At 38.3% G+C, this 144,179-nt stretch overlaps 1 protein-coding gene and 1 long non-coding RNA gene across 4 annotated transcripts; one reads left to right on the forward strand and one right to left on the reverse strand.

Annotated features, from left to right (window-relative positions):
- Positions 1-815: 815 nt before the first annotated feature.
- On the reverse strand, positions 816-27,923 carry UFM1 (ubiquitin fold modifier 1). 3 transcript variants are annotated; one of them, XM_064270210.1, is made up of 6 exons: positions 27,625-27,845; positions 27,491-27,547; positions 22,538-22,595; positions 10,931-10,970; positions 9,636-9,668; positions 816-938 (listed from the first exon to the last, which is right to left on the reverse strand). In XM_064270210.1, coding segments are annotated over exons 1-6 (255 nt in total). In that variant the 5' UTR covers positions 27,627-27,845; the 3' UTR covers positions 816-873. The 3 variants fall into 3 exon arrangements, with proteins under 3 accessions (XP_064126280.1, XP_023407137.1, XP_064126279.1); XM_023551369.2 differs by lacking the exon at positions 816-938 and adding an exon at positions 5,417-6,982 and having other exon boundaries at positions 27,625-27,899; XM_064270209.1 differs by lacking the exon at positions 816-938 and adding an exon at positions 6,989-9,211 and having other exon boundaries at positions 27,625-27,923.
- On the forward strand, positions 27,510-109,499 carry LOC111751348 (uncharacterized). The gene is made up of 3 exons (XR_002786429.2): positions 27,510-27,608; positions 95,926-96,010; positions 106,572-109,499. It is a non-coding gene; the product is annotated as an uncharacterized LOC111751348 (long non-coding RNA).
- Positions 109,500-144,179: the final 34,680 nt, after the last annotated feature.

Below are 144,179 nucleotides of genomic sequence, written 5' to 3' on the forward strand. Positions count from 1 at the left end.
ATACAGTACTGTATCGTTTAGAGAATAATGACAAGACAGAGGCAAACAATGCTCAAACAACCAGTGCTGGAAAGACGCAGGACTGTGAGATGGCGGGGGGCTACAGCAGGGTACACCTACACATTATTTCATTTGCAGGGATTCAGCACAGTGCTTGGCACATGGCAAATTCAAGTTTTGCTTTTTAGAACTTTTCCCCCCCGGATATTTTTGATCTGCGCTTGGTTCAATCCACAGATGGGGAACTCCCAGATATGAAGGGCCAACTGTAATTAAGACTTCAACTATTTATGAGTCCTGCAAGTCAGATGCTATCAAGCAGACTGCCATCCATCAACCAGATATATTTTTTTAAGTTTTAACTCAAGGACAAATAATTAAAACTCGGTAAACTTTAATTTTCCAAATGTTTTCAGAATTACCAGAAGTGTGGCCTAGTGGTTAAAAGAAAGCTATGGTTGCTAACCAAAGGGTTGGCAGTTTGAATCCACCAGGCGCTCCTTGGAAACTCTACATGGCAGTTCTGCTCTGTCCTACAGGGTCGCTATGAGCCGTAATCGACTCAACAGCAATGTTTTCTTTTTTTTTAATCCTCCAGTTAAAAACAGTTTCACGATCTGTTTCCCCTAAATGAACTAGGTCTTCATGTCGTGAGGTGGCAATGAGACACTGTTATGACCTTCTGTGGTAACGGCGGTCATACTTTATAAGCGTTCCCTCTTTACACTAAAGTGTGAATAACAAAAAAGTGTTAGAACAGTCAGCTTCCATTAACTATTGGCATTTTCATAATATTTTATAGAGAGTGATTTCAGTTTTACAAAAAAAAAAAAACCCAAATTTATTTGAAAAGTGTGTTCCACGCAGCAGCTATTAACTTCCAACTCGATCTCTAGGAATAATTCGCAGTTCTGAACCATGCTTTAGAAAAACATTTCCTAAACAAACAGACAAAAAATACAGTTAGGTGTATAAAATACTGTAAGTTAACACTGCAATTACAACATACAAAAAACAAGAGACTGAAAAGAAAATATATACAAAAGCTCGAACAGCATTAGAAGCTAACGCTTTTCAAGACTTATTCCTGTTCCTTTTCTATCTTCATACTCCAACTAATGTTTGACATTTTAGATAAGAACACCAGCCATGGCAATGTGAAAAAACATGATCATTAAATAACAATGTAATTAATTAAATTCTGAATATTTGCTTTAATACACAACAAGATATACCTAACGAAAGAAAAGTTAATAAATCTTAATTACCACACGTTGCAAAAGTTAAAAACCCTACCCTATTTTGGTTTAATTCCTGTTGAGGTTTTCTTCACATCCTGTAATGTATACAACTGATTTTGTTTTTATAGTGGTAAAAACATACACAAAACAAATGCCAATTCAACAATTTCTACATTTAAAATTCAGCAACACTGATTACATTCCTCAAGGCCCACAATCCTTCAGACCATCCTTTTCCAAATTACTCTACCACCATTCACATAAACTCCACACCCTCTAAGCAAAACTCCCCCTTTCCCCTCCCTCCCACCCCTGGTAACCACTAATAATCTTTGGTTTCTACATATTTGCATATTCCTATAAGTGAGATGATACAGTATTTGTCCTTTTGCAACTTATTTTGCTCAGCATGATGTTTTCAAGGTTTATCCGTGTTGTGACGTATTACCAGAACTTTTCTCTTTGTAACTAATATTCTTTTGCATATATATACCACATTTTGTTTATCCATGCATCTGCTGATGGACATTTAGGCTGTATCCACCTTTTAGATATTGTGAAAAGTGCTGTAATGAACACTGGTGTTTAGGTTTCTGAGTTCCTGCTTTCACTTCTTCTGGGTATATTCCTAGGATTGGGATTGCTGGGTCACATGGTTGTCCTATGTTCAACTTTTTGAGGAACCACCAAACTTTTCCCAGTTGCAGTACCGACATTCCCACCAGCAATGGATAAGAGCCCCAGTTTCTCCACACCTTGCTACTACCTAGTGTTCACCATCAATTTTTTTTCACTTTTCCATACACTTTATTTATATCCCAAAAATATGTAAGGTCTTGATTATGTGTAGCGAAATGGAAGGTAGGCTCTCTCTTCTCTTGTTGTTGTGTGCCATCGAGTCAATTCTAACTCATAATGACCCTACAGGACAAGGCGGAACTGCCCCATAAGGTTGCCTAGGCCGTAATCTTTTTTTTTCTCACTTGTGCTTTAAGTGAAAGTTTATAATTCAAGTCAGTTTCTCATATGAAAACGTATACACGCATTGTTATGTGACCTTGTTGCTCTCTCTACAATGTGACAGCACACTCCTCTCCACCCCGTATCCCCCATGTCCATTTAACCAGCTCCTGGCCCCCTCTGCCTTCTCATCTCGCCTCCAGACAGGAGCTGCCCACATAGTCTCATGTGTCTAACTTGAGCTAAGCAGCACAATCCTCACCAGTATCATTTTATGTCTTATACTCCAGTCTAATCTTTGTCTGAAGAGTTGGCTTCAGGAAAAGACTTTAGTTTTGGGCTAACAGACAGCCTGGGGGCCATGACCTCTGGGGTCCCTCCAGTCTCAGTCAGACAATTAAATCTGGTATCTTTACGAGAATTTGAGGTCTGCAATCCCTTTTTCCCCTGCTCCATCAGGGATTCTCTGGTGTGTTCTCTCTCAGGGCAGTCATTGGAAGCAGCTGGGCACCATCTAGTTCTTCTGGTCTCAGGCTGACGGAGTCTCCCGTTTATGTGGCCCTTTTGTTCTCTTGGGCTCATATTTTCCTTGTGTCTTTGGTATTCTTCATTCTCCTTTCCTCCAGTTGGGCTGAGGCCAGTTGATGCTCTTAGATGGCTGCTTGACCCCTGATGCCACACACCAAAGCGGGGTGCAGAATGTTTTAATACATTTTGTTAGAGCAACTGATCTAGACGTCCCCTGAAACCATGATCCCCAGAACCCTGCCTCTGCTACCCCCTTCCCTCAACTGTTTGTATTCAGGAAACTTATCAGCTTTTGGATAAGTTCAGTCGTGCTGACATCCCCCATACTGTGTGTTGTTCTTCCCTTCACATGAAATAATTCTTGTCTGCTATCTGGTATCTGGAAACCCTGGTGGTGTAGTGGTTAAGTGGTACAGATGCTAACCAAAAGGTCGGCAATTTGAATCTACCAGGCGCTCCTTGGAAACTCTATGGTGCAGTTCTACTCTGTCCTATAGGGCCGTTATGAGTTGGAATAGACTCAATGGCAATGAATTTGGACCTAATTAGTGAATACCCCTCTCCCTCTCCACCCTTGTAACCATCAAAGAATGTTTTCTTCTGTGTTCAAAACTTTTCTAGTTCTTTTAATAGTGATCTCATACAATATTTGTCCTTTTACGACCAATTTCACTCAGCATAATGCCTTCCAGATTCCTCCATGTTATGGAACGTTTCACGGATTCATCATTGTTCTTTACTGATGCGTAGTATTCCATTGTGTGAATACACCCTAATTTATTTATCCATTCATCCATTGAAGGGTACCTTGGTTGCTTCCATCTTTGTGGTATTGTAAACAGTGCTGCAATGAACATGGGTATGCATATATCTATTCATGTAAAGGCTCTTATTCCTCTATGATATATTCCAAGGAGTGGGATTGCTGGGTCGTATGGTAGTTCTATTTCTAGCTTTTGAAGGAAGTGCCAAATCGATTTCCAAAGTGGTTGTACCATTTTACATTCCCACCAGCAGTGCCTAAGTGTTCCAGTCTCTCCAAAACCACTTCAACATTTATTATTTTGTTTTTTGGATTAATGCCAGCCTTGTTGGGATGAGATGGTATTTCATTGTAGTTTTGATTTCCATTTCTCTAATGGCTAATGATTGTGAGCATTTCCTCATGTATCTGTTAGCTGCCTGAATGTTTTCTTTGGTGACGTGCCTGTTCCAAACCTTTGCCCATTTCTTAACTGGGCTGTCTTTTTGTTGTTGAGGTTTTACAGTATCTTATAGATTTTAGAGGTCAGAAGCTGATCGGATTTGTCATAGCCAAAAATTTTTTCCCAGTCTGTAGGCTGTCCTTTTACTCTTTTGTTGAAGTCCTTGGATGAACCTAAGTGTTTGATTTTTAGGAGCTTCCAGTCTCAGTTATCTAGTAACTCTTCTGGCATTTGTACACTGTTAATAATGTTTTATATGCTGCTTATGGCATGTATCAGGGCTCCTAGCACTGTCACTATTTTTTCTTCTGTGATCTATATTGATTTAGACTTTATATTTAGGTCTTTGATCTATTTTGAGTTAGTTTTTGTGCATGGTGTGAGTATGGGTCTTGTTTCATTTTTTTGCAGATGGATATCCAGTTATGCCAGCACCACTTGTTAAAGAGGCTGTCTTTTCCCCATTTAATAGACTTTGGGCCTTCATCAAATATCAGCAGCTCATTGGTGGATGAATTTAAGCCTGGATTCTCAATTCTATTCCATTGATCTATGTATCTGTTGTTGTACCAGTACTAGGCTGTTTTGGCTACTATGGCGGTATAATAGGTTCTAAAATCAGGTAATGTGACACATCTCACTTTGTTCTTCTTTTTCAGTAATGCTATATTTATCCGGGGCCTCCTCCCTTCCCATACGAAGTTGGTGATTTGTTTCTCCATCTCATTAAAAAATGTCACTGGAATTTGGATCAGGATTGCATTGAATCTGTAGACCTCTTTAGATAGAACAGACATTTTTACAATGTTCAGTCTCCCTATCCATAAGCAAGCTATGTTTTTCTATTTATGTATTCTCTTTTAGTAATGTCTTTTAGTTTTCTTTGTATAGGTCTTTTACATCTCTGGTTAAGTTTATTCTTGGGGGCTACTGTAAATGGTATTGATTTGATTTCTTCTTCGATGTTCTCTTTGTTGTTGTGGAGGAATCCAACTGCTTTTTGTATGCTTATCTTGTATCCTGATACTTTGCCGAAATTTTCTATTAGTTCCAGTAGTTTTCTTGTGGTTTAGGGTTTTCTGTGTATAAGATCATATCATCTGCAAAGAGATACTTTTACTTCTTCCTTAACAATTTGAATGCCTTTTCTTTCTTTCTCTAGCCTAACTGCTCTGGCTAGGACCTCCACCACAATGCTGAGTAAGAGTGGTGATAAAGGGCATTCTTGTCTGGTTACCATTCTCAAGGGATTTGCTCTCAGACTCCATTTAGGATGATGTTGGTTTTATATAAATGGCCTTTATTATGTTGAGAAATTTTCCTTCTACTCCTATTTAGCTGAGAGTTTTTATCACGAACGTGTGTTGGACTTTGTCAAATGCCTTTTCTGCATCAACTGATAAGATCATGTGGTTCTTTTATTTAAGTGGTAGATTACATTGATTGTTTTTCTCATCCTTGAATACCTGGTATGAATCCCACTTGGTCATTTTTTTTTTTTTTCTTTTTTTGATACATTATTGGATTCTCTATTAGCTAGAATTTTGTTGAGGATTTTTGCATCTAAGTTCAGGAGGGATATTGGTCTGTAATTTTCTTTTACCTGGTTTTGGTATCAGGGTTATGCTGGCTTCATAGAATGAGTTTGGAAGTATTCATTCCTTCTCTAATCCTCTGAAATACAATTAGCAGTAGTGATGTTAACACTTCTCTGACAGAAAAAATTCTCCAATGAAGCTGTAAGGTCCAGGGCCTTTTTTTCATCGGAAGTTTTTAAATTACCTTTTCAACTTCTTCTTTTGTTATAGGTTTATTTAGTTGTTCTACCTCTGTTTATGTTAGTTTAGGTAGGTTGTGTGTTTCTTGAAATTTGTCCATTTCCTCTAGGCTTTCAAATTTGTTAGAGTACAATTTTCCATAGTATTCTGTTATGATTTTTTAATTTCCATTGGGTCTGTTGTGATATCACCCATCTCACTTCTTGTTGGGGTTATCTACTTCCTGTCCTGTTTTTCTTGTGTCTGTTTGTCCAGTGGATTATCGATTTTGTTGATCTTTACAAAGAACCAGCTTTTGGTCTTGTTAAATCTTTCAAATGTTTTTCTGTGTTTCATTTACTTCTGCTTTAATTTTTAATATCTTCTTTCTTCTGGTGCCCAAGGGTTTCTTCTGCTGTTCTCAATTTGTTCGAGTTCTTGGGTTGATTTTTTGATTTTGGCCCTTTCTTCTTTTTGCATGTGTGCATTTATTGCTGTAAACTGACCTCTGAGCATGCTCTTGAGTGCTTTTTTTTTCTGTTAGGATACATTTTTATTCTCGTTTGATTATATGACTTTATTTCATCCTTAATTCCTTTTATAGCCCAATAGTTTTTGGGCAAGGTGTTCTTCAGGTTCCATGTCTTTGATTTTTCCTTTGTCTATTATTGATTTCTACTTTTACGGCTTCATGATCAGAAAAGATACTTTGTTTTTTTTAGATTCTATTAAGGCTTCCTTTACGGCCTAATATGTGGTCTATTCTGAAGAACATTCCATGTGCATTGGTAAAGAAAGTATACTTGGCTTATGTTGGGTGGAGTGTTCTGTATACATCTATGAGGTCAAGTTGGTTGACTGTGGCGTTTAGACCTTCTGTGTCTTTATTGAGCTTCCTTCTGAATATTCTGTCCTTTGCTGTAAGTGGTGTGTTGAAGTCTGCTACTATTATTGTGGAGCTATCTCTGTATTCAATGTCATTAGAGTCTGTTTTATGGCTTTCCATCTACTTAGGTCTTCTTTGATTTCTTTTAGTAATGTTTTATAGTTTTCTGTGTATACGTCTTTCACATTCCTGATTAAATTTATTCCCGGGTACTTTATTCTATTAGATGCTATTCTAAATGGTAATTTCTTCTTAATTTCCTTTTCCCCTTGTTTATTGCTAACATATAGAAACCCAGTTGATTTTTGTGTTATTTGTACCCACCCACTTTGCTGAATTCATTTATTAGTTCTAATACCTTTCTTGTGCATTCTTTGGGGTTTTCTATGTATAGAATCATGTTACCTGTGAAAAGAGATAAGTCTTACTTCTTCCTTCCCAATCTAGACACTGTTATTTACTTATTTATTTTCTAAGCTAACTGCTCTGGCTAGGACTTCCAGATCAATGCTGACTAGAAGTGGTGAAAGTGGGCATCCCTGTTTTGTTCCTGATCTTAATGGCAAAGCTCTCAGTCCTTCTCTATTGAATATGATGTTAGCTGTAGGCTTTTCATAAATGCCCTTAATCATAGTGAAGACGTCTTTTATTCCTATCTTGTTGAGTGTTTTTACAACTGAATTTTTTAAAGGCAGTACAAATACAAGATGTTAGAGAAACAGTAATTTAACACAAATTACTGAACATTTCTGGAGTTAAACAAAACAAAAACCTATCTACTATCACTAAATTTAAAGACATCCATACAGGAAGTGCCAACTTTTCAGTAAATAACCTTTCTAATTTAATGAAATCATATACTTAAAACTACAGATTTAAATATAAAATTCACAATTTTAAATTCCCTTATAATTTCTATATGGCTAAATTTCAATCCCAAAGCCTATGAGAATATAATTTTGTTTTAATAAGAAGCACTTTAGAATATAATGAATTAAAAATAGCAAATGCTTAAAATTAAGTTTACAGTATATTTCAGCATGCTTAACTTCAAAACACTGCAAATGGATTTTTGTCATGGACTGAATTATGTCCCCCACAGAATGTACATATCACTTTGTCTGGGCTATGATTCCCAGTATTTTGTGATTGTCCTCCATTTTGTGATTGTAATTTCATGTTAAAAAGGATTAGGGTGGGATTGTAACACTCTTACTAAGGTCACATCCCTAGTCCAATGTAAAGGGAGTTTCCCTGTGGTGTGGCCTGCACCACCTTTTATCTTAGAAGAGATAAAAGGAAAGGAAGGAAGCAGAGAGCTGGGGGTCCCATACCACCAAGAAAGCAGTGCTGGTGCAGAGTGCATTCTTGGGACCTGGGATCCCTGTGCAGAGAAGCCACTGGTCCAGTGGAAGACTGACGAGAAGGCCAGCAGAGAGAAAGCCTTCCCCTGGAGCTGACGCCCTGAATTTGGACTTTTAGCCTACTTTACTGTGAAGAAATAAACTTCTCTTTGTTAAAGCCATCCACTTGTGGTATTTCTGTTACAGCAGCGCTAGATAATTAAGACACCTGTAAACCAACATTTATCCGGCTTACTACTTATTACATCAATATATCAATCTGTGTCTTGTTAACAGATTAAAGCTAAGAACAGACCAAGTCTCTCTGAAATTTAAATGACCACACTACTTTAAAATAATACTAATAGCTATGAGTCGGAATGGACTCGATGGCACTGGGTAACACTTACTACTAAGTGCTTACTATGGAGAAGGTAAGCTTTTAAGTACTTTACACCCACTACCTCACAACTATTACTTCCAAAACAGAACAATCTTATCCTCAGGCTTTTTACCCGTTTAATTGTTATTGTTAGGTGCCATTGAGTTGGTTCCGACCCTATGCACAACAGAATAAAACACTGCCCAATCCTGCACCATCCTCACAATTGTTGCTATGCTTGAGCCCATTGTTGCAGCCACTGTGTCAATCCATCTCGTTGAGGGTCTCCCTCTTTTTCATTGACCCTTTACTTTATCAAGCATGATGTCATTCTCTGGGGACTGATCCCTCCTGATAACATGTCCAAACTATGTGAGACATAGTCTCGCTATCCTTGCTTCTAAGAAGCATTCTGGTTATACTTCTTCTATGACAGATTTGTTTGTTCTTTTGGCAGTCCATGGTATATTCAAAATTCTACACCAATACCACAACTCAAAGGCGTCAATTCTTTTTTGGTCTTCCTTATTCACTGTCCAGCTTTCACACACATATGAGGTACCTAAAAACACCATGGCCTGGGCCAGATGCACCTTAGTAGTCCTCAGGTGACACAGTTGCTTTTTAACACTTTAACGAGATCTTCTGCAGCTGATCTGCCCAATGCAATGCATCTTTTGATTTCTTGGCTGCTGCTTCCATGGGTGTTGACTGAGGATCCAAGTAAAATGAAATCCTCGACAACATCAATCTTTTCTCCGTTTATCATGATGTGGCTTATTGGTCCAGTTGTGAGGATTTCTGTTTTCTTTATGTTGAGATGTAATCCATACTGAAGGCTGTGGTCTTTGATCTTCATCAGTAAATGCCTCAAGTCCTCTTCACTTTCAGCAAGCAAGGTTGTGTCATCTGCGTAACACAGGTTGTTAACAAGTCTTCCTCTAATTGATGCTCCATTCTTAAATATCTTTAACTGATTTTTAATTTTAATTAAATATTTTCAATGCTTAAGCCATTATCAGTCACATTTTCTGTGACTTGTAGCCAAAGTATACATTGTTGTTAGGTGCTATTGAGTCGATTCTGACTCACAGTGGCCCTATGTACAACAGAACAAACCACTACCAGTCCTGTGCCATCCTCACAATCACTGCTATGTTTGAGCCCATTTTTGTAGGCACGTACAGGTTAAATATGCTACATAACTCCTAAAAGTAGCTAATATCTTAATAAGAGTCTATCAAATCTAATTAGAATAAATCAAATATTTAATATCAATTAATAGATACAGCCCCCACCTATACCTCCACGAGCCTTCAAATAAGATACTCACCAGCCGTCTGTGCAGGATTTATTCCTATTCCATCTAGAAAAAAGGTGTAAAATTACTTAAGTTATTTATAAAGCTAAAGTGGTTTAATATTAACAAGAAATTTGCCAAAACAGTGCCACAATACAGAACAGTGCTATACAATTTAAATCCAAGAACAGGTAAGTTATCTTTCAAGGCTGTTGAAGCCTGTTACCAATATGCACTTATACAACACTGCTGGATTAAATAAGAGCATCTGTCATTGCAATGATCCTTTTAAATTCTATAGAAGACAGTTCTCAATTCTCCTATGCCCCATACAGTAAAAAATGTTTGTCATTTCTCCCAAAAAGCTCAAAGCACATTAAGGATGTCACTAATCTTTCCCATATGGAGCTGGGGCATAAATTTTTAAGGCTGGGGAGCCTACAAAATTATTTATTTCTGTTCCACTGACACCTGAAAGCTTACAAAACACTCTTAAGGGTTATTCATTTGTGAACTCAAAACTTTCCAGAAAGCAGGCCAGCTTTCTTTTAAAACAGAGAAACACTTCAGTGTGTCAGCATGCAGAATGTTTTAGAGTGAGAAACTCTGTCCTACCTAAGCTAACTCACACTATTGTACAACAAACCCAGAATCCCTTGGTCTATCTGAACTGCACACATACCACTGACCAGCACCATGAACATTACTTATATTCTTGAAAGATAATTAAGTACTCTATGCAATCTTTACTTCTAACCTCTTTATTTCATACTTCGGTATTTTCTCACAGGGTTAGTTCAGTGTACTTAATTATTACCAGTATTCTAAGACATCTAGAGTTTCAGTTATAAATCTAACTAAGTAAGATTCTCATTATCACATGCCTCTAAGAACCAGCTTCCAATCAGGAAAGAAACAGCAAGGTATAAAAAAGGCATATTACTGCTTAATTTTCTATAATCTAAAGCATTAAGCAATACAACTTTATTTACAAAAACAAAAGAAAAACTTGTTAAATAAAAAAGATGAAGTTATTTTCATTACACTAATAATCTGGTATGAAGTGACAAGGACACAAGACATTATAGTGCTACGCTACACCAAAAGCTTAAATAAGCTGAAGAGAGTTAATTATGGATAAGAGCACTGACTTCATGTTTATGATTCATTTAGAATGATATCATTAATTATATATCATTTTTATGATATCATTAATGCTGGTATAAATTTGAGGCTTTTGGTATTTAAGCCAATTTTAATTAATTTGGTTCCTTTTAAACAATTTCTATAGCTCTGAGGAAATCAAAAAATTTTAAATGAATTCTTACCGTTTGTAATAATTGCACTTGTTGCTGCAGGAACTTTAAACTAAAAGGGAGAAAAAGTAAAAAAAAAAAAAAATTATGTGTATATGTATGTATTGAGTAACAATAAATAAAAGATGGTTTAAGGACGAGATGCATATAATCAATTCTATAATTCTAAAATGTGATTTATCTTTTAAGATAATATAATTTGCTTTCTTTAAAGAATACTGTCCTCCAAATACTGCATTTCATTCTATGACACTGCTGATTGTAAGATGATATCTTTTGTTACACGATATCAAATGAGAAAATGCCAATTAAACTATGACCCAGTGTTTACTTTTTCAGAATTAGACATATGTCACTTTTATCACATACCACCTACTTGCATAAGCAAGAAAATAATCAGAATACACTGATTAGAATATTTCTAAAATTTCCTCACAGAAATGGCAAGTTCTAAACAGGAGCTCTCATGTTTAAAAGGAGGCAGCAATAGAAGATTTTCAGGAAATAACCGAGGCTCACATTCCTTCCTCTAACACTCCTTAAATGATTGCTGACTTAAACCTAGAGCTGTAATAGTCTAATTATACCACTAGGAGGTAACTAAGGTGACGGTGCTGACCATTAGATAATTATGTAATTGTCACATGGCCGACAGTAATATTCCACTGATAAATGACACATCCTTATTTTGAAGACATAAAAAGATGTGCTTCTGAATCAATGAAATATAGTATTGAACCTTACTGGCAACCAGAAGATTGTATTCTTCTCTTAACGTTCTAGAAGCTAGCAGTTGCCAAAGCTTGTTCATAGTTCATTTATCCAACAAATATTTATCAAGCACTCTTCGCCGTGGACTAGTTTTGTCGCCAAATATGTTTATAAAGTACTAGGTGAAATTAGTAGTCTTTCAAAAGCCTTTAATATGCTGCTAATAGGTCCCTGCACTCAATTACTAACCTCAAGTTTGGTGGTTCAAATCCATCCAGTGGCACCACGACAGAAACACCTGAGGATCTGCTTCTGTAAAGATTACGGCCAAGAAACCCTACGGAGCTTGGTTCTACTCTAACACACATGGCCCACCATGAGTCGGAAACCACTTGACTGCAACAGGTCTGGTTTTTGGTCTTATAATTTAATTCCAAGAAGGAAATAGCATATAAGGTGTTCCTCACATTTTTTGGCCAGTGACCCCATTTTTCAGACTCCCCCTCTCTCACCCCCACCATTTTACAGTTCTAGTGGGCTGGGAAAACACTTTGAAGTGTTATAAATGCTCTGAAACAGTGACATATATATAGTTGTGAAAAAAAAGAACTGAAAGCTTATTTTATATTATTAATTGAAGAATCCAATTTTCAATTAAGAACTTATTATTCATAAGAACAATTTCTTGCTACAAGATTATTTACCCAATTAAAAAATAATTTTACTCTCAATATAGTATAGTACAATCTTAACTGTAAATGTCCTTTCAAAGATTTAAACATATAATTAACAAATCTATTTTTGAGACAACCAAAAAATGTACTTCAATAACTAAATTTAAAAAATTGTTTTTAAGTTTGTAAATGTTATAATGGTAAATAAAACTTTGATCAAACACCCAAATTAATTATAAGACACCTTAGACTTCTGAAACTTGAATCCTACAGTTTGTAGCTATCCTACTGAGTATTACTCTTAAATCATGTCCATTTTAAGATGAGCTATGCATTATCACATATTTTATGAACATTAAAAAAACGAAAGCAACTGCTAACACATTTTTCCCCTTTTTCAATATATGGAAGCAATTGTTAAACCGAAATTTGAGAAAAGAATCACGAGCAATGTAAAACACAGTAACTACTTTTGTTTTCCAAAATACATAAATTTCTTATGTAGTCTCCTGGGTGCAAAGTGCATTTTATGCTCCTATTTTCATTTATTTTTTCAGTAGATCCCGTAAGTCCATAATTAAGGATGTTAAGAGGCTCTTCTCAGGCTTTGACAGTTGATTAGTTAGTTAAATAAACCCCCAGTTGTATGTTTGGGAATTTAATTTTTCTTCATTAAGAGAGTTTTACTATGAATTTAAACCCACAAACTCTTGGTGCTTTCAGGTCAACTTTTGTTCTCACTCAAAGATTCTAAAATGTCATCTTGTGAAAAGCCCTCTCAATAGTTGCTTGAAAGTCATATTCGAAATCTGTGACACTCATGAGTCATATTAATCACACCCAGTACACCCCAGTGCCCTCGAGTCGATTCTGACTCATTAATCACAAGCTACATTAAAACTCTGGTATGTCTTTGTGCAAATTTTAGTTTCTTTTCTACAGCATACTTCTTAGTATCTTCTTATACTTTAATTAGCAGCCCAAAATCACAAAAATACCTTTGCTTATAAATGACGGACAATAAAATAAGTATAAAACATGTATCACAACTTATCACGTCTACTTCTTTAACTGGAAATCCTGGGATTTGTTATGTCCCAGACCAAGACTACTTCCTGCAGGTGATCCAGCAGCAAAAAGTAAAGACAAGCTGTATTCAGATTTGTTTCTCATCTCTTTTTACTGATTTTTTTTTGAATGAAGAATAGATCAAATTGACTATAAAACACAAACTATCCCTTTTCAATTAAATTCTGAACGAGTGCTAAATGTCATCTGTGGTACCTGCAAACAGTTTACAAGGAGCTGTGAGTATGAAGGGTTGGCTGACCATTAATCACTCCAGCACGGGGAAGGATTACAGGTTGAGCTGGGTTTTTATTTAGTTATTAAAATTATTTTTCTGAAGATTTGGAACCCAGAAAATTGAATTGGGGTTACTCTGTACTTATATAGCACTTTTAATTCTGGAAAATTTTTTATGAATGCAATCACTTAATCAAACACGAAGGCCAGGCATTAACTATGCCCATTCCACAGATTAAAAAAAATCAGGGGAGAAAGAAATTGAGGGACCTGACCCATGTCATACAGCTAATTAACGATGCAATTAAATCAGGAACCTAAGCTCCCAAGTTACATTTTGGGGCCTTTTCCACCAGGTCAAGCTCCTCTTCCAGGAGTCATGGCGATATAGTTGTTTTATGAATGCTTCTGATGATAATTTGGGATGCAAAAATTTTATTTCTTAAAAACAGAAAACTCAAGAGGGGCGGGGCCAAGATGCCTGACTAGGTAGAAGCTACTGCGGATCCCTCTTGCAACAAAGACTCAGAAAAACAAGTGAATTGATCACATACATGACACTCTACGAACCCTGACTATCAAACACAGAACAAAAGAGTTGACCTGAGTGACAGGGGAGCAAAAAGCCATGCCCTGGAGCAGCGACTGCTTCTGGAACGGGTGCCCGCACTACAGCCTCGAGCCCTTGTGGTTCCCTGGTGCCAGAGTGGTGGGGCTGATTGTGGCTTACTGAGACGGGGCAAGCACAGGACACAGCCCTAACCCCTAACCCCCTGGAGTAACCTCGGCAGAGACTCAGACAGCGCGAGCAGGCTGCGCACTGACGCGACCGACAGGAGGAGAAATCACCGGGAAACAGCGACTGGTTTTGGAGCCTGGAGTACAGCGTCCCAACCAGAAAACCTTGGTGCTGGGCTTTGGACTAAGAGCGGAGAAGCTGATCACGGGGCTTCCTAAGACAGTGCAAGCACAGGACACAGGCCAGACCCTCGGGGGCAATCTCCACCCAGCCAGTGCCTCTGGAATCTCAGATAAAACAGTCATCACCAAACAAGATAAGTAACTTTGTCTATATTGCCTCCTGCTACTCTCTCCTATCTATTTAATCCCTGCCCTCCCTGCCCCAGGAGGCTTCATTAACATTGGAATTTCCAGGGCTGGGAGTGAAGTGCTCTGTGGTTTTTTTTTTGTTTTTTTTTTTTCTTTTCCTTACCCATTCTCCTCTCCTGAGAGAAGCAGCTACTAATAACCCAGGGACAAAAAATCCTTCCCTGACTTCCCTAAACTGGAATTAAAACACAGAATCAGCTCCAGCCAAGCATATGAGATCCACACTCTTTGGCTTTCATCCCTACAGGAAACAAGGTAGCTATTATAATGCAAAGGCCATTCTGATAGAGATCTGACTGTAATTGTTTTAGCAAAGCAGTGGAAAGACAATTTTCCAGGTATGATACCTCTCTACCTATTAAACAGAGCCCTCACTGATCCACAGGGGGGAACTGAGGGCTGAAGCTCCACCCACACCACCTAGCCACCTGCTAAAGGGTCTGAGGATAGTGATGCCTACCAATCTTTAGAGGTACAAGCATTGGGTGCCTAAGGTACAGCTACAGAGCCCACCCACCAGAGTGCTCTAGGAATAGAGACACACCTACCTCACTGGCACCTGGGGGAAGGCTGTCAGCATCCTGCCCTCCTTCGTGTGTAACCCCCTGCCGCTACTAGAATCTGGTGCACACAACTATCACCACTACTCCTCTAAGTTAACAAGTGATAGTCTACACCACACACTTGGTGACCCAAATTCAGAACACCTAAGCTGATTCTATTCAAGAATAGTGAATGGACTCTTAGGCTTATATATCTGGTAAGAGCTCAAACTAGCTGGTCACAGGATATAAGTGATTCAAAGGCTACAACACTCAAGATAGCAAAATCTAGTAGCCCATCTGGGTATACTGAAACAGAACAAAACAAGAAGACAAGACTCAGTGAGCAAATACAAAAGAAATCATTACAATATCTTATAGATGGCTCAGAGACAGCAGTCGATATCAAATCACATAAAGAAGCAGAACATGATTGCTTCTACAACTCCCCAAATTAAAGAATCAAAATCTTTCCCAAATGAAGATACAATCCTGGAATTGTCAGATGCAAAATATAAAAAACTAATATACAGAATGCTTCAAGACATCAGGGATGACCTCAGAAACGAAATAAGGCAATCTACAGAAAAAGCCAAGGAACACACTGATAAAGCAGTTGAAGAAATCAAAAAGATTATTCAAGAACACAGTGGAAAAATTAAGAAGCTGCAAGAATCCATAGAGAGACAGCATTCAGAAATCCAAAAGATTAACAGTAAAACTACAAAATTAGAAAACTCAATAGGAAGAGGAGCAGAATCGAGGAATTGGAAGTAGAGTGGGGGAGCTGGAGGATAAGGCAATTGACACCAATATAGTTGAATAAAAATCAGATAAAAGAATTAAAAAAAATGAAGAAACCCTACGAATCATGTGGAACTCTATCAAGAAAATTAACTTGCGTGTGACTGGAGTTCCAGAACAGGGGGAGATAACAGAAAATACAGTGAGAATAGGTGAAGATCTTTTGGCAGAAAACTTCCCTGGAATCATGAAAGACAAAAGGATATCTATCCAAGGTACTCATCGAAACCCATACAAGATTGATCCAGAAAGAAAATGACCAAGGCATATTATCATCAAACTTGCCAAAACCAAAGATGAAGAGAAAACTTTAAAAGCAGTCAGGGACAAAAGAAAAGTCACCTACAAAGGAGAATCGGTAAGAATAAGTTCAGACTGCTCAGCAAAAACCATGCAGACAAGGCGGCAATGGGATGACATATATAGAGCACTGAAGGAAAAAAACCGCCAGCCAAGAATCATATATCCAGAAAAACTCTCTCAAATATGAAGGTGAAATTAAAACATTTGCAGATAAGCACAGCTTATAGAATCTGCAAAAACGAAACCAAAGCTACAAGAATTACTAAAGGAAATTCTTTGGTCAGAAAATCAATAATATCAGATGCCAACACAAGGTCACAGAACAGAACATCCTGATATGAACTCAAATAGGGCAATCACAAAAACAAAATCAGATAAATAAAAAAGAAAAAAATGCTCAAAACAGGGAATCATTGAAGTCATTATTTTACATAACGAAAAGACGACAATAAAAAAAAATCCTCATAACAGGGAATCATTGAAGTCATTATGCAAAAGATTACAAAAATAAAAAAAAAGGACTAAATACAGGAGGCATAAATCTTGCATATGGAGCGGAAAACAAGGCGATATAGGACGATACAAGATAGGATTTTACTTAGAAAAATAGGGGTAAATATTAAGGTAACCAAAAAGATGTCTAACAATTCCATTCTTCAAAATAAAAACCAAGAAAAACATAACTATTCAGCAAACATAAATTCAACTACTATGAAAATAAGGAACACACAATTCACAAAAACTTCTCAGCACAAACAAGTGGAAAAATGAAATTGTCAAGAACATACAAAAAAAAAGCATCAAAATGCTAGCACTAAACTCATACTTATCTATAATTACACTGAATGTAAATGGACTAAATGCACCAATAAAGAGACAGAGTCTCAGACTGGATAAAAACACACGATCCGTCTCTATGCTGCCTACAAGAGACACACCTTAGACTCAGAGACACAAACAAACTAAAACTCAAAGGATAGAAAAAAATATATCAAGCAAACAACACTCAAAAAAGAGCTGGAGTGGCAGTATTAATTTCTGACAAAATCAACTTTAAAGTTAAATCCACCACAAAAGATAAAGAAGGACATCACATAATGATTAAAGGGACAATTTACCAGAAAAGATAACCATATTAAATATTTATAAACCCAATGACAGGGCTGCAAGATACATAAAACAAACTTTAACAGAATTGAAAAGTGAGATAGACACCTCCACAATAATAGTAGGAGAATTCAACACACCACTTTCGGAGAACGATAGGACTTCCAGTAAGAAGCTCAATAGAGACACAGAAGATCTAATTGCTACGACCAACCAACTGGAACTCATAGACTTATACAGAACACTCCACCCAAGAGCTGCAAAGTATACTAGTGCACATGGAACATTCTCTAGAATAGACCCCATATTAGGTCATAAAACAAACCTTTGCAGAATCCGAAACATCGAAATATTACAAAGCATCTTCTCAGACCATAAGGCTATAAAAGTAGAAATCAGTAACAGAAAAATCAGGGAAAGGAAATCAAATACTTGTAAAATGAACAATACCCTGCTCATAAAAGACTGGCTTATAGAGGACATTAAGGAGGGAATAAAGAAATTAATAGGATGCAACAAGAATGAAAACACTACCTATCAAAACCTCTGGGACACAGCAAAAGCAGTGCTCAGAGGTCAATTTATATCCATAAATGCACACATACACAAAGAAGAAAGAGCCAAAATCAGAGAACTGTCTATACAACTTGAACAAATAGAAAGTGAGCAACAAAAGAATCCATCAGGCACCAGAAGAAAACAAATAGTAAAAATTAGAGCAGAATTACATGAATTAGAGAACAGAAAAACAACTCAGAGAGTTATTAAGACCAAAAACTGGTTCTTAGAGGAAATTAACAAAATTGATAAACCACTGGCCAGACTGACTAAATACAAGAAACAACCCGAATAAGAAATGAGATGGGCCATATCACAACAGACCCAACTGAAATTAAAAGAATCATATCAGATTACTAACAAAAATTATACTCTAATTTGAAAACCTAGAAGAAATGGATGAATTCTTAGAAACACATTACCTACCTAAACTAACACAATCAGAAGCACAACAACTAAATAGACCCATTAAAAAAAAAAAGATATTGAAAAGGTACTCAAAAAACCAACCAAAAAAAGCCCTGGCCCGGATGGCTTCACTGCAAGAGTTCTACCAAACTTTAAAAGAAGAGTTAACACCACTACTTCTAAAGGTTTTCATAGCATAGAAAAGGATGGAATACTACCTAACTCATTCTATGAAGCCAGCATATCCCTGATGCCAAAACCAGGTAAAGACACAACAAAAAAAGAAAATTACAGACCTATGTCCCTCATGAACATAGATGCAAAAATCCTTAACAAAATTCTAGTGAATAGAATTCAACAACATATTAAAAAAAATAATCCACCACCACCAACTAGGATTTGTACAAGGTATGCAAGGTTTATTAAATATTAGAAAAACAATTACTGTAATCCAGCATACAAATAAAACAAAAGACAAAAACCACATGATCTTATCAACTGATGCAGAAAAGGCATTTGACAAAGTCCAACACCCATTCATGATAAAAACTCTCAGCGAAATAGGAATAGAAGGAAAATTCCTCAACATAATAAAGGGCATTTATACAAAGCCAACAGTCAACATCATCTTAAATGGAGAGAGCCTGAAAGCATTTCCCTCGAGAGAATGGGAAGCAGACAAGGATGCCCTCCATCACAGTTCTTATTCAACATTGTGCTAGAGGTCCTGCCCAGAGCAATTAGGCTAGACAAAGAAATAAGGGCATCCGGGTTGGCAAGGAAGAAGTAAAATCATCTCTATTTGCAGATGACATGATCTTATACACAGAAACCCTAAGGAATCCTCCAGAAAACTGCTGAAACTAATAGAAAAGTTTGGCAGAGTTTCAGGTTACCAGATAAACATACAAACATCACTTGGATTCCTCTATATCAACAAAAAGAACATGAAGAGGAAATCACCAAATCAATGCCATTCACAGTAGCCCCCAATCTTACCAAAGATGTAAAAGACCTATACAAAGAAAACTACAAAGTTCTACTGTAAGAAACTAAAAGGCACCTACGTTAAGTGGAAAAACACACCTTGCTCACGGATAGGAAGACTCAACATAGTAAAAATGTCTATTGTATGACAAGCCATCTATATATACAATGCACTTCCGATCCAAATTCCAATGTCATTTTTTAATGTGATGGAGAAACAAATTACCAACTTCATATGGAAAGGAAAGAAGCCCCGGAAAAGTAAAGCATTACTGAAAAAGAAGAAAGTGGGAGGCCTCACTCTACCTGATTTCAGAACCTATTATACAGCCACAGTAGTCAAAACAGCCTGGTACTGGTACAATAACAGGCACACAGACCAATGGAACAGAATTGAGAACCCAGATATAAATCCATCCATATACGAGCAGCTGATATTTGACAAAGGCCCAGTGTCAGTTAATTGGGGAAAAGATAGTCTTTTTAACAAACGGTGCTGGCATAACTGGATATCAATCTGCAAAAAAATGAAACAGGACCCACACCTCACACCATGCACAAAAACTAACTCCAAATGCATCAAAGACCTAAACATAAAGACTAAACAATAAAGATCATGGAATAAAAAATAGGGACAACCTTAGAAGCCCTAATACAAGGCATAAACAGAGTACAAAACATTACTAAATATGACGAAAAGAAACCAGATAATTGGGAGCTCCTAAAAATGAAACACCTATGCTCATCTAAAGAGTTAACCAAAACAGTAAAAAGACCACCTACGGACTGGGAAAGAATTTTCAGCTATGACATCTCTGACCATCGCTTGATCTCTAACATCTATATGATTCTGTTAAAACTCAACCACAAAAAGACAAACCCAATTCAAAATTGGGCAAAGGATATGAACATGCACTTCACTAAAGATACTCAGGCGGCTAACAGATACATGAGAAAATGCTCTCGATCATTAGCCATTAGAGAAATGCAAATTAAAACTACGATGAGATTCCATCTCACTCCAACAAGGCTGGCATTAATCCAAAGAACACAAAATAATAAATGCTGGAGAGGCTGTGGAGAGACTGGAACACTTATACACTGCTGGTGGGAATGTAAAATGGTACAAGCACTTTGGAAATCGATCTGGCATTTCCTTAAAAGGCTAGAAAGAGAAGTACCTTACGACCCGCAGTCCCACTCCTCGGAATATATCCTAGAGAAATAAGAGCCTTTACAAGAACAGATATATGCACACCCATGTTTACTGCAGTACTGTTTACAATAGCAAAAAGATGGAAGCAACCAAGATGTCCATCAACAGACGAATGGATAAATAATGGTATATTCACACAATGGAATACTACGCATCAATAAACAACAGTGATGAATCTGTGGAACATTTCATAACATGGAGGAACCTGGAAGGCATTATGCTGAGTTAAATTAGTCAGATGCAAAAGGACAAATATTGTATAAGACCACCATTATAAGATCTTGAGAAACAGATTAAAGTGAGAAGAACACATTCTTTTGTGGTTATGAGGGGGGAAGGGAGGGAGAGTGGGAGAGGGTTATTTACTGATTAGACAGTAGATAAGAACTACTTTAGGTGAAGGAAAGGACAACACTCAATACAGGGGAGGTCAGCTCAACTGGACTGGACCAAAAGCAAGGAAGTTTCCTGAATAAATTGAATGCTTCGAAGGTCAGCGGAGCAAGGGCAGGGGTTTGGGGAGTATAGCTTCAAGGGACATCTATGTCAATTGGGAAAACAAATTCTATTAAGAAAACATTCTGCATCCCACTTTGAAGTGTGGCATCTGGGGTCTTAAATGCTAACAAGCGGCCATCTAAGATGCATCAATGAGTCTACCCACCTGGATCAAAAGAGAATGAAGAACACTAAGGTCACAAGGTAATTATGGGCCCAAGAGACACAAAGGGTCACATGAACTAGAGATTACATCATCCTGAGACCAGAAGAAGGAGACAGTGCCCAGCCACAACTGATGACTGCCCTGGCAGGGAGCATAACAGAGAACCCCTGAGGGAGCAGGAGAACAGTGGGATGCAGACCCCAAATTCTCATAAAAAGACCAGACTTAATGGTCTCACTAAGACTAGAAGAATCCTGGCGGTCATGGTCCCCAACCTTCTGATGGCCCAGAATAGGAACCATTCCCGAAGCCAACTCATCGGATGGATTGGACTGGACAATGGATTGCAGAGAGATGCTGATGAAGAGTGAGCTATTTGCATCAGGTGGACACTTGAGACTGTGTTGGCATCTCCTGTCTGGAGGGGAGATGGGAGGGCAGAGAGGGTTAGATACTGGCAAAACGGTCACAAAAGAAGAGACTGGAAGGAGGGAGCAGGCTGACTCATTAGGGGGACAGTAAGTGGGAGTATGTAGTAAGGTTACCTGTGAGAGACTGACTTGATTTGTAAACTTTCACTTAAAGAACAATAAAAATTATTAAAAAAAAAAAACTCAAACATATTTTAAGAAACTAACAAACATTAGACACTTTTAAAAACATGTGCTCGTTATTAAAAAACTGGAAAAATATAATAAAGATTTAAAAAAAAATTAACAAACCTTGTAATTCCAGAATCAAAGCTAGTAAAAATACAAGATTCAGAGCACAGTGCGATATATTTTTCCAAAAAATTTACATATCAATGGTGCCTTTTCAATTTCAATACAAATTCTTCTCTTAATTTTCATTTTTCTTCTATGTGTAAATGAGTCTTAATTTTCTGATAGACTAAATCAAAACCAAAATTGCTACAGGCAAGTTGATTCTGACTCCTGGCAACCCCATGTGTTACAGAGTAGAATTTCTCATAGGATTTTCTTGGCCATAATCTTTACAGAAGCAGATAGCCAGGTCTTTCTTTCATGGCAGCACTGGGTGGGTTCGAACTGCCAACCTTTAGGTTAGTGGCTGAGAGCAAACTGCACCACCCAGGGACCTCTGATAGTATAAATCTAATGACTGATTAATCCATATGGAAATGGGGATAAAGTGTATCATGATGTAAAGATTTTTGATACATGTGGCCAAACTGCATTCTGTAAAGGTTGTTACAATTTCCACACTTACTTCTTCTGCTGCAAACTTCAACACTGCTGTGAAAGGCGTATTTTCAGGAACACTGAGTCTGCAAGAAGAATTAAAAAGAACCCAAAAAACAAGTTGTTTTTTAAACCTTTTGTTCCTTATTTCAGCTACTGTAGCAGACCTGGACAAAGCTGTCTTTTGAGTATGAAGGCTGGGTATTTTTATTTCACATTACACTCATTCACTCTAAAGAGAGAGAGAATATAAAAATTAGCTTTATAGCTGAGACGGTGCCCCCCACTTGAAAATTAACAACCCATGTAGCTGTAGATTTATACGCTTCCAAAGCTTTGGAACAAACCAGTCTTCTATATGGGCTGTTGTCTGTTTCCATGATAGATTTCAAGAAGTATGTCTCCCCTTAGTCAAGATACTTTATCTTCTACAGATCTGGTCTGAACTTTCCCCCAGATGAAGTAATGTTACCATTTTCATAAGTAGAGGCTACCTGGGGACCATTGTAGGATCATAAACATTTTCACAAACCCACCTGCGATTTCTTCAGAGTCATATCTAAAATAGGAAATGAAGTCAACAAAAAATGACCATATTCACTGAAATACTAAAAATGAGGTAAGTGTACTACCTTTTACATCATCATTTGACAAAGGGTTTACCACAGTCAGAAATACTGTTTTGGACAAAGATGCATGATTTTGCTGACATGCAAGTACATTAAAGACTGTTCATAAACTTAGTTCTTTTTTTAATAATTTAGCGCCAGGGTCAATCTGGGTGATGTTTCCAATTTAAAAAAAAAAAAAAAAAAAGCATTATACCCTAAGAAAACACCAGACACAGGACATAGTAAGAGGTTAAAAAAAGAAAACGTAAAATAAAAAAATAAGGTCTCTAATGTAAAGTAAATTACAATGATTAAAGAAAAAAAAAAACCAAGATCTCTTTCAAAATAGGAAAAAGACTGCAAAACTAACATTTCTTTTTATAACTTCTCTATTACCATTCATATTTTTTTTTAAGGTCTTAATACCAACTACTGTTAACATTCTCATGTATATGACCAATTTTTTCAACTTGTTTGCAGATCTCTAAATATAAAAATCATTATATCTACTACAGCATGTATCTACTTCCAGAAAGAAAAGCGTGAATAGACTTGTCTGCCCCCATTCCAACCAAACCAAAAAAAAAAAAAAAAAGTGAAAAAGAGTATCAATTTTTTTTCCTTTGCCTTTCTCTCTCTTTTTTTGGAAAGGTCAAGAGAATAAAAACACAATCCTAAAGTACAGTCATTTTTTAAAAAATTACCTAATAAATTGGTAACATGATAATTTATAAACCAAAGACTAAAAGTACTTTGCAAGGATTTCAGAATGTATCTATTGTTTAAAATCTAAGACTCTTTTCCTAAAATTCTGCTTCCAAAAAGAGTACTTCTAAAAATCTTAGGCTTTCAATCCACTTTACAATTGGAGAATTGATGAGCTGAAATAAATTTCTACTTGTATTAAGTTGGTGAGACTCTTCACAAAAAAGACAGTAAAATATACATGAAAACTTATATTTTATATGCGTTCTAAATGGCAGAAAATGAGAGGGACTGAGAGCGGCTCCAATTCTGTAGTCCTCGTCTATATTTGAGAAACTGTTGTGTTTGCCAGTCAGTATAATTTTGTAAAACTGGCACTTGTGTTGTACTGGTATTTTGAAAAACAAACAGGAACTCTCCTGGATGTTAAAGTGCATATTTAAAGCAAATTACTGGCAACATTTGTTCTTTTAATATATATTCCATATAAAAAGAACTACAGTACAACTTGAACAGTGTTATTATAAAGAATAAAAAAAAAAGTGTTATAACAAACTAGTAAGGGGAAAATATAGACTCTAGGCAATTAAAAAAATCTTCACAGAGGCGGGATTTGGATTATTAAAAGATATTGTCTCTCAAGAAGATGTGGTCATGACACTGCATTCCAAGCACAGAAAAGGCTATGTATAAAGGCAGGGTGTACTCAAAGAGCTTGTCAGTTTGGGAGTGGTGTGGCTGGAGCTTCAGGTAAGCGATGGTGGTAGGGGGAGAGTGAAGAGGTGGTGGGAAATAAACTGGAGTGTAAGATGAGTTACATGGAAAAAAATCAAAAGTGTTTTAATTCACCCTGTACATAAAAGAGAATATTTAATTTCAGCATTTCCATAACTTAGCTGCAATACAAAGAGTAAATTTGACTACCAACAACTAAACAAATAATAAAAATTATGACACTCTTCGAATTAAATTTAGAACTATCTGAAATATCTACCTTCTACAATTCAACTATTAGTAATGTTTAATTCAAGGGAAGATTATCAAAGTACATGCCTGCTTGGCAAGTAAAAAGTAACTTTAAAAAATCAAAGCATGATGTTTTACAAATCTAGCTCCTTTAACTAGTAACTAAGTTACCATTTACTTCAAATAGAAAATACAGCACTATACTTACACACGTTATGTGTATGTCTATATGCAGATACAGATCATATATACGTACAGCCACACACGTACTAAACAATATGTATGCCTTCTAAATTCGTTCACTCACTCACCACATATTAATTGAGCTGGTAAATGTTCAGGCAGTCGTATAGTGATAATGTCCTACTCCTCTCTGCCTCTTTCTTTCTAGAGTGTATTGACATGCTGATGAGACTAATCCACCACAGAGGGAGAAATCGATAATGACAGAGTCGTCTTTGGACTCCATCTCCTTAAATCGTGAGAAAAAAAATGGATGGGTTCCAGAGCCCAAGTGGGACAGTTAGCTTTTTACAGGAGTAAAGTCACGCTTCCCATTCTAACGGGATGGGAAAAGAAATACATGTTTATACCCATAAAAAAACTCACTGCCACTGATTCGATTCTGACTCATAGTGACCCTACAGGAGAGAGCAGAACTGCCCCATAGGGTTTCTGACAAGCACCTGGTGGATTCGAACTGCTGCCCTTTTGGTTAGGAGCCAAACTCTTAACTACTAACACCACCATGGGTTTGTATACATAGCAAAAAAAAAAAAAAAAAAGCTACGTCCCTCATACTTTGGACATTTTATCAGGAGGGACCAGTCCTTGGAGAAGAGCAATATGCTTGGTAAAGCAGAAGATCAGTGAAAAAGAGGAAGACCCTCAATGAGATGGATTGACACAGTGGCTGCAACAATGGGCTTCAGCATAGCAACTCTTGTGAGGGTGGCACAGGACCAGGCAGTGTCTCATTCTGTTGTACACACGATTGCTATAAGTCCGAACTGACTCCATGGTACCTAACAACAACGTATGTAGTATTAAGTTTATAAATGTGATGGAAAGATCAGGGAATTTCTCTGATGGCTTGGGAACAGGGGAAAATGGGTCTTAAGAAGTCTAACAGATATGGAAAAAAACAAATCCCTTCAGAGAATAAGAAGGAGAGTACACAAATTCAGGGTACACAAATTCAGGGAATATAGTAGGTAGCTGGATACACTTGAGTGCAATCATGAATCTTACATGTAACTCACTCAGACTGATCGTGTAATGTGCTCTGGCAACAACCAGTTATGTATAGAAAACACAAGTTGTTGGGTTTAGAGCTGGTGTTTCATCAAGCACTTCCTAAGACCCATTTTCCTCTATTCCCAAGCCATCAGAGAGAAATTCATCTTTCTATTACCACATTTATAAATTTACTACTATATCTACTAACCCATGTTTCTTTTTCCATCCTGTTAGAATGAGAAACATGACTTTACTCCTGTAAAAAACCAACTGTCCCACTTGGGCTCTGGAACCCATCCATTTTATTCTCAAGATTCAAAGAGATGGAGTTCAGACTCCTCTCTCATCATCACTGATCTCTCCTGCAGTGGTAGATTATTCTCATCAATGTGGAAACATACTCTAGAAGAGGGAGGAAAAAGGAGTTGGCGGTGCCAGAGTTGAGCGTGTTTTCAGGAGTGATTTAAAGATGGACCCAGAACTCCAAGCTGAATAAAGAGTACAGACATGGGGTAAAGTGTGTGGGGGGGGGGGGGGGGACACGGTAATCATAAATTAAAAAAAACAGTGTGATCAATGGCTTATTAGAAGAAACATTGCTGCAGACAAGATAGTAAAGTCAGTTGGGAGGGGAGAATGGAGTTACCCGTAATAATAGTGCTTGAAAATGACATTTTGGAGATGACAAGGTTCTCGCCCCTGACCTAAGGCAGGAAAGGGATCATTTGAGAATGAAAACATCAAGGGGGTTGGGAGGTGGCATGGGCCATGGATGGGCTACTCAACTCACTGACACTGATATCTGCTACTATCAGTTCAGTCATCCATAAAATTCTATTGTATTCCTGTTCTTTGCTATATTTCATTTGACTTCCGGCTGCAATAATCTCAGGAGTATTTACTTAAAATCACAGAAAGGTCCAAATGAGTATGTGGTTGGACTACTACAACTCCATCACCTCAACTACCAAGGATATGAAAAAGCCTTGCATAGTAAAGCCGTCATGTTTTCGCATTTCCCATTCCTAATAAAAATTCTTTATTAAGTCCCAACATAGGAAGTTATCCCCTGAAGCACATTACTTTGTGATCCCCAAATGAAGAATGCACTCACACAACAAAAATTAGGAGTCTGACAGTAACAGCCATTCAAGGTTTCTGAGCCTGGACTGTAAGGTCTCCCTAACTTCCTCTAACAGCTGGCAAAGAAGAACTGTTCCAGAGTCCCGACAGCTTGCCAGAGCCCCGTCCATGCGTCCCCCACTCCACTCCACGCAGAGAGAACGCGAGCGAAGCTCGCCGCCAGCAGAGCCGCTCCCGTCCTCACCCCACACCCTCGCGAAGGGCAAGTTGACACGTCGGGGTGCGGGCCGGGCCCCCCCCTCCCCCGGCCCGGCCCCCCTCCTCCCCCGGCCCGGCCCCTTCAGCCCCAAGAGGCCCACCAAGGCGCGGCCACTCACACTTTGTACGGCAGCCGCGGGTCCGACGTGAGCGTGATCTTAAAGGAAACCTTCGACCTGAGGAGGACAGAGGGACAGAGTTAGGTTCGTGCAGCGGGGCCGGGAAGCAGGGCGGCTGGTGAGTAAATACGTACATGATGAGCCACTGGAACGCAGCCCTGAACGCCTCCGCTTCTCCGCCGGCTAGGGCGCCCCGCACCCAGGCCACGTCTCCCTCACGGGCTGGGGACCTCCAAAGCTGCTGCTGTCCAAGATAGTGCCTGACAGGGGCCTCCAGACGTTCAAGTTAGGTGAAGTCTTCATGTTACAAACAGCTAATATTTCTACATTAATACCTTAGAGACTAAAGTATGGACCCTGTGAAGCGACTAGTTCCCCAAGCGCCGTTATTTACTGCAGCATTTTTAATCAGGCAGTGCAAGCGTGGTATAGACAGGCGGCCTCTAGGCCCCAGAGGGCAGGTTGTGGCGGAAGTAAACGAGCCGAGAAACAGGCGGCAGGGCCACTTGGAGCGGAAGGCGGGGCAGGGGCGGGGCGGGGGAGAGGAGAGGGGCGGGGCCCTCGATAGACACGCGCCCGTGTTGCTAAGGCAACCTGCTCTCAGTTCCGGCCATTGATTCTCTACAAACGAATCCTTAGTATTCGTATTCTGCCTTTCCAGCAAACCGACCCTGCTATTCTCATATTTTTTCCTTTACACTTTACTCTCCATTACTGATTTCTGGCTAATTTTTAGCACATAACAGAGTTATCACAGTAACAGATTAACAGAGACGACACTACCTGTTTTAGGCGTGTGCTAGGGTTGGTGAGAAAGAAGACTAGGATCCTTCCTGTCCCTTGAAGAACTTGGCGTCTAGTTGGGAAGACCGACCCATAAACAGACGATTTCAATAGTTTGTGATGTGATCTAATAGGATTAAGCACAGGGCGCCTAGTTGCCAATCGTCAAACACATGTATTTAGTTTAACGACAAATTCTCAACTTTTTCTATGTGCTAGGCTCTAAGCAAAAAGCTGGGGTTCCCCAGAAGAGTAAAACAGGTGCCAGCCTTCTGAATCTAACAGCCAGAGGTTCTTGTACTGAGAAAACAGAAGTCTGCATGTCCTCTATTTCCAAATCTGAGCATCGGTGTTTGGAAAAGAAACATCCCTCTCACGATGATTGTAGCGCGCTGTTGCAGACCATTGCAGTTAATACGCAAAATGGGCGCTAACGCAGTAGGGGGGATCCAGTTAATCTTCGGTGTACGTGTTAGGTTCTTAAGGGGAGATAGCTAGGAGAGGACTAGAAGGAACTGCAGTGGGTGTGCTGAAGACCAATTGCAAATTTGCCATAATTTTGTAGCAGGCTGCTCTTCTACGGCGTGATCTCCCCAAGGTTCTCCTTTTGGTTGCAGGAAAGCGGAAGCGTTACCCAACCCAAAAACCCAGTGCCGCCGAGTCAATTCCGACTCACAGCGACCCTATAAGACAGAGTAGAACTGCCCCATAGAGTTTCGAAGGAGCGCCTGGCCGATTTGAACTGGCGACACTTTGGTTAGCAGCCGTAGTACTTAACCACTACGCCACCAGGATTTATGTTTTTTAAATGTTTTATTGTGCGTTAGGAAACCCCGGTGGCGTAGTGGTTAAGAGCTCCGCGGCTAACCAAAAGGTCGGCAGTCTGAATCTACCGGGCGCTCCTTGGAAGCTCTGGGGGACGGTTCTACTCTGTCTTACAGGGTTGCTATGAGTTGGAATTGACTTGACGGCAAGTTTTTTTTTTTTTTTAATTGTGCATAAGGTGAAAACTTACGGAGCAAATTAGTTTCCCATTCCACAGTTTTTGTCCATAATGTGTTCCATGACATTGGTTTCATTCCCCACAAGAAACTCGTTTTCAGTTACGGTGGAGTCTGGACTGTAACCTCGTGTACAAGAGAAGCAAAGGTTGCCCGGTTCTGTGCCATATTCACAATTGGTGGTATTGTGACCTTAAAACTCCCCAGCAGGTTTTCTCCTTTTCAAAGTGGGTGACTGAGAACTTGACATAACTAACGCTATGTGATCCAATAGTTTTTCTCCTTCCTCTGTCTGCCTTCTCCTTTCCACATACCTCTGTTAAAGACTTAGTTTTGATCTGATGCACATAACTTTGTTCTTTGTTTTGATCTGATGCTAATAACTTTGTTTTGGTCTGTCCAGCCATCTGTGACTTACGACCCCCACAGGGAAATTAGAGCCCAGATGTCTGACATGTTTATATTTAGCCTGATAAGATGTACGGCATGTATCTCTTTAGTCTGATAAAGAGTCTCTTGTCACTACCTTGTAATGAATAACTCCTCCAGCCATGCCATCTGTGGTCTACAAAGACACTTCTAACCCTTGTAAAAATTCTATATAAGCTCTAATGTAAAATTGTTTTTTATAGTAGTTTAGCTTAGTCATCTTTTTTCTATTGCCTTTTTTCCCCCCACAATCCTCTAAGAGGAGACATAAGGTTCTGATGAGAAAATTGCATCCCCGGTATTGTCACTTCCTAAATAAACTTTCTCTTTCTGACTTGGAGTAGGTTTCACTGGCTCCACTGCCTCGGATCATAGACCCTAATCCAGCAACAGTATGCTTAAGTCTATTGTTGAGACCACTACGTACTTTGAGCATCTTCCAAACTAAGGGGCTCTTCTCTATACTGCATCAGGCAATATTCTGTTGTGATCCATAAAATTCTCATTGGCTAGTCTGTCTTAGTCTGGAAGTTCCACTGAAACCTGCCCACCATGGCCAACCCTGCTGTTCTTTGAAATACTGGTGGCATCATTTCCAGGATCACAGCAACACATAAGCCACTACCGTATGACAAACTGATAGATGGATGGTGCTGTAGCATAGAAGAGCTCCAAGGTTCTCATGTTATTTGTTGTCATCTTCACTTTTTAAAGTGTAAATCTTTCCATATGTATAGAAAGATGGACACAAATATTGGTTAATAGATTGGGGATCAACATTATAGCTTTAAGAGCAGAAAGGATGAAATTGTGAGTGTAACTCACATTTTTGAGAATGGCTTTTTTGAAAATGGCTATGCAGAGGGAGTTACTAGTTCTGTCTACCTGATGTCACCTAGCCAGATAGCAAAGGAAGATCAATGTTTATACTTACTCCCTATATTTCTAAGAATACCTATTAAGTATTTTTAAGCACAGTTCGTATCATGCTATTTACGGTTTGGTTTCTGCTCATGCATAAAAGCATGTGGCAAAATCCTAAAGGGAAAAATAATTTTGATCAAATTAATTTTTATTGAATTTTTAGTAAAGGCAGGATTCAACCGCAGGCAGTATAACTTCAGAACTCACATGCTTTTGCCTCTTCAGTGAATATAGTAATATAATATACTCTACCAAAATGACAAGGGAAAACACATAATATGTTCAGAAGATGTGGAAAAGTATTCTTACATGTTTAGGATTCAATCTCCCAACTCTCCTTCTGCGTGTTTGGCTCCTCATAGTCGTAATGTAATTTCTAGAGCTTCTGTGTTTTATTTTTCTTGGGACTAGAAAAAATGAATGAATTTATTTATATTCAGCATTTTTTTTTCAAACTTTGCTAAGACATTTTAAATCGGGAAATGTATAGCAAAAGAAGAACCTTCTTATTTATTGAAAAATTAAAGAGCTGAAGTACAGATAGTGTCTGTAAACAGAAGCAAACTCAGGATTTTGAGAAGTAATTGGAAAATCTAATATTTAAGACAACAAACAACACACATGGCCTGATGAGTTTAGGAAGGACTCCAATTAGTCTCGTGTTTGGAGGCAGAATGACTGTAGAAGTACAGAGTGGGACCGTATTAGAAAGCACTAAATGCTAAGGAAACATGCAAATATTCTGTTTGCAAACACATAAATTTCTCTATTAAACAAGAATTGGTAAGAAATTAAATTTACATAAGGACGAAAAACATTTGTTGACATAGTCATAAAAATTCATCTTATTAGTTATTGCTATAAGACAGCTTTAAATCAAACAGAAAACATGCTGGATTTGGATGCTAATAACAGTGTCTTCCTAATTTTTTACCATAATTTGACTGTATTTATAATTATGACTAAAACCATCTGACAGCCAAATTATATAATTGTGGAAGGGGCAATCTTAGGATCATCTTTTCCAAACTTTTTGTATTACAGAAGAGAAATTATAGCCTGATCAGTTAATAATAAATGGATTTTTAAATAGTAGTTTAAAAAGTCTTTTTTTTTTTTTCTATTACTTTTTTCCCCCACAGTCACCTAAGGAAGAGGAGACGTAAGGTTCTGATGAAAAAATGATAATAATGGATAAAATTTACAAAAATTTATTTTGTGCCTGGTAATTTTTTTTATTGTGTTAAAACACTTTATACAAACGGAATCACAAAGTATAGACATTAAGCATTGATCTTAGCTGTAAGTTATAATCAATGAAAAGGAGCCTCATGCAAAGAGAAGTGATCTGATGGAAATCCTTTGCCATCAAGTCAATTCTGACTCATAGCAACTCTATAGACAGAAGCACTTGGGAATAACTAAAAGCTGTCTTGATCCCGAAATAAGGACTAGAAGTTTAGGGAATGTTTGAATTCCTTGAGCCAAAGAGAATGACGAAATAAAGGTAGGATTGGAACCAATGGTTGGCGCATAGAATGAAAGGCCTGATGATCTATCTACTTGGAAAAATCAGTCATTGAAAACCCTATGGAGCACGATTCTGCTCTAACACACACACGGGGTTGCCCTGAATCAGAACTGATTCCAGGGCAAATGGTTGGATGGCAAAGGCCTTACAGGGAATCAGAGCTCTAAATATGCTGCACCTGGTTATCGCTGCTTTCCAATTTTTACTGAAATTGAGGAAAAAACAAGACTGTTCTTGGAAGGTTATCGGTTGACTACAAAGCCTATAAATGTGAAATTTAATTGCAAGATTTATAATATATTAACTATAGAATTTGTAAAATACCTTTATTACAAAACCAAACCCATTGCCGGTCGAGTCCATTCCGACTCATAACGACTGTATAGGACAGAGTAGAACTGCCCCATAGGTTTTCCGAGGCTGCGATCTTCATGGAAGCAGACTGTCACATTTTTCTCAGGAAGAGCAGCTGACTGGTTCTAACCGCGGACCTTTCAGTTAGCTGCGGAACTTAGTACCATTTAAACAGAGAAAAGATTCTACCCTTTTTTTTTTTTTTTTTTTCTGAGACCTTTCCAAGACTTCTTCAGCTTTTTGAAAAATCATGTTGCCAACAGCAACACCACTCATGGTATTTGAATTTCCAATTCAACATAGCTGCATCAGGGTGTTTTTGTCGCTGTCATATTCATGGTGACCCTACATAGGTATGAAGTGGTGCATTAGCCATTCCACTATAATCACTTGTGTAAACATGAAACTTACATGCTGAAGTATGTAACACTTTATAACTGGCTGAACTGGACTAAGACCAGATCAGGTCCAGGTCCCCGCTCCCTGCAGCCTGTCTGAACAGAGAAACACACCTGCTGTTAAGGCAAGTGAAAGCGTTTATTTAGTTGGCCAAATAAAGAAGCGCCGGGACTAGAATCGCCAAGGCAGCTCCTCGAAACTGGGTGGGAGTCAGCTTTTATGAGGTCATCATAGTAAGCCGAATCAGGAAGTTATACATATTTATGATTTTGCTGATTATTCATTGTGGGGCAGAGCTAGGAATTGGCACAGAGGCGACTGTCCAACCCTTCCCTTCTGAAATGCACTCTGCTTCCACAGGTGACATGAATCTGGTGATTTTTTGTTCCTTGGGATGAGTCTTGTGGATCCTTGACATGAGTTTTCTGATTTATCTGCACATATCTGGTGGTCTGGTGTTGGCTTTTCTTGAAACTTGCTTATGACTTTTAGCTGCAGAATTACCCTGAAATTAGAACAATGTAAAGAGTAGGGAAGTGGTTAAACAGAGAGAGTTTGGATCTGAAGCCCTGATATAGCCTGCTTCTATGGTGAGGTCGGGAATGTGGTTTAGTAACCACCTCAATTACAATTTATTTTTATCAGGTAGGACATTTTCTTGCTTTCCTAGAACTGTTGTAACAAAAAATACAGGTGAGTGGCTTTAAAAAAGAGAAATTTATTGTGTCACAGTTTGGGGAGCCTGGAAGTCCAAACCAAGACCTCAGATCTACAAGAGGGTCCTTCTTGTGCTAAGTCTGGGTGTTCCTTGGCTTGTAGATGGTTTCTTGCGGGTGCCTTCCCCTGCGTGTGTCTATTTTCTCTTTTATAAGACATTTCTAAAGGATTAGGTTTAGGACCAATCCTAGTCTGACATGACCTCATTAATGTAACAAAATAAAATCCCTTATTTCCAAATAAGGTCACATTTACAAGTGCAGGGTAGGATTTTAAACATAAGTTTTTGGGTAATACAATTCAATCCACAATAGACATAGTATACATTTTTTAAATTATGTATGTAGGTGGCCTGTATTTTCTAGGAATCTGTATTCAGGATAAAACAAAACAAAACAAAAACCAAACCGGTTACCCTCAAGTTGATCCTAACTCATAATGACCTCATGTGTCAGGATGAAAAAAAAAGCATTAAAATATTTGTAATGAAAAGAGGACATCGAGAGCCACTGAATCGTGTCGTCCAACACATCTGTAATAGTTACTCACTTCTCATACGAAAAACCAAACTTGTTGCTGTCAAGTTGATTCCCACTCTATGATATACGATATGTAATATGTGATCTATTATATATGATATGTTGTATATAATATGATGCAATATATAATATAAGCCTACATAATATAACTTGACTGTATACTGTATTATTATACAATACGTCTAGAGGTTTTTCCCTTCTTTCTTTCTCTCACTGTAAACTTCTGCCTAGTGGCACAAAGTTAACCTGCATTTTCACAGTCAAATCAAGGTTTTTCTTAATTAAATTGGGATTTCAAAACCCATTCCCGGTTCCTTCCACGCCGTTCTCCTTGGGGTTGAATGCAGAACTCGGGCATTCGAGGCTATGATATCTGGTCTTTGGCCACCATCCGAATGAGCATTATGTGTTCACTGATGTTTACATCCACTGTCATTGGATGTCCATGGTCTTTCTGCAGAGCCCCCACCAGCACAATCTAGGGAACAGAGAAGCATTTTCCTCAGAGACACTTGGGGGTCGGTTCTCAGGCTCCTGCCTTGTTCAGAGCATGACCCCCTGCTGCAATCAGACACGGGTATGTACACCAATCACCCCTGCCCCTCTAAGACTGTAGGACAGAGCCCGTACCACACACTTGATATCAGCTACCTGGAAACCTGAGCTGAATTCATACAAGAAAACTGAATGGACTCCTAGACTGATATATCTGATAACAGCTCTAGCCAGCTGGGGACACACCACCAGAGCTCCAAAGGCAAAAATAATCAAGCTAGCTCACTCAAGCAACCCATAGGGGTATACCAAAACAAAACAAAGCAAGCAGCTACGACACAGTAAGCAAGCATAAACTAATACAATAACTTATAAATGGCTCAGAGACAACAGTCAATATCAAGTCACATAAAGAAACAGGCCATGATCACCTCAACAGGCTCTCAAAACAAAGAATTCAGGGATCTTTTAGATGTAAGTGCATTCCTGGAATTACCAGATGCAGAATACAAAAGTTTAATATACAGAACCCTTCAAAATATCAGGAAGGAAATGAGGCAATACACAGAACAAGCCAAGGAACACACAGATAAAGCAACTGAAGAAATCAGAAAGATTATTCAGGAACATAATGAAAAGTTTAATGAGCTGGAAAAATCCATAGACAGACAGCAATCAGAAATTCAGAACATTAACAATAAAATTACAGAATTAGATAACTCAATAGAAAGTCAGTGGAGCAGAATTGAGGAAGTAGAAGCTACAATTTCTGAACTCAAAGATAAATCACTTGGCGCTAATATATTTGAAGAAGAATCAGATAAAAGAATTTAAAAAAATGAAGAAACCTTAAGAATCATGTGGGACTCTATCAAGAGAAATAACCTACGAGTGATTGGAGTACCAGAACAAGGAGGGATAACAGAAAATATAGAGAAAATTGTTGTGAACTGAAAATTGAAATTAAAATATTCTGCCAGAATGCAAACCAAAGGGACAAATGAATGAAGGAAATGTCTATTTCTGGCAATATAACCAGATGAGATAATCTGAAAGTCCTCCAGGCACATTTAAAATTAAAGGAAGTGCAATACTCTAAAGTGCATACATGAGCTTCTGAAGGGAAATAGTGAAAAAAACCCCACAGGATAGAAACAAATACAAACTAAAACCAAGGAGCAGATAGAACAGCAGGGTATTACAGTCATAATCAGTCTTTACTTAGAAGCTTTAGAGGTATAAACCAATACCAGCTGCAGTTGAGTTGATTCTGAATAATGAGAATCCCATGTGTTTCAGAGTAGAACTAGTCTTCATAGGTTTTTCAATGACTGATTTTTCACAGATCACCAGGCCGTTCTTGTGAGGTGCTTCTGGGTGGATTCTAACTGCCAATCTTCTTTTTTTTTAATTTTTATTGTGCTTTAACTGAAAGTTTACAAATCAAGTCAGTCTCATACAAAAATTTATATACACCTTTCTATATAATCCTAGTTGCTCTCCCCCTAATGAGACAGCACACTCCTTTCCACCCTCTATTTTCATGTTTTAGTTGCTCTCCCCCAATGAGACAGCACACTCCTCTCCACCCTCTATTTTCATGTTTTAGTTGCTCTCCCCCTAATGAGACAGCACACTCCTCTCCACCCTCTATTTTCATGTTCATTCGGCCAGCTTCTGACCCCCTCTCCCTTCTCATCTCCTCTCCAGACAGGAGCCTACCCACATAGTCTCATGTGTCTAGTTGGTCCAAGAAGCTCACTTTTCACCAATGTCATTTTCTATCCCATAGTCCAGTCCAATCCCTGCCTGAAGAGTTGGCTTTGGGAATGTTTCCTGTCTTGGACTAACAGAAGGTCTCAGGACCATGACCTCTGGAGTCCTTCTAGTCTCAGTTAGACCACTAAGTCTGGTCTTTTTATGAGAATTCTGGGTCTGCATCCCACTGCTCTCCTGCTCCCTCAGGGGTTCTCTGTTGTGTTCCCTGTCAGGGCAGTGATCGGTTGTAGCCGGGCACCATCTAGTTTTTCTGGTCTCAGGCTGATGTAGTCTCTGGTTTATGTGGCCCTTTCTGTCTCCTGGCCTCATAATTACCTTGTGTCTTTGGTATTCTTCATTCTCCTTTGCTCTAGGTGAGTTGAGACCAATTAATGCATCTTAGATGGCCGCTTGCTAGCATTTAAGACCCCAGACGCCACTCTCCAAAGTGGGATGCAGAATGTTTTCTTAACAGATTTTACTATGCCAATTGACTTAGATGTCCCCTGAAACCGTGGTCCCCAAACACATGGCACTGCTACACTGGCCTTTGAAGTGTTCAGTTTATTCAGGAAACTTCTTTGCTTTCGGTTTAGTTCAGTTGTGCTGACCTCTCCTGTATTGTGTGTTGTCTTTCCCTTCACCTAAAATAGTTCCTGTCTACTGTCTGATTAGTGAAAACCCCTCTTCCTCTCTCCCTCCCTCCCCCGTCTCATAACCATCGAAGAATATTTTCTTCTCTATGTAAACTATTTTTCGAGTTCTTATAAGAGTGGTCTCATACAAGATTTGTCCTTTTGCAGCTGACTAATTTCACTCAGCATAATGCCTTCCAGATTCCTCCATGTTATGAAATGATTCATGGATTCATCATTGTTCTTTATTCATGTGTAGTATTCCATTGAGTGAATATGCCATAATTTATTTATCCATTCATCCATCTAACTGCCAATCTTTTGATGAAAATTTTAAATCTAAGAAGTTTAACCACCCCAAGTAGAAGAAACATAAAAACAACTTCAAAAAAGGACATAAAAATAAAATTTCTGAAAAACAGAAATAAAGGGAAAATTTTTAATTTGTCAGAAAAAAAAAGGTTTACTATCAACAGAGGAGTAAGAACAAGAAAAACAGAAGACTTCTTGTCAGAAAGTTTTCAAGTCAGAAAATAACAGATAATAAAGACATTTTTAAACTGAGAGATTTCACTGTCAATAGTCCTGCATTTTAAGAAATAATAAATGAAGTTTTTATAGCAGAATTAAAATGATACTAGATACCAGAATAAAATTGGGATCCACACAAAAGAATGAAAATCACCAGAAATGATAGCTACGTGGTAAATATAAAAGACATTGTGTGTCTTGTCTTTTTAGCACTTTAAAAGCTAATTGTTTAAAATAAAACTAATAAAAATGTGTGGTGTCTAAACACATGCAGAAATAATCACATGACCTCAATAGCACAGGGTCAGCAGGTGGGGCAGAGATGTAAAATGTCATAGGATCTTACAGTGTAAGTGAGCTGTTGTTCAGTGCCGTTAAGTGGGTTCCGACTTCACAGTGACCCTGTATATCACAGAACAAAACGCTGCCTGGTCCTGTGCCATCCTCACAATCGTTGCTATACTTGAGGCTATTGTTGCAGCGCTGTGTCAATCCATCTCATTGAAGGCCTTCCTCTCATTTGCTTGAGTCTCTACTTTACCAAGTTTGCTGCCCTTCTCCACAGACCGGTCCCTCCTGATAACATTTCCGAAGTACAGGAGACTAAGTCTCACCATCCTTGCTTCTAAGAAGCGTTCTGGCTGTACTTTTTCCAAGACAGATGTGTGTGTTCTTCTGGAAGTCTGTGGTATACTCGGTGTTCTTTGTCAACACCATAATTCAAAGGCATCAATCCTTCTTTGGTCTTTCTTACTCCTTGTCCAAATTTTGCATGCGTATGAGACAATTAAAAATACCATGGCTTGGATCAGGCACACCTTAGTCCTCAAAATGACATCTTTGCTTTTTAACACTTTAAAGTGGTCTTTTGCAGCAAATTTGCCCTTCCCCAGTCATATTTTGAATGCCTTCCAACCTGAAGTGCTCATCTTCTTGCACTATATCAGACAATGTTCTGCTGCTATTCATAAGGTTTTCACTGGCCATTTTTTTCAGAAGTAGACAGTCAGATCCTTCTTTCTAGTCTATCTTAGTCTGGAAGCTCTGCTGAAACTTGCCCGTCATGCATGACCCTGCTGGTATTTAAAATATTGATGGCATAGCTTCCAGTATCACAGCAACATGCAAGCTACTATCTTATGACAAATTGATAGTTCAGTAGTGGATAAGTGAGTAGGACAGAGTAGAACTGCCCCATAGGATTTCCAATGAGCCCGTGGTGGATTCACACTGCCGAATCCACTGTAGCTATAGCTCTTAACCACTGTGCCACCAGTGTTTCTGGTAAGTAAGTAGTATAATATTTGAAAGTAGACTGTGGTAAATAAAATATGCATTTTGCAAGCCCTAGAGCAGCTGCTGAAATAAAAAAGAATTATAGCTAATCAACCAATAATGGAGATAAAATGTAATTATAAAAAAAATTGAATCTATCCCAAAGAAAGCATGAAAAGAGAAAAAAGAAACAAAGAACAGATTGGACAAATGGGAAACAAAGGTTATGTTTAAGCCCAACCATATTGATAGTTACATTAAATGTTAATGTTCTAAACACACCAATAACAATACAAAGATTAAGATATGTATAAACTGACACTAAGATTGGAAAATTTGATATACAAAAATTTGCTTAGTAGTATATATGTTTCTTCTTGAAAAGAATTGATGAATTCATGTTTAAGAGTATATAGCCATCATATAATGCCATTTAACTCATGAATATGGTTTATGTTTTTATTTGAGAGGATTATACAAATGTTAAAAGTGAGAAATCTGAAAATTTGGAAGGAGTGCAGTTGTTGTTGTTTTGCTTTTGTGACTTTCAGCATCATAATCTGTTAAGGATTGTGTGATGATCATTTTTATAATTTTAGATTTTGCCTGTAGCTAAGAACTAGGAAAAAAATAATTCATCTGTTCCATTTTTGGGATACTTTCCAGATAAGAAGTTGAAATCCTGAGGCAGAGCTTTTGACTGAAAATAGCTTCTAAAATTGGAATGTATTGGATTTCTGAGTATCTCTTGACTAGCTGTTGGCAGCTAATGGATGATAGATTCAAAAATTTTCCAAAGGACATATTTTTTGTATGTGCAGCAAAGTAACCAGATTTAAGCATTTGACTAAATAGTATAGTTTAGACTGAATATATTATGACACTAAATGAATTTTAATTGATTTTATGTTCCAGGAGCTATGCAAGTGTGGTCTAGCAGACTGAGATAAGCATGTAAGCCAAAACTGTTAAAATTCTCTGACTACAAAGATATTAATTCGCCTTCTTCCACTTTCTTATCTGTATGTCTTTAACTCGTTTTTCCTCAACATCACAAAATTTAACCTCTTAATTGTCTGTCCCGAACATGGATGTAATTGCAATTCCAGATCATCTTTTCCCAAAATGTTGATGAAGTTTCTCTCCATTTTGGAATCCTAAAATAAGTCCCATTTTGGGGGGTTGGGGAATGACTATAATTCATGACTTGTTCATAGCATTTAACAAGTTGTTTCCTGATATAATTAATACTGGCAATATTTACCTTTTAAATATTTTTGATCCCCTGCCATTTGGCAACCATCACTGGTAGTTGTCTACCACCCATCTGCCAATTTGTCGTACTATGGTGGTTAGGTGTTGTTGTGATGTGGAAGCGACACCACCAGTACTTCAAATACCAGCAGGGTCACCCATGGTGGACAGGTTTCTGTGGAGCTTCCAGACTAAGTCATGGAATGAGAGGCCTGGTGATGTACTTGGAAGATTATCCAGTGAAAATCTAATGGATCACAACAGAATATTATCTGATATGGTGCTAGGAGATGAGTGCCCTAGGTTGGAAGGCACTACACAATAATATCCATAACAATGAACCCAAACATGCTGTCGGTCATGAAGATGATGCGGGACCAGACAACATTTCATTCTGTTACACGTGAAGATGCCTGCCATTAGTTGGAGCTAACGTGATGGCAGCTAACAAGATAAAACTGGTAACTGCCCATCAAACAAGTGTGATCTCTGCTATCATAAATGTTACTCTCCGATAACCTCTTTAGGGCAGTTTAGCATGCAGCACACCATTGTTATAGGAAAATCAAGTCTTTGTTGTTTTCTTCTTCTCCCCGATTGGAGATGGGCATTTTAGGTAATTGTGTTAGAGAATGATTCTAAACTTAGAAACAATGGTTGTTTCAACTCAAACTAATAGTTTCTTCCTATTCTTTGTATTTAAAATTGTTATAAAAATAAATACATATAAGCATATAATAAAAATTGATGTTGTATGCTTTTGTGTAAAACAAATAGATGAAAGGTCACCCTTCATGCTTACCGCTAGTCTCCTTTTGCTGAGGGAGGCACTTTAAAAAAAAAAAATTATTGGGAATAACTGTTTGCAGAGGGGCTCCATATGCTCTCCAATTCTAGGTCACGAAATGGAAATGCTGATTTCCCTTTGGATATTTCCATTCTTTTATTTTTTTTTTAACTCCCTATTTCTCCCTCCCGCTCCACCACGCTCCCTGGGAACCACTATTCTTCTTTGGTTGTGATGGATTTACCGATCTAGATATATCAGTGGGATTACATAATATTTGTCCTTTTGTGTCTGATTTATTTCACTTGGTGTAATGTTTTCAAGGTTATCTGTGTAGTGGCATGTATCAGGACATCTTTATTCATCTGTTGATGGGCACTTGGGTTGTTTCCGTCTTTTGTTTATTGTGAATAATGCTGCAATGAGTATTGGTGTACATATGCCTGTTTACATCGTTGCTTCAGTTCTGGGTATGCACCTAGGAGTGAGATTGCTGGGTCACCCAATCTTTCTGTGTTTAACTCTCTTTAGGAATTGTCAAATGGCTTTCCACAGTGTCTTCAGTGTTTTACATTCCTACCAACAATGTGCAAATATTCCAGTGTCTCCACATCATTGCCAACACTTGTTTTCATTTTTTTTTCTGACAATAACCAGCCTAGTGTATGTGAAGTGGTGTCTCATTGCTATTTTGATTTGCATTTCCCTAATGACTAATGTGGAAGAAAGGCCTGGCAATCCACTTCCAAAAAATCACCCACTGAAAACCCTATGGAGTGCAGTTCTTCTACTCAAACACATACAGGGTAGCCAGGAGTCAGAATCAGCTCAACAGCAATTACTTCTTTTTGTTTTGTTTTAATGACTAATGACATTGAACGGAGCCCTGTGGCACAGTGGTTGAGAGCTCCACTGCTAACCCAAAGGTTGGCAGTTCAAATCCACCAGCTGCTCCTTGGAAATCCTCAGGGCAGTTCGACTCCGTCGCTATGAGTCGGAACCGACTTGATGGCACCTAACAACAACAATGACATTGAACATCTTTTCACGTGTCTGTTGGCCATTTGTATATCTTTGGAGATATGTCTATTCAAGTCCTTTGCCTATTTCTTAATTTGGTGGTTTGTCTTTTTGTTGTCGAGTTGTAGGAGTTCTTTTTGTATTCTGGGTAAGAAATCCTCATCAGATACACGGTTCCCAAAAGTTTTCTCCATTTCTGTACTTTTTCTTTTCACTTTCTTAATGAAGTCCTTTGATGTACAAAAAAATTTAATTTTGATGAAGTCCAGTTAATCTATTTTTTCTCTTGTAGTTATTTCTTTTGCTGTCATATTTAAAAATCAGTTGCCTAAAGGAAAGCCCTGAAGCTTTTCCCCTGTTTTTTTTTCCTATGAGTTTTGTAGTTTTAGCTCTTACATTTAGGTCACTGATCTATTTTGGTTTAATTGTTGTGTATAGTGTAGGTATGCATCCAAATTTATTGTTCTGGATGTGGAGATGCAATTTTCCTAGCACCATTTGTTGTCAAGATTATTCTTTACCCGATTGAATAGATTGGTCACCTTTATCAAAATTCAATTGGCCATAAACATCTGGGTTTATTTCTGAACTCTCAGTTCTATGCCATTGGTGTATATGTCTATCCTTACACCAGTACCACACTGTTTTTTATTACTGTAGCTTTGTAGTATGTTTTGAGATAAGAAGTTGAGCCTTCCTACTTCTTTTTCTTTTTTTTCAGGATTGTTTTGGCTATACAGGGCCCCTTGCAGTCCATGTGAATTAGAGGATTGACTTTTCAATTTCTGCAAAAATGCTGTTGGAGTTTTAATAGACATCGTATTATGTCTGTTGATTGTTTTGGGTAGAGTTGACGTTAACAACATTAGGTCTTCCAATCCATGAACATGGAATGAAGCATTTCCATTTATTTAGATGTCTTTTAATTTTTTAGTGCAGTGTTTTAGAGTTTTCAGTATAAAGGTCTTATATCTCACAGATTAAATTTATTCCTAGGTAATTTTTCTTTCAGATGCTATTGTAAAAGGCATGATTTTCTTAATTTCCTTTTGTTTGCTGCTGGTGTATAGAAACAGAAATCATTTCTGTGTATTTACCTCGTACCCTGCTACTTTGCTGAATTCATTTGTTAGCCCTAGAAACTTTCTGGTGGATTCTTTGGGATTTTCTAGAAATAGTACCAAGTCATTTGTGAATAAAAATAATTTACTTTTTTTCAAAATTTGATGTCTTTTATTTCTTTTTCTTTCCTATTTGCTCTGGCAAGGACTTCTAGTACAATGTTGAATAGCAGTGGTGAAAATGGCCATCTCTGTCTTGTCCCTGATCTTAAGGGGAAAGCTTTCAGTCTTTCACCATGGAGTATGAAGTTTGCGGTAAGTTTTTCATAAATGTCCTTTATCATACTGAGAAATTTCCCTCTATTCCAAGTTTTCTTAGTACTTTTATCATGAAAAAAAAAAAATTCAATTTGGTCAAATGCCTTTTCTGTATCAGTTGAGATGATTATATGGGTTCTATTTACTTTTCAGTCTATTATTGTGGTGCATTACATTGATTGATTTTCTTATGTTGAACTACCCTTTCGTTCTGAGGATAAATCCTCCTTGGTCATGGGGCTGTCTTAGTCATCTAGTGCTGCCATAACAGAAATACCACAAGTGGATGGCTTTAACAAAGACAAATTTATTTCCTCACGGGAAAGTAGGCTACAAGTCCAAATTCAAAGTGTCAGCTCTGGAAGGCTTTATCTCTTTGTCAGCTCTGGAAGAAGGTTCTTGTCCTCAATCTTCCCATGGTCAAGGAGCTTCTCAGGCACAGGTACCCCAGGTCCAAAATATGCACTCTGCTCTTGATGCTGCTTTCTTGGTGGTATGATGTCCCTCCACTCTCTGCTTGCTTCCCTTTCCTTTTATCTCTTAAGAGATGAAAGGTGGTGCAGGCCCCACTCCAGGGAAACTCCCTTTACCTTGGATTGGTGAGGTGACCTGAGGAAGGGTGGTGTTACAATCCCACCCTAACCCTGCCAACATAAAATTACAGTCACAAAATGGAAGACAACCAAACAATACTGGGAATAATGGCCTAACCAAGTTGCACATATTTTGGGGGGACACAATTTGATCCATGAGAGGTGTGTAATCCTTTTAATATGCTGTTGGATTTAATTTCCTAGTTGAGGATTTTTGCATTTTCATAAGGGATATTGGTCTATCGTTTTCCTTTCTTGTGGCGTCTTTATCTGGTTTTGTTATCAAGGTAATGCTGGCCTAATAGAATGAATTAGGAAGTGCTTCTTCATTCTCTGTTTTTTTGGAAGAGTTTGAGAAGAATTGGAGCTAATTCTTCTTAAGATGTTTAGTGGAAATCACCAAGGAAGCCATCTGGTTATGGACTTTCTTTGTTGGGAGTTTTTTTTTTTTTTTTTTTACTGTTTAAATCTCTTCCCTTGTTACAGGTCTGTTGAGATTTTCTATTTATTCTTGAGTCAATTTAGGTAATTTGTATCTTTCTAGGAATTTGTCCACTTCATCTAGGTTATCTAATTTGTTCCATGCAATTGTTCATAGTATTCTCTTATAATCTTGGTAATTTTTGTAAGGTTGGTAGTAATGTTGCCTCTTTTGCTTCTGATTTTAGTGTTAGCCTCTTCTCTCTTTTTTTCTTTGTCAGTCTAGAATTAATTTTTAGTTTTGTTAATTCTCTGTTGTTTTTCTATTCTCTATTTTGTTCATCTCTGCTCTAATCTTTATCATTTCATTCTTCTGGTTGCTTTGACTTTCCTTTGCTTGCTCTTTTCCATTTTCTCAAGGTGTAATGGTAGGTTACTGATTTGAGATTTTTCTTCTTTTTTAATGTAGGCATTTACAGTGAGAAGTGTCTTTGCTGCATCCCATAAGCTTTTGTATGTTATACTTTATTTTTCATTCACCTCTAAGTATTTTCTAATTTTCCTTATGATTTTTTTCTTTGACCCATTGGTTGCTGAATGATGTATTTTTTAAATTTCCACATCTTTGTTAAATTTCCAACCTTCCTTCTATTATTTATTTCTAGTTTCATTCCATTGTGGTCAGAAAAGATATTTTGTATGATTTAAATATTTAAAAAATATTTTTGACTGTATCGAGGCTTGCTTTGTGATGTAACATATGGTGTATCCTTGAGGGTGATCCGCATAAACTGGAGAAATAATGGATATTTTACAGTTGGTGGTGGTGTGTTCTGTATATGTCTACAAATGTCTTCTATTTATCTGGGATTATCTTAGTTTTACCAGGTATGGTTTTTTTTTTTGCAGGGATTATGGTTTTTTTCTTCAAATACTTTGAATATATTATCACACTGCCTTCTTACTTCCATGGTTTCTGAGGAAAAATCAACACTTAGTCTTGTTGCAGTTTCCTTACACAAATGCTTTGCTTTTCTCAAAATTCTCTCTTAGCTTCAATATTTTGACAATTTAATTATAATGTTTCTCAGTGTGAATCTCCTTGGGTTTATCCTACTTGGAGTTCATTGGGCATCTTGTATGAGTAAGTTCATGTCTTTCATCTAATTTGTAAAGTTTTTGGCCATTATTTCTTTGAAAATCTTTCAGCCCCTATTTTCTTTCTTCTCTTTTTCTAGGACTCCCATAATGCATATATTATTCCATTTAATACCGTCCCATGGTACTCTTATGCTCTGTTCATTTTTCTTTATTATTTTTCTCTTTTTCTTCCTCAGACTTGATCATTTCAATTTTTGCATCTTTAAGTTCTCTGCTTCTTACTTCTGTCAGCTCAAATCTGTTGAACCCCTTTAGTGACTTGTTCATTTTGTTGTTGTTGTTAGGTGCTGTTGAGTCGGTTCCAACTCATAGAAACCCTATGCACAACAGAAAGAAACACTGCCCGGTCCTGTGCCATCCTTACAATCGTTGTTATGCTTGACCCCATTGTTGCAGCCACTGTGTCAATCCACCTCGTTGAGGGTCTTCCTCTTTTCCGCTGACCCTGTACTTTGCCAAGCATGATGTCCTTCTGCAGTGCCTGATCCCTCCTGACAACATGTGCAAAGTATGTAAGACGCAGTCTCGCCATCCTTGCCTCTAAGGAACATTCTGGTTGTACTTCTTCCAAGACAGATTTATTCGTTCTTCTGGCAGTCCATGGTATATTCAATATTCTTCGCCAACACCACAATTCAAAGGCATCAATTCTTCTTCAGTCTTCCTTATTCATTGTTCAGCTTTCACATATATATGATGTGATTGAAAATACCATGGCTTGGGTCAGGCATACCTTAGTCTTCGAGGTGACGTCTTTGCTCTTCAACACTTTGAAGAGGTCCTTTGCAGCAGATTTGCCCAGTGCAATGTGTCTTTTGATTTCTTGACTGCTGCTTCCATGGTTGTTGATTGTGGATCCAAGTAAAATGAAATCCTTGACAACTTCAATCTTTTCTCCATTTATCACAATGTTACTCATTGGTCCAGTTGTGAGGATTTTTGTTTTCTTTATGTTGAGGTGCAATCCATACTGAAGGCTGTGGTCTTTGATCTTCATTAGTAAGTGCTTCAAGTCCTCTTTACTTTCAGCAAGCAAGGTTGTGTCATCTGCATAACGCAGGTTGTTAATGAGTCTTCCTCCAAATCGGATGCCCCGTTCATCTTCATATTGTCCAGTTTCTCGTGTTATTTGCTCAGCATACAAATTGAATAGGTATGGTGAAAGAATACAACCCTGACACACACCTTTCCTGACTTTATACCAATCAATATCCCCTTGTTCTGTCTGAACAACTGCCTCTTGATCTGTGTAAAGGTTCCTCATGAGCACAATTAAGTGTTCTGGAATTCCCATTTTTCGCAATGTTTTTCATTTTAGCTATTGTAATTTTCAGCTGCAAAATTTCTCTTTTTATAATTTTTTAAATGATTTTGTAATTTTTTTCTAATTTCTCTCTCTGCTAATATTTTTGTTTTGTTTATAATTTTCTTGATTTCCTTTAATTTTTGTCCATATTTTCCTTCAGTTATCTGAGTATATTCAAAGTAGCTGTTTTAAAATCTTTTCCTAGTAGGTAAAATTTCTTTTCTTTCTCAAGGTTGGCTTCTGTTGATTTGTCTTGCTTCTTCAATTGGGCCATCCTTTCTATTATCTGCATGTCCTATGATCTAGTTTTTGTTATTGTTGTTGAAAATGAGACATTTGAATAATGCAGTGATTCTAGAACTAAGGCCCTCCCCTTTCTTCAGGGTTTGATAGGCTCTTTCTTTCTTTATCTTCATATCTACTTCCTTCTCTTTTTCTGTTGTTGAAGGTTGTGGTAGTTAATTAGTAACTTTTCCAAGCTATTTTTGCAGAAAAAAAAAACAGAAAAAAGGCATCTTTAGTCTTTGTACAGTGGTTCAATGATGGGCTATTTTTTAAACAGTCTTACACTAAACTGAGAGATCTACTAAGGAGATGTTTATTACCTCAGGTCTTCTGGACATGTGGCTTTCCCTAGGCATGTGTGTGGCTGTCTGAATTATACAAACTTGGGTGTCTTTAAGTGCCCTAATTTCTCAAGGAAATTCTCCCTGGGGTTTGACTCTGGTGTTTCAATTACCCCCCTGCCCTTTGCCTCAACTGACCACAGGCTTCTCAGTTTACCTTACGGTGCCTGAGGCTATGCCAGCCACTCTTCCACCCTGAATGGCCTCCAAAATGGATAAAAGAGACAGAAGCACTTTGCTATAGTCATTGTAGATAGTCAGTTGACTGATCTGAACAGGTGAACACCGTGCCTTGTTAATAAAGTGTGCACTACTTACTCTAGTACCACGGGCCAAGATCCCAAGCTGGAAACTGCTGCCACTTGTACCTGCCTGCTGCTTGGGGTAGGGGAGTAGTGCTCAAGCCAGCATTAAAAATACTTTAGAGTCTTCCTACCGTTTTGCATGGCTTTGCCCAGTTGTCATGATCCCCCAACTGTTCACCAGAGTTCTGGCAAGGCTAGTTCTGCCATTTTCTGCTTGTTTATTTATTTTTCATTGTTGTTTGTTCTGTTCTGTTTAAATCTTTCTGTGGGAGGACATGAGTGCGGTGCTTCTTACCCTGTCATTGTGGCTCCAGTATCTTTGAATTTTTTAAATGATTTTGTTTGAGATCTTTTATTTGACATATAAACTTTACCAGGTAGAATGCATCTATGTTCTTAATTTTGAGAAAAAACTACCAAGTTTTTCTTTCCCTCCCCCCCACCCCGATGCTTTGAATTAATTAGGGCAAATGATAGTGAGCTAATTATCACAATTTTTGGTTAAATCAACTTCTATAAGAAATATACTTTTCAGCTTTTAGCAAACAAACAGAAACACAGATGTTTGTTTTCTACAACAAACATCCTAAGAAATGTTGTTTCCTATAAAAAATCTTTTTAGTTGCATGTTTCAAGTAACAGTTCTTGGAAATTTTTGTTATACACATTTTATTATAGGAAGCTCTTTGATTTTCTTAGTAAACCAACTTAGACATATGGAGTGCATATATACATATGTGTGTATAAGTGTGTATATATAGCTATATGTGATATATAATATATACATGCATACCACATATATATGCATTTCTTTTATTTTGTTAAAATTAATTCTGTAAGCAAGTCTCATTTTTCACAGCCTAGATAATAAAGAAATTAGTCAATTAATCACTGTGAAGGAGGTTGCAATGAGAATAAATTTCAGTATATTCTTCTTCAGTATTTCAACAGACAAGATTCCTTTTCTGTGTGAATTCTTCCCATTCAATGTAAAGTGGTAACAATATAAGTGAGACAATTGTTAAAATACACCCACTAACAGACTATTTTTTGCACTTAAAGTGTAACATTCTAATCTCCAAATTTGAGCAAATTGTTTGGAATAATAAAACATAAAAAAGTAAATAGTTCATAAAACACAAGCCTGATACTTCACTCATATTATAAATGGTATCACCAATGCAGTTATCATTCCTTTTTTGTGTGTGTGCTTCAAACAGCTTATTGTAAGAAGCTAGAAAAACTTTTAATTTTTCAGATGACTGCAGTGATTTGTCATCTTTCTTTGGAAATTTAATTAAGGTGCTTTTGATAAATTCAGATTAAAGAAGAAAAAAAAGTAAACATAACAGAAAATACTGATTATCCTTCACCTGACAGAAAGTCATCTTTATGATGACAGGATACAAAATACAAATACATTGAACAAAACTTACAGCAATCAATATAAATTCACTACTGTTTTTCCTAACTGCTGACAAGATACAATGGCTAGTTAAGTACCTAACTTCCAAAAGCATTCTTTTAAAATTTCTCAGTAAATGGAAAATTGTGCCTTGCTGGTTTTTCCTTCAGTTTAAGATCTAGCTGGGGCTGAGATATAAAATGCTGGGTTTATAATTTTTTTTTCTGTACTGTAATGAAAAAAAAAATTTTGAGCCAGACATCTAGTTTTCAAGCCTTGCCTCTAGCACAGGGGTTTTCAAAATATTTGAAGTCAAGAGATACCTGCCCAAGAGTATTATTTTCAAATGTGTAGAATAGAATACACAGGAATACGAGGGAAATCAGTTACAATAAAATGTTATCAGTTGCTGTTGAGCTGGCCCCAGCTCGTGGCGACCTTATGTACACGGGACAAAACACTGTCCAGTTCTGCACCATCTCCATGGTAGGTTTGAGCCCATCGTTGTGGCAATTGGGCCAATAAAAATACTTAAAAAAATGAATTTATGCTCTATGTGCTTTTGCTTATCACATTACATAACAAGAGAATACTTTTAAATACTGGCAAGGTAAATTTAATTTTATTTATTGATGTGTAATTCACATTTAAAATGCACAGATTTTAAGTGTATGATTCAATTAATTAATATATATATACACATATACACACTCATGAAACCAATACCCCATTGATATGGACTATTTTAATTACTCTAGAAACTTGCCTTGTGTTCTTTTCTAGCCAGTTCATCTTGTCCAGAGGCAACTACTAACATGATTTCTATCACCATAGCTTAAACAAACCAGTTGCTGTTGAGTCAATTCCAACTCGTGGTGACTCCATTTATGTTAGAGTAGAACTGTGATTTTTCAGAAATAGATAACCAGGCCTTCCTTCTAAGGTACCCCTGGGTGGACTTGAACCTCCAACCTTTGGGTTAGTAGCCAAACATGTTAACCACTTGCACCACCCAGGGGCTCCCATCATAGGTTTTGCTATTGTAAAATTCATGTAAATTGAATAATACAATGTATTATCTTTCATAGCTGACCTCTTTCGCTCAATGTAATGATTAATTCATGTCACTGAATGTTATCAGGAGTTTGTTCCTTTGTATTGCTTAGTACTGCTACTGTATGGATATACCCAATTTGGTTATCTATTCTCTTGTTAAAGGACGTTTGGGTTGCTTCCACTTATTTGACTATTATGAATAAAGCTATGAGAATTTTTGTACATTTTGGTTGTGTATATATGTTTTACATATCTTGGAAAAATCCTGGAAATGGAATTTCTGGGTCATAGGATAGTTGTGTGTTTAAAAGACACTGCCAAAGAAATTTCCAAAGTGGTGTACCATTTTGCAATCTTATCAGCAATTTAAGAAGTTCCAATTGCTCACTATCCTTGTCAACACTTGGTAGTGTCCATATTATTATTATTTTTTAATTTTAGCCATCCTTCTGATTGCATGATGGTAACTCAAGGTGATTTTATTTGCATTTCTAGGGTAAATTATGATGCTTATTGACCAAATACATTTTTAAACAAAATGTGTGTTTTAATCTTCTGCCCATTCTCTTAGTGGGTTATTTGCATTCTTGTTGTTAGGTGCCATCGAGTGGTTTCTGACTCATAGTGACCCTATGTACAATAGAATGAAACGCTGCTGGGTCCTGCACCATCCTCACAACCATTGTTGTGCTTGAGCCCATCCACCATTGCAGCCACTGTGTCAATCCATCTCTTTGAGCGTCTTCCTCATTTTCACTGACTCTCCACTTTACCAAGCATGATGTGCTTCTCCGGGGACTGGTGCCTCCTGATAGTATGCCCAAAATATGGGAGACTTAGTTTTGCAATCCTTACTTCTAAAGAACATTCTGTCTGTACTTCTTCAAAGGTTTGTTTGATGAAATCCTTGACAACTTCAATCTTTTCTCCACTGATCATTATGTTGCTTACTGGTTCAGTTGTGAGGATTTTTGTTTTCTTTATGTTGAGGCGTAATCCACACTGAAAGCTATGATCTTTGATCTTCATCAGTAAGTGCTTCAAGTCCTCCTCACTTTCAGCAAGAAATGTGTCATCTATATAACACAGGTTGTTAATGAGTCTTCCCCCAATCCTGATGTCCTGTTCTTCTTCATGTAGTCCAGCTTGAATTATTTGCTCAGCATACAGATTAAGTATGGTGAAACGATACAGCACACACCTTTCCTGACTTTAAACCCCCTGTTCTGTTTGAATGACTGCCTCTTGATCTATGTACAGGTTCCTCTGGAGTACAATTAAGTGTTCTGGAATTTCCATTCTTCTCAAAGTTATTCATAATTTGTTATGATCCATACAGTCAAATGCCTTTGCATAATCAACAAGACACAGGTAAACATCCCCCTGGTATTCTCTTCTTTCAACCAGGATCCATCTGACATGTGCAATGATATCTCTTATTCCCTATTCTGAGTTCCGCTTGAATTTCTGTCAGTTCCCTGTCTATATACTGCTGCAGCCGCTTTTGAATGATCTTCAGCAAAATTTTACTTGCATGTGATATTAATGATATTGTCCCATTATTTCCACATTCAGTTAGATCATCTGTCTTTGGAATACGCATAAATATGGATCTCTTCCAGTAGGTTGGCTAGGTAGCTGCCTTCCAAATTTCTTGGCATAGACGAGTGAGCACTTCCAGCACTGCGTTCATTTGTTGAAAGATCTCAATTGATATTCCATCAGTTCCTGAGGACTTGTTTTTCGCCAGTGTCTTCAGTGTAGCTTGGACTTCTTCCTTCAGTATCATCGGTTTCTGATCATATGCTACCTCCTGAAATGGTCAACCAATTCTTTTTTGTGAAGTGACTATGTGTGTTCCTTCCATCTTCTTTTGATGCTTCCTGCATTTTTATTAATTTTCACTGTAGAATCCTTCAATATTGCAACTTGAGGCTTAAACTTTTTCTTCAGCTCTTTCAGCTGAGAAATGCCAAGCCCGTTCTTCACTTTTGGTTTTCTAACTCCAAGTCTTTGCATGTATCATTATAATACCTTACTTTGTCTTCTCCAGCCACCCTTTGAAGTCTTCCACTCAGCTCTTTTTACTTCGTCATTTCTTCCTTTTGCTTTAGCTACTTGACTTTCAAGAGCAGGTTTCAGAGTCTCTTCTGACATATATTTTGGTCTTTTCTTTCTTTCCTGTCTTTTTAATGGCCTCTTGCTTTCTTCATGTATGATGTCCTTGATGTCACTGCACAACTCGTCTGTTCTTCAGGTCATTAGTATTTAACTTGTCAAATCTATTCCTGAGTTGGTCTTTAAATTCAGGTGGGATATATTCAAGGTCATGCTTTGGCTCTCATGGACTTGTTCTAATTTTGTTCAGCTTCAACTTGAACTTGCATATGAACAATTGGTGGCCTGTTCTGCAGTTGGCCCTTGGCCTATTTCTGACTGATGATATTGGGCTTTTCCATTGTCTTTTTCTATAGATGTAGTAGATTTGATTCCTCTCTAGTCCATCTGGTAAGGTCCATGTGTATAGCTTCATTTATGTTGTTCAAAAAAGGTGTTTGCATTCAAGAAGTCATTGATCTTGCAAAATCTTGTTTATAAATTTTCTATTTGTATTCTTAGTATTTAATTATTAAAACTCAGCAGCTATATGTATTGCAAATATTTTATCACAGTTTTGGGTTGCTCTTTTATTTTTTAACAGTGTCTTTAAAAGCATGTTTTTTATTTTAATGAAGTCCAATTTTTTTCTTTTCTTATGGCTAGTGCTTTTTTATCCTGTATAAGAAATCCAAAGTCATGAAGATGTTCTCTAGTATTTCCTCTTAGAAGCCTAATAATTTTAGCTTTTCCTTGTAGGTCCATAAGAAATCTCAAAATATTTTTGTTTTTTTAAATTTTTGTGGGTGGTATAATCTTCTTCCATAAAGGCATCTAATTGTTCTGGAAACATTTTTAAAAATTATAACAAAATGGAAAGAAAAGAAATAGCCTGAATTTTCCCTTCTGTATTACCTTGGCAGCATGGCTAAAGACCAATTAACTGTATATGTGTGGATTTACAGGTGGGCTTTGTCTTGTTCCTTTGCTAAGTATCTGTCCTCATTCTAGTACCACCCTATCTTTATTAGTGTAGCTTTATAATAAATTCCAGAAATCAGGTGGTGTGAATACTTCAATTTTCTTTTTCTTTTTCAAGATTATTTGGCTATTCTAAATCCTTTGATTTTCCATAAAGTATTTGATTCGTCTTTGACATTTTAACAGAACATCCATTGCATTTTAACTGGAATTATATTGAGTCTTTAGAGCAATGTGACGAGGGTTGGCCTCTTATCAATATGGAGTCTTCCAATCTGTGAACACAGTATATTTCTTCATTTATTTAGGTAATTTAAAGTTTTTTTCCAGAAGTATTTTTAAGTCTGTATAGAGCTGTTGCTCATTTTTTTGTTCCATTTATTCCTAAATATTTCATGTTTTTGATGTTGTTTTAAATTTTCTTATTCGAATTTAACTTCTAGTTGTTTTTTGCTACTTAATGAAAACGATTTGTGCATTGACCTTTTATACTGTGACTTCGCTAAATTTACTTATGAGTTTTAGTAAGTTTTTTTTTGTTTTTTGATTCTTTAGGATTCATATATACCCATTGCTGTCGAGGTGATTTCAACTCATAGTGACCCTATAGGACAGAGTAGAACTGCTCCATAGGGTTTCTAAGGAGTGCCTGGTGGATTCAAATTGCTAACCTTTCTTGGTTAGCAGCCAAACTCTTAACCACTATGCCCCGGTGTTTCCAGGATTCATATATATATGTGAAATTTTTTGTAAATAAACATAATTTTATTTACAAAAAATTTCACATATATATATGAATCCTCTTCTTTTATGATCATTATGCCTTTTATTTACTTTTTCTTGACTTATTGTACTGGTTAGGATCTACAGGAATATGAGTAAAAATGGTGATGGTAGACATTCTAACCTTGTTCTCAATCTTAGGGGGAAAGCATTCAATATTTTCCATTAGTTTTGATATTAGCTAGAAATATTTTGTAGATAAGGAGCCTGGTGGCACAACAATTAATCACTTGGGTGTAATCCAAAAGGTTTGCAGTTAGAACCCATCCAGTGACTCTGCTGGAGAAAAGACCTGGTAATCAGTTCCTGTAAAGATTATAGCCTAAAAAAAAAAAAAAAACCTATGAGGCAGTTTTACTGGTCACATGGGATCACTATGAGTCAGAATCAACTCGGTGGTGGTAGAACAAGGACAATAACGACAACAACATTACTTTATAGATACATTTTATCAGATTGAGGAAGTTTCATTCTATTCTTAATTTGTTGAGATTTTTTTTTTCCTGAATAGATATTGATATTTGCCAAATGCTTTTTATGCCTCCATTGAGATGATTATGTGATTTTTCTTTTATTCTGTTAATGTGATGAATCGCATTGATTAATTTTCTAATGTTGAACCAACCTTTCATTCACAGGAAAAAACCCCACTGGGTCATGATGTATACATTGTACATTTTATTGGCTTTAACTTGCCAACATTTTATTAGCTTTAATTTGCTAAGAATTTTGTTTTCCCTTTTGACAAGAAAATGATAAAAAAATTACTGAGAATATAATTGAGTCCTTGTTCATAAATTATATTCTCAGTAATTTCTTATGATTTTCTTGTCAAAAAGGAAAACAAAATTCTGTCTTGTAATGCTTCTTATCAGGCTTTGGTATCAGGATTATGCTGGCACCATAAAATAGGCTGAAAAGTGACTGTGAACATGAAACGATGAAGTAGTTTTGACAGGCAACATGTGTATCATATTAAACACCCAATCCACTTTAGTTTTGTGCCTTTATAATCACGTATATTGAAAACCTCACTTTTCAAAGGTATTTAAAGTTCCTCTTTGTGTTGTACAATACAATCCAATTATCTCTTTCTCTAGTTTAGAGTAAATGAAGAGATTTTTTTACAGTTAGGAAACTCTGTGTTTTGTAAGAATGAAAATATACTTGAAATCTGTCTGAAACATGGAAGATTTTTCTAAAATCACTGCCACTTGGTTAACATTTTGATCTGTAAAATATAATATGCAAGTTTTCTGAAAATAATAGTATTGAGTTGATAAGACTAGTTTTTAAGACTAGTTAGTGAAGAGATTAAATAGCAGAACACATTGGAGGACTCTGTTCCTATGGAACCAGCACCTATCCCATATCTGCTCAATTCCAGGACCTGCCCTCTCCAAGTAGTTTGAAAGCTACCATTTTAAGTTCTCTAGTTTCTGTGCCTGGTGGTGCAGTGGTTAAATGCTCAGTTGCTGACCCACCAGCCGCTCCATGGGAGAAAGACATGGCAGCCTGCATACGTAAATATCACAGCCCAGGAAACCATATAGGGCGATTCTACTCTGTCCTATATGGTTACTATGAGTCAGAACCAACTTCATGGCTATGGGTTTGTTTAGTTTCTATAGTGCTGTAACAACTATGTACCTAGACATTTTCTGATCCGAAATGGGGGTTTGAAAACCTGAAGATAAGAAATTCAGGATGTTTGTAATAGGGAATGGATAAGGCAGATATGAAACAAATACAAAGTATATGTACATAATAAACATAGACATTATAGAAGCAAGTCAATTAACTTTTGTAACTGGATGTAGTTGGTATCGTGAGCTTCTGTGTTGCTTAGTGATGTTAGATGTTTTATCTCTCTTGACTACACTCTAAATAAACCGTAAGTGGTTCATGAAAAGGACCAGAAGTTACTTTTTTTTGAAAACTGTCTCAACAATTTTACTCTTTCATTCATAAAATAGTATTTGAATACCTGCTATGTGCCAGTTTCTCTATTGGTGTTTTAGGCTGGGTACTCTAGAGAGCAAAACCAGTAAAGTGTATAAATATATACAGAGAGAGAGATTTATATCAAGGAAATGGCTCACACAGTTGTAGAGGCTGCAGTGTCCCAAGACCATGGGTCAGGGTAGAGGCTTCTCCTGATTCACGAAGCTGCAGGAGCCGACGAACCCAGGATCAGCAGGCCAGAGAGCAGGGCTCTTGCTCACAGGCTTTGAAGATTGAAGAATCCCAAGATCGACAGGCAAGACCACAGATAAGCTGCTAGCTCAAGTCCCAGGAACTGGAGATCAGATGAAAAGGAGCCAGCTGCAGGATCCCGTGCCAGCAAAAGTCCCTGAGCCTTGCCAGAATGTCCGTTTGTATTCGATGAAGGTCACATGCCCAAGGAAAGTGCCTTTCGACTTATTGGCTACTGACAGCAGATCCCATCATGGGGGTGATAACATATCAAATCTCAACAAGGAATTGACCACAACATTACACAACTGCCAAAACACTGAGAATTATGGCCTAGCCAAATTCTTAACCATCACAGCTGGTATTATAAAAACAAACAAAAACCCCAGAAAAACCTAACAAAAAACAAAAGTGTCTTTATTTCAGGTGTCTGTCAAAAAAGCCCTTGAGCAAAACCACTATGTAACTTCTTTATGCAGTCAGAATATGGTCTAATGAGTTTTATAAGAGATGGGAGTGGAAAGCAGGGAAAAGGATTAATGGAGATGCTTATGTCTAAAAGCTTTGATCTTTTCATCATTACACTAAAATTTAGTTTTATTTACTATTAGCTTTTTAATATAATTTTATTAGATATAGTACAAACTTAAAATATGTGTACATATAGTTTCTAGTCAATCATATCATAGAATCTAAATCAACATGTTAACGTAAACCAGCTGCCACTGAGTCAGTTTCTACTTATGGTGACCCCATGTGTGTCAGAGTAAAACTGTGCTCCATAGAGATTTCAATGACTATTTATTTTGGAAGTAGATTGCCAGGCCTTTCTTCTGAGGCACCTCTGGGTGGACTTGAACCACAAATCTTTTGGTTAGCAGTCAAACAAGTTAACTGTTTGCACCACCTAGGGACTCCACACATGTTAAAAGTATTTATTAAATAAATACCTGTAGCACTCTCCTGGACATGTGGTGGATATCATGATATATTAGATAAGATTCCTGGATTAAAAAAATTACCATTATCAAAACATACACATTAAATATGTAATAATAATAGAATAGAATAGCTTTTGTATGTTGGGCTAGTTACCATATTTTGGTATTACAAAAGTATTGCTCTCACTGTTTCCTTCTTCCTGAATTGCCTTTTTCCTTTTCTGTTCACATTTACTTGGGAATTTTTTTCCATCAATCAAATCAAGAAAGTTTATTTTAACAGATGTTGTGATTGTCACTATGAAGAGGGATTCTAGTACTTTCTGTCAGCGTTTGCTCCTGCCAAGAAAACATCTCAAGACAACATTAATGTAACTGCGTCAATCTCCCTTTCTTTCTTGCCCCTTCAATCTCTTTCTTTTCCAGTCCCTAAACCCAGACTGCAAATGTGCTCACATGTCTTTTTTATTTTTTTAACCCCAGAACGTTCTTTATGCTTGATTTCTTCTTACAATTTCTCCCACTCTTGGCCCAAAGTCTTTAAAGAATACCAGTCTTTACTGCTTTCATTTTCTCTCCTTTTACTCGTTCATCAGTGAAGGTATGGATTCTGTTCCAGGCATTTTTCTGAAACTTCTTTTAAAGGACTAAAATGTCCTTGTTTTATTTATGACTTTCTTGGTTACAAGTGACAGAAGCTGTATCCACCTAAGTAAAAAACAAACAAAAACTGCTGGAAAGCTGAATTGTTAATCAAGAGTTAAAATGTGTTCACTCCTGGAGGAGCTTTCTTCCCACTATCACAGGGTGGTCCCTGATATAGCCCAATGTACGATGCCCTTGACACTTTCAAACCCCAGAGAATGAACTCTCATTCTTTTTTTTTTTTGTGTGAAAGCATTGTCTTTTTTTTTTTTAACTTTTATTGAGCTTCAAGTGAACGTTTACAATTCAAGTCAGTCTGTCACATATACATTTACATACATCTTACTCCGTTCTCCCACTTGCTCTCCCCCTAATGAGTCAGCCCTTCCAGTCTCTCCTTTCGTGACAATTTTGCCAGCTTCCCACTCTCTCTATCCTCCCATCCCCCCTCCAGACAGGAGATGCCAACACAGTCTCAAGTGTCCACCTGATATTATTAGCTCACTCTTCATCAGCATCTCTCTCCCAACCACTGTCTAGTCCCTTTCAAGTCTGATGAATTGTCTTCGGGGATGGTTCCCGTCCTGTGCCAACAGAAGGTTTGGGGACCATGGCCGCCGGGATTCCTCTAGTCTCAGTCAGACCATTAAGTATGGTCTTTGTATGAGAATTTGGGGTCTGCATCCCACTGATCTCCTGCTCCCTCAGGGGTTCTCTGTTGTGCTCCCTGTCAGGGCAGTCATCGATTGTGGCCGGGCACCAACTAGTTCTTCTGGTCTCAGGATGATGTAGGTCTCTGGTTCATGTGGCCGTTTCTGTCTCTTGGGCTCTTAGTTGTCGTGTGGCCTTGGTGTTCTTCATTCTCCTTTGCTGCAGGTGGGTTGAGACCAATTGATGCATCTTAGATGCCACTTGTTAGCATTTAAGACCCCAGACGCCACATTTCAAAGTGGGATGCAGAATGATTTCATAATAGAATTATTTTGCCAATTGACTTAGAAGTCCCCGCAAACCATGGTCCCCAAACCCCCGCCTTTGCTCCGCTGACCTTTGAAGCATTCATTTTATCTCAGAAACTTCTTTGCTTTTGGTCCAGTCCAATTGAGCTGACCTTCCATGTATTGAGTGTTGTCCTTCCCTTCACCTAAAGCAGTTCTTATCTACTAATTAATCAATAAAAAACCCTCTCCCTCCCTCCCTCCCTCCCCACCTCGTAACCACAAAAGTATGTGTTCTTCTCCGTTTTTACTATTTCTCAAGATCTTATAATAGTGGTCTTATACAATATTTGTCCTTTTGCCTCTGACTCATTTCGCTCAGCATAATGCCTTCCAGGTTCCTCCATGTTATGAAATGTTTCAGAGATTCGTCACTGTTCTTTATCGATGCGTAGTATTCCATTGTGGGAATATACCACAATTTATTTACCCATTCATCCGTTGATGGACACCTTGGTTGCTTCCCGCTTTTTGCTATTGTAAACAGAGCTGCAATAAACATGGGTGTGCATATATCTGTTTGTGTGAAGGCTCTTGTTTCTCTAGGGTATATTCCGAGGAGTTGGGTTTCTGGGTTGTATGGTAGTTCTATTTCTAACTGTTTAAGATAATGCCAGATAGATTTCCAAAGTGGTTGTACCATTTTACATTCCCACCAGCAGTGTATAAGAGTTCCAATCTCTCCGCAGCCTCTCCAACATTTATTATTTTGTGTTTTTTGGATTAATGCCAGTCTTGTTGGAGTGAGATGGAATCTCATCCTAGTTTTAATTTCCATTTCTCTAATGGCTAATGATCGAGAGCATTTTCTCATGTATCTCTCAGCTGCCTGAATATCTTCTTTAGTGAAGTGTGTGTTCATATCCTTTGCCCACTTCTTTTTTTTTTTTTAATAACTTTTATTAAGCTTCAAGTGAACGTCTACAAATCCAATCAGTCTGTCACATATAAGTTTACACACATCTCACTCCCTACTCCCACCTACTCTCCCCCTCTTGAGTCAGCCCTTTCAGTCTCTCCTTTCTTGACAATTCTGCCGGCTTCCCTCTCTCTCTACCCTCCCATCCCCCCTCCAGACAAGAGTTGCCAACACAATCTCAAGTGTCCACCTGATATAATTAGCTCACTCTTCATCAGCGTCTCTCTCCCACCCGCTGACCAGTCCCTTTCATTTCTGATGAGTTGTCCTCGGGGATGGTTCCTGTCCTGCGTCAACTGAAGGTCTGGGGAGCATGGCCGGGATTCCTCCAGTCTCAGTCAGACCATTAAGTTTGGTCTTTTTATGAGAATTTGGGGTCTGTATCCCACTGATCTCCTGCTCCCTCAGGGGTCCTCTGCTGTGCTCCCTGTCAGGGCAATCATCGATTGTGGCCGGGCACCAACTAGTTCTTCTGGTCTCAGGATGATGTAGGTCTCTGGTTCATGTGGCCGTTTCTGTCTCTTGGGCTCTTAGTTGTTGTGTGGCCTTGGTGTTCTTCATTTTCCTTTGCTGCAGGTGGGTTGAGACCAATTGCTGCATCTTAGATGGCTGCTTGTTAGCATTTAAGACCCCAGACGCCACATTTCAAAGTGGGATGCAGAATGATTTCATAATAGAATTATTTTGCCAATTGACTTAGAAGTCCCCGCAAACCATGGTCCCCAAACCCCCGCACTTGCTCCCCTGACCTTTGAAGCATTCATTTTATCCCGGAAACTTCTTTGCTTTTGGTCCAGTCCAATTGAGCTGACCTTCCATGTATTGAGTCTTGTCTTTCCCTTCACCTAAAGCAGTTCTTATCTACTGATTAATCAATAAAAAACCCTCTCCCTCCCTCCCTCCCTCCCCACCTCGTAACCACAAAAGTATGTGTTCTTCTCCGTTTTTACTATTTCTCAAGATCTTATAATAGTGGTCTTATACAGTATTTGTCCTTTTGCCTCTGACTCATTTCGCTCAGCATAATGCCTTCCAGGTTCCTCCATGTTATGAAATGTTTCAGAGATTCGTCACTGTTCTTTATCGATGCGTAGTATTCCATTGTGGGAATATACCACAATTTATTTACCCATTCATCCGTTGATGGACACCTTGGTTGCTTCCCGCTTTTTGCTATTGTAAACAGAGCTGCAATAAACATGGGTGTGCATATATCTGTTTGTGTGAAGGCTCTTGTTTCTCTAGGGTATATTCCGAGGAGTTGGGTTTCTGGGTTGTATGGTAGTTCTATTTCTAACTGTTTAAGATAATGCCAGATAGATTTCCAAAGTGGTTGTACCATTTTACATTCCCACCAGCAGTGTATAAGAGTTCCAATCTCTCCGCAGCCTCTCCAACATTTATTATTTTGTGTTTTTTGGATTAATGCCAGTCTTGTTGGAGTGAGATGGAATCTCATCCTAGTTTTAATTTCCATTTCTCTAATGGCTAATGATCGAGAGCATTTTCTCATGTATCTCTCAGCTGCCTGAATATCTTCTTTAGGGAAGTGTGTGTTCATATCCTTTGCCCACTTCTTGATTGGGTTGTTTGTCTTTTTGTGGTTGAGTTTTGACAGAATCATATAGATTTTAGAGATCAGGCGCTGGTCTGAGATGTCATAGCTGAAAATTCTTTCCCAGTCTGTAGGTGGTCTTTTTACTCTTTTGGTGAAGTCTTTAGATGAGCATAGGTGTTTGATTTTTAGGAGCTCCCAGTTATCTGGTTTCTCTTCGTCATTTTTGGTAATGTTTTGTATTCTGTTTATGCCTTGTATTAGGGCTTCTAGGGTTGTCCCTGTTTTTTCTTCCATGATCTTTATCGTTTTAGTCTTTATGTTTAGGTCTTTGATCCACTTGGAGTTAGTTTTTGTGCATGGTGTGAGGTATGGGTCCGGTTTCATTTTTTTGCAAATGGATATCCAGTTATGCCAGCACCGTTTGTTAAAAAGACTATCTTTTCCCCAATTAACTGACAGTGGTCCTTTGTCAAATATCAGCTGCTCATACGTGGATGGATTTATATCTGGGTTCTCAATTCTGTTCCATTGGTCTATGTGCCTGTTGTTGTACCAGTACCAGGCTGTTTTGACTACTGTGGCTGTATAATAGGTTCTGAAATCAGGTAGAGTGAGGCCTCCCACTTTCTTCTTCTTTTTCAGTAATGCTTTGCTTATCCGAGGCTTCTTTCCCTTCCATATGAAATTGGTGATTTGTTTCTCTATCACCTTAAAAAATGACACTGGAATTTGGATCGGAAGTGCATTATATGTATAGATGGCTTTGGTAGAATAGACATTTTTACTATGTTAAGTCTTCCTATCCATGAGCAAGGTATGTTTTTCCACTTAAGTATGTCCTTTTTAATTTCTTGTAGTAGAGCTTTGTAGTTTTCTTTGTATAGGTCTTTTACATCCTTGGTAAGATTTATTCCTAAGTATTTTACCTTCTTGGGGGCTACTGTGAATGGTATTGATTTGGTTATTTCCTCTTCGGTGTACTTTTTGTTGATGTAGAGGAATCGAAGTGATTTTTGTATGTTTATTTTATAACCTGAGACTCTGCCAAACTCTTCTATTAGTTTCAGTAGTTTTCTGGAGGATTCCTTTGGGTTTTCTGTGTATAAGATCATGTCATCTGCAAATAGAGATAATTTTACTTCCTCGTTGCCAATCCGGATGCCTTTTATTTCTTTGTCTAGCCTAATTGCCCTGGCTAGGACTTCTAGTACGATGTTGAGTAAGAGTGGTGATAAAGGGCATCCTTGTCTGGTTCCCGTTCTCAGGGGAAATGCTTTCAGGTTCTCTCCATTTAGAGTGATATTGGCTGTTGGCTTTGCATAAATGCCCTTTATTATGTTGAGGAATTTTCCTTCAATTCCTATTTTGGTGAGAGTTTTTATCATAAATGGGTGTTGGACTTTGTCAAATGCCTTTTCTGCATCAATTGATAAGATCATGTGGTTTTTGTCTTTTGTTTTATTTATGTGATGGATTATATTAATGGTTTTTCTGATATTAAACCAGCCTTGCATACCTGCTATAAATCCCACTTCATCGTGGTGAATTATTTTTTTGATATGTTGTTGAATTCTGTTGGCTAGAATTTTGTTGAGGATTTTTGCATCTATGTTCATGAGGGATATAGGTCTGTAATTTTCTTTTTTTGTAATGTCTTTACCTGGTTTTGGTATCAGGGAGATGGTGGCTTCATAGAATGAGTTAGGTAGTATTCCGTCATTTTCTATGCTTTGGAATACCTTCAGTAGTAGTGGTGTTAACTCTTCTCTGAAAGTTTGGTAGAACTCTGCAGTGAAGCCGTCCGGGCCAGGGCTTTTTTTTTGTTGGGAGTTTTTTGATTACCGTTTCAATCTCTTTTTTTGTTATGGGTCTATTTAGTTGTTCTACTTCTGAATGTGTTAGTTTAGGTAGGTAGTGTTTTTCCAGGAAATCATCCATTTCTTCTAGGTTTTCAAATTTGTTAGAGTACAATTTTTCGTAATAATCTGATATGATTCTTTTAATTTCAGTTGGTTCTGTTGTGATGTGGTCCTTCTCGTTTCTTATTCAGGTTATTTGTTTCCTTTCCTGTATTTCTTTAGTCAGTCTAGCCAATGGTTTATCAATTTTGTTAACTTTTTCAAAGAACCAGCTTTTGGCTTTGTTAATTCTTTCAATTGTTTTTCTGTTCTCTAATTCATTTAGTTCAACTCTAATTTTTATTATTTGTTTTCTTCTGGTGCCTGATGGATTCTTTTGTTGCTCACTTTCTATTTGTTCAAGTTGTATAGACAGTTCTCTGATTTTGGCTCTTTCTTCTTTTGTATGTGTGCATTTATCGATATAAATTGGCCTCTGAGCACTGCTTTTGCTGTGTCCCAGAGGTTTTGAGAGGAAGTATTTTCGTTCTCGTTGCATTCTGTGAATTTCCTTATTCCCTCCTTGATGTCTTCTATAACCCAGTCTTTTTTCAGGAGGGTATTGTTCAGTTTCCAAGTGTTTGATTTCTTTTCCCTAGTTTTTCTGTTATTGATTTCTAGTTTTATTGCCTTGTGGTCTGAGAAGATGCTTTGTAATATTTCGATGTTTTGGACTCTGCAAAGATTTGTTTTATGACCTAATATGTGGTCTATTCTAGAGAATGTTCCATGTGCACTAGAAAAAAAGTATACTTTGCAGCAGTTGGGTGGAGAGTTCTGTAGAAGTCAATGAGGTCAAGTTGGTTGATTGTTGTAATTAGGTCTTCCGTGTCTCTATTGAGCTTCTTACTGGATGTCCTGTCCTTCTCCGAAAGTGGTGTGTTGAAGTCTCCTACTATAATTGTGGAGGTGTCTTTCTCACTTTTCAATTCTGTTAAAATTTGATTTATGTATCTTGCAGCCCTGTCATTGGGTGCATAAATATTTAATACGGTTATGTCTTCCTGATCAATTGTCCCTTTTATCATTATATAGTGTCCTTCTTTATCCTTTGTGGTGGATTTAAGTCTAAAGTCTATTTTGTCAGAAATTAATATTGCTACTCCTCTTCTTTTTTGCTTATTGTTTGCTTGATATATTTTTTTCCATCCTTTGAGTTTTAGTTTGTTTGTGTCTCCAAGTCTAAGGTGTGTCTCTTGTAGGCAGCATATAGACGGATCGTGTTTCTTTATCCAGTCCGAGACTCTCTGTCTCTTTATTGGTGCATTTTGTCCATTTACATGCAGCGTAATTATAGATAAATAAGTTTTTAGTGCTGTCATTTTGATGCCTTTTTATGTGTTGTTGACAATTTCATTTTTCCACATACTTTTTTGTGCTAAGATGTTTTTCTTAGTAAATTGTGAGATCCTCATTTTCGTAGTGTTTGACTTTATGTTTGTTGAGTCGTTACGTTTTTCTTGGCTTTTATCTTGAGTTATGGAGTTGTTATATCTCTTTGTGGTTACCTTATTATTTACCCCTATTTTTCTAAGTAAAAGCCTAACTTGTATTGTTCTATATCGCCTTGTATCACTCTCCATATGGCAGTTCTATGCCTCCTGTGTTTAGTCCCTCTTTTTGATTATTGTGATCTTTTACATATTGACTTCCGTGATTCCCTGTTATGAGTATTTTTTTTTAATTAATCTTAACTTGTTTTTGTGATTTCCCTATTTGAGTTGATATCAGGATGTTCTGTTTTGTGACCTTGTGTTGTGCTGGTATCTGATATTATTGGTTTTCTGACCAAACAATATCCTTTAGTATTTCTTGTAGCTTTGGTTTGGTTTTTGCAAATTCTCTAAACTTGTGTTTATCTGTAAATATCTAAATATCGCCTTCATATTTCAGAGAGAGTTTTGCTGGATATATGATCCTTAGCTGGCAGTTCTTCTCCTTCAGTGCTCTGTATATGTCGTCACATTCCCTTCTTGCCTGCATGGTTTCTGCTGAGTAGTCTGAACTTATTCTTATTGATTCTCCCTTGAAGGAAACCTTTCTTTTTTCCCTGGCTTCTTTTAAAATTTTCTGTTTATCTTTGGTTTTGGCAAGTTTGATGAAAATATGTCTTGGTGTTTTTCTTTTTGGATCAATCTTAAATGGGGTTCGATGAGCATCTTGGATAGATATCCTTTCGTCTTTCATGATGTCAGGGAAGTTTTCTGTCAGGAGTTCTTCAACTATTTTCTCTGTGTTTTCTGTCCTCCCTACCTGTTCTGGGACTCCAATCACACGCAAGTTATCCTTCTTGATAGAGTCCCACATGATTCTTAGGGTTTCTTCATTTTTTTTAATTCTTTTATCTGATTTTTTTTTTCAACTATGTTGGTGTTGATTCCCTGGTCCTCCAGATGTCCCAGTCTGCATTCTAATTGCTCGAGTCTGCTCCTCTGACTTCCTATTGTGTTGTGTAATTCTGTAATTTTATTGTTAATCTTTTGGATTTCTACATGCTGTCTCTTTATGGATTCTTGCAACTTATTAATTTTTCCACTATGTTCTTGAATAATCTTTTTGAGTTCTTCAACAGTTTTATCAGTGTGTTCCTTGGCTTTTTCTGCAGTTTGCCTTATTTCGTTTGTGATGTCTTGAAGCATTCTGTAAATTAGTTTTTTATATTCTGTATCTGATAATTCCAGGATTGTATCTTCATTTGGGAAAGATTTTGATTCTTTTGTTTGGGGGGTTGGAGAAGCTGTCATGGTCTGCCTCTTTATGTGGTTTGATATGGACTGCTGTCTCCGAGCCTTCACTGGGAAACTAGTTTTTCCAGAAAATCCCCTGAAAAAAAATGCAGTCAGATCCCTATCAGAATTGCCTTTGGATTATAACCGCCACCTTGTTCCCTGTAAGGATGAAAGTTGGAGATTTGGATCATATATGCTTGGCTGTAGCTGGTTCTGTGTTTTTAGTCCAATTAGGGGTGGGTTTTTGGTCCCTGGGTGTTTTTTTTTTTTTTTTTTTGTTCCTTCTCTCAGGCCGAAAGAGTGGGTTAGGATAAGACCAAAAGAAGAAGAAAAAAAAAAGGGCGGGGGGGGAAGCAAAGCTGCTGTGGAGCCGGAGCCGTTCTCCCTCTGGCTCAGGCAATTCCAATGTTAACGAAGCCGCCTGGGGAGGGTGGGGGAGGGATCAGCGAGATAGGAGAGTAGCACCTCAGAATATAGCCAGAGTTGCTTGTCTTGCTTGGAATGACTATTATATCTGAGATTCCCGCAGGGTGTGTCGCCTATGTGTGCTGGCTGTGTGGAGATTGCCCCTGGGGGTGTGGCCCTCTGAAGCCACCCGCTGCCAATCCAAATCTTAGCGTCAAGGTTCCCCTGCTGGGATGCTTTACTTCTGGCTCAAAAATTAGTCGCTGCCTCCCGGGGACTTCTCGTCCCGCCAGCCATGTCACCGAGCCGCACCCGCAGACCGGATGGGCCCCCTCCCGGGGTTAGTTCAGGGGACTGGAGCAGCTCCCCATGCTTGTGTCGTGACAGCGCACAGTCAAAATTCCGGCGGGACTATTCCCCGGCTGGGACACTGCTCTCCCAGCTCCAAGACCAGTCACTGCCTCCTGGGGACTTCTCCCACTGGCTACGTCGCCACGCCGCCCTCGCGAACTAGCTGGGCCCCCTCCCGGGGTGAGTTCAGGGGGGTAGGGCTGGGCCCCTTGTTTGCACCGTCAGCTCCCCTGGGCTCTGCCCTAAATCGGGCGCCAAAGATTACCTGACTGGGACGCTGGCTCCAGGCTCTGAAAAGAATCGCTGCTTCCCCGTATTTGTTCATTTTCCATCTCTAAATCTGTGTTTGTTGTTCAGGGTTCATAGATTGTTATGTACATGATCGATTCACTTGTTTTTCCGAGTTTTTGTTGCAAGAGGGATCCAAGGTAGCGTCTACCTAGTCCACCATCTTGGCCCCGCCCTGAAGTCTCATTCTTGATAAATCCTGTAGTAGCTTTAGAAAGAAACCCAATGGTTCCACTCCGCTTGTGCACTCATTTCTGAATAACTCTCTGGGGCAGGACCTCATTGTTAGGGCTGAAGTGGGAGATGACATAATTCCTGCTGGTAGCACGTAGACTGACTGTAACACCTACAGAATGTGGGAAATGTGGGTCACCAAGAAACAGAAGCTGGGGGGAGGACTTGTGGAAACTTAGGTCTTACGTGCCTCCTAATAGGCAAAGCAGGTTGTGTCTCTCAGCTGATACCGTGATGAACATCACCTTCATTCTCTGCCCAATAGTTATACCACTGACCAGATTTTCCCTCTTTGAAACTTTCTCTATTGATCTTTGTGACAGAATGATTTTTGGGTTCCCTGCCTACTATGTTGGAGCCCTGGTGGTACAGTGGTTAACTGATATGTCTGCTAACCAAAAGGTCAATGGCAATGAGTTTTTTTTTTAGAGCCCTGATGATGTAGTGGTTAAGGGCACGGCTGCTAACCAAAAGGTCAGCAGTTCAATTCACCAGCCACTCTTTGGAAACCCTATGGGGCAGTTCTACTCTGTCCTATAGGGTGGTTATGAGTTGAAATCGATGCCACGACCATGGACTTGGTTTTGTTATCTACTTCTTTGATTTCTCTTTCAGTTTTCGAATTCTTTAACTCAAACAGAAAATATCTAAAGTTAATTTTTGTTCATGCTACATTTTTATGAGTTTTATACACCACACACCCAGTGCCGTCAAGTCGATTCTGACTCATAGCAACCCTATAGGACAGAATAGAACTGCCCCATAGAGTTTCCAAGGAGCACCTGGCTGATTCGAACCGCCAACCCTTTGGTTACCAGTCGTAGCATTTACCCACTGTTCCACCAGGGCTTCCATATAAGAGGTAGTTAATGTAATTAACTCCCAAATTTTAATAATTCTTTAATTGTCAATGGCTGGGCCTCTTTTTCTTTTTGAAAGTCTGCTAGGGTCTTCAAATCCTAGAATGACCAAAACAAAATTTGGAATCTTTCTATATTTTCTTACTTCATTCATTGAAGTTTCCTAGAGTTCATTGACAAGTTTCCAAGCCATCTTAGGCATACTCTTCTTTCACTGCAGTCATTCACCTTCACCTGCATATCTGATTAAGGAGGGAGGAATTAACTTTGCTTGGTGAAGTTATATGAACTTTGTTCTGTAAGGAAAAGTAGTTTGTTTAAGGCATATTAAAAAAGTCATTTTGGACAAGGAGTCTGGGCAGGTGGAGGATACAAAAAAAACAAACAAAAAAGCCATTACTGTGGAGTTGATTCTGACTCATAGTGACCCTATAGGACAGAGTATAACTGCCCCACAGGGTTTTCATGGAGCGGCTGGTGGATTCAAAGATGTAGGCATAGGACCTGTTCCAGAGCTTGAAGTCACCAACAAAAGACACAGACCACACATGCTCTAACAGTGCATGGGTAAATGCTTTACTCATATAAAGAAGAGACAGAGCGAGATCAGCTTTGCTAGTGGGTGTAGGTCTCTCATGGCCAGCAAGAGCATCCTCATATGGTTAGTGCAGGGCAGATGTCTACGTTCACCCCTCTTGTGCCATAGTTGAGAGACTTTGTTCCTTCCCAGCTGGGGACAGATATAGAAGTGGAGTTGGCCAGGTGCCATATGGTGTCTGTGCATGCAAGAGACAGAGAAAATTACTGTGTGCCCAGAACAGGGGGAAGGACTCTCTGATAAGGAAAAGGAACTGGGAGAGAGATAGTCCTTTTCAGAGAACGTTCTGGGCCCAAAGCTTTTACTTAGGCAGCCTGAGATGGAGGCTTAGAGGCAGACCATTCCCCCAAGAGGACTAAATGCAGATTAGTTTTGTGTAACAAACTAATGAGGTTGAACTGTATCCTGTAGGCAGTGGAAAACGGTGTTACACTAAAGTATGCAACTTGATTTATTTTTCTTATAGTACCTTTTAGCAGTTTTCCCAGTTCCTCCCTCCCGTCTCTTATGATATTGCAGTCACTCATTCATTCATTTAATAATTTCCCTTACTCGTATGCTGAAATCACCGCATATATTATTATTACTTTAGATAACATTTATTTTTTGATCAGTTAAGAATAAGACAACTAACAGATCTTCATTTCTTCATTCTCCAATCTCTTCCTTTATTTTTGCAGATACACATTCTTACCTATATCATTTTTCTTTTAGTATTTTTTGAAAAGCAGAAATTCTCTCACCTTTTGTTTGTCTGAGAAAGTCTTCATTTCTCCTTCACTTTTGGAAAATAATTTCATGATAAATCGAGAAAAGATTGAAGTCAAGGATTTCATTTTACTTGGATCTGCAATTAATGCTTAGGGAAGCAGCAGTCAAGAAATCAAAAGATAAGTTGCATTGGCCAAATCTACTGCAAAAGACCTCTATAAAGTGCTAAAAAGCAAAGATGTCACTTTAAGTGCTAAGGTACACCTGACCCGAGCCGTGGTGTTTTCAGTCACATCAGATGCATGTCAAAGCTGGACCATGAATAAAGAAGACTGAAGAAGAATTAATGCCTTTGAATTATGGCATTGGCAAAGAATATTGAATATACTACGGACTTCCAGAAGAATGAACAAATCCATCTTGGAGGAAGCACAGCCAGAATGCTCCTTAGAAGGAAGGATGGCAAGACTTTGTCTCACATACTTTGGACATATTTTCAGTAGGGGCCAGTCCCTGGAGAAGGACTTCATGCTTGGTAAAGTAGAAGGTAAGTGAAAAAGAGGAAGACCCTCAAGGAGATGGATTGACGCAGTGGCTGCAACAATGTGCTCAAGCATAACAATTGTGAAAATGGCACAGGACTGGGCAGTGTTACGTTCTGTTGTACATGGAGTTGCTATGAGTCAGAACCGACTTGACAGCAGGTAAAAACAACAACATAGAATTCTAGGTTAGTGGTCTTTTTCATTCAACACTTTAAATATTTCCCTCCATTCTCTTCTTATTTGCATGGTCTCTGATGAAAAGTCTGCTGTAATTCTTATCCTGTTACTTATATGTAAGTTTTTTGTTGTTTTCCTTACCTCTGGGTTCTTTTAATATTTTATCTTTGTCTTTGGTTTTCTGTGGTTTGGTTATGATATGCATACGTGTGTGTGTGTGTGTGTGTTGATATCTATCCCACTTGGTGTCCTCTGAGTTTTTGAGATCTGTGGTTTGGTCTGTCATTAAATTTGGAAAGTTCTTGGGCATTACTGCCTGAAATATCTCTTCTGCTTTCTTCTCCTCCTGGTATTCCAATCAGGCATATGTTACGCCTTTTGAAATTGTCCCGTATTTCTCAGATAATCTGTTCTTTCTTTTTTTCCTAGTTCTTTATATTTTTGCATTTCAGTTTGGAAACTTACTATTGACCTGTGTACAAGTGTGCCAATCTTTCCTTAGTTGTGTTGAATCTACTATTGAGACAAACAATAGCATTCTTCATAACTGTTAGAATTTTTTTTTTAATTTTGACCATTTCCTTTGGATTCTTCTTAAAATTTCCATCTAGCTGCTTACATTGTCCATATATTCTTGCTTATTGTCTGCCTTTTTCCATCAGAGCCCTTAGGCATGGGTTCGAATCACACTTCTGGCACAGTGGCTATATTCTTTTAAATTCCTTGTTTGATAATTCCAACATCTGTGTCATATCTGGAGCCCTGGTGGTGTAGTGGTTAAGTGCTTGGCTGCTAACCAAAAGGTCAGAAGTTCAGATCCATCAGCTGCTCCTTGGAAACCCTATGGGGCAGTTCTGTTCTGTCCTATAGGGTCGCTATGAGTTGGAACCAACTCGACGGAACCAGTTTTGGTTTTGGTGTCTGTCTTAGTTATCTAGTGCTGCTATAGTAGAAATACCAGAAGTGGATGGCATTAACAAAGAAAAATTTATTTTCTTGCAGTCTAGGAAGCTCAAAGTCCGAATTCAGAGGAAGGCTTTCTCTCTCTGTCAGCTCTGGGGAAGGTCCTTGTCATCAATCTTCCCCAGTCGAGGAGCTTCTCAGTGCAGGGACTCCAGGCCCAAAGGAGGCGCTATTCTCCTGCTTCTTGTTTCTTGGCGGTATTGAGGTCCTCTTGTCTCTCTGCTCACTTTTCTTTTTCATATCTCAAAAGAGATTGGCTTAAGAAAGAAGCGAATTTGTAGATTGAGTCCTGCCTCATTAACATAATTGCCTCTAATCCTGCCTCATTAATATCAGAGAAGCAGTACTTACAACACATAGGAAAATCACATCAGATGACAAAATGGTAGACAGTCACACAATACTGGGAATCATGGCCTCATTAATCCTGCCCCATTACTATCACAGAGATAGTATTTATAACACATAGGAAAATCACATCAGATGACAAAATGGTGGACAATCACACAATACTGGGGATCATGGCCTAGCCACAATGGCATATATTTTGTGGGGGCACAATTCAATCCATGACAGTGTCATATCTGGGTCTAGGTATTATGATTGTTTTGACTCTTCAGCCTGTGTTTTTTCTTGTCTTTTAATATGCCTTGCAACTTCTTGTTGAAAGATAGACATATTGTATTGGGTAATGGGAGTTGATGTAAGTAGGTTTTTGTCTGAGGATTTATGCTAATCTGGCTAGGAATTGAGCTATGTTTAATGTTTGCTGTAGCTGTAGGTGTCAGAAGCTTTGAATTTCTTTAGTATCCTTGTTTTTGCCTTTCTTCTTGAATTTGAACCTCCTTAAGTACTCCTTCTGAGAACGTCTGTGCTTTGTAGTTCTTTCAGCTGTGATCCACTGTTACACGGGAGCCCTGTTGGTGTGGTGGTAAGGTAAGGGGAATGAAGCATTGTATAATTTTACAATGACACTTCAGTCTATTGTGAGTCTCAAGGATGTCTCAAGGCTCCACTAAAAACTGTCAGCTTCACATGTGTTTCTCCAGTGGTAGAGCATTTTCTCCCCTTCCCTTCTCCATTCCCTAACTCCAGTACCCCTAATCCCTGAAGCCCTGGCCCTTGTTGACTATAATTTTCCCCTCTTAGATAGGACAGGAAGGCTGTCCTATCCCAGCTGGGATAAGGTTCCGACCAAATCTTTTTCCCTAGATAGTAGATCTTTGTCATGGAGAAGATTCTGGGAGTGTGTTTCACAATGATTACTTTCCCCTCCTTCTGCCAGAAATAGACCTTGGTCTTTTCTGGATCTTCACCTTGAGAATTGGGTGGAATTTCTGAAGGTAAAACCACTGAAGTGTGGAGGTTGCCCTATAACTGTGCCCCCCAGGAGTTCCTCACTCTCAAACTAGTCCACACTCAGACTACAAAGATTCATCAAAATTATCATTTAAGTATTCCTATCATTTTTTTTTTTTTTTATGGCTTCAATGGTTTCTGTCCTAGGTAAGGAGACCTCAGATGTGGCTCTCTCGACGTACCTGTCTCTCCAAATTTCGAAGTGGCAGTTTATCTGCAGCATCAGTTTTGATGGGTCCAAAAGAGGCAGTTGATCTCAGTTTGCCAAGAACAGGAATGATAACTTCCAAGTTCCTTACATGTCAGAACTGAAACTGAAAGTATGCAATTTAGTTTTGACCTTTCTGATGACCAAATCCAAGAGAAACACTCTGATTCTTTTGCACCTTGTGAACGCCTGTAATATATTATCTAACAGGGACCTTGTCTTATTCCATTTATGTCTCCAATACCTAAAGTTGAAACATTTTTTTGGTGATTTATAGGTTAACAGTACTAGTTGCCATTGAGTCAGTTCTGACTCAAGGCAACCCCGTGTACATCAGAGTACAACTGTATTCCATGGGGCTTTCAGTGGCTGACTTTTTGGAATTAGATCATCAGGTCTTTTCGCCAGGATGCCTCTGGGTGGGCTCAAACCTCCAACCTTTTGGTTAGCAGCCACACACGTTAAACATTTGCATCACTCAGGGACACTGATTCATACATCATTGTTGTTAGTTGCTGTTGAGTCACCCTTAATTCATAGCGACCTCATGCACAAAAGGATCGGAATGTTGTAATCCATAGGGTTTTCACTGGCTGATTTTCAGATGCAGATCTCCAGATCTTTCTTCTTAGTCTGACTTAGTTGTTTTGGAAGCTCTGCATTCATACAATATAGTAGCCTAAATAATTAGCTACCTAATTTCTGTTGGCCCATCACTGTAAGCATACCTGTTTTGAATTGAGAGACAAACTGCTTTCCTAGATCTAAAACTAAAGGAAAAATTTACCATAAGGGTGCTCACCAGAAGAACAGCAAGTAACACAATGCATGGTTAATTAAGCTACCATTTTGTACATATTTTTGAAATGTACTTTTGCGTGCTTTTTCTTAAACAGTTTCCAAAATTATGCAGCCTAATACGTTATTACTTAGTGATAACATTCCTGTGGAAGTAAATATAATCTGGATATATTGCTTTTGATAAATGCTAATGCCATATAAAAAGGAAACACTGGAGACCTAGAGTGGATAAGCTTGTGTCAGAATCAACTCAGTTTTTTCAAGAGAAAATTTCTAGACTTAATTTCCAGAGATTCTGACTCATTAGAATTAGGGCAAACTAGAGAATTTGCCTTTTTATTTAACAAGCACTGCATAAGCATATGATACAGGTGGCCTATCGTTTAAGAAATAGTTCCCTGGAGACAGGAAGTGGATTAGTGTCAATGTATAATTGAATTTTATAACAGGGGCCCAAATTTCTAATAGGCTATGTTGTTTATCACATACTCATATGCTTTTGAGACAAGACGTACAGTGACAAAACCGTTTTGATTCTCCTGGAATCCAGATTTCTAGGTTCATGGAATTGGGGTGACACACCCAGGCCATCCACCTTTAGGTGTCCTTTTGAACCTTGGAGGAACTGGTTCCCTGGAGTCACCTTCAGGTCAAATAGCTTAGTAAGCAGCTTAGCAGAAACCTTTTGGCCTTAGGCATTGTTTTTTTTGTTTGTTTGTTTTTAATTGTCTAAGCAGAGCAACCTTTGGGAGCCCTGGTGGTGTAGTGGTTAAGAGTTTGGCTGCTAACCAAAAGGCTGGCGGTCTGAATCTACCAGCCGCTCCGTGGAAACCCTCCGAGGCAGTTCTACTCTGTCCTCTAAGGCTGCTATGAGTTAGAATCAACTTGATGGCAATGGGTTTTTTTTTTTTTTTTTTTTTTGAGCAAGCTTTGAGAAGCAGGAACTCCAGGGCCTGACTACAGACTGTGTTTTAGGGTGCATGGCATGACCTGGAGATGTATGACAGGGTGACCCTGACGCCCTGCCCTGTGCTTTGGTGCTGTCCTCCGAGAACTTAACAACAATGACCTATGTAACAGGCTTTCACTGTCCTCTCTTTGGAGCACATTTCCGAATACTTTCGGTTTTGACTGCCTGATTCAAATCATATCTACACACAATAGACACATTCCGCTACACTAATTTTTGGTGTTTCTCTGCACAGTAAGGTTTTTGATAGCGGAAAGCAGAGCTGTGGTCTTACAGTGAGCACCGCAGAGCAGGACTGTGTATGAGACTGGAGGCCCTTTGCCTTCTGCAGGGCGGTGGGCCACAGGAAGGCTGGACATAATCCAGGCACTTTCTTCCTTTAATTGCCTTATATTTATATTTAAACTTGAGTAAGAACTCATTTAGAATCTCTAAATTCTGTACTATATTATATGTTATTTGAAAGAAATGATTTTGTCCTGTAACAATGTAAGGGTAATGTTATTCTTACCTCTACTGTGAATTGCTTTGCTTGAGGGCTAAATGACATAAAAGAAGAATGAAATCGAAGCATCGGAGGGAATTCATTATCATAAATTCAAGTCTCATAGAAAACTGATGTTATAAAACTTGAGCAAAAGGAGGGAAATGTCCCGTTTGTGCAGAGTTGGATTTTCCACTGGACTTTTAGGAGGCACTGCGTTTTGGTGGAAAAGGAGCACGGGCTTTAGCAATAGGCAACCATGCCTTTAATCTTGGCTGTGATAATACTGGAATTAATTGCTTAGCCTCCTGTGGTTTAATGTCTTTGTGCTTCATTTTTTTCATTGTTAAATAGGGAGATAATAATAATCTACCTTAAAAGGCACCGTGAGGATTACTATTTTTGTTAAAAAAGATGGAAAGAAAGAAAAAAAGAATCTAGCAAAATGATTGAAAAATTAGGTGCTTAAGAAATATAGGGCACTGGGTTTGAGAAATATTAGTTCTCTTCTCCATCATCCATTTCCCTGCCTCTTTTCCAGTATGTTGACTATTTCTGTTTGTCGTTTAAAAGCATATTAGTTAAAGAATAAACATTGGGTTAAAGGTGTAGTTAGGTCTCATAGAAAAATATATAACTATACAAAAATATATATCTATAAAAACAATTCTCTATTACCATACAGAAACCAATGAGCCCTGTTTTTATTAATTGAAACAGCAGAAAAAATATATCAGTAACTAATTTGTGCGATAGAAGTGAGAATACTGGACTCCTTTCTGGAAGAATTTCCTTGAGTTGCAAGGTGACCTTCTTGTGAGTGGCATCATGTTGAACTGTTGATAGATGTCCCATATGCTTTGTTTAGTTGTGCATAGATGTGAACAATAATTTCTTTTGATTGTATATTTTGTTTAATACTTGCATTATTTCTAGAGCACAGTTATACCAATCTTTAAATTTACTTTTCATTTGCGAATATTTGTCAAGTTTTGTTTCAGAAACATTTTCGTACCCTCTTGTACATGCACGCAGCCACACTAAACAAAACTCATTTATAACCCAATAAGGGCAAACATTATTCATGTAAACAGCTTTCATTAATCTCCCATAATTAAAAAAAAAAATCATAGAACCATAGATATTGAATAAGGCTTATAAATTTAGTTCAAATTCCATAAAAGACCAATCAAGGATGCTTGCTAACTGTGTGGGGGTTAACTTTCATTGCAATCAATGCTGAAGGCTGATTCTTGGCTTTCAACCCTTAGACATACCTCACAACCTAATAAATGCACTGTAGGATAAAAAGAGAACATAGAAAATCCAGGAGAAAAACTTTTGAAGCAGGGAGCTCAGAACCATGGACATAACTTTCTCAGGCATTATTTGTCCCTGTAGTTTCCCACTACATGAACGAAGATTAATTATATTAACCCCAAATGTAACTAAGTAGGTATGTCACGATATCTTGGCATGTGTGTACATATCGCTATTATAAACAACAACGGCAAAAACAAACTCACAGCTGTCAAATTGATTGCGACTCATAGCAACTCTATAGGACAGAGTAGAACTGCCCCCGTAGGATTGCCAAGGAGCAGCTGGTGGATTCCAAATGCTGACCTTTTGGTTAGCAGACGAGCTCTTAACCACTGCCTCGCCAGCGAAAATTTGTCATAAAGTTTATCATTTCGTTATATCCAGGACCAAAGTAAAGGAAAAACAAAACAAAACCAAAAACCATTCAAGTTGAATATCATTAAGGAATTTTTTTAGTAACAAGAGTCGGGGGCTATGTCCCAGCGAAGTGATTGGTCTTGACAGGAAGACGACTTCTATCCACCGTGTGTAAAGTCACAGAGGAAGCTGGGGTTTGCTGTTGCAAGGGCGTCTCTCTCTGGTTGAAGTTTGGCGCCTAGGTGCATAGTCTTCCAAGCTGAGTCAGGCAGTGTACTGTGCGGACTGATGGGCCTGTCGCCAGCCGCTCCTCTTGCCGTCCTTCCTGCGAGGTGGAGGCCAGGAGGCAGGGACTGCTGACAAAACCCTGAAGTCCCACACTGGGTCTGAGCCCAGCTCCGCCAAGGGCAGCCTCCCGGCATGTGCGCCTAGGCAGCAATAGCTGCGGTGGATGGTGGCCGGAAACCCAGTCTCAAGGTTCACACGGTCAAGCCCGGCTTCCGATTCTGTTACCCTACAAAGAAATTGTGCTCCGGATAACTGCACCGGTGTCTCTAAAGCCTCTGATTCACTCTTGGGCCCCCAAAGGTCCCTAGTGATATTACTAAAAGCTGACACACCTCCTTTAGCACCTAACTTACCACCAGGAGGAGGCTGAAGCACTGGGGAAGCCTATTCTAGCTCTTTCTGCCTCAAATGCAACGATGCGAGGGGAGTTGCCAGTTGTCATCTGGAAGTTTCCTGGGAAGTATGCAGCCTCTGCTCAAATGTTGTGATGAATCCCCAAAAGCACTGTAGCTGTGGGTTGCCACTTACCTGCACTCCTCAAGGCAGGTTCTCTCCTGAATGGCATCGGAGTGGGAGGTTACCTGGCTGCCACAAGCCACCCCTCTACTGTGCACATCTGCTTTCCCATACAAAACAGCTCTTCATGGCTCCTGTGGGCATCTCTTTCTGAAAGAGAACTTAGAAGAAGGAGGTTTGTGGGACGAACAACAGGCCCCAGTTTAGTCTCAGATCACAACTGATTCTTATCTCCCTTCTCTGCTGTTCTCTCCTCTTACCTTTAGATATTACCTCTACAGGTCTTACCTTTAGATATTACCTCTACAGGTCTCAGTGGCTTACCCAGTGGTATGATCCAAACCCTCTTTCCTGAAAGTCTGTCTGCTAGTAACCATACCCTTTTCAGGCCAGAGTTGCTTCACTTATTCATTCATAGTCACACTAAAGAACCACCTAAGTTCTACACATATTTCTCCCTTCCTATATTTCCTAACAGTAGCCTTAACTCTTACTGATCAGGATCAATTATCTCTACCAGATGGTGATTCCTCTTCTCACTTGCTGTTTCCTGGATCCAAGGAGTACAAAATGGCCATGCTGCAGGCATACCTTGTAGTTCTATGGAACTCTTACTGCCACCTTTGAGGAACAGGACCACTATCCTCGAAGAGCCTAGGGTTGGAAAGATGGAAGACTCAAAGTCTTCCAGTGGGTCATGGGGACAAATGGAAAGGAGGATAAGTATGATGCAATAGCTGTCCCCCTAAACATATGATGATCTACCCTCGGTTCCCAGACCTATGTTTTCTTCCTGATGGGGACACAATGTCAATGCGGACACAATGTCATATAGAGATCACCAATTCATAAGTGTACTGTATCCTGGAAGACAGCACCTATTATGTATTGAATTGTGTCCTCCCAAAATACATGTTGTGAATCCTAAACCCCATACTTGTGGCTGCAATCACATGTGGGGATAGCATTTTTTTTGTTACATTAATGAGACCATGTTGGTGTTGGGTGTGTCTTAAGCCAATCACCTTTGAGATATAAAAAGAGCAGATAAGCTACAGAGGAGGAAGACCAATGGAGAAAGATTGATGCCACATGGAGATCGCCAAGGAAATAAGACACGGCAGTTGAAAAGAGACAAGGACATTCCCCCAGAACTGAGAGACAGAGAAAGCATTCCCCTGGAGCCAGCGTCCTGAATTCTGACTTCTAGCCATCTAAACTGTAAGAAAATTAATTTCTGTTCGTTAAAGTCACCTACTTGTTGTATTTTTGTTACAATAGCTCTCAGAAACTAAGACAACAGCACAACCTTTCTGAGTATTGCTTCCAAACTAGCACTTGATCTACACTTTCATTTGCCTGACAGAGGGCTAGATACATTACAAAAAAGCTATTCTTAGAATGGAAAAAGAGAGTAATAGATGCTGAATAGGTGAACAATAATATATATTTTGCTGTCTGTCATTTTGGACATGCTTAGGGAACTTTCTGGAATGATAGTAGCAGTGGTTATTCCTGGGCGATGATATTTGGAATGATTTTTTTTTCTATGTACATCGCAATATTTCTTGAATTTCGTATAATATCCTCATGAAAAACAATATTGTATCTGTGAAGATTTTCTTGAGATGAATGATTCTTTTTTTTGTACACCCAGAGAGTACCAAAGCCATATGATAGAAGTATTGGTCAAATAAGATCTTTAATGCTCCTTATCATTTTCACCTCCAAATCCACAGAACCCCGAAGGCAGCCTGGGATTGGGGAGAGAGTGTCTATACATGAAGGTAATAGAACAAAAATTTACCGTATGCTTCTTCTCAGTGCGGATTCCGACTAGAATAAGATCTGTGGGGAAGGAAGGGAGAAATTAATTTTGATAAAGTTTCTAGTCTTATAATTTCAAGAGGCTGGGTATACAGTTACCAAAATAAGACTGTTATGAAGTTAAAAATAATTGGAGAAGTTTTATTATTTAAACATTTCCAGAATAGTCACGTAATATACCTGGGAAAGAAGAGCAATGGGCTTGATCAGGCACTGTGAGAAAAAGAGTAAAGAATTGATTTTTTTTTTTTCAATTGCTGTCACTCTATGAATTCCCACTGTTCCTATATAATAGTTACATTCACGGAAGAGTAAGAATAAAAATGAGCAGAGCCGGTGGTACAATTTATTAAAGAAGAAAAAAGACTGTGGAAGAACTAGGTTTGTAAGAGAAAATAAAATATTTACTTCTGAATATGATAAGCTTGAGATGTTTAAGTAAAGACATTTAAGTAAAGGTAAAACGTAGGCAATTAGGTACATGGGTCCAGAGCTCAAAATAGAGGAGAGGGTCAGAGATCTAAATTTGGAAATCAATATGAGTAACGTTAAAGCCAGGGGAGTAGATAAAATCATTTGGGACAAGAGTGAGATTGAGAGCAGAGGACTCTGAACAAAGTCATAATACCTCTCACATTTAGAGGTCACAGAGGAGAGAAGCAGCTGATTTACTAGACTGAGCAGAGCTATTCAAAAGAGGTAGTAGAAGAATCATTAGAGCAGGATGTCACAGAAGTTAAGAGAAAGGCACACAATGTTGATAAACATGCTAAATGTGGCTGAGAAGTCAAGAGGAGATTTCTTCATTGACCTGAGAACATGAAGATCATTGGTGAAGCTAACAAGAGACATTTGGGTGGAGTGGTGGGATGGGGATTCACATTGGAGAAGACTGAAGAGCAAATGGGAAGTGGGAAAAAGAAGGAAGCAGTGCAATGTGCAGACACCCCGTGAGAAATTTGCCTGTGAAGAGGAGTAGAGAGATACAGATTTTAAAAAAGAGAACTATTGCAACATCTCTTACTGATGATAGGAGAGATGAGGTGAAGAGGGAGAGTTTAAAAAAGGGAGGAGAAAAACACCGAGAGCGCTTAGCAAATCTTGACAGTGTGGGATGTTATGGAGGAGCCCTGGGATGCTGCAAATGGCTAATGCACTTGGTTGCTAACCAAAAGGTTGGAGGTTTGGGTCCACCCAGAGGTGCCTTGGAAGGAAGCCCTGGCAATCTACTTCTGGAAAATCAGCATTAAAAACTCTGTGAAGCACAGAACTACTCTGAGACACATAGGGCCTCCATGAGTTGAACTTGACTCTATGACAACTGGTTGAGTTTATGGAACCAAGATACATATAGAGAGATTTGCTTTTGATACAAGGAATACTAATAAACATATCATAACTAGTTGAACAAAAGCAATCACTGTAAACAGGATTCAGTACATGGCCAAAGAACTTGCTGCGGAAGTAGTTTAGAGTTATATTCCATAAGGAAGGAGATGGATGGGGTTTGAATGATTGGTTTTAAGTAAGCCAGCAGTAACAGTTAAACACAGGAGCTGAGATCAGCCAAGATGAACCCTGAACTAGAAGTCAAGGAGGCTGAAATCTATTATTACATCATGACTTCAACATTCTATCTAGACTTCAGCTAACAAGCAGGTTTTTTGGCATTTATTAAGCACTTACTATGTGCCAGACATTGGCTTATGGCCAGATGTTTATTTTGGTTTATTTACACTTACAGCAACCATATAGGAGAGCTATTAATGTCTTTATTTTATAGAAGGAAAAAATTAACTTAAGAGACACTAAGTTACCCTAGGAGCCTAAAAAGAGGCCAAGAAGAACTTAAAATTCTTGTTTGCTTGGTTCCAGTTTCCCTTCTATTAGCACAGTACTCTGTACTGTTTTCTGAATAAAGTCCCGTTATGTGTTTAGAGTAAATTAAAAAAAAAAAAAAAAAAAAGATAATCCAGAGATACCATGTATATCTTGGAAAATTTTATGTAACTGCAGACAGGAGTAAAAAAAAAAAAAAAAATCTTCTACAAATATTCAGCATTTCTCACAGAATTTACATTGGTGTATCTTTACTTCCTAGAGCCAACCCACCTCCCAGTCACAGCCATCTGGTTTCCTTCTACATCTTGCTATCTCAGTAAAGTTAAAGGAACGAAGTGATCTGCTGGGAACAAATCTATTTCTCATTATTCGTAATGTGTGAGGGCAAGGCTACTGACAGTGATCTCAGTCTTTGTCTCCTGATCTGGTTGGAAGCCAGTGTTTACATAATGGGAAATGTTTTCACATAGAGAAAAGAAATGGATATACGGGGCTTGGGATGCTATGTCTTAACATGGAAACCGATTCCTCTTAACAAATAAACTTAGCATTTCTCTATCTACAGGGCTAGCATGCCTCTTTCTGAGAATACAGAAGACTTTGAAAGTGGTGCACTTTTATCAATTTTTTCCAAGCTCTTAAAAGAATCTGTCTAACAGATTTAGTAGTAGGAATATAAAACTAAGGAAGGCCAGAACTAGATGTTCAGAGATAAAGAAAAAATCCCTCTCATTTGTTCATTCATCATTCATTCATTCATTTAGTACTATGTCAGGAAATATTTAAGACACTGTTGCTGGATCAGACAGCAAGCAAGATAAGGTTCTTATTCTCATAGAATAGACACTCTAGTGGATGAAGACAATATAAATAACAACACCAAAAAAGGAAAATACAATGAAGTACCATGTGGAGAGCAACAATAGGGTGCTCTGGCTGTATGGCCACGTTATTTTTGTGGCCAGCAGGAAAAGCTTCTCTGTGAAGGCAGCATTTAAATAAAGAATGGATTGAGAAGAATAATTAGGCTCTGCACAATTTCCGTAGAAGAGTGTTCCAGGCAGAGGAAAAAGCCAGTGAAAAACCTGGACAGTTTTTGAGGTTGGCAAGTGAGAGAAGCCAGGAGAAGCTGTCATGGATTGAATTATGCCCCCTCCAAAATACATGTATCAACTTGGTTAGGCCATGATTCCCAGTATTGTGTGATTGTCCTCCATTTTGTGGTTTTCCTATGTGTTATAAATCATAATCTCTGCTAGTGGTTAAAGAGGATTAGGGTTGGATGTAACACCCTTGCTCAGGCCACATCCCTTATCCAATGTAAAGGGAGTTTCCCTGGGGTGTGGCTTGCACCACCTTTTGTCTGTCAAGAGATAAAAGGAAAGGGAAGCAAGCAGAGAGATGGGAACCTCATACCACCAAGAGAGCAGTGTTGGGAACAAAGCATGTCCTTTGGACCTGAGGTTCCTGCACTAAGATGCCCCCAGACCAAGGGAAGATAGATGACAAGGACCTTCCTCCAGAGCCGACAGAGAGAGAAAGCCTTCCTCTGAGGCTGATGCCCTGAATTTAGACTTGTAACCTACTAGACTGTGAGAGAATAAATTAATCTTTGTTAAAACCATCCACTGGAAACCCTGGTGGCATAGTGGTTAAGTGCTATGGCTGCTAACCAGGAGGTTGGCAGTTCAAATCCACCAAGCGCTCCTTGGAAACTCTATGGGGCAGTTCTATTCTGTCCTATAGGGTCGCTATGAATTGGAATCAACTCGACAGCAGTGGTTTTGGTAAAACCATCCACTTGGGGTATTTCTGTTATAGCAGCTCTAGATGACCAAGACAGAAGGTATCCATAGCTTGAAGAGAGTGTGTAGAGGGGAGGAGACAGAGTTGGAAAGACTGGCAGGGACCTGTAATGTAGGGCTCTATTGGCTCAGGTAAGATGTCTACTTTTTTTGTGATGTGCATGTGGAAACCCTTGGACAGCTTTAAGTAGGAGAAGGAAGTGGTTTTCTTAACTCCAGGAGCTAATATGATAGTTGGGTTATTGTGAAGCAAAAGCGTAAGCAGAAAGAATCTATATACTTAGCAGAGGTCCTGCATACCTACCTGTTTTATATCATGGGACCCTATACAAATTTTTATATAAAAAATTAAAAAGTTATGCTGCAAAAGAAAAACAAAGATTGAAAAATCACGGTTGCAGTCTATGTAAGCATTCTGAAGAGAAGTATCAAGAACACTGATTGGTATCCTGGTTTTTATTCCTATACCCATACCGTACCCATTGCTGTTGAGTCGATTCCAACTGATAGCAATCCTAAAGGACAGAGTAGAACTGCCCCATAGAGTTTCCAAGGAGAGCCTGGTGGATTTGAACTGCCGACCTTTTGGTTAGCAGCCGTAGCACTTAACCACTACGCCACCAGGGTTTTCTTATTCCTATTCCTATAGGTACATAGAAAAATGAAAAATTGTAATTGCCCAAATTGTTCTTTGTATCAGATAAGCAATATTTGCTAAATTGGTTTACAATACTCATACTTTTATCATTATTACTCTGACAATCTCCAATCTACTCTATTTCTTCAATGCATTATACATTTCCATATTTTCCTTTCCCTGAGGCTGTTAACGTCTTTAGTGATATAATTTTAAGAATGTCAGCTTTACTTCTGTTCCTCTCTGTGCAGTACAGACTGTATAGCTGCAGGAGATTGTGCCCAGCTGGAAAAAGGTGTAGGCTATTTCGTTTTTGTAATTCTCAGTAAGACTCTTCTATTTTACAAGAATTCCTACCAAGAAATTTCTTTGTTTAAGACATATGAACACCTAGAGTCTTAAAGAAAAGATCTGGGAACTGGAACCAGAGAAAATATGTTTTGGATATCGTTACAAGTGATATAATAATTGAAAGAGATGAACAACTTTTAAGGATTTAAAAAAATATATATACTTGTCAGTCAACGAACATTTAATTATTGCCTACTTTTTTTTTATAATAATAAGCTAACATTCATTAAACGCTTACCGAGTGCCAAGAACTAGGTTTATAAGTATTACCTCATTTAATTTTCACAGCAATGGTTTACTCTAACACCCTATGTACCAAGTATGTGCTGGATACCATAGAGAAACTGTTAACCTTAACCAGTTGTTGTTGTTATTAGTTGATTCTGACTGATGACCACCCCAAGTATGCAGACAGGAACTGCCCACTCTGTGGTCTTCAAAGCTGTAACCTTTTGGAAGCAGGTCACCAAGTCTTACTTCTGAGGCATCTCTAGGTGGGTTTGAACTGTCAACCTTTCTGTCAGTAATCTAGTGCCTAACCACTTGTGCCACCCAGAGACTCCTCACTTCTTGAGGCAGACATATTATTAAACTACAGTGTGGAGAGTTCTCTAACAGTTCTATAGCAGGAATTTGGATTTGAATTTAGCCTGCTCCATTGCTGGAGTTCAGGGATATTTGGATAAGCAGAATAAATATGACAGAGATGATTTGCATGAGGAGTTCTGGGTTTGGACCTAGGGAGGTATTATGGATTGAGCTGTGTCCCCCTAAGATATGTGTTGGAATCCTAACACTTACACCTGTAGATACAATCTTGTTTGGAAATACGGTTTGTTATGTAAATGATGCTGTTTTGGTATAACGTGTACTAAAAACCAAATCAATTTTGAGTGATAAGCAGCAGCGTAAACACAAAAGCAAACATGCACAAATGGGGAAACCCATTGCCCTCCAGTCCGTTCTGATTCATAGTGACCCTATAGGGCAGAGTAGAACTGCCCCTCAGGGTTTCCAAACCTGTAAATCTTTACCAAAGCAGACTGCCAAATCTCTCTCCCATGGAGGAGCTGCTGGGTTCAAACCACCAACCTTGTGGTTAGACACCAAGTGCTTCAACCACTGTGCCACAGGGCTCCTTCACAAATGGAGATGGGGGTATATGCCATGTGAAGATCACCAAGGAACCAAGCACTACGGAAGCTGAGACAGGGTCTTCCCTCTGAGCCCTATAGCCAGTGCCCTGAATTTGGATTTCTAGCTTCCTAAACTGTGAGAAAAATTTCTGTTCTTTAAAACCACCCACTTGTATTTCTGTTACAGAAGTACTAGGAAACTGAAGACAGGAGGACAGAAACATTTGTGCATAAGTCCTTGTAGAAAAGAATGGAGCAGCGAAGTGGGACAGCCTGGCATGTGTTTGCTCCCAGCCCCATGAATTAGATGTGATGTTTTTAGGGACAAATGGTATAAGCAGGAGAAAAACCTCTGCATTGAACTTAATGAGGCAAAGGGACCAAGAAGGGAGGATTTTGGGGTCAAATGACAATACTAAAGACACAGGGGCATTGGGCAGCCCACATGCTAAGACTGCTACTAAGATTTGGAGGAGGAATCTCTTGAAGGATTTAGTATAAGGCAGCAGAACCACTTCTACTACCTCTTCTTCCCAAACTTTGTAAGAGTGGGGGAGGAAGGCATGGAAAATACCGAGTAATCCTTTGGCTTTACGGGAAAAACAGTGTTTGTGGTAATCATTTTTCTTTTTTCTCTGTGTGTTAAAGGGGAAAGAGGCACTTTTCCCCATCATAGCACATATCCCCTCTTCCCCAAGCCAAGTGTCTTAAGCTGAGTTCTCTAGAAAAACAAAACCAGTAAATACATATAAAGAGATTTATCTCAAGGAAATGGCTCACATGGTTGTGGAGGATGGAAAGTCCCAAACCTGGGGATCAAACATCAGGCTGTAGGTTTCTCCTGACTCATGTGGTTGCAGGGGCTGACAAACCAAAATCAGCAGATCACACAACAGGCTGCTGATTCACAGGGCTGCAAAAGCTAGTGAATCAAGTCAGACAGCAGACTGCTGGCTCAAGTCCCAAAAAACAAAGGTCAAAACACAACAAGCTGGATGCAGGATCCAGAGTGAGAGAGAGCTTTGTCAGAGCATCCATATGTATTGGATGTAGACCACACCTTCAAGGAAACTCCCCTTGCATCAGATACTTGAGTAAGGCTGTGACTTGAGTTATGCCTTCTAGTAAGGACATGACTCAAGATACATGTCACACTAATCCTGCCTCATTATCTCGCCAACATATAGAAGTTTAGGATTTATAATACAGAAAATGGAGGATAATTACACAAAATGGAGGACAATTGCATCAGATCACAAACATGGAGGTCGGTTATACAATACCGAGAATCTTGGCCTAGCCAAGTTGACACATAACGTTAACCACCATAAACTACCTCTTGTCAAATTGGCACCTGTACACACCTCATTAAACTGTACATAATCTCTAAATAAAGACAATTATAAGATCATACTTGAGCCTAACATGATACAACTAGCGTACATACAACCAAAAACACACTAGTCCTGTTTACATTTTGCATTTTGTAAGTGTTGGAAAAAAAAAAAATATTTGCTATACACACACACACACAAACACACACACAGGTATAATAAAACAGGAAAGGAATATTCATAATAATTACAGTCCTTGTTTCTGCAACTGGTCACATGAATGTAACTGGTATTTACAGCTACCTTCTTCCAGGATCCATTCCCTATTGCCTTTGCCCTCAGCAGGCACCTGAGCTGGTCGTGGTTCTTTGCTGGTGGGTGACCCAAACCTTCATTCCTGAAGGGCCTAGGCCATTAGTAGTCATGTCGGAAATGCATTGCTGTAGTTTACCATGGACTTTAATCACAGGGCATAGTAGTACTAAGAGACATTCTAAGGGATTGCTTATATTCCATACATACTGTTCTTTACCTCCATTATATAATATCAACCCAATTTCCCCCCCCCCTTTTTTTTTTAAATCAGGATCAATCACACTAGCCAATATGGTATCCTTCTTTGCCTATTGATTCAGATGCATGAGAAGCCCAAAGTGGCTGCATGGTATTCTTAAGTTCCAGCTCAATGAAATCAGTGTTGTGCCTCCAGGTGGAAATATTCCTCCCTTTGGAACTAAGACCTCTAGAGCATAGGGTTAAAGGGACAGAAAGCAAAAATTTTGCATGTGGGTCACTAGAGGTAATAGTGAGTGGAGCCACTCCAATCTCTACCCCTTGATTCCTGGATCCATGAATCCTGGCTGTGGGAGAAAGAGCACCATATATTGGATGCTGGTTTTGAGCATATACAGACTCCTGAAGAACATTGGCCCAACTCTGAAATGCATTGCCACCTAGCTGGTGTCATAATTTTGTCTTTAAGAGGTCATTCCATCATTCTATTAAGACAGCTACTTCAGGATGTTGGGCAACATAGTAAGACCAGTGAATTGCATGAGCATGAACCCATTGCCACACTTCATTTCCTGTGAAGTGAGTCCCCCGATCCAAGGCAATGCTGTTTGGGATACCATGATGGTGAATAAGGCATTCTGTGAGTCCACAGATGATAGTTCTAGCAGAAGCATTGCATGCAGGGAAGGCAAACTCTTATCCAGAGTGTCTATCCATGATGGAAGGGGTCCAATGTAGTCAATCTGCTACCAGGTTAATCGCCTTAAGAAACAGTGCCGTTTCAGGGACTCAGTGTTGGTCTGTGTTGCTGGCAGACTGGGCATTCAGTAGTGGCTATAGAGGAAGTTCATGTTGCTGAACCTATGCATAACCTCCATCCAGGCCACCATGGCCACTTTGTTCAAGAGCCCATTGAACAATAATAGGAGTGGCTGGGGAAAGAGGGTGACTAATTTCCACAAATCACATCATCCTATCCACTTGATTGTTAAAACCCTCCTTTGCCCAGGTCATCCTTTGGTGAGCATTCAAATATCTTCACTTCTTTGTCCCATTCAGAGAGATGTATCCACATATGTCTTCCCCATATTTTCTTGTCATCAATTTTCCAGTCATGTTCCTTCCAAGTTCCTGACCATCCAACCAAACGATTGGCCACAGCCCATGAATCAGTATATAATCACACGTCTGGTCATTTCTCTTTCCAAGCAAAGTGAACAACCAGGTGCACTGCTTGAAGTTCTGCCCATTGGGAGGATTTCACTTCACCACTGCCCTTCAGGAAGGTCCCAGGAAGGGGCTGCAGTTCTATCGCTGTCAACCTTCAAATGGTGCCTGTGTATTATGCAGAACCATCTGTAAACCAGGCACAAGTTTTCTCTTCCTCAGTCAACTGATCATAAGTAATCCCCCATGAGGCCATAGGTGCAGACTGGGAGAGGGGAGGTAATGTGATAGGAGTGGAGACCATAGGCATTTGGGCCACTTACTCGTGCAACTTACTTGTGCCTTCAGGTCCTGCTTGAGCCAGATCTCATATATACTACTTCCATTCAAAGATAGAGTGCTTCCGGACATACCTGACTTTATGACTCTATCGGTCAGACAACACCTCATTCGTGATAGGCAGCTCAGGCCTCATGGTGAATTTATGGCCCAGGGTTAAGTGTTCAGTATCCAGTAAGGCCCGGTACAAGCCAAAAGCTGTTTCTCAAAAGGAAAGTAGTTGTCTGGAGAGGATAGCAGTGCTTTGCTCCAAAATCCTAATGGTCTGTGCTGTGATTCTTCAATATGTATGAAGTACTGGAATGTACAAAGTATGAATCTAGGAAAATTGGAAATCATCAAAAATGAAATGGAACACATAAAGATCGATATCCTAGGTATTAAATCCATTGATCTGTTGCTGTCAAGTTGATTCTGACTCAGAGAGAACCTATAAGACAAAGTAGAATTGCTCTATAGGGTTTTCAAGGAGCACATGATGGGTTTGAACTGCTGAACTTTTGGTTAGCAGTTGTAGCTCTTAACCACTACACCACCAGGGTTTCCGAGGCATTAGTGAGCTGAAATGGACGGGTATTGGTCATTTTGAATCCAACAATCATGTGGTCTACTATGCTGGAAATAACCACTTGCAAAGGAATGGCGTTGCATTCATCATCAGAACAAACATTTCAAGATCTATCCTGAAGTACAATACTGTCATGATAGGATAATATCCATATACTTAGAAGATCAGGTAATATGACTATTATTCAAATTTACACACCAACCACTAAAACAAAAGATGAAGAAATTGAAGATTTTTACCAATTTTTGCAGTCTGAAATTAATCAAACATGGAGTCAAGATACACTGATAATTATTGGTGATTGGAATGCAAAATTTGGAAACAAAGAAGAAGGCTCAGTAGTTGGAAAATAATAACTTTCTGATAGAAGCTATGCCAGAAATAATATGATAGAATTTTGCAAGACCAACAACTTCTTCCTTCTTCTTTTCAACAAAATAAATGGTGACTATACACATGGACCTCCCCAGATGGAATACACAGGAATCAAATCAACTGCATCTGTGGAAAGAGAATGGAAAAGCTCGGTATCATCTGTCAGAACAAGGCCAGGGGCCAACTGTGGATCAGACCACCAAGTTCAAGTTGAAACTGAAGAAAATTAGAACTAGTCCATGAGAGCCAAAGTACAACCTTGAGTATATCCCACCTGAATTTAGAGACCATCTCAAGAACAGATTTGACTCGTTGAACACTAATGACCGAAGACCAGATGAGTTTTGGAATGACATCAAAGACATCATACATGAAGAAAGGAAGAGGTCATTGAAAAGACAGGAAAGAAATAAAAGACCAAAATGGATGTCAGAAGAGACTCTGAAACTTGCTCTTGAAAGTCAAGTAGCTAAAGTGAAAGGAAGAAATGATGAAGTAAAAGAGCTGAACATAAGAATTCAAAGGGTAGCTAGAGAAGACAAAGTAAAGTATTATGATGACATGTGCAAAGACCTGGAGATAGAAAACCAAAAGGGAAGAACATGCTCAGCTGAAAGAACAGCTCAAGCTGAAAGAACTGAAGAAAAATTCAAGCCTCAAGTTGCAATACTGAAGGATTCTATGGGGAAAATATTAAACGACTCAGGGAGCATCAAAAGAAGATGGAAGGAATACACAGAGTCACTATACCAAAAAGAAATGGCCAATGTTCAGCCATTTCAGAAAGTAACATATGATCCAGAACCTATGGTACTGAAGGAAGAAGTCCAACCTGCACTGTAGGCATTGGCAAAAAACAAACCTCTGGGAATTGACAGACTACCACTGAGATGGTTCCACAATCGGATGCGGCACTGGAAGTGCTCACTTGTCTATGCCAAGAAATTTGGAAGACAGCTACCTGGCCAGCCAACTGGAAGAGATCCATATTAATGCCTATTCCCAAGAAAGCTGAACCAACTGAATGCAGAAATTATTGAAAAATATCATTAATGTCACATGCAAGCAAAATTTTGCTGAAGATAATTCAAAAGCGACTGCTGCAGTATATCAACAGGGAACAGCCAGAAATTCAAGCTGGATTAGAAGACGATGTGGAACCACGGATATCATTGCTATGTCAGATGGATCCTGGCTGAAACCAGAGAATACCAGAAAGATGTTTACCTTTGTTTTGTTGACCGCTAAGGCATTGGACTGTGTGGGTCATACCAAATTATGGATAACATTGCAGAGAATGGGAATTCCAGAACACTTAATTGTGCTTATGAAGAATCTGTACATGGATGAACAGGCAGTTGTTCAAACAGAACAAGGGGATACTGCATGGTTTAAAGTCAGGAAATGCGTGTGTCAGGCTTGTATCCTTTCACCATACCTATTCAATCTGTATGCTGAGCAAATAATCTGAGAAGCTGGACTATATGAAGAAGAACGGGACACTGAGTGGAGGAAGACTCATTAACATCCTGCGTTATATAGATGACACAACTTGCTTGCTGACAGTGAAGAGGATTTGAAGCACTTACTGATGAAGATCAAAAACCACAGCCTTCAGTGTGTATTGCCCCTCAACATAAAGAAAACAAAAGTCCTCACAACTGGACCAATGAGCAACATCATGATAAACGGAGAAAAGATTGAAGTTGTCAAGGATTTTATTTTACTAAGATCCACAATCAACACCCGTGGAAATAGCAGTCCAAGAAATAAAAAAACACATCACATTGGGCAAATCGGCTGCAAGAGGTGATGCCTTTGAATTGTGGTGTTGCCAAAGAACATTGAATATACGATGGACTGCCAAAAGAATGAAAAAATTGTCTTAGAAGAAGTGCAATCAGAGTGCTCCTTTGAAGTAAGGATGGCAAAGTTATATCCCACATACTTTAGACATGTTATCAGGAGTGATGAGTCCCCAGAGAAGGACATCATTCTTGGTGAATTGGATGGTCAGAGAAAAAGAGGAAGACCCTCAAAGAGATGGATTCACACAGTGGCTGCAACAATGGGCTCAAGCATAGCAATGATTGTGAGGATGGCACAGGACCAGTCAGTGTTTCGTTCTGTTGTACACAGGGACATTATGAGTGAGAACCAACTCGACAGTGCCTAACAACAACAACAAGAAGCACACCCAAATGAGATACATGTTACCTCCAAAATCCAATGAAGCACTCCAAGCTTTGTGCTTCTTTTTCAGTTGTAGGACGGGCCAGATGTAAAGCCTTATCATTTCACTTTAGAAGGAATATCTCGATATGCCCAACACCACTGGACCCCTGGAAATTTCACTGACCTGGAAGGCGCCTAAATTTTTGTTGCCTTAATTTCCCACTCTCTACACACAAATGTTTTACCAGTAGATTTCCCATCTATTTCATTTTTGGGGATGGCATGACTAAGTAGCCAACACCGTAAATCCATGAGTCAGACTATTTTGATTACCACTTTGACTCTGCTGTCTGTTACAGTAACCACGCCCACCTCCTCTTTGTTGATTAAGTGCTACCACTTGGCCCCTACCACCATGATGTCCAGTCAGACCCACTGAAGTTACGTGTCTTAATTCAGTTAGGGCAATTCCCACTGCCAAATCTAATTTACAGAAAATAGCAATTACAGCAATCTTCAAAGGTGCTGGGCCTCCTTTCACAAATTTGTTCCTTACCGTTGTGGTAAAAGGTGTACCCTCTGGGCACTCAGTGGGTGGGTCTGTGGGTACCACCTGATAAATCCACTTTAGCATGCCTGTTTCGCTAAGTCATTGGATACCTTCTTGTACAGTATATCCAAAGCAGGTCTGTCACTTCAGCTTGATTTAGTGCAGGCCACTGCTTAAGCCATGCTTCAGTTAACCAATCAAATAAACTATTAGAGCCTTTATTAATGTTTTGAGCTGAAACATTGAATGAAGGATCTGTTTTTAGCGGACCCATGTCAATAAACTAAGACTGATCCAACTTTATGCTCCCACACTCTTAATAGCCATTCCCACACATATTCCCCAGGTTTGTATTTGTAAATATTAAAAAAGTCGAGCAGTTCTTTTAGAGTGTAGCATACCTCCTCCTGGGTCATGCTTTGTACTTCACCTTTTGGGGCTCTTTGGGACTTAAAAATGGATGGTGGAGGTGGGTTCTGGGAACATTTAGCAATGTCTTGTAAGGCATCTGCCTCAGGCAATGCCCCAGGCAACTCCCCAGGTGCTGCCCCAGTGATATCTCAGACAAAGACTCTTCAGGCACCCACAGGACAGCTGGCTCAATTTCATCAAATGGAGATGAAAGGGAAAATGGTTTACCTGGGAGGGTGGTATAGTAGACAAGGATGGAATAATCTCTTCAGGTGGGAGGGGTGGTGCTGTTGGCAGGAGTGATTCAGTGGAATTAAGGGTCCACTGTCCTCAGCTTCCAAATTATCTGCCCATTTGTCCCTATCCCAAGTTTCAGGATCCCATTTCTTCCCAATCAATGCCCTCATTTTAACTTCAGATACCATTCAACTTTAGGAATTCAACTGGTGTTGTAATTTAGCTACTTTTATGATACGACTCTGCACTTGGTTTTTGGCAATATCAGTTTATTATTACAAGAAATAAGGATTTCTTTCAGGGCATAGGTGACTTCTTTCAAGTCTTTTATGTGGCACTTGACCTGTGACTCTGAAGACTTGAGATCATCTCTTTCTTTCACCGCTTTATCTAGCAAAAGTAGGACTAACCAACCAGCATCCTTATACTTTTCCTTCAGATAAAATTGTAGAGAAGTATCCAATATGCAATCACGTGGAGTCTTGTTTCTCAAAAACATTTGATCTATTGATGGTGAAATTTTGCTTATTTCTATTTCCACCTCACACCATGGATAAGCAGTGCCCTCTTGACTATTGGAGGCAGAGCCATCAACACCTTTGAGACTTGCCAGACTTGACAACCAGTTCCAAAAATTCATCCTTATGGTTTTCTTTTTCTGGAACCACTATCATTACTCAAGGTCTTAGGCTTGATTCTCTAGAGAACCAAAACCAGCGAAGTATATATATATGTGTATATACAAAGAGATTTAGCTCAAGGAAATCACTGATGTGGTTGTAGAGGCTGGAAAGTCCCAAACCTGTAAGTTAGGCATCAGAGTGGAGGCTTCTCCTGACTCATGTGGCTGATGAACCCAAATCATTAGGTTAGACGACAGACTGCTGGCCCACAGGTCTGCATAAGATGATGAGTCAGGTCAGATGATAGGCTGCTGACTAACAGGGCTGCAGAAGCAGGTGAATCCCAGAATTGGCACGTCAGAAGAATATCCAAGAACTGGAAGTCAGATGTTCACAAGCTGTATGCAAAATCCAGAATGAGAGAGGGTTTGCAGGCAACACCCTCAAGGAAAATTCCCTAATATCAGATACTTTGTGTAAGGCAGTGACTCTGGTAAGGCTGTGACTTAAGTCATACCCTTTAGTAAGGGCATGACTAAAATACATACCACACTAATCTTGCCTCATTAACATATAAAGGTTTAGGATTTACAATACATAAAATGTGTGTACACAATACCACAAAATGGAGGATAATTACATCAGATCACAAAATGTAGGACAATTACACAATACTGGGAATCATGGCCCTAGCCAAGTTGACACATAACATTCACCATCACACCAAGTGAGTACAGAAAGCTTCCAGATAGTCATTCCTAGATTTTATAAGTTCGCATGGAAAATCTGCAGGCCCACTCTGTACTTCCGCTGGAACAGAGGATACTTATAGGAATAATATCTGATCCACACTACAGAGGGCAGAGATGAAAGAAGAAAATTTGGTAAGACAGTTGGAAAATACGAATAGTGTTTCCATCATGAGAGGGCTGCTTGTTATACCAATGTTTTGGATTTTATCTTAAAGAAAATGAGAGCTACAGATTTACCTCTTTATGTAATTGTTCTGACAGAAGTTTTCAGGTTGATTTAGTGCAGGAACTACTAACCTAGGATAAAAGAACTCCTAAAGGGTTTAAGTCTGGGGTTCATGGGTATATGATCCTTTTAAAACTGTAGGTGAACTGTCCTGTCAAGTGACTATGTATAATTTTGTAGGAAAAACGTTTATTACTCTCATCAGAGAAGGAGCTGTACGATTCCAATAAAAGTAAAGACTCACTGGATTAGGGGAAATATGTTGGGAGTCAAGTCCCTGGGTGGTGCCAATGGTTAATGTGCTAAAAAGAAGTTGGAAGTTCGAGTCCACCCAGTGGTACCTTGGAAGAAAGGCCTGATGATCTACTTCTGAAAAATCAGCCATTGAAAATCCTATGGAGCACAGTCCTACTCTGACACAAATGGGGTTGCCATGAGTTGGAATCTACTCAACAGCAACCGTTTTGTTTGTTTTTTGATTGGGAGTTAAGAAGACCAGGTAGGTGGCTGTCATTGCAATGAGAAAACAGCTAATCAGGGCTTAAACCAAATAAATGAAAATATGAAGCACGTTTAGGGGAGAGAGACTGGGGAAGGAAGCAGGTAAAGGATATCAGTGTTGATGCAGAATCCTTCGGTCTACTTATCAGGCCATGACTGCCCTTTCGAGTTTCCTTGAGATCTGTAGTTACAAATGTGGAATATGCACTTAGATACATCACTAGGGTAGTAGAAAGAGAGCTGACTGGGAAAATACATTTTGAGTGAGAATACACACTGCAATTGAAACCAAGATTTGGGGCATGCAAAAATAAATGCTGTAAACTACCCGATAGTTTATCCTTGGGTGCTTTGTTAACCAAATATGTTAGTTTCTTCTATGTGCCCCTTAACTTTGGTCATATTCCAGACCTGCCTTCTTCTCCTCCCTTCCCTTCTCTGCCTTCAAAATTCTTACCTTTATTTTAGGTCTCAATTTAAGATTTACTTCCTTTACTAATATTTCTTTCTTTCAAAGTACATGGAGCCTGAAGAAAGTATACTTTATTTCCTAGAGTGTCTTGGGATTTATTTCTTAACTTCTTACTTTGACAATGGCTTTAAGAGCCTCACTTGCTGTTATAGCTGACAGGTGAAACTGAGCATGAATTTCTCTAAGTACCCATTCTTTAGCAATGTGGGAGGTTATATATGTTCCCCAGAGAGCTAATCTGTAGAAAATTGTTTGCCACAGTTTGGAACATCTATGAATAAATTTTTGAGCACATATAATCCAGCTTTCTTATTTATTATTTTTATTCATTATTGCACAGAGAACACTCAAATAAACACTGAGGATAAATTGAAACAAAGAAAATGAAGGGAGAAAGCATATCTTTGTTTCCTTACACCATTGAAATAAGAGGTACCAAGAGAAACTAAATACATATAACTAACAGAAATTTGACAGTGGTAACTTGGGAAAATATGTATATATTTTTTTAATGTAAGAAGGATACAAATCTGTTTATAGTTTAGCTTTTAAAATATTTCAATTTTTTTCTCCACAAATTTGCTCTTTTTACCTTTATCACCTTCTTGTTGGTAAAGCATGACTAGATGGGGGCCATATGAAGTGTTTAGGTGGGGCAAATGCATCTTCTCATTCCCAAGACATTAGTAAAAAGCATTTATGCTTTTCTTCTTTATGTTTGTGTGCAGTGTTCAGTATGTTTTCTCAAGAAAAGGATCCTCAAGATAATTCCTAATGAAGATGGGGCTATTTCCACTTCCCATTTTTTTCATGGTGAGTGGCAGAATTGATAAGTACATGTGAAATTGCTAACTGTTAAAAATAACAGAGTAGATATATAGCAAAGTATCGTAGGTAATCATAAGGAATATGAATATCTTCCAGTTTTACATGATATTTGGATTTTTGGTTTTCTCTGGCTTTAGGAAAGACCATAAAAGTACATGGGGCAGGGATCAAATAACCAGCTTTCCAAAAGGGTACTCAACAGGACAGTAAGTCCTCCCATGGAGGCTTTGCGGTGGATTGCTAATTGGGAATAGTTGGAAGGAATGTGTTATCTTTAACTTCAGGGAGCATTGCAGAGTGTGTCTAACTGAACTCTTGTAGACTGTTCAGTGCTACAACAATAGAGCCAGAACAGGCTTTAAACTGGGCAAGGACTGAAGCTACAGTAGTCAGTGGAAGAATGAACACAAGCCATAATTTTTGCCTGCAGCACATTTAAGTAAACTTTTATTCTTTCCTACTTGCGATGGTGGAAAAGTTTGAGCCCATTCCTAACACCTTTTGAGGTTAGAGACCAATGCAAAGGGAGAGAGGAAACTCATAGAAAAAATTAAAATTAAGATTGATTGAAATAATGACAATTGTTTTAGGATATAGGAATCATTGCTTTAACAGAGATTCCAGAAAATGAAAGTTTATTTCTTATTCTAATTAAGAGTCCAGCATAGACAGTTCATGGTAGTGTAGTATCTTCTTCATATCAGGGCTCAGGTTCCTTTTATTTTCAGTTCTGAAATTAATTGGGTATTACGCTAATCTTGGTCTAAGACGTCTTTCCACTACCATGTTCCAATTCCAGCCATGGAGAAAAGGAGGGCTCCATACTTAACTCCAATGTTCTGAATTTGTATACATCACTTCTGGTTACAAAAATTTAGATCTGTGAAAACACTGAGTTGCAAAGAGGGCTCAGAAGTTTTTTTTTTTTTTTTTTTTTGCTTTTTTTCTAATTGATTTAATTCACATACCATAAAATTAACCAATTTTAAGTTGCCATTCACGGTTTTTAGTATATTCACAAAGTTGTATAACCATCACCACAATTTAATCTTAGAATATTCTATTTTATTGTGCTTTAAGTAAAAGTTTACAAATCAAGTCTGTCTCTCACACAAAAACTTATATACGCCTTGCTACATACTCCCAATTGCTCTCCCCCTAATGAGACAGACTGCTCCCTCCCTCCACTCTCTTTTCATGTCAATTTCACCAACTTCTAAACCCCTCTATCCTCTCACCTCCCCTCCAGGCAGGAGATGCCAACATAGTCTCAAGTGTCCACCTGATCCAAGAAGCTCACTCCTCACCAGCATCCCTCTCCACCTTATTGTCCTGTCCAATCCCTGTCTGAAGAGTTGGCTTAGGGAATGGTTCCTGTCCTGGGCCAATAGAAGGTCTGGGGGCCATGACCACCGGGGTCCTTCTAGTCTCAGTCAGACCATTAAGTCTGGTCTTTTTACAAGAATTTGAGGTCTACATCCCACTGCTCTCCTGCTCCCTCAGGGGTTCTGTGTTGCATTCCCTGTCAGGGCAGTCATCGGTTGTAGCTGGGCACCATCTAGTTCTTCTCATCTCAGGCTGATGTAGTCTCTGGTTTATGTGGCCCTTTCTGTCTCTTGGGCTTGTAATTACCTTGTGTCCTTGGTGTTCTTCATTCTCCTTTGATCCATGTGGTTGATACCAATTGATGCATCTTAGATGGCCACTTGCTAGCGTTTAAGACCCCAAACGCCACTCTCCAGAGTGGGATGCAGAAAATTTTCTTAATAGCTTTTATTGTGCCAATTGACTTAGATGTCCCCTGAAACCATGGTCCCCAAACGCCCAGCCCTGCTATGCTGACCTTCAAAGCGTTCAGTTTATTCAGTAAACTTCTTTGGCTTTGGTTTAGTCCAGTTGTGCTGACCTCGCCTGTATTGTGTGTTGTCATTCCCATCACCTAAAGTAGTTCTTATTTATTATCTAATTAGTAAATACTCCTCTCCCATCCTCCCTCCCTACCCCCTTTCGTAACCATCAAAGAATATTTTCTTCTTTGTTTAAACTATTTCTTGAGTTCTTATAATAGTGCTCTTATACAATATTTGTCCTTTTGCAACTGACTAATTTCACTCAGCTAATGCCTTCCAGATTCCTCCATGTTATGAAATGTTTCACAGATTCATCACTGTACTTCATCGATGTGTAGTGTTCCATTGTGTGAATATACCGTAATTCCATTCATCTGTTGGTGGGCATCTTGGTTGCTTCCATCTTTTTGCTATTGTAAACTGTGCTGCAATGAACATCGGTGTAAAGGCTCTTATTTCTCTAGGATATATTCCAAGGAGTGGGATTGCTGGATCCTATGATGGTTCTATTTCTAGCTTTTTAAGAAAGTGCCAAATCGATCTCCAAAGTGACATTCCCACCAGCAGTGTATGAGTGTTCCAGTCTCTCCACAGCCTCTCCAACATTTATTATTTTGTGTTTTTTGGGTTAGTGCCATCCTTGTTGCAGTGAGATGGAATCTCATTGTAGTTTTGATTTGCATTTCTTAAATGGCTAATGATCGTGCGCATTTCCTCATGTATCTGTTAGCTACCTGAATGTCTTCTTTAGTGAACTGTCTATTCATATCTTTTGCCCATTTTTGATTGGGTTATTTGTCTTTTTGCAGTTGAGTTTTTGCAGTATCATGTAGACTTTAGAGTTCAGGTGCTGGGAAAACTCTTTCCCAGTCTGTACATAATCTTTTTACTCTTTTGGTGAAGTCTTTGGATGCACGTAGGTGTTTGATTTTTAGGAGCTCCCAGTTATCTAGTTTTTCTTCCACATTGTTAGTAATGTTTGTATACTGTTTATGCCATGTATTAGGGCTCCTAACGTTGTCTGTAAGTTTTCTTCCATGATCTTTATCGTTTTAGATTTTATATTTAGGTCTTTGATCCACTTTGAGCTCATTTTTGTGCATGGAGTGAGGTATGGGTCTTGTTTCATTTTTTTGCAGATGGATGTCCAGTTATGCCAGCACCATTTGTTAAAAAGACTGTCTTTCCCCCATTTAACTGCTTTGGGGCCTTTGTCAAATATCAACTGCTCATATGTGGATAGATTTATTTCTTGATTTTCAATTCTGTTCCATTGGTCTATGTATCTCTTGTTGTACCAGTACCAGGCTGTTTTGACTACTGTGACTGTATAATAGGTTCTAAAATCAGATAGAGTAAGGCCTCCCACTTAGTTCTTCTTTTTCAGTAATGCTTTACTTATCTGGGGCCACTTTCCCTTCCACATGAAGTTGGTGATATGGTTCTCCATCTCATTAAAAAATGTCATTGGAATTTGGATCAGAATTGCATTAAATCTACAGATCGCTTTTAGTAGAATAGATATTTTTATAATGTTAAGTCTTCCTATCCACGAGCAAGGTATGTTCTTCCACTTATGTAAGTCTCTTTTGGTTTCTTGCAGAAGTGTACTGTAGTTTTCTTTTACATCTCTGGTAAGATTTATTCCTAAGTATTTTATCTTCTTGGGGGCTACTGTAAATGGTATTGATTTGGTGATTTCCTCTTCAATGTTCTCTTTGTTGGTGTAGAGGAATCCAACTGATTTTTGTATGTTTATCTTGTATCCTGATACTCTGCTGAACTCTTCTATTAGTTTCAGTAGTTTTCTTGAGGATTCCTTAGGGTTTTCTGTGTATAAGAACGTGTCATCGGCAAATAGAGATACTTTTACTTCTTCGTTGCCAATCTGGATGCCCTTTATTTCTTTACCTAGCGGAATTGCTCTGGCTAGGACTTCCAGCACAATGTTGAATAAGACTGGTGATAAAGGCCATCCTTGTCTGGTTCCCGATCTCAAGGGGAATGTTTTCAGGCTCTCTCCATTTAGGATGATGTTGGCTATGGGCTTTCTATAAATGCCCTTTATTATTTTGAGGAATTTTCCTTCTATTTCTGTTTTGCTGAGAGTTTTTATCATGAATGAGTGTTGAACTTTGTCAAATGCCTTTTCTGCATCAGTTGATAAAATCGTGTGATTCTCTTCTTTTGTTTTATTTATGTCGCGGTTTACATTAATTGTTTTTCTAATGCTGAACCATCCCTGCATACCTGGTATGAATCCTACTTGGTCATGGTGAATTACTTTTTTGATATGTTGTTGAATTCTAATGGCTCGAATTTTGTTGAGGATTTTTGCATCTAAGTTTATGAGGGATATAGGCCTGTAAGTTTCTTTTCTTGTGGTGTCTTTACCTGGTTTTGGTATCAGGGATATGCTGGCTTCATAGAATGAGTTTGGGAGTATTCCGTTCTTTTCTATGCTCTGAAATACCTTCAGTAGTAGTGGTGTTAATTCTTCTCTGAATGTTTGGTAGAGCTCTGCAATGAAGCCATCCGGGCCAGGGTTTTTTTTTGTTGGGAGTTTTTTGATTACCTTTTCAATCTCTTTTCATGGGTCTATTTAGTTGTTCTACCTCTGTTTTTGTTAGTTTAGGTAGGTAGAGTGTTTTTAGGAATTAATCCATTTCTTCCAGGTTTTCTAATTTGTTAGAGTGCAATTTTTCATAGTAATCTGATATGATTCTTTTAATTTCAGTTGGGTGTGTTGTAATTTCTTATTTGGGTTATTTGCTTACTCTCCTGTTTTTCTTGTGTCATTTTGGCCAATGGTTTATCAATTTTGTTGAGTTTTTCAAAGAACCAGCTTTTGATCTTTTTAATTCATTCATTTTTTAAATTTTTTCTGTTTCATTTAGTTCAGCTGTAATTTTTGTTATTTTTTTTCTTCTGGTGTCTGTGGGTTTCTTTGATTTTGGCCCTTTCTTCTTTCTGTATGTGTGCATTTACTGATATAAATTGACCTCTGAGCACTACTTTCACTGTGTCCCAAAGGCTCTGATAGGAAGTGTTTTCATTCTCCTTGGATTCCATGAATTTCTTTATTCCATCCTTAATGTCTTCTATAATCCAGTCTTTTTTGAGCAGGGTATTGTTCACTTTCCAAGTGTTTGATTTCTTTTCCCTGCTTTTTCTCTTAATGATTTCCACTTTTATGGCCTTATGGTCAGAGACGAAGCTTTGTAATATTTCATTATTTTGGATTCTGCTAAGACTTGTTTTATGACCTAATATGTGGTCTATTCTAGAGAATGTTCCATGTGCACTAGAAAAGAAAGTACACTTGACAGCTGTTGAGTGGTGTGTTCTGTATATGTCTATGAGGTCATTTAGACTTTCCGTGTCTTTATTGAGTTTCTTTCTGGATGCCCTGTCCTTCACCAAAAGTAGTGTGTTGAAATCTCCTTCTATTATTGTGGAGCTGTCTCTCACTTTTCAGTGCTGATAGAGTTTGTTTTGTGTACCTTGCAGCCCTGTCATTGGGTGCATAAATATTTAGTATGGTTATATCTTTTTGGTATGTTGTCCCTTTAATCATTATATAGTGTCCTTCCTTATCTTTTACAATGGATTTAACTTTAAAGTCTATTTTGTCAGAAATTAATATCGCCACTCCTGCTCTTATTTGATTGCTGTCTGCTTGACATATTTTTTTCTATCCTTTTAGTTTTAGTTTGTTTTTGTCTCTAAGTCTGAGGTGTGTCTCTTGTAGGCAGCATATAGACGGAACATGTTTTTAAATCCGTTCTCCCATTCCCTGTCTCTTTATTGGTGCATTTAGTCCACTTACATTCATTGTAATTATGGATAGGTGTAATTTTAATGCTATCATTTTGATGCCTTTTTTTGTGTTGTTGACAGTTTCTTTTTCCCACTTAATTTTATGTGCTGAGTAGATTATATATTGTCCTTTCCTCATATTCATTGTTGTTGATTTTGTTTCTGCTGAGTATTTTTTTCTTGTGGTTCATTTTGGTATGTAGGATAGTTTGTCTCCTTTGTGGTTACCTTGTTATTTACCCCTATTTTTCTAAGTTTAAACCTAACTTTTATTTCTTTGTGTCACCTTGCCTTCCTATCCATATGGAAGATCTATGACATTTCTTAGTCCGTCTTTATTATTTTAATGTTGTTTTCTTTTACATAATTACATCACTGTTACCCTGTTTTGAGCGTTTTTTAATCTTGATTTATTTTTATGATATCTCTGTCTGGGGTAACTGCTGATTGCTCTGCTCAGTGTTCTAGTCTTGGGTTGATACCTGATGTTATTGATTTTCTAACCAAAGAGCTCCCTTTAGTATTTCTTGCAGTTTTGGTTTGGTATTTTTAAATTCCCTAAACTTCTGTTTATCTGGAAATGTCCTAATTTCACCTTCATATTTGAGAGACATTTTTTGCTGGATATAAGATTCTTGGCTGTCAATTTTTTTTCTGTCAATTTTTTATACAAGTCATCCCATTGCCTTCTTGCCTGCTTGGTTTCTGCTGAGTAATCCAAACTTATTCTTATTGACTGTCCTTTGTAATTGACTTTTCATTTATCCCTAGCTGCTCTTAAAATTCTCTCTTTATCTTTGGTTTTGGCAAGTTTGATTATAATATGTCTTGGTGACTGTCTTTTAAAATCTACCTTATGTTGAGTTCGATGAGCATTTTCGATATATATCTTCTCATCTTTTACGATATCAGGGAAGTTTTCTGCAAACAAGTCTTCAACAATTCTCTCTGTATTTTCTGTTATCCCTCCCTGTTCTAGTACTCCACTCACTTGTAGGTTATTTCTCTTGATAGAGTCCCACATGATTCTTAAGTTTTCTTCAATTTTTAAAATTCTTTTCTCTGGTTTTTCTTCAAATATATTAGTGCCATGTGCTTTGTCTTGGAGTTGAGAAATTCTGCATTCCACTTGTTCAATTCTGCTGCTCTGACTTTCTACTGAGTTGTCTACTTCTGAAATTTTATTATTAATCTTCCGAATTTCTGATTGCTGTCTGTCTATGGATTTTTCCAGCTTATTAAATTTTTCATTATGTTCTGGAATAATCTTTTTAATTTCTTCAGTTGCTTTATCTGTGTGTTCCTTGGCTTGTTGTGCGTATTGCCTGATTACCTTCCCGATGTCTTGAAGAGTTCTTTATAGTAATCTTTTGTATTCTATCTCTGGTATTCCAGGAAGGTACTTCCATCTAGGAGATCCCTTGATTCTTTGTTTTGAGAGCTTGTTGAGGCAATCATGGTCTGTTTCTTTATGTGACTTGATATTGGCTGTTGTCTCTGAGCCATCTGCAAGTTATTGTATTAGTTTATTTTATGTCTGCTTACTGTGTTATAGCTTCTTGCTTTGTTTTGTTCTGCGATGCCCAAATGGGTTGCTTGAGTGAGCTAGCTTGATTATTTTTGCCTTTGGAGCTCTGACATCTTGTCCCCAGATGGCTAGAGCTGTTATCAGGTATATTAGTCTAGGAATCCACTCACTTTTCTTGTATGAATTCAGCTCTGGTGTCCAGGTAGCTGATCATCAAGTGTGTGGTATAGTCTTTGTCCTGCAATCTTAGAGGGTCAAGGGTGATTTGTGTAGGTACCAGTATCTGCTTGCAGCAGGGAGTCACTCTGTGAACAAGGCAGGGGGCTGAGAATCATCCCTACATGTCTCCGAGCTAAGCATTTCTTGTTCCTTGAGCCTACAGGTGGGTGGGTTCTGCATACAGACCATGGGCACCCAATGTTTTTGGTTTTAAGGACTGGTAGGTAGCAGTTATCCTTGGACCCCTGTCACGGGTGCCTGGGTGACCTGAGTGGTGCCAGCAGTCCTTAGGCCCCTGATGTGGGTAGGTGAGGACGCTGTTTAATAGGCAGAGCAATGTCAAATATGAAACACCCATCTCTCCGCCGCACAGCTGAAATGGTTGGAGTCTGCCAGCAAGGACCTAGTCTCCTAAAATAGGCCCGCACAGGTCCATGCAGAGGGAAAAGTTACTCAGATTCCAGGGACCATTTATGCTTGAACAGGAGCCACTTCTGTCTTGAGATCTACTGGTTAGTGGAGTTGGCAAATTATCTTTTCCCCTAATTGCAAATTCACTTCTTCTCCAAGGCCAGGAGGATGACTCTAGGTGCTCAACAGGGCGTATCTCAGTCCCAGGGAAATCAGCCGCTGAAGCCAGCTTGTGGGGGCAGGGGGCAACGCATTAAAATATACAGAAGTACTTAGCTTTTGCTGGTTCCAGAGGTGTGAGTAGGCTGTGTGGCTGGCTCCTTCTCCCTGAGGAAGGTATGGTCAAATGCTCTTACTAGCCCTCTGCAGTCGCTCCCGGGAATGGTACCTGAGGGCTCCCCGCAATTCACGTCCAGTAACTTCTCTCCATTTCTGGACCGTCTCTTTCTTCCCCTGCCCCTCAGTTCATTTTCTAAGCTTGCTTTTGATGTTCAGGGCTCCTAGCTTGTCATATAGTCATTTCACTTCTCTTTTTGGGTCTTTGTTGTAAGAGGGCTTGCTGGAAACGTTTGTCTATTCTGCCGTCTTTGCTCTGCCTCTAATTTAAATATTTTTATCACTGGAAAAAGAAACTCTGTACCCATTAGAAGTTAACCCCCGTCCCCCTCACTTCCCAGCTCTTAGAAACCACTGATTTCCTTTTTGTCTCTATGGATTTAAATGGACTTAGTCCATATAAATGGACTAAGATGATATGTGCATTTTATATCTGGCTTCTTCCACTTAGTATAATGTTTTCAGTTCATTAGTGCTGTTTTATGTACCACTGTTTTATTCCTTTTTATGAATGAATAATATCGCATTGAATATACCCATTTGTTTATCCATTTATCAAATGATGGACATTTAGTTGTTTAAACATTTTGGCTATTATAAATAATGCTGTTATGAACTCTCATGTATAGGTTTTCATGTCGACATCTATTTTCAAGTTTATGTACCTCAGAGTGGAAGTACTAGTGTATAAATAACTCTATTTTGCCTTTTTGAGGAACTGCAAAACTATGTTCCAAAGTGGCTGCACCATTTTACATTCCCACCAGCAATATATGAGGGTTTCAAAATACCATTTGCTTCTCTTTTTTCTTTTTCTGTATATTTTTTGGTCCTATTCTTAGTGTTTACCTTGGAAATTACAGTTAACATCTTATATTTATAACAACTTAGGTTGAATAAACCGAATTTAATTTCAGTATTATACAAACTCTCTGCTTCTGTACATCTCCATTCCTTCCACCTTTATAGTGTTATTGTCACAGATTACATCATTTTATATTAAAAAAAAATATTACAAACCCATTAATATAGACTTATAATTATTGTTTTATGTACTTATCTTTTAAATAATATAAGAAAAAGAAATATTTAAAAAGCAACCAAAAGTACAATAACAATGGCTTTTACATTTACCTATGAAGTTACCTTTACTAGTGTTTATTTTTTCTTATGGCTTTGAGTTACTAGTGAATGTCCTTTCATTTCAGCCTGAAGAACTCCTTTTAGCATTTTTTGTAAGATGGATCTACTGTTAGTGAATTCCCTCAACTTTTGTTTACCTGAAAATGTCCCAATTTCTTCTTTAGTCTTGAAAGATAGTTTTTTCTGCTATAGAATTCTTGTTCACAGTTGCTTTTTTTTTTTCTTCCAGTACTTTACATATGTCATTTCTCTGTCTTTTTGGCCTTTTGATTTCTAAGGATAAATAAACTGTTAAACTTATTCTAAATCCCTTGTATGTGGTCTGCCACATCTCTCTTGCTGCTTTTGAATTTCTCTTTTTCTGTGGGTTTTTACAAAATGATTTTAATGTGTGTTGGTGTGGATCTCTGTGTTTATCCTGTTTGGAATTCAGTGAGCTTCTTGGATGTGGATATTCATGTCTTTCATCAGATTGGTAATTTTTTGGCCATTATTTCCTCAAAGATTTTTCTACCCCTTTCTCTCTCTACTCTTCTTCAGGAGCTCTTATAATAAACATGTTGGTTTGCTTAATGGCATTCCACAGTTCCCTCAGGCTCTATTCACTTTTCTTCACTCTTTTTTCTTCGTGTTCCTCAGACTGGATAATTTCTATTATCTTCAAGTTCACTTTATTCTTTCTCCTGGCTGCTCAGATCCGCTCTTGAACCCCTCTAGTGAGGTTTTTTTTTTTAACTTTTTATTTACTTTTCAGATCCAGAATTTTTGTTTAGTTCCTTTATATAATTTCTAACTATTCGTAGTCTCATGTTTTTTTCAGACATTAATTCCATTATGATTTTTCTTCATAATTTCCTTTAGCTCATTGAACATACTCAAGACAGTCTGTTTAATGTCTTTGACTAATAATTCCGATGTCTGAGCTTCCTCAGGGATGATTTTTATCAAATTCTTTTTTTTTTTTTCCCCTGTGAATGGGTCATATTTTTCTGTTTATTTGTATGATTTATATTATTATTATTATTTTGGTTGTTGTTGAGACTGGACATTCTGATTATTAAAAACAAAATGACATTCTGATTATTACGTTGTGTTAATGCTGGAAATTTAATTCTCCTACTCCTGCTTTTTTCCTTGAGGGCTGGAGCCACCTATTGGTGACTTTTCAAAAACTATTTTTGCAAAGTGTGTATTCCTTGTTGTGTGTGGTCACTGAAGTTCTATTTTGTTATGCTTGCAGTCACCCAGTGTCCTGACGAAGATTTCCTTAAATGTCTGGCTCCCAAAAGGAACAGAAAAAAATCCTCTCAACAATTTATATCCTCTCAACAACTGCTGTCTGGGAAATTGCTTTAGCCCTTGGGGTTTGAATGATGCCTTTCCTTTGTGCAGGCCTCTCCCAAATCAAAAGCAGAGATCAGCAATCAAAAGACACAACCTCAGTTCTTAGAAGTCTAATTTCTTATTACCCATATTGGCACCATCAAGCTTCACCAGGAGCATGCTTGTTTTCCCTATGGCTACCCGCTGCAGATATGGAGGATAAGGGATGGTAGGTGCCATGCAAAATGCCCAAATTCACTGAAATGTACTGACATTTTCCTGCCTTTCCATCAACCTCTCCTCTGAATGCTGCATATGTTCAACAAGATCTCAGAGTTCCAAAATAATTGATTCAGGCTGTCCCAATCAACATAATTATTGATTTGGTGGAGGGACTGATTCTTTGAGTTTCCTTCTCCACAATCTTCCATGACATCACTCTCCCTATCCTCCACTTTTAAGGTTCATAAACAAGTTCTTTAGCAATTGGGAATTTTAAATTGTTCTATTTTATATTATATTAGGATAAAATTTTGTAGCATAATTGACATGGACATTAATTTAGACTCAAACCAAACAAAACCCTTTGCCATCAAGTCAATTCCAACTCATAGCAACCCTACAGGACAGAATACAATTGCCCCATAGAGTTTCCAATGCTGTAAATCTTTATGGAAGCCACACTTTCTCCCACGAAGCAGCTGGTGGGTTTGAATCACAGGCCTTTCAGTTAGCAGCCAAGGGCTTATTCACTGTGCCACCAGAGGTGCATAGTTCAGACTTACCACCCTCTAAATTTCTCGTCTATGCTTTAGAGTTACTATTGTACTTTTGATCTCCTAAAGATAATTTTTTAAAAAACACAATATTTAAGGATGACATTCTTTACTTTTTGAGTTAAACTTTTGTTTTGTTGTGTTTAAAGAGGATTTCAGGGGATAGTTTCATTTCAAGATTTGAAGAGTATTCCAGGGCAATAGTCTCTGGAGTTTCTCTGGACTCAGTGGGTCCAATAGGTCTGGATTCTTTGGGAACTTGAAGTTCTGTTCCCCATTTTTTCCCTTTCTATCAGGACCCATCTATTGTCTCCCCACTTGAAACATCCAATAATGGTAGCTGGGTACCTTCTGGTCTCAAGTTAGAGGAAGTAGTGGGTCATGGAGACTATTGTTCCCATAGTCCATTTGCTTCCCTGTTTCTTCGGTTTCCTTCTTCTGTTGCTCCAGGAGAATAATGACCAGTTGTAGCATCTTGATTGGGCACTTGCAAGCTTTTAAAACCCCAGACATTACTCACAAAACTGGGTGGAAAATAGAACCTTTAAAAACAGTATTATGCTAATTGACTGAATCGTCCCACATGATCAAGACCCTAGATCAAAGAGAAAAAAAAAAAAAAAACTAGTCCCATGAGGTGTTTGGTTTTAAGTAGTATCAGCAGCTATAACACTTTTTTTTTGGCAGCGGGGTGGAGTGGTTGTTGTTGTTCCAAAATCATATTTACTATAATATTTGCCACCCCTTTCTTATTCTTAGGTACAGTTTAATAATATCACTTATGTTAGACAGGCTATGCAATTTTCATCTACATTCAGTGGCACTTTTCCCATGACCATCAACAAAAATTTACTACTACCTAGAGAAGGATTCCATCTCCCTCATCCTAAAAAAAAAAAAAATCCTGGTAACCATTAATAATCTTTTGTCCCTATGTGTTAACCTATTCCTGTCATTTCATAAAACAAATTTACATTTCATGATCTATCATCTGATAGTTCAATTAGGTGCTTTTCACTTTAGTAAAAGTAAAGAATTGGAGACCATTTGATTGCCAAATAATTTTATCTCTTAATTTTGGAACTGTAAGGAAAATAAATTATCCAGACTTATTACATCAATACTGATTTGTTAGGTTTTACTTATATCTACCCAATGTACGGAAACCCTGGTGGCATAGTGGTTAAGTGCTATGGCTGCTAACCAAGAGGTCAGCAGTTCAAATCCACGAGGTGCTCCTCAGAAGCTCTACGGGGCAGAGTTCTACTCTGTCTTATAGGTTCACTATGAGTTGGAGTCGACTGGAGAACAGTGAGTGGGTTACTCAACGTACTCAGTGGAGATAAAAAAAATGGTATTTTTTATACATCTTTGTCAATTTAATATTTACTTTCAACTTGCCCCATGCTTTAAATATATTTTTATTAAAATCTCAGCGATATAGATGTGGCCCATTCAATTTATAGAAAATATCTGACTCATAATCTAAGCAAGCAAACCAAAATTACTTTCTGATGTAAAAGTCAGATTTCATTTACCACTACTGTTTGGATTGAATTAGGTCCTCCAAAAATATGTGTTTTAAATCCTAGCCACTATAAAGTTGCTATGAGTCTGAATCAACTCGATGGCAGTTTTTTTTTTTTAATACTTCTGTCTATAATCCCATTTGGAAATGGGCTTTCTTTGTTATGTTAATGAGGCAGTGTGCCAAAAGTCAACCTCTCTTGAAATATGAAAGAGCAGGTTAAGCAAGGAAGCAAGCACAAATGGAAGGGAGACAATACAAGCCACATGATCACCAAGGAACCCAGTAATAGAAGCTGAAAAGAGACAAGGGCCCCCACCCCTTCCAAGAGGGAAAAGAGTCTTCACCTAGAGCCTGAATTCAGACTCCTAGCCTTCTTAATTGTGAGAAAATAAATTTCTGTTTCAAAAAGTGACTCACTTGTGGTTTTTTTGTTATACCAGCACTAGATAACTAAGACAGTCACCAATAGGCATTTTTATACATATTTCAAAAATATTATAAAAACACTGAGAAATAAATTATGGCAAGGTTTTTGAAAGAGAAATTTTATTTATTTATTTTTATTTTTTTTATCTTTTTGTTGTACTTTACAGAACAAAAAAAATTTTATTTTTTTTTACAGAACAAACTAATTTCTCATTTAACAGTTAGGATACATATTGTTTTATGACATTGATTGACAAACCCATGACATGTCAACACTCTCCCTTCTCTACCTTGGGTTCCTTATTACCAACTTTCCTGTCCCCCTGGCTTTTGTGCCTCTTTAGTCTCATTTTGTTTTATGGGCCTGACTAATCTTTGACTGAAGGGTGAACTTTGGGAGTGAAACCATTACTGAGCTAAAAGGGTGTCTGGGCCCCATACTCTCAGAATTTCTCCAGTCTCTGTCAGGCCACTAAGTCTGGTCTTTTTTTGTGAGTTAGAATTTTGTTCTACATGTTTTTCCAGCTCTGTATGGGAGCCTCTGTTGTGATCCCTGTCAGAGCAGTCAGTGGTGGTAGCTGGGCACCATCTAGTTGTACTGGACTCAATCTGATGGAGGACATGGTAGATGTGGACTAATCTTTCCCTTGTATCTTTAGTTTCCTTCATTCTCCCTCGATCCTGAAGGTTGAGACCAGTGGAGTATCTTAGATGGCCACTCACAGGCTTTTAAGACCCCAGGTGCTACTCAGCAAAGTAGAATGTAGAGCATTTTCTGAAAGAGAAATTTTTAAAAGCAATAAGGGTTAAAATTTTTGGATCTAATGTAACCTACTATCCATTTTTATAATTCGAAAGGGAAAAATCAATATGTTGTTTCTCATTACTTAATTTTTAATAATAAAACATAATATATAAGATTATTAGTTACTGATAAGGCAAATAGCATAAAAAGACATGGTATTCCTTCATTTCATATGAATATGTGTGTGTGTTCACGTATCAAGTCCTGTTCTAATTTTGAAAATGATATAAAAAAAAGTATTGCGTTAATATTAGGAATAACTACATACTTTTGTTAATCATCATGAAATAAACTTTCCTATGTACTTAATGAAATTTATAATGTACATTGTATACACATATATTCATGTACATTCATACACATATACAAAAATAAATTATTTATAATATATGTATATTATATACTATACAACATATAGCAATATATTTTATATATTGCTGCTGAAAAGCAATTGGTCTGGGAGACATAATGTAACTTTAGTTTTGTTATTTACTTGTAGAAAATACCAAATATTTTATACAAAGTAAGATTTGATGGCAATTGCAATGAATACTTATGATTTTTAAATTTAACTTTTAACTATCTTCTTGAATAATACACATCAAATCTAAAGAGTAGTCATAAAAGTAGACTAGCTAAAGTGAAAGGAAGAAATGATGAAATAAAAGAGCTGAACAGAAGATTTCAAAGGGTACCTCAAGAAGACAAAGTAAAGTATTATAATTGAAATGTGCAAAGTCCTGGAAATAGAAAACCAAAAAGGAAGAACACATTTCTCAACCTGAAAGAACTGAAGAAAAAGTTCAAGCCTCGTGTTGCAATTTTAAAGGGCTCTGTGGGCAAAATATTGAATGACCCAAGAAGCATCAAAAGAAGATGGAAGGAATACACAGAGTCACTGTACCAAAAAGAATTGATTGGCAGTCAATCATTTGAGGAGGCAGCATATGATCAAGAACTGCTTGTGTCGAAGGAAGAAGTCTAAGCTGCACTGAAGGCATTTGTGAAAAACGAGGCTCCAGGAATTGACGGAATGCCAATTGAAATGTTTCAATGAATGGATGCAGCCCTGGAGGTGCTCACTCATCTATGTCAAGAAATTTGGAAGAGAGGTACCAGGCCAAGAAACTGGAAGAGATCCATATTCGTGCCCATTTCAAAGAAAGACGATCCAGCGTAGTACAGAAATTATCAAACAATATCATTAATATCACATGCAAGTAAAATTTTGCTGAAGATCATTCAAAAGCAGCTGCAGCAGTACAGTGATAGGGGACTGCAAGAAATTCAAGTCAGATTCAGAAGAGGATGTGAAACAAAAGATATCATTACTGATGTCAGATGGATCCTGGCTGAAAACAGAATACCAGAAAGATATTTAAAAAAAAAAAAGTGACTAAGCAAAGGAATTTGACTGTGTGGATCATAAAAAATTATGCATAACTTTGTGAAGAATGGGAATTCCAGAACACTTAATTGTACACATGAGGAACCTGTACATAGACCAAGAGACAGTCATTTGAATAGAACAAGGGGATACTGCATGGTTTAAAATCAAGAAGGGTGTGTCAGGGTTGTATCTTTTCACCATACCTATTTAATCTGTTTACTGAGCAAATAATCCAAGAAGCTGGACTATACAAAGAAGAACACCACATCAGAATTGGAGGAAGACTCAGTAACACCTGTGATATGCAGATGGCACAACCTTGCTTGTTGAAAGCAAAGAGAATTTGAAGCACTTACAGATGAAGATCAAAACCTATAGCCTTCTGTAAGGATTACACCTCAACATAAAGAAAAAAATCCTCATAACTGGACCAATAAGCAACATCATAATCAATGGAGAAAAATTTGAAGTTGTCAAGGAAATCATTTTACTTGCATCCACAATCAATGCCCATGGAAGCAGTGGTCAAGAAATCAAAGGACTTAGTGCAGTGGGCAAATTTGCTGCAAAAGACCTCTGTACCATCACGTAAATAAAAGGAAAGAAAAGAATCACATGATCATCTCAATCGATGCAGAAAAAGCATTTGAGAAAACCCAACACCCATTCGTGATAAAAACTCTCAGTAAAATAGGTGTAGAAGGGAAATTCCTTAACATAATAGAAGGCATCTATACAAAATCAATAGTAAACATCATTCTTAGTAGAGAGAGGCTGAAAACATTTCCCTTGAGAACAAGAACAAGACAAGGAAGCCGTTTATCACCACTCATATTTAACATTGTGTTGGAGGTGCTAGCTAGAGCAATAAGGCAAGAAAAAGAAATAAAGGGCATCCAAATTGGTAAAGAAGTCAAATTCTTCCTATTTGCAGATGATATGATTCTATACATAGAAAATCCAGAAGACTGTATGAGAAAACTACTGGAACTAATAGAAAGATTCAGCAGAATAGCAGAATACAAGAAGAACATAAAAAAATCAGTTGGATTCCTATATACCAATAAAGAGAATGATGAAAAGGAAAACAATACCATTTATAATAGCCCCTAAAAAAAATGAAATACTTAGGAATAAATCTAACCAGAGATGTAAGAAACTTATACAAAGAAAACTACAAAACACTACTGCAAGAAACCAAAACAGACTTACATAAATGGAAAAGCATACAATACTCATGGACAGGTAGACTCAACATTGTGAAAATGACAATTCTACCCCAAATGATTTACAAATACAATGCAATTCTGATCCAGATGCCAACAACATTGTTTAAAGAGGTGGAAAAAGTTATCATTAGCTTTATATGGAAAGGGAAGAAGCCTTGGATAAGTAACTATTGAAGAAGAATAAAGTAGGAGGACTCACAGCACCTGACTTCAGAGCCTAGTATACAGCTACAGTAGTCAAAAAGCCTGGTACTGGTACAATAACAAATACATTGACAAATGGAACGAATTGAGAAGCCAGATTCAAAGCCATTCACCTATGGTCACCTGATCTTTGACAAGGCCCCAGAGTCCATCAAATGGGGAAAAGAAAGCCTTTTAACAAATGGTGCTGGCAAAACTGGATGTCCACCTGCAAAAAAATGAAGCAGGAGCCATACCTCACACTATACACAAAAACGAATTCAAAATGCATCAAAGACCTAAATATAAAACCAAAAACTATAAAATTCATAGAAGAAAAAATAGGATCAATGCTAGAGGACCTAATACATGGCATTAGTCGGATACAAACCATAACTGACAACACAGAAACTCCAGAAGATAAGCCAGATGACTAGGATCTTCTAAAAATTAAACACCTATTTTCATCTAAAGACTTCACCACAAAAAGACTTCACCAGAAGAGTAAAAACAGGACCCACAGACTGGGAAAATAAATTTTGGCTATTACGAAGCAGACAGAGTTCTAATCTTTATAATCGACAAGAAAATCCAACACCTCTAGAACAAAAAGACAATCCAGTTAAAAAATGGGCAAAGGAAATGAACAGACACTTCACCAAAGAAGACATTCAAACAGCTGACACGTGAGGAAATGCTCGTGATCACTAGCTGTTAGAGAAATCCAAATCAAAACAACAAATGAGATACCATTTTACCCCATTGTTACTGGCACAAATAAAAAAACAGGAAATAACAAATGTTGGAGAGACTGTGGGGAAATTGGAACTCTTATGTACTGCTGGTGGGAATGCAAAATGGTATAGCCATTTTGGAAAACAAAATGGTGCTTCCTTACAAAGCGAGAAATAGAAATACCGTATGATCCAGCAATCCCACTTCTAGGAATATATCCTAGAGGAATAAGAGTTGCCACACAAATAGACATAAGCACACCCATATTCATTGCAGCATTTTTCACAATAGGAAAAAGATAGAAACAACCTAGATGCTCATCAACAGATGAATGGATAAACAAACTATGGTACGGACACACAATGGAGTACTATGCAACATTAAAGAACAACGATGAATCTGTGAAACATCTCACAACATGAATGAATCTGGAGAGCATCATGCTGAGTGAAATAAGTCAGTCACAAAAGGAGAAATATGAGACCACTACTATAAAATTCATAAAAAGGTTTACACACAAGAAGAAACTAACTATCTTTGATGTTTGTGAGTGATGGGAGAGGTGGGGATGGAAAAACACTAAACAGACAATAGATAAGTGGTAACTTTGATGAAGGGTACAACAGTACACGATACTGGGGAAGCCAGCACAACTTCTACGTGTACAAGGAAGGTCATGGAAGCCCCATAGACACATCCAAACTCCCTGAGAGACCTAATTGCTGGGCTAAGGGATGTAGGGACCACAGTCTTGGGGAACAATTTGTTCAACTGGCGTAACATAGTTTATAAAGAAAATGTTCTACAATCTACTTTGGTGAGTAGCGTCTGGGATCTTAAAAGCCTGTGAGCAGCAATCTAAGACTCCACTAGTCTCACCCTTTCAGGAGCAAGGGAGAATGAAGAAAACTATAGATACAAGGTGTCTTGTCATCTAGTGATGCTGTAACAGAAATACCACAAGTGGATGGCTTTAACGAAGAGAAATTTATTTTCTCACGGTAGTTTTTTTCTTAGTAGGCTAGAAGTCCAAAATCAGGGGGTCAGCTCCAGGGGAAGGCTTTCTCTCTCTGTTGGCTCTGGAGGAAAGTCCTTCTTGTCAATCTTCCCCTGAACTAGGAGAATCTCTGCACAGGAACTCCAGTCCAAAGGATGCACTCTGCTCCCTGTGCTTTTTCTTGGTGGTATGAGGTTCCCCTGTCTCTCTGCTTGATTCTGTCTTTAATATTTCAAAATATACTTGCTTAAGACACTACCTAATCTTGTAGACCTCATCAATATAATTGCCGCTAATCCATCTTATTACATCATAGTGATAGGATTTACAACACATAGGGAAATCACATCAGATGATAAAATGGTAGACAATCATACAGGGAAACCATGACCTAGTCAAGTTGATAGATATTTTGGGGGGACACAGCTCAATGCATGACACAAGGGAAAGATTAGTCCAAAGAACTAATGGACCACTACTACCAAGGCCTCCCCCAGACTGAGTTCCGTACAACTAGATGGTGCCTGGCAACCCTCACTAACTGCTCTGTCAGGGATTACCATAGAAGGTCCTGGACCGAGCTGGAGAAAAATGTAGAACAAAATTGTAACTCATAAAAAAAGACCAGACTTACTGGCCTGACAGAGACTGGAGAAACCCTGAGAGTATGGCCCCCAGACACCCTTTTAGCTCAGTAATAAAGTCACTCCTGAGGTTCACCCTTCATCCAAAGATTAGACCGGCCCATAAAACAAAAAGAGACTAAAGGCGCACACCAGCCCAGGGGCAAAGACTAGAAGCAACAGGGGACACGAAAGCTGGCAATAGAGAACGCAAGGTCAAGAAGGGAGGGTGTTGACATGTTGTAGGTTTGTTAACCAACGTCATAAAATAATGTGTGTACTGTGTAACTAGTTTGTTCTGTAAAACTTCATCTAAAGTACAATAAAAAAATAAAAAAGATACATTTTCAACCAAAACAATGCAATTCTACTATATTGAAGAGTCCAATGTTTATTACAAACTTTTAGAAAATCGCTTCCAAAAATAAATGCCCTTAATTTTGAATTTAAACAAACAAAAAACCAAAAATGAAATACCGTCTTATCCCGACTTTACTGGCATGAATCAGCAAAACAGAAAATAACAAATATCAGAAAGTCTGCGGAGGAGATTGGAACTCTTATGCACTACTGGTGGGAATGAAAAACGATATAACCATTTTGGAAAACTATATGGAGCTTTCTAAAAACTAGAAATAGAAATGCCACATGATCCAGCAATCCTACACCTAGGAATATATCTTTGACAGATAAAAGCTGTCACATGAATAGACATATGCACACCCATGTTCATTGCAGCATTATTCACAATAGCAAAACGACGGGAACAACGTAAGTGCCCATCAACCGATGAATGGATAAAAAAACTGTGGTACATACACACAATGGAATACTACTGAAAGATAAAGAATAATGATGAACCTGAGAAATATCTCACAACATGAATATGAAGGGCATTAGGCTGAGTGAAATAAGTTAATCACAAAAGGACAAATGCTGTAAGAGACCACTATCATAAAAACTCAAGAAGAGGTTTCCACACAGAAAGAAACAATCTTTGATGATTATGAGGGAGTGGAGGGGCGGGGAGAGAAAAAAAAACTAACTAGACAGTAGATAAGTGGTGACTGTGGTGAAGGGTAAGACAGTAGACAATACTGGGAAGCCAGCACAACTTGACCAAGGCAAAGTCATAGAAGCTTCATGGACACATCCAAAACTCCCATAGGGATGAGTTACTGAGCTGAGGGCTAGGGACCGTGGTGTTGGAGGACATCTAGCTCAATTGGCATAAAATAGTTTTTAAGGAAAATGTTCTACATCGTACTTTGGTGAGTAATGAAAACTTAAAAACTTGTGAGCAGCCATCTAAGATACATCTACTGGTCGCAGCCCATCTGGAACAAGGAAGAATGAAGAAAACCAAAGATGCAAGGAAAAGATTAGTCCAAAGGACTAATGGACCACAACTACCACAGTCTCCACCAGACTGAACCCAGCACAACTAGATGGTACCCAGCTACCACCAGTGACTGCTCTGACAGGGATCACAGTAGAGGTTCCCAGACAGAGCTGGAGAAGGGTGTAAACAAAATTTCCACTCACAAAAAAGGAGCAGACTTAGTGGTCTGCCAGAGACTAGAGAAACCCCAGGAGTATTGCCCCTGGACACCCCTTTAACTCAGTACTGAACCCACACCTGAGGCTCACCCTTTAACCAAAGATTAGACAGGCCCATAACACAATAATACAAGTAGCTCAGCCATGTATATGAGACTAAATGGGCACACCAGCCCAAAAGCAAAGACAAGAAGGTGGCGGGGGGGGGGGACAGGAAAGCTGGACAAATGGAAATGGAGAACCCAAGGTTGAGAAGGGGAGGAGTGTTGACAAGTCATGGAGTTGGTAACCAATGTCACAAAATTACATATGTATTAATTGTTTAATGAGAAACTAATTTGCTCTGTAAACCTTCACCTAAAGCACACACACACACACAAACCTAAACAAACAAACAAAAACCTGTTGCCTTCGAGTCTATTCTGACTCATAGAGACCCTATAGGACAGAGTAGAACTGCCCCATAGGGTTTTCAAGGGAGACCTGGTAGATTCGAACTGCTGACCTTTAGATTCGCAGCCACCAGGGTGTCCAAAGAAACAAGACTTCTCTAAAGTGTTAAAAATCAAAGATGTCACTTTGTGGACTAAAGTATGCCTGATCCAAGCCATGATATTTTTAATCCCCTCATATGCCTGTGAAAGCTGGATGATGAATAAGAAAGACTGAAGAAGAATTGACACATTTGAATTATGACGTTGGCAAGGAATATTGAATATACCATGGATTGCCAGAAGAACGGACAATCTGTCTTGGAAGAAGTACAGACAGAGTGCTCCTTGGAAGTGAAGATGGCGAGACCGAGTCTCACCCACTTGGAGCATGTCACCTGGAGGGACCAGTTGCTGGAGAAGGACATCATGCTTGGTAAGGTAGAGGGTTAGCAAAAAAGAGAAAGACCCTTGATGAAATGGGTTGGCACAATGGCTGCAACAATGGGCTCAAACATAGCAATTATTGTAAAGATGGTGCAGGGCAGGGCAGTGTTTCACTCTGTTGTACATAGGGTAGCTGTGAATCAGAGCCGACTCTATGGCACCTAGTAATGACAAGTCATAATAGCTGAAACTAATTGTTTATATTTAAGTATGTGAAAAAAATTTAATGTTCAGTGATTTTTACCTATACTTTCTTTGCACTCATGGGACTTTACTATTACAGCATGCTCTGATCACGAATTGAAGAGGCTGTAACATCAAATCACTACTGTCATCAGACAGTGCTCTCATCTTTCCCATTCTGCGCTCCGTCTGAATCCATAATACACCAACAATGGTAAAAAAAAAGTGTTGTTTTTAGTGATATGTTTTCATCATTAACACAATATGTATGTGTGATTATTATGTGGTTTTTAATCTTGGCTTCCATTCTTTCTCTCCTACTTTGGGAATTATATTACTTCTCAATACCTAAGTGTGTATTTAGAAGATGCTTTAAAGACATAAAACTCTGGAAAATCAACTCATTGAACTCCTCTCCTCCAACTGCTGAGTCCTCCTTCACACTTTCTCGACCATTGACACCATGCCCACACACTAGCTTGGACTTTGTCATTACCCATAACTGTAACTGCTTCATGGCCTTAATTTTATTTCTCCTGTTCTGGCACCGCCTCATACTTCTTTCAGGCACACTTTTTCCTAGTCTCTTAACTTGTACAGCTCTTTAGCCACAAAGGGGCCATAAATTTTACTACTTCTTTGTCTTCCTGGTGGCGTAGTGGTTAAGAGCTTTGGCTGTTAACCAAAAGGTCGGCAGTTTGAATCCACCGAGTGCTCCTTGGAAACGCTATGGGACAGTTCTACTCTGCCTTAAAGGGTCGCTATGAGTCGGAATCGGCTCTACAGAATGGGTTTTGTTTTGTTTTTTTGCTTTCCTTGTCTGAGTTAAATTCCACAGTCAATCTTTGTAATTATTTCATTGTTTTCATGTTCAATCACCTTGTCCTTCTTTCCCTCCATTATACTTCCCTGGCCAAACTACAACCCTGGTTAAAAGCAAATGTCTGTCTGTTTTGCCTCTGCCTCTGTGTAACTGAATGTGGTTGGAGGAAACACACAACTAAATTGATCATTTTCAGTTTTAATTCATGACTACAGACTTTTAATGGGGCCTCTAAGTCCCAGGTAATCATTCCATATTGCCTAGTTCACTGACTCGCCAACTTTTCTGGAGAACTGTGTCACACCCACTCCTTGTATCTCTTAAGACTCTGATTTGAGAAAACCTTAAGCCAGAAAATGACCCTGGGAAAGAGAGTGGAGGATATTTTATGTGACAGCAGGGACCTTCTTTTGAATGCTACTCTGTTGGCATTGATGAGTCTTTGAAAGTTAAACCACACAGAGATTCCAAAAATATAAAACGAAAGTATCACTCTAGTTTTTATAGCCTCTTTTAGAATGAGAAAATCTGTTGCTACATAGCATTTCATATTTAGGCTTCCACATTGCCTCCAGATTAATTTCCCTAAAATGCATATCCGACCACACCAGTTCTCTTTTTAAAAGGATGCAGTCACTTCACAGCACGTGCCAAATAAAGTGCTAGTTCCTCAGTTGAAGAGAAAAGGTTTTTTTTTCCTCTTCATGTTGAGGCCCTGTCTTACATATGAAGCATCACTTCTCATTCCCAAGTCAATCTTAATTTCTTGAAATCTGCAACATGGAGTTTGCTAATCCCCATCTAGCACCCCATATATGACAGCTCTTTTAAGTTACTCAGTAAGGAAATCAAAGACTCTTCTGGTCACATCTTCATTACGATCCTGTTCCAAATAGTGACTTTGGCAGCAAGAGGAAGTTTTGTAATTGCATCAGAGAGACAAACACTTTTTCTCTGATTTGGACAGGAATAGCTACAATAAAACGTTACATTTCGGCGGGGCCAAGATGGCGGACTAGGTGGACACAACCGCGGATCCCTCTTGAAACAAAGACTCGGAAAAACAGGTGAATCGATCACATACATAACAATCTACGAACTCTGAACAACAAACACAGATTTAGAGACAGAGAATGAACAAATACGGGGAGACAGCGATTGTTTTCAGAGCCAGGAGCCAGCGCACCAGGCAGGTGACCTTCGGAGCCCGAGTTGGGGCAGAGCCCAGGGGGGCAGACGGCACAGACAAGGGGCCCAGCCCTAGCCCCCCAACTCATCCCAGGAGCGAGCCCAGCAGGTTGGCGCGGGCTGCGTGGCTGCGCAGCCGGTGGGAGAAGTCCCCGGGAGGCAGTGACTGGTCTTGGCATGGGGAGAGCAGCGTCCCAACCGGGGAGCCATCCCGCCGGGAGTTTGGTGGGAAGCCGGAGGGGCGCGAGCGCGGGGACCACCTACATTTCCCTTAATTGACCCCGGGGGGGGTCCAGTCGTTCGTGCGGGAGGCGGCCACCCAGTTTGCACGAGTGGCGTGGCGCGCCAGAGGGCGAAGTCCCCGGGAGGAAGTGACTGGTCTTGGAGCGGGGAGAGCAGCGTCCCAGCCGGGGAGCTGTCCCGCCGGGATTTTGGCGGTGCTGGCGGGGCGTGAGCACAGCCACCACCTACATTTCCCTGAATTGACCCTGGGGGGGGGGCCCAGTCATTCGTGCGGGAGGCGCCCACCCAGTTCACGCGAGCGGCGTGGCGCGCGGGAGGGAGAAGTCCCTGGGAGGCAGTGGCTGGTCTTGGAGCGGGGAGAGCGGCGTCCCAGCTGGGACGTGCAGTCGCACCCAGTTCGCGGGAGCGGTGCACGATGTGGCTGCAGGGACGGGGAGCCCCTGGGAGGCAGCGACGGATTTTGGAGACGGGAGTGCACCGTCCCAGTAGGGGAGCCTTAACCTTGGGAGTGGGGCTGACAGCGGAGGATCTGACCGTGATGCCACCGGGCCAGACCCCCCGGGGGAAAATCTCCACACACCCAGTACATATAGGCGACGCGCCCCGCGGAAATCTCAGATTTAAGAGTCATTCCAAGTAAGACAAACAACTCTGGCTATATTCTGAGGTGCTACACTCCTAGTTCTCTGATCCCTCCCCCACCCTCCCCAGGAGGCTCCATTAACATCTGAAAAGCCTGAGCCAGAGGGAGAACTCTGATAGGGATCTGACTGCATTTTTTTTTTAGCAGATTTTCTGGAAAAACTAGTTTCCCAGTGATGGCTCGGAGACAGCAGTCCATATCAACCACATAAAGAAGCAGACCATGACAGCTTCTCCAACCCCCCCAAACAAAAGAATCAAAATCTTTCCCAAATGAAGATACAATCCTGGAATTATCAGACACAGAATATAAAAAAACTAATTTACAGAATGCTTAAAGACATCACAAATGAAATAAGGATAAATGCAGAAAAAGCCAAGGAACACACTGATAAAACTGTTGAAGAACTCAAAAAGATTATTCAAGAACATACTGGAAAAATTAATAAGTTGCAAGAATCCATAGAGAGACAGCATGTAGAAATCCAAAAGATTAACAATAAAATTACAGAATTAGACAACCCAATAGGAAGTCAGAGGAGCAGACTCGAGCAATTAGAATGTAGACTGGGACTTCTCGAGGACCAGGGAATCAACATCAACATAGCTGAAAAAAAATCAGATAAAAGAATTTTAAAAAAATGAAGAAACCCTAAGAATCATGTGGGACTCTATCAAGAAGGGTAACTTGCATGTGATTGGAGTCCCAGAACAGGGAGGGAGGACAGAAAACACAGAGAAAATAGTTGAAGAACTCCTGACAGAAAACTTCCCTGACGTCACGAAAGACGAAAGGATATCTATCCAAGATGCTCATCGAACCCCATTTAAGATTGATCCAAAAAGAAAAACACCAAGACATATTATCATCAAACTTGCCAAAACCAAAGATAAACAGAAAATTTTAAAAGCAGCCAGGGAGAAAAGAAAGGTTTCCTTCAAGGGGAATCAATAAGAATAAGTTCAGACTACTCAGCAGAAACCATGCAGGCAAGAAGGGAATGGGACGACGTATACAGAGCACTGAAGGAGAAAAACTGCCAGCCAAGGATCATATATCCAGCAAAACTCTCTCTGAAATATGAAGGAGTAATTAAGATATTTACAGATAAACACAATTTTAGAGAATTTGCAAAAACCAAACCAAGGCTACAAGAAATGCAAAAGGAGATTGGTCAGATGACCAATAATATCAGGTACCAGCACAATACAAGGTCACAAAACAGAACGTCCTGATATCAACTCAAATAGGGAAAGCACAAAAACAAACAAACAAAGATTAATTCTAAAAAATAAATAAATAAACAAAATAATACACATAACAGGGAATCATGGAAATCAATAGACAAAAGATCACAATAATCAAAAAGAGGGAATTAATATAGGAGGCATTGAATTGCCAGATGGAGAGTGATACAAGGCGATATAGAATGATACAAGTTAGGTTTTTACTTAGAAAAATAGGGGTAAATAATAAGGTAACCACAAAAAGGAATATCAACTCCATAACTCAAGAAAAAAGCCAAGAAAAATGTAACGACTCAACAAACACAAAGTTAAACATTATGAAAATGAGGATCTCACAAGCTACTAAGAAAAATGTCTCAGCACAAAAAAGCATGTGGAAAAATGAAATGGCCAACAACACACATGAAAAGGCATCAAAATGACAGCACTAAAAACTTATTTATCTATAATTACGCTGAATGTAAATGGACTAAATGCACCAATAAAGAGACAGAGAGTCACGGACTGGATAAAGAAACACGACCCATCTATATGCTGCCTACAAGAGACACACCTTAGACTTAGAGACACAAACAAACTAAAACTCAAAGGATGGAAAAAAATATATCAAGCAAACAATAAGCAAAAAAGAAGAGGAGTAGCAATATTAATTTCTGACAAAATAGACTTTAGACTTAAATCCACCACAAAGGATAAAGAAGGACACTATATAATGATAAAAGGGACAATTGATCAGGAAGACATAACCATATTAAATATTTATGCACCCAATGACAGGGCTGCAAGATACATAAATCAAATTTTAACAGAATTGAAAAGTGAGATAGACACCTCCACATTTATAGTAGGAGACTTCAACACACCACTTTGAGAGAAGGACAGGACATCCAATAAGAAGCTCAATAGAGACACGGAAGACCTACTTACAACAATCAACCAACTTGACCTCATTGACTTCTACAGAACTCTCCACCCAACTGCTGCAAAGTATACTTTTTTTTCTAGTGCACATGGAACATTCTCTAGAATAGACCACATATTAGGTCATAAAACAAACCTTTGCAGAATCCAAAACATCGAAATATTACAAAGCATCTTCTCAGACCAGAAGACAATAAAACTAGAAATCAATAACAGAAAAACTAGGGAAAAGAAATCAAATACTTGGAAACTGAACAATACCCTCCTGAAAAAAGACTGGGTTATAGAAGACATCAAGGAGGGAATAAGGAAATTCATAGAATGCAACGAGAATGAAAAGACTTCGTATCAAAACCTCTGGGACACAGCAAAAGCAGTGCTCAGAGGCCAATTTATATCGATAAATGCACACATACAAAAAGAAGAAAGAGCCAAAATCAGAGAACTGTCCCGACAACTTGAACAAATAGAAAGTGAGCAACAAAAGAACCTATCAGCCACCAGAAGAAAACAAATAATAAAATTAGAGCTGAACTAAATGAATTAGAGAACAGAAAAACAATTGAAAGAATTAACAAAGCCAAAAGCTGGTTCTTTGAAAAAATTAACAAAGTTGATAAACCATTAGCTAGACTGACTAAAGAAATACAGGAAAGGAAACAAATAACCCGAATAAGAAACGAGAAGGACCACATCACAACAGAGCCAAATGAAATTAAAAGAATCATTTCAGATTACTACGAAAATTTGTACTCTAACAAATTTGAAAACCTAGAAGAAATGGATAAATTCTTGGAAAAACATTACCTACCTAAACTAACACATTCAGAAGTAGAACAACTAAATAGACCCATAACAAAAAAAGAGATTGAAACGGTAATCAAAAAACTTCCAACAACAAAAAGCCCTGGCCCGGATGGCTTCACTGCAGAGTTCTACCAAACCTTCAGAGAAGACTTAACACCACTACTACTGAAGGTATTTCAAAGCATAGAAAAAGGCGGAATACTACCCAACTTATTCTATGAAGCCACCATCTCCCTGATACCAAAACCAGGTAAAGACATTACAAAAAAAGAAAATTATAGACCTATATCCCTCATGAACATAGATGCAAAAATCCTCAACAAAATTCTAGCCAATAGAATCCAACAACACATCAAAAAAATAATTCACCCTGATCAAGTGGGATTTATACCAGGTATGCAAGGCTGGTTTAATATCAGAAAAACCATTAATATAATCCATCACATAAATAAAACAAAAGAGAAAAACCACATGATCTTATAAATAGATGCAGAAAAGGCATTTGACAAAGTTCAACACCCATTTATGATAAAAACTCTTACCAAAATAGGAATTGAAGGAAAATTCCTCAACATAATAAAGGGCATCTATGCAAAGCCAACAGCCAATATCACTCTAAATGGAGAGAACCTGAAAGCATTGCCCCTGAGAACGGGAACCAGACAAGGATGCCCTTTATCACCGCTCTTATTCAACATCGTACTTGAAGTCCTAGCCAGGGCAATTAGGCTAGACAAAGAAATAAAGGGTATCCGGATTGGCAAGGAGGAAGTAAAGCTATCACTATTTGCAGATGACATGATTATATACACAGAAAACCCTAAGGAATCCTCCAGAAAACTACTGAAACTAATAGAAGAGTTTGGCAGAATCTCAGGTTATAAAATAAACATACAAAAATCACTTGGATTCCTCTACATCAACAAAAAGAACACCGAAGAGGAAATAACCAAATCAATACCATTCACAGTAGCCCCCAAGAAGATAAAATACTTAGGAATAAATCTTACCAAGGATGTAAAAGACCTATACAAAGAAAACTACAAAGCTCTACTACAAGAAATTCAAAAGGACATACTTAAGTGGAAAAACATACCCTGCTCATGGATAGGAAGGCTTAACATAGTAAAAATGTCTATTCTACCAAAAGCCATCTATACATATAACGCACTCCTGATCCAAATTCCAATGTCATATTTTAAGGGGATAGAGAAACCAATCACCAATTTCATATGGAAGGGAAAGAACCCCCAGATAAGCAAAGCATTACTGAAAAAGAAGAAGAAAGTGGGAGGCCTCACTGTACCTGATTTCAGAACCTATTATACAGTAGTCAAAACAGCCTGGTACTGGTACAACAAGAGGCACATAGACCAATGGAACAGAATTGAGAACCCAGATATAAATCCATCCATGTATGAGCAGCTGATATTTGACAAAGGACCAGTGTCAGTTAATTGGGGAAATGATAGTCTTTTTAACAAATGGTGCTGGCATAACTGGATATCCATTTGCAAAAAAAATGAAACAGGACCCATACCTCACACCATGCACAAAAACTAACTCCAAGTGGATCAAAGACCTAAACATAAAGACTAAAACGATAAAGATCATGGAAGAAAAAATAGGGACAACCCTAGGAGCCCTAATACAGGGCATAAACAGAATACAAAGCATTACCAAAAATGATGAAGAGAAACCAGATAACTGGGAGCTCCTAAAAATCAACCACCTATGCTCATCTAAAGACTTCACCAAAAGAGTAAAAAGACCACCTACAGACTGGGAAAGAATATTCAGCTATGACATCTCAGACCAGCGCCTGATCTCTAAAATCAACATGATTCTGTCAAAACTCAACCACAAAAAGACAAACAACCCAATCAAGAAGTGGGCAAAGGATATGAACACACATTTCACTAAAGAAGATATTCAGGCAGCCAACAGATACATGAGAAAATGCTCCCAATCATTAGCCATTAGAGAAATGCAAATTAAAACTACGATGAGATTCCATCTCACACCAACTAGGCTGGCATTAATCCAAAAAACACAAAATAATAAATGTTGGAGAGGCTGTGGAGAGATTGGAACTCTCATATACTGCTGGTGGGATTGTAAAATGGTACAACCACTTTGGAAATCCATCTGGCGTTATCTTAAACAGTTAGAACTACCATACAACCCAGAAATCCCACTCCTCGGAATATACCCTACAGATACAAGAGCCTTCACACAAACAGATATATGCACACCCATGTTTATTGCAGCTCTGTTTACAATAGCAAAAATTTGGAAGCAACCAAGGTGTCCGTCAACGGATGAATGGGTAAATAAATTGTGGTATATTCACACAATGGAATACTACGCATCGATAAAGAACAGTGACGAATCTCTGAAACATTTCATAACATGGAGAAATCTGGAAGGCATTATGCTGAGCGAAATGAGTCAGAGGCAAAAGGACAAATATTGTATAAGACCACTATTATAAGATCTTGAGAAATAGAAAAAACTGAGAAGAACACATACTTTTGTGGTTACGAGGGGGGAGGGAGGGAGGGAGGGAGGGAGAGGGTTTTTTATTGATCAATCAGTAGATAAGAACTGCTTTGGGTGAGGGGAAAGACAACACTCAATACAAGGAAGGTCAGCCCAATTGGACTGGACTAAAAGCAAAGAGGTTTCCGGGATAAAATGAAAGCTTCAAAGGTCAGCGGAGCAGGGGCTGGGGTCTGGGGAACATGGTTTGAGGGGACTTCTAAATCAATTGGCAAAATAATTCTATTATGAAATCATTCTGCATCCCACTTTGAAATGTGGCGTCTGGGGTCCTAAATGCTAACTAGCGGCCATCTAAGATACATCAATTGGTCTCAACCCACCTGGAGCAAAGGAAAATGAAGAATACCAAGGTCACACAACAACTAAAACCCAAGAGACAGAAAGGGCCACATGAACCAGAGACCTACATCATCCTGAGACCAGAAGAACTAGTTGGTGCCCGGCCACAATCGATGATTGCCCTGACAGGGAGCACAGCAGAGGACCCCTGAGGGAGCAGGAGATCAGTGGGATACAGACCCCAAATTCTCATAAAAAGACCAAACTTAATGGTCTGACTGAGACTAGAGGAATCCCGGCGGCCATGGTCCCCAGACCTTCTGTTGGCACAGGACAGGAACCATCCCCGAAGACAACTCATCAGACATGAAAGGGACTGGTCAGCGGGGGGGAGAGAGATGCTGATGAAGAGAGAGCTAATTAAATCAGGTGGACACTGGAGAGTGTGTTGGCAACTCTTGACTGGAGGGGGGATGGGAGGATAGAGAGAGAGGGAAGACGGCAAAATTGGCACGAAACGAGAGACTGAAAGGGCTGACTCAATAGAGGGAGAGCAAGTGGGAGAAGGGAGTAAGATACATGTAAACTTACATGTGACAGACTGATTGGAATTGTAAATGTTCACTTGAAGCTTAATAAAAGTTAATTAAAAAAAAAAGGTTACATTTCCTTTCATCTATCAGTAAGACACAATTTTTACTTTGAAAAAGTATAAAATATAACTTTTTTGTGGAAGGTTGTTCACTTTATTAATACTGTTTTTCATTGAGAAATTAGAATACTTCAGAATATGATTTTGAAATATATATCATACATGTAGAAGAGTAAAGAAAAAAACTACCTGGAAGGAGATTACTCACTTTATTAATATTGTTAATTGTAAAGTATATCAAACATATGGAAGAGTAAAGAAAATATGAACAGTTTAAAGATCAGTTAGAACATTACTGAGACAACCATCAAAACTCAATTGATTTAAATAATGCCAGTACCTCAAGTGCCTCTCTCTGGTCAATATTGGTCTCTGTTTCTTAATTTTCTTTAAATTTTTAGTTTCAACTTTGAATATTTAAATATAGAGTATGTAGTTTAGCTAGACTGGGCACTTTAAAAAATGAAATAATATGATAAGTACTCTCTTGTGTCTGGTTTTTGCTCAACTTTGCATTTCGTTACTGCAGCTGATCCACATTGTTCCCTGTAGTTGCAATTCACTTGTTCTCATTGCTGTATAGTGTTCCACAGCATGAATACGCCGTACGTAACTCACTCACGCAGACTCCTGTTGGTGGACATTTGGGTTGTTTCTAGTTTTTGGCTGTGATGAACAGTGCTGTTATAAGCATTGTATATGCCTTTTTAGTAGAATATATATATACATTTTTTGCTTGAGATTTATTTTGGAGTGAAATTTTCTGGACCATAGAGCATACATCTGTTTAACTTTAGAAGACGGTGCCAAACAATTTTCTAAAGCTGTTGAACTAATTTACACTCCCGCAAAACTATATGAGAATTCCAGTTCTCAACATCCTCAGAAGTACTTGCGATTGTCTGTGTTTTCCATTTTAGTCATCATGGTGGGTGTGTAGTTGTGTCACATTGTGGTTTTCGTTGAATTTTACTGCTGACCATTTATAAGCCATTTAGGTATCCTCTTTTGCGATGTTCCAGTTCAAATCTTTGGCAAGTATTTCTGCTGGATTGATGCCTTCTCTTTGTTTATTCTTCTAGTGTATGCTTGTTTTCATGTTTTTATTCATTTGGTTTGAATTAGCTATTGTTTTATCTTGATTCTTGAAATGGAAGTTTATATCACTGGTTTTCAACCTTTTTTTTAGTTTATAATGTATATATTTTTCTCTGAATACTTGCCAGATGCATTCCACAATTTTCTATTTTTCATATTTTTATTATTATCCAGTTAAAAATATTTTCTAATTTCCACTGAGTTCACCTTTGACTCATGCATTATTTACAAATTCCTTTGCATAGTTAATAAAACACAGGTAAACATCTTTCTGGTATTCTCTGCTTTCAGCCAAGATCCATCTGATGTCAGGAGTAATATCCCTTGTTCCACATCCTCTTCTGAATCCAGCTTGACTTTCTGGCAACTCTCTGGTGATGCACTGCTGCAACTGCTTTTGAATGATCTTCAGCAAAATTTTACTTGGGTGTGATATTAATGATACTGTCCAATAACTTCCACATTCTGTTGGATTACCTTTCTTTGAAGTGGGTACAAATATGAATATCTTCCAGTCGATTGGCCATGTAACTGTCTTCCAAATTCCTTGGCATAGAAGATGAGTGAGCACCTCTAGCACCGCATCCATTTGTTGAAACATCTGAATTGGTCAATTCCTGGAGCCTTATTTTTCACCAATGCCTTCAGTGCAGCTTGGACTTCTTACTTCAGTACCATTGATTCTTGATCATAAGCTACCTCCTGAAATGGCTGAACATCAACCAATTCTTTTTGTTGCAGTGACTCTGTGTATTCCTTCCATCTTCTTTTATGCTTCCTGCACAGTCTACTATTTTCCCTGTAGATTCCTTCAGTATTGCAACTTGAGGCTTGAATTTTTTCTTCAATTCTTTCAGCTTGAGAAGTGCTAAGTGTGTGCTTCCCTTTTGGTTTTCTATCTCCAGGTCTTTGCACATGTTGTTATAATACTTTGTCTTCTTGAACTGCCCTTTAAAATCTTCTGTTCAGCTCTTTTACTTCATCATTCTTCCTTTCACTTTAGCTACTGTACATTCGAGAGCAACTTTCAGAGTCTCTTCTGAACTCCATATGGTTTGTTCTTTCTTTCCTGTCTTTTTAATGACCTCTTGCTTTCTTCATATACGATGTTCTTGATGTCATTCCACAACTCTCCACAACTTGTCTAGTCTGCAGTCATTAGTGTTCAATGCATCAAATGTATTCTTGAGATGGTCTTACAAAATTCTATCATGCATACTCTGGCATCATCTCTATCACCAAGTTCGTATTTTCCAATTACTGATCCTTTTTTGTTTCCAACATTTGCATTCCAAACACTAGTCATTATTAATGCTTCTTGATTGCATGTTTGATTAATTTCAGAGTGCAGAAATTGGTAAAAATCTTCAATTTCCTCGTCTTTTGCCTTAGTATTTGGTGTGTAAATTTGAATAATAGCCATATTAACTGGTCTTCCTTGTGGGCATATGGATATTATCCTATTAATGATAATGTTGTACTTCAGGATAGTTGTTGAAATGTTCTTTGATTTGTCATTCCCAGCATAGTAGACCATATGATGTCTAATTCAAAATGGCCAATAGCCATCCATTTCAGCTCACTAATGCCTAGGATATAGATGTTTATGCATTCCATTTCAAATGGAATGCATTCTATTGTAGTCTAGATAAAATATGTGATTTTCTTACTTTCTGAAGAATGCAAAAGACCTGTAACAGGTTAACTCCATCTATCCCCTCTTGTCTTTTCAGTGATAAAACCCCCTGCCATCAAGTCAATTTTGACTCACTACAACCCTGTAAGCAGAGTAGAACTATTTTATAGACTTTCCAAGGAGAAGCTGGTGGATTTGAACTGCTGACATTTGATGATAGTTAACCATTATTGTACCTTCACACACATAGAAAATCCTTTAAAGTATTGTTAATTTAAGTAGTAGATATTTCTATCTGGGATTATTTTCAATCAGCTTAAAAATTTTCTTCAGTATTTCTAAAGGTCTACACCAAAATAATTGTCTCGTGTTTTGTCTGTTAAAACATCTTTATTTCTCATTCATTTTTAAAGAATGAGTATTAAATTCTATGTTAGTAGTTTTTGTTTGCTGTTTTTATTTTCTTTTTAGATTTCTGTCTAATTAAATTTGTCATTTCCCTGTCCCCTGGCCTTTATAATTTTTGTTGAAATTCATCCATAACCTTTACTGTTGCTCCTTTGAAGGTAGTGTATCCTTTTCCTGGGTCTCCAAATAGGATTTTCTCTTGGTGTTTGGTTTTAAGGTGTTTGACTATGATACCCTTCAGTGTGGTGTTCTTTGGGTTTCACTGAAGTTTTTGAACTTGTATATTGATGTCTTTAATTATTTTTGGTAAATTGTTGGTCATTATGTATTCAGATATTGCTTCTGCACCATTCTGTCTTGTCTTTCCTTCTGGGACTCCTGTTACACATACATTAGACTTTTTGACTCTAACTCTCACATTTTTTTCTCACATGTTTCTTAGGCTCTATTTTGTCCTCTCCTCTCATTTTTCTCTATTTTTGAGGTTTTATATTTTTTAAAAACTAGAATTCAAGCTCATTTATTCAGTGTTCTGCTGTGTCAAGTCTTCTGTTAAATACATTCAATTAATTTTTTTATTTTCAGGTATTGTTTATGATTTTCATGTTGTCAACATGATACTGCTTTATGCATTCTTATTATCTGTTTGTTCTGTATTTTTTAATCCATTTGCCTATCTCTTCCTTAATTTTCTTTAACAATTAATCATAGTTTAGAAAGCCTAGTCTTCTAACAACCACATTTGATATTTTGCAGTTCTGCTTCTATTGTCTTTTCTTTTTTTCCTGCCCCTTCACTTGTTTATAATTTTTTTTCACTTTCCACACACATTTTGTCTAAGGAATCATAGAGAAAGAAGTCGATGATATTTTCCCCAGGGATAGTTCTCACTTTCCTCTGTTAAGCAGATATGATAATGTTGTGATTATGTCAGTGTCATGAGTAGTTTAAATGGGTCAGGGCTGAGTGGAAACTAATTAGGTTCAGCCTACCTTTGGTATGAAATGTCACAAGGATGGTTTCTGTCTTTATTTGCTTCTGGCCCATATTTTTAGTGAAGCTATCTCCTAAGAACCATGAGATTACGGGAAATGTCACTTTGCTTTCCATGCACAGCCCTACCTTTGGCATGGCCCAGAAGGACTTTGATTGGAAAACAAGTTGCTCGCTTTTACCATGAAGGTTCTGACCTTTGGATGTTTTAAGCTTAATTCTTAAGACATCTACACATGCAGGTTCAAAATCTGTCAAACACCTTGCCTGAGAGAACTCTCAGAGTTTGTTGCAGTTCCTTCCCTCTGGTGTGACTTTGCTTTACAGTAAGTTAAAAGAATCTGCTTTTGTGGCTATAAGATCTGGAAGATACCATGGCATAAAAGACATCTGTGGTAGATAAAGAAAAAGTATAACATCTCTGTAAAACCCTAGTGGAACACCGCAGCACAGACACCTAGAATCTTGGAGAAAAGTCATGCCTCAGGATAGTGGGAGATTTGACCCTACTTTTCAGGCCCATACCACCAGTATTCTGTGTGACATCAGACTCAGTAAATGTCCTAATTGGTAAAATAGGCAATGCATTTGAGCCTTGTCTAGATTTTGGCTCACATATCTATCAAAATCTCAGCTAGTTTACATTTTTCTTTTTCCTTAGAGCATCCCAGAGCATTTCTCTGTCTTTAGCAAGCTTGACCCTCAGCTCATGCACAGATATGACAAGTTTGCCCAGAAAATAAAAGGATTAGTTGTCATCAGCTCATGTAGGAAACTATTTTTCCTATCTGGTATTTTAGTTCATCTAGTATTTTTTTTAGTACTTTTTGGGAGCCCTGGTGGTGTAGTGGCTAAGTGTTTGGCTGTTAACCAAAAAAGGCCAGGAGTTCAAATCCACCACCTACTCCATGGAAACACTTGAGGCAGTTCTACTCTGTCCTAGAGGGTCACTATGAGTAGGAATGAACATGATGGCAAAGGTTTTGTGTGTGTGTGTGTGTGCTTTTTCATTCCACGCCTTTCTGATAACTTTCAATATATGTATATTTTTTTAACTATAGAAGTTTATTTTTACAATGAGAAGGTTGCCACTACCTAGTACGTTCGACCAAGAAAAAGAAAATCTAGACCGTTTACAATTTTAAACATTTTTATTTAGAATAATTTTAGACTTAAAATAGCTGAAAAATTATATACACAGTTCCCCTACCTCTCACTCAGGTTTCTCTAATGCAACATCTTACATAACCACAGTAAAATGATCTAAAACATTGGTATAATATTATTACCTGCACTATAGACTTTACTGAATTTTGCCCATTATTCCACTGATGTACTTTCTTTGGTCCAACATCCAATGCATAATTTGAAATTTTTCATTGAGTCATCAAATCTCTTTCAGTCTGTGATGATTCTTCAGTGTTTCTGTGACTTTCATGGCCTTGATATTTGGAAGACTAGTAGCCTTCAATTTCGATTTTTCTAATGTTCTACTGTGATTAAGTTAACACATTTTTTACAGGACTACCACAGAAATGATGCTGTGCCTTCGTAGAGCATCATAAAAGGAAATGCATGATTGCAAAACAAAGATTTTTTGTTTTTCATTTTTAGTCAGATTTATTGAGGTATAATTCATATAATGTAAAATTCACTCAAACAATTGTGCTCATGTGGAACCTGTATATAGACCAAGAGGCAGTCGTTCAAACAGAATAAGGGGATATGGCATGGTTTAAGATCAGGAAAATTGTGTCAGGGTTATATCCTTTCACCATACTTATTCAATCTGTATGCTGAGCAAATGATCTGAGAAGCTGGACTCTGTGAAGAACACAGCATCAGGATTGGAGGAAGACTCATTAACAACCTGTGTTATGCAGATGACACAACCTTGCTTACTGAAAACAAAGAGGACTTGAAGCACTTACTGATGAAGGTCAAAGACTACAGCCTTCAGTATGGATTGCACCTCAACATAAAGAAAACAAATATCCTCACAACTGGGCCAATAAGGAACATCATGATAAACAGAGAAAAGATTGAAGTTGTCAAGGATTTTATTTTACTTGAATCCACAATCAATGCCCAGGGAAGCGGCAGTCAAGAAATCAAAAGATTTATTATATTTGGCAAATCTTCTACAAAAGACTTTTTGAAGTGTTAAAAAACAAAGATGTCACTCTGAGGGCTAATGTACACCTGACCTGAGCCATGGTATCTGCAATGGCCTCATATGCATGTGAAAGCAGGACAATGAATAAGGAAGACTGATGAAGAATTGATGCCTTTGAATTATGGTGTTGGCGAAGAATATCGACTATGCCATGGACTGCAAGAAGAACAAAAAAGTCTGTCTTGGAAAAAGTACAGCCAGAGTGCTCCTTGGAAGCAGAGATGGCGAGACTTCATCTTACATACTTTGGTCATGTTATCAGGAGGGACCCCTGGAGAAGGACATCATGCATGGTAAGGTAGAGGGTCAGCAAAAAGAGAAGGACCCTCAATGAAATGAATTGACGAGATGGCTGCAACAATGGGCTCAAACATAGCAACAATTGTGAGGATGGCACAGGACAGGGCAACATTTTATGCTGTTGTACATGGGGTCGCTTTGAGTTGGAACCAGCTCAAAGGCACCAAACAACAAAATTCCTCCTTTTTAGTGTATCATTCTATGAGTTTTGACAAATGTACATAGTTGAGTAACAACTACCACTATATAGAACAGCTCTATCACCTCTTAAAAAATTCCCTTGCACCCCTTTGTAGACAAATATTCCTATCCACCCCTAAACCCTACCAGCTGTTGATAAGTTTTCTGTCATTATTATCTTACTTTTTAAAAATGGAATATATATTGGAATCATAAATTATGTAGCTTTTAGAGTCTTACTTCTCTAATAGTATACCGTATCAGAGATTCATCCACGTTGTGTGACTCATTAGTTTGTTACTTTTAAATGCTGAATATTACTCCATTATATAGATACAGTTATTGGTTCACTAGTTGGTAGACCTTTGTATTGTTTCCTGTTTTTAGTGGTTATGAATAAAATACATATATCAGAATTAAATTTAAAGTAAAATATTTCATATTTTTCTTATTCTATTTATTTGTAGATTAAATAAAGTACATTCTTTCTAGCAACCTTAGAGAGATAATTAATGAATATATATTAAATAATATCCCTCTTTTATACAAGGAACCTTAGTGGCTCAATGGTTAAGATCTAGGCTGCTAACAGAAAGGTTGGCAGTTCAAACTCACCAGCTGCCCCTAGGGGAAAGATGTGGCAGTTTGCTTCTGTAAAAATTACAGCCTAGGAATTTTAGGAAAACCAATTTTTATGGATTTAATTGTGTCACCCAAAAATATGCATTGTAAATCCTAACTTCTGTGCCTGTGGTTATAATCCTATTTGGGAATGGGTTGTCTTTGTTATGTTAATGAGACAGTTTTAGTACAGGGTGTTTCTTAAGTCAATCTCTTTTGAGATATAAAAGAAACTAAACAAGCAAGCTAAAGAAGCAGATATGGGGGAAAGAAAGACGACAAGAAACATGAAAATCATCCAGGAGCAGAAGCTCAAAGAGACAAGGATCTTCATCTAGAGCTAGCAGAGATAGAAAGTCTTCTTCTAGACCTGGCACCCTAAATTTGAAGTTCTAGCCTTCTAAACTGTGAGAAAATAAATTTATGTTTGTTAAAGCCACCCACTTATGGTATTTCTGTTATAACATCACTTGATAACTAAGACAGAACTTGATACAAAAAGTGGGGTGCTGCTCTAACAAATACCTACAACGAGAAGGTGTTTTGAAATTGAGTAATGGGTGGAGGCCAGAAGAGTTTTAAGGTACCTAATAGTAAAAGCCTAGATTGCCTTGGAGGGCTATGGAGAAAGTCTCTATCATCCCGGAGAATACATATGGCACAAGTAACAAAAAGTTGCTAGAAATGTGGACATTAAGTGTGCTCCTGGGGAGGCTTTAAAAGAAAATGATGAACATGTGATTCGATAATGGAAGGAAGGTGATGCTTTTTATGCAGTGGCAAAGAACTTGCCTGAATTATGTTCAAATGTTTGTTGGAAGGTAGAACTTTTACGTGATGAACTTGGGTATTTGGCTGATGAGATTTCTAAGCAAGACCTTAAAGGGACCATGTGGCTTCTCCTTGCTGCTGATAGTAAAAAGTGAGACTTAAAAACAAACTGTGTAAAAAGAAACCAGAACTTAAAGATCTGGAAAATTCTGTTGTACAAAACTAAGAACATGTGCCCTAAACACTGACCAAGGACTTGGTGACTCAATATTTTTTAAAGGAGATTAAGCCTGTGACCTATGCATCTATCCAACTGCCACAGTAGAAAACCCATCATCTTAGACTGATGGGGATAAGCACAATATGAAAGGAAAGAAAGCTGTCTGTCTGTTGGAATTCTACAGGCAGAAAATAGGCCAAAGGAGCTACATTTCCTGTCCTCCAAGAAAAGAAAAGGGCCATCCCTGGAGCGGAACTGTTAGAAGGAGCACAGGAAACACAGCCTTCTCAGTTTCAAAGGGTGGGGCCATGGTCTCGTGGATCTCAAAGAGTGGGGCCACAGCCTTCTAGGTTTCAAAGAGTTGAATCTTGGCCAACTTCTTTCTGGAGCGTGGGGCTGCCATTAAGGTATGCCAGGGGGATGGGACCCCCACCCAAAGCTGAAGCAGTGGGCTGCCATGCCCAAGGGACAGAAGAACTGGATATGCCAGTGCTCAGTGGGTGGGGTTGCCATTCAGATGGACTAGGAGAATAAGGCTGCCAGAGCCAAGGGGCAGAGTTATTATCCCAGTGGGCCTAGAGGGCAGGGATGAAGCCCAGAGCCAAGGGCCTTCACCCAGAATTCAGAGAGCATGGCAACACCCAGAGTCTGGAGGGTAGGGCCATTGCCCAAATGGTCTCAGAGAACAGATTATATTCAAGACTTGAGAGCTAATGTAATGTGTTCTGCTGGGTTTTCGACTTACTTGGTGCCTGTTATTCCTTCATTTCCTCCAGTTTCTCCTATTTATAATGAAAATGTCTGCCTTGTGCCTATTCTACCACTGCACTTTGGAAGCAGATAACATGTATTATAGATTTCACAGGTTCATGGATGAAGATAAATTTGGCCTCAAGAGGGAATGTTAGTAAAGTCTCACTCATATTTTATTTATATGATCCAGAAGATGGATTTGGGACTTGGAGTTGATTTAAGACTTTTGGGATGATGTGATGGGGCGGGTGTGTTTTGCATATGACAAGGACATGAATTTTTGGGAGCCAAAAGGTGAAATGTTATGGATTGAATTGTGTCCCCAAAAAATATGTGTTGTACATGCTAACTTCTATGTCAGTGTTTATAATCCCATTTGGGAATGGGTTGTCTTTGTTATATTAACGAGATAGGATTAGTGTAAAGTGTGTCTTAAATCAATCTCTTTTGAGATATAGAAGAGATTAAACAAGCAAGTAAGAGAAGCAGAGATGGGGGAAGAGAGGATGCCAAGCTACACGAAAATTGTCCAGGAGCAAAAGCTCAAAGAGACCAGGACCTTCCTCCAGAACCAGCAGAGAAAGTCTTCCCCTAAAGCTGGCACCCTGAATTCAGATTTCTGGCTTCCTAAACTGTGAGAAAATAAATTTGTTTGTTAAAGCCACCCACTTGGGGTGTTTCTGTTATAGCAGCACTAGATAGCTAAGACACCTATGAAGCAGTTCTTTTCTGTTACGTGGTGTCACTATGAGTATAAATCAATGCCATGGAACCACCCAACAACTGCAACTCTCTTATACAGATATGTATAGTCATGCAACTGAAACAAATTCAGGGCATATTCAGGAAATCATATCTATAACTTGCAACAAAGTACACATTTAAAGATTTTTCTAGAATGTGAGACATGGATTGCAAATATTTCACACTTCAGTGTGTGTTGGTATTGCTCTCAGGGGTCCTATTGAATAATCTGGGAATTACTGTATATTTATGTATATAACTCTTGCCTTCTGCATATGTTGGCAAAGCACGCCTTCCCCCATGATGGATTTTCATAAGTGCTGCTATGCCAATTTTTTAAATGTTGCTATCAAAAAACTTAGAACAGTGTACTTACAAAAATACCTCACAGGGCGCAGTTGGCAAACAAACTTAGAAGGCACACGTTATTTGCATAAAATTACGGTATAGCCAGAGAAAGAAAAGTGAAAAACTAAGATTAGACTTGATGAACTGAAAATCATAAATTTAAAGAGCTACTTGTTGGTTCACTGGAAGTAGACTAATATCCAGAAGGTGACATTTAAGTTGCTTTGTGACAATTTTGGTTAAGAAAAGAGTATGTCTAGTCTTTTGTAAAGTCCTCAGAAATTAAGACTAATGTATTTCTTTGAGTAATTTGCATCTATATAACATTTATAAATGAGTAATAGAAACTGGAATTATAGGTGAAAAATAACAGCATGCATTGTATCAAATCTCTAAAGTGGACATTGTATCTGAAATGTACAGGATATTTAATATAATTCAATAAAGGGCATTGGGTAAATGGCAGAATACTTGTACCTCTGATATTTAAAATATACACTTGGAATACACTCACCACTAATTCCATTTTACTAATTTTAAACAGCGTCCTCACACTGTTTTTAAATATAAATTATAATTTATGGATTATTGAATTCATTCTTTTCAAATATTGCTGCTTATGTAATAAAATTTTATTCCTTATTCTTATTACAGACAAAAACCTGACTTCATATCCTTGATTTCATCAGCTCTTCCACCTCCTCTACATTTCAGTCATCCTCCAGCTTGTATACACTAAAGAATGCATTACCACTTGAAAGTGTTTCGTATTTAGTATATCCGCCTCTATATGGAGGAAGTTTTAGTGGTCTAGGTAGAAAATCCAACCAGCCACAACATTCCATTAAGACAAAGCCTAAACCAGGGCAAAGCCCTAACTCTCTTCACTTCAGTGCAGGCTGAGAGAAGTAAGGAAGATGCAGAAGAAAAGTTTGAAGCTAGCAGAAATTTACTTCATGAGGTTTAGGGTAATTGGATCTTCTGGATAACCTGCTGCAGCTTCTACATCAGCACCTGCTGCTTCACCTTGCACTTTTATGTTCTGGAGATGCCTTCTTTCTCCAGAACATAAAAGTGCAAGGTGAAGCAGCAAGTGCTGATGTAGAAGCTGCAGCAGGTTATCCAGAAGATCTAGGTAATTGGTGAAGGGGGCTAAACAACACATTTTCAGTGTAGACCAAATGGCCTTACATTGAAGGAAGATGCCATCTAGGACTTTCACAGCTAGAGGGGAGAAATCAGTCCCTGACTTCAAAATTCCAAAGGACAGGCTGCCTCTCTTGTTAGGGGAAAATGTGGCTGGGGATTTTAAGTTGAAGCCAACACTCATTTACCATTCTGGAAATCCTAGGGTCCTGTAAGAATTATGCTAAATCTGCTCCACCTGTGCTCTATAAATGGCAAAACAAAGCCTGGATTACAGCACATCTGTTCACAACATGGTTTACTGAATATTTTAATCCCACTGTTGAGATCGACTGCTCAGGAGAAAAAGGTTTCTTTTAAAATATTACTGCTCGTTGACAATGCACCTGGTCACCCAAGAGTTCTGATGGAGATATTCAAGGAGATTAATGTTGTTTTCATGGCAGCTAACATAATATCCCTTCTGCAACCCATAGATGAAGGAATAATTTTTATTTTAAAGTCTATTATTTAAGAAATATACTTGGTAAGGCTATTGCTGCCATAGATAGTGATTCCTCTGATGGATCTGAGCAAAGTAAATATCCACGTTAACAGGAGTTTGGAAGAAGTTGATTCCAACCCTCATGGATGACTTTGAGGGGCTCAAGACTTTTGTGGAGGAAGTAACTGCAGATGTAGTGGAAACAGCAAGAGAACTAGAGTAAGAAGTGGAGCCTGAAGATGTGACTGCACTGCTGCAACCTCTTGATAAAACTTTAACGGATGAGGAGCTGCTGCTTATGAGTGAGCAGAGAAAGTGGTTTCTTGACATGGAAACTACTCTTAGTGAAGATGCTGTGAACATTGTTGAAATGACAACAAAGGATTTAGAATATGACATAAGCTTAGTTGATAAAGCAGTGGCAGGGTTTAAGAGGATTGACTCCAAATTTAAAAGAAGCTCTACTGTGGGGAAAATGCTATCAAACTTTATCATATGCTACAGAGGAATCTTTCATGTAAGAGCCAATCAATGTGGCAAACTTCATTGTTGTCTTATTTTAAGAAATTGCCACAGCCACCCCAACCTTCAGCAACCACCACTCTGATCAGTCAGGAGCCGTCCACATTGAGGCAAGACCCTCTTCCAGCAAAAAGATTATAATTCACTGAAGGCTCACATTTTTTAGCAATAAAGCATTTTTTAGTTAAGGTACGTACATTGTATTTTTAGGCATAATGCTATTGCACACTTACTAGACTACAGGACAGTGTAAACATAACTTTTACGTGCCTTGAGAAACCAAAAAATTTGTGTGACTCTTTTAATTGAAGTATTCGCTTTATTGTGGTGGTCTGGAACGAAACCCACAGTATCTCCAATGTATTCCTATGAGTAAATAATATTTTAATTGATAAATGAAAAATATCATGCAACTCCATTTGTAAAACATATAAAAATCTGAAATAACTGTATAAATATAATAGTATTACGCATTCAACTTAACTATTCTCTTTCTTCCATGAATTGTCTATAAACTTGATTGCAGCTGTATACTACAACTCTTCCTTGTTGTGAAGAGGAGTTATTGGGACCCAAGGGGAATTAGGAACTGGATCATGGGAATGGGAAGAAGTATGTTAGATATATCCCAATATTTATAGGGACTACATATTGGCCGTTATTTTCTATCTCATTGTTGTCCTGGCAATGTTTTCAAATGAATATCCTGCTTCTGCTAATTGATGGAAATTACATGGAAAGAACATTGGTTTGGCAATTGGAGCTGAGTTTGAATTCTGACTATGCTACTTTCTAGTTGTTTAAACTTAGTTTATTTACTTAATTTATGAATAAAAATTAGAACATTTACTGAATATGCATAAAAATAAGATATCATATGTGAAAGCATTTCTTTAGCACAGAGGCTGGTGCATAGACTGTGCCTGTAAGCATTCTTTTGTTTTTTCTTTGAAGACAGAGTATTATACTTCTTTTGCTTCCTTACTGTTTGTCAGAGAGACAAGCACCCAAAAAACTCTAAATGAATGTTGCAGTTGAGGATTTTGATGTGTTTAATTGAGTATACAATACATCAAAAAATTACCATTACATATTTTAACTTTAAGAGAGAAATAGTGGAGTTTATATTTATTAGTATGCAATTATGATATATATGGAATCAGAAATATTTCAAAATCCTGATTTATTGTCCTTTTTCTCAAAATGTAGTTGAACATAGAGAATTTACATATGATCTAGAAATATAGTGTTTAGAAACTGTTTTTCTTAATTTATTCTAAAAACATAGGATAAATATTTGGAAAATGCAGCTTTAAATGAAGATATTGTTGCTGTTGCCAGGTGCTGTTCAGTCGGTTCCGACTCATAGTGACCCTATGTATAACAGAACGGAACACTGCCCATTCCTGTGCCACATTCAAAATCGCTTTTATGCTCGAGCCCATTTTTGCAGCCACTGTGACAATCCATCTTATTGAGAATCTTCCTCTTTTTTCATTGACCCTTACTTTACCAAGCATGATGTCCTTCTCCAGGGACTGATCCCTCCTGATAACATGTCCAAAGTATGTGAGACGGAGTCTTGCCATGTTTGCTTCTAAGGAGGATTCTGGTTGTACTTCTTCCAAGACAGATTTAGTTGTTCTTCTGGAAGTCCGTGGTATATTCAATATTCTTTGCCAGCTCTACAATTCAAAGGCGTCAATTCTTCTTTGATCTTCTTTGTTCATCGTCCAGCTTTCCCATGCATATGAAGCAATCGAAAACACCATGGCTTGGGTCAGGCTCACCTTAGTCTTCAAGGTGACATCTTTGCTTTTCAATGCTTTAAAGAGGTCTTTTGCAGCAGATTTGCCCAATACAATGTGTCTTTTGATTTTCTGACTGCTGCTTCCATGGGTGTTGATTGTGGATCCAAGTAAAACAATATCCTTGACGACTTCAATCTTTTCTCCATTTATCATGATATTACTTATTGACCCAGTTGTAAGGATATTTGTTTTCTTTATTTTGAGGTGTAATTCATACTGAAAGCTGTGGTCTTTGATCTTCACTGTTAAGCTCTTCAAGTCCTCTTTGCTTTCAGCAAGCAAGGTTGTGTCATCTGCATAATGCAGGTTGTTAATGAGTCTTCCCCCAATCCTGATGCCCTGTTCTTCTTTGTCTAGTCCAGCTTCTTGGATTATTTCTCAGCATACAGAATGAATATGTATGGTGTAAGGATACAACGCTGACACACACCTTTCCTGACTTTAGACCATGCAGTATCTCCTTCTTCTGTTTGAAGAACTGCCTCTTAATCTATGTATAGATTCCTCATGAGCACAATTAAGTGTTCTTGAATTCCCATTCTTCCCAATGTTATCCATAATTTGTTATGATTCACACAGTCGAATGCCATTGCATAGTCAATAAAACACAGGTAAACATCTTTCTGGTATTCTCTACTTTCAGCCAAGATCCATCTGACAGCAGCGACGACATCCCTGGTTCTACGTCCTCTTCTAAATCCAGCTTGAATTTCTAGCAGTTCCTTGTTGATACACTGCTGCAACCGCTTTTGATATTAATGATATTGTTCAATAATTTGCACATCCCTTTGGATCACCTTTCTTTGAAATGGGTATTGCACATGTTGTTATACTACTTTACTTTGTTTTCTTGAGCTGCCCTTTGAAATCTTCTGTTCAGCTCTTTTATCAAAAAGTCAGCAGTTCAATCCATGAAAGTGAGAAAACACTATTGAGCACTTGCTATATGCCTGAGACCCTTGACATATCTATGAATTTGTTTTGTAATTATCCCATTTTACAGATAAGGAAACTAATGTACAGTGGCATCAAAGAACTAGCTTATGATCCATTGTCCGTGGTGGAGTATGCAGATTATTCAAGCTTTCTGACATCAGATATGGGTCTTGTTATATGCACTGTCTTTTCATATCCAGATTTCCTGCATTGGAACATTATGCAAGCTTTAAGTATGCTATTGTAGAGTGTATTTATTGACATGGAAATACGACTGTAATATACTGTATGTATATCTGTAACCTTTGTGTTTATTTCTGTACCTTTCACACATGCACACACACTTCCATGTCAAAAGTGAGGGGAAAATTGTAATCCAAAATGTTAACAGTGGTGGATAGTGGAAATATTTATGCATTTAAATTTTTTCTTCCTGCATATTTTCATTACTTGATTTTTAAATAATGAATATTCACTCTTACGTAATGAAAATCAGGAAAGTAGACAATCATGTTTAAAAAAATCATTGAAAATTTTCAAATGCATGAAAAAATACATTCTATTGGACTGTATAAAAGTATTAGCAGTGATGGAAATGTGGGTAATTTCATTTGTATGTTTATGATTATGTTCTATATTGCTACAGAAAGTATAACGTAATGAAAAAATACTCTTAAAAATAGCACAAGCCATTTGAGATATGGTATTTATTCAGCATCATTAAAATATATATACATAGCCAGAGTCAGAAGAAACATGGCAAAATGTTGACGAAACAAGGTGTTGTGAAACTGTAAATAATTTTCTCTTCTGAATACCTGTATTTCAAAATATCACAAGAATGATTTACAGTTAGTTGCCATCGGATGATACTGTAAACTTGATATTATGATATAGCAAAGTGATATTGTAAACTTGTTTTTGAGATATTTGTATCTTAAGTTTTTTATTTAAATTCTCCACTGACCCTCACTGTTGTATAGTTATGACATATTGCTTCTTTAGCTATGTTTTTCACATCTAACAGCTGAGTCCATCCCTTTGAATACTTAAAGCTCTTACATTTACTAGCCATCATAATTTTTTTTCAAATAATTCATAGTACAAACCTTTTGAGACTTTTGGAATAGCCCTTCTGAAATGCAGGTCTTCAAAGTGCACTAGACCAATGATCTCATTAATTTCTGCCAGAGCCCTGAGAGGTAAACGGCACATCTAATCTGAGAGACAGATTAGTGTGTGTTTTCATTAAGTCCACAGCTGACACCCAGGGAGATGGCCTGCCCTTAAGCAGATGAGATTAAAAATTAAGAGACACTTTGGAGAAGTGATTATGTATTACAAAAAGGAATTTCAGAGATATCTGTGTGCAGTAGTTAAAAAGAATAAAAGTATACTGCAGATTGGAATCAAAAACCAAAATGAGAATTGGAAGTTAAAAGTAAAAGACAGAAAGAAAGCTATACACACTCTACTGTAGTAAAAAATCATACAAAATTTAGCCTTTACAACGTATTCAGTATTTGTTACATTCTCCCTGAAATGTATTTTCTAGTACTTCTCCCATCTAAGACAAACCAGGAAAAGTAAAAAATTGGCAAGGATAAGTTCCTGGCACAAAAAAATAGGTTGAAATATAGGGTATTTTAGAGGAGAGTAAAACACATCATGCTGATTTAAATGGAAAAGTCAAT

This window comes from Loxodonta africana, chromosome 17, assembly GCF_030014295.1.
Source record: "Loxodonta africana isolate mLoxAfr1 chromosome 17, mLoxAfr1.hap2, whole genome shotgun sequence".
In the NCBI taxonomy this organism is placed as follows: domain Eukaryota; kingdom Metazoa; phylum Chordata; class Mammalia; order Proboscidea; family Elephantidae; genus Loxodonta; species Loxodonta africana.

Excerpts from the sequence above, each read along its gene's own strand:
- UFM1 (XM_064270209.1), bottom strand. Across the intron at positions 22,596-27,490 it reads CCGCGGCTGCCGTACAAAGT|ACTCAGTGTTCCTGAAAATA; the intron begins GTGAGTGGCCGC and ends TTCTTCTTGCAG. Across the intron at positions 10,971-22,537 it reads TGAAGTTTGCAGCAGAAGAA|TTTAAAGTTCCTGCAGCAAC; the intron begins GTAAGTGTGGAA and ends TCTCCCTTTTAG.